This window comes from Perna viridis, chromosome 3 (assembly GCF_037379345.1).
Source record: "Perna viridis isolate PV_CMFRI_1.1 ecotype Kerala chromosome 3, ASM3737934v1, whole genome shotgun sequence".
Classification (NCBI taxonomy): domain Eukaryota; kingdom Metazoa; phylum Mollusca; class Bivalvia; order Mytilida; family Mytilidae; genus Perna; species Perna viridis.
Genome location: NC_142447.1, coordinates 2,956,774 through 3,087,977, shown reverse-complemented (window position 1 = coordinate 3,087,977; position 131,204 = coordinate 2,956,774). Strand labels below are relative to the sequence as shown.

Below are 131,204 nucleotides of genomic sequence, written 5' to 3'. Positions count from 1 at the left end.
AGGATATCGCAAACGATATTTGTTCTTTTATGAAGGAGTAATCAAGGGAACCAAGATTCTAGCGGAAATCAAAAGAATGTAATCCAGGGACAAAGACCAGACATGGAAAACTGATAAACACAACAAAGAGCATAAAATAACTAAAATAATACATACAATGTAACAAAAGTAAATGAGCAACTCGGACTTCACTAAAAATTGAGAGCATCGACTAGGTGCACCGGTAGGGTAAGCGTCCTCTGCTTTTCTAGAAACACCCGCCGAGTTGCTCATAAAAAGTCAAGTCCGGGGTAGACAAAAGAGGAAAAGAAATCTATGACACGTTGAACAAATTAGTTTTCATGGCGCAGAGGGATACACCGTAACGATCCACGAGTTCACGATAAGACCATAAGACTTCTGTAGTGACTTGTAGCAACATAATTGTTCCGGAAGCCTAATTGTAAGAATACAAAAAGTCAGCGTAGTTACGGCAACCTCTGGCATAATGTACGAGTTGTGATATGAAAACTCAATTCGAACGTGCTGAAGGAATGTTGCCACAGATGAACGAAAGATGACAAAATGGAATGAAAAGTCATTGCGCTTGTCGTATATTAGTAGTTTGGTCAATAGTTTTCCTTGTCCATCGATCTCTAAGTGTAGGTCAAGATATGTGGCTGACTTCACATTGTCAGCAGTATCCTTTATCTCAAGGTCTCTTCGGGTAGATGCAGTGTATAAAATACCCGAAACTAGGGTTGTCTAACGAAAATACCTCATCTATATAGCGTAAAATGAGACCAAAGAATCAGGCTAAACGATATTCCTTCCTTTGGATCAGATCAGCTATAAAGTTAGCCTCATAAAATTGAAGGAATGGGTCAGCGAGAAGAGAAGCACAATTTGTTCCCATTGGAATTTCGACCGTTTGTTGAAAAACGCGTACATCACACTGAACAAATATGTTGTCAATGTCTAGCATTTTGAAAACATCTTCTTCAGTATATTTGGAAAATAATTTGGAATCATTTTGTACGAGGAATCTCTATCAAGTACTACGTATCTATATCTAGATGTACCTTTTTTCAGTAACAACGATGTATAATGTTTTTCAGTGGGGATTTTAACTGATTATGGGAACTAGAAGTGTACAGGAATAAAAACCCTAGGTTTAAATGAATTGCATTCTGATAATAATCTTGAATTTAGGGTTTCCAGAAGATCTTTCGAATTTTTCAGGATCCGCATTGAGTGAATACTACTACAGGAGCAACAAGTGTCGTGGTAGGACTGCCTCTTTGACAACTTTTAGTGTAGAAGTTGAAAATTTTGAAAGAGGTTCAATGGCAAGTTTTGCAGATCCAGCTACATAGCGTTTTATTCATTTTCTTGTGTAGTTCTCCACAGCATCCATAATAATTTAAAAATCATAATTCCAATTAATGGAGCGTGATTCATAGTACTCATGACCTTTAGAAAAGACTTAACGGAGAGATTCGAATATTGTTTCTATTATGTTTAAATCATCAGTAATGACGTAACCGGAAGGACCATATTTGGATGGAGAGTTTTTGCAAGAACAGTCAGGTGGTTTAGCCTTGAAGTCCTCAATCTCGAGGTCCTGCAATAGTCTTCCATAATTGAAAATTTTGTATCCAATGGGTTAAGTATAGGAATATGAAGTAATTGGTATGCTTTGTCTTTGAAATACATCGGAATTCTTCATTCAAAGTTTTCCCATCCTCGGTACGTCCGCCATTTCAAAATTTGTAATCAGTTGATAATTGATAATTTTCCGATTGGTCCTTTCACTCTGATTTGTTAGTTGTCCTCAAATGAAGAATGCTAAAATTGGGAATAAAAAATCAACCCCAATTATTCCCATGCGTGTCGAGAACCATGGTACATCATAAGTCATACAGTTAGTACACAACCCGTGTCATGCCGAAAACTGCTTTTAGATCTAGTGTGTTAGTTTCTATACAGACCTTATGAGCAAATCAATGTTAGAACCAAATAAATGCTATCGTTAACGACAATGACAGTATTATAAATATCCCTCACGAATGAGCCTATTGAATGGTCTAGTCAATTTATTAGATAGGTATTAAGCTTTTCGTGCTTTGTGAAGGATATTACCATAACATATAAGGTAGGCATTTATTCAATCATAAACAAATCATATATAAGAAATAAAATCATATAACCAAACTTTACTGTAATATTGAATTTAATAGAGAAAAGAAACCATTGAGGAATCAAAGTGAATGAAGGAATTAGCATTAACGCTGGAAAAGTTTAAGTAGCTCAAGGTGCATTTGAATCATTAGTCGAGTGTAGTAAATAAAATATTAAAACATTTTTTCTTTTCGCTTTTAAATTTGGTCTTTAAGCATTTTAAAAGTTTTAAAAAAAGTTAAAAAAACAGAACAAAACAAAACAAAACAAAACAAAACAAAACAAACAAACAAACAAACAAACAAAAACATGCACTAAATTTACCATTTTTTCAAAATCCTGGAAATCAAAGACACTATAGACACACCCAAGTCTGTCTCTGATATTGACCCTTCATCGAAACATTTAACAAATTTGTCGGCTTTGATTTCCAATCGTCATTTATACCCTATCCATTATAATAATATTCTAGGGTATGGAGGTTTTGATAAGGTATTCGTCTAACGCTTTGAATTGTTACGTGTTTAATGTTTTGATTTTATAGCGTATTCAAAGTCGCGCTGACATAATAATAAAGGAATCCTTGTGCAGACTGGTATTAAAGAGAGTCAATCCATGATATATTTGTATTGTAAATCCAAGAAGCAGTAAACATTTTCAATGATAATGCAAAATATTTGATTACACAGAAAAAATACGACATTGTATTGAAAGAATTAATACTAAATCAAAGTAACTGACTGAAAACAATGAAAAAGCTACTGAAATCAGGTAAAGCTACTAATAACACACATCCATTACAAAATGTAATAAATGATCTCAATTTAAATGAAATGGCATATTCAGATGTATATTCAGAAATATACCCTTCTGAATAAATATTTTTTTGTTTTATTTAAAACATGGATAACGAAAATCATTCGTTGCTACAAATTTGTCAGCAGAAAAAATGATCATATTCTTGATTTCAGGATTAAAGAGCAAAAATGATTGATACTATCCAAATTCTAAAACCGAATAAAGCACCGGGTCCCGATATCATTAGCCACAAAATCCTTAAACTATGTCCTGAAAAATTCCAATCCCATTGAAAATCATTTTTAACAAATCATCAGTGATCTGCAAATTTCCTTCTAACTGGAAGATGGCTAATGTGATTCATTTGTAGCAATATTTAAAAAAGGTGCTTCCTAGTTACCGTCTAACTACAGGCTCATTTTATTAACTGGCAAAATAATGGAAAGGATTGTGTTTAAAAATACTTCATGAAAACAAGTTAATTTATAGCTATCAGTCTGGATTGATGCCAAACAATTCCAACGTTCAGCAATTGCTAGAAATGTATTCTATGAACTTCATTCTAAATTCTTTGGAGAAAAAAGATATTAACTGCTTTGTTTTCTGTGATATTTCAAAAGCTTTCGACAAACAAAGTATGACACAAAGGATTAATTTATAAACTGAAATATTATGGAATTCGAGGAGATATTCTGAAACGGTTACAAAGCTTTCTGAGTGATAGGAACAAAAGGTCGTTATAAATTCATCAGCCTCGCCAGAAAGCCATCTATCATCAGGTATGCCTCAGTACTTGGACCTCTATAATTTGTTGTTTTCATTTACGATGTAGCTGATAATCCTAGCTCTTAATACAGACTTTTTGCAGATGACACATCTTTTAAATACTCTGATCGCGGTAGTAAGCAAATGACAATGGTCATTATTCATGATTTAAGTGAGCTGGATAAATGGGCAAAAACTTGGCTCATGACTTCTGATTCGGAAAAAAAACTGAGATTATGTAATTCTCAAATATCGAAATACCGACGTTTAATTTTCTATAAATGGAGTTGTTGAAATTCCAATAAAACATCATTATAACCACCTAGGTATTACTTTTAATAGTGATGCAAAATGGTCCATGCATATTGAAAATATAACAGCGAGTACAAAAAAGCGTCTTCATGTATTACAAAAATTAAAAATTCGACTGAATCGTAACATTTTAGAAAAAAAACTATATATATTTTTTATTCGATCATTATTAGAATATGCCCCTTAAGTATGGGACAACTGTAATGCTTACTCACTGGAAATTTAGAGCAAATCCAAATGGAGGCGACAATGATTGTAACTGGGTTACCGGTGTTTACAAAAATTTAAAACATATATAAAGAAGTTAATTGGTAGACACTAAAAGAACGTTGAAGACATAGAAAATTACAATTGCTCTATAATATTGAAAAAAGCACGCCCTTGAGTATTTGTGTAATCTTGTTCCACGTAAGGAACAATCTATTTCCAGCTATCCATTGCGAAAGGGAGAGGAAATTTTGTTGCCGTATTGTAGATTGTCTGTTACAAGGGAATCCTTCCTTCCAGCTACTATTAAGGAATTAAACAATCTCGACATTGCAATAAGAACAATGGATCCGGTATCCAAAATTTAATTCGGTTTAACTAGGAATAAGGATCGATCTATTGTACCAAAATCTTTTCTGAATATTATCATAGACCTGCTATGCAGATGTGGTACTAACATGGAAGATGTTGACCACTACTTCTTTCATTGTCTTTTATATATAGTCCAAAGAAAAACTTTGTTTAATCATTTAAGCTGACTCTGTGATACTTATCCACTTAACGCAAGTAATTTACAGTCTGGAAGCCCTGAATTAACATATGAAGAAAACATATGTAGCAATATTATGATTGTTTAAAGAAAATACGTCATCTATACAGTGGAAACTGAGATTAAATGATCTAGTTAAACGACATTATTCCTTTTGGATCAGATCAGCAAGAAGCCAGCCTCTTAAGAGTGAAATAATAGGCCAGCAAGTAGAGGAGCACAATTTGTTCCCTTTGGAATGTCGACCGTTTTTTGAAAAACGCGTCCACCACACTGGACAAATATGTTGTCGATTAAAAATTCCAGCATTTTGAAAACATCGCCTTCTGTATATTTGGAAGACTATTTGGAATTATTTTTCATAAAGTATGAGGAATCTCTACCCAGAACTATGTATTTGTATCTAGGTGTACCATCTTTTTTGAAAAACAACGGTGTGTAATATTTTTGAGTCGGGATTTTTCTTATTGAATAAATAGACGCAAATTTTAAGACTTCCCAAAATATTCAGTATTCCTTGTAGATGCTTTTGAATCAGGTCTTTACGAAGCATACTATCAATCAGTAAACAAACAATAAAAAAGTAAATACTTGGTTGAAAATTCTGATGTTAACGCAAAGGAATGCTTTGAAAAGATGCATTAAACTGGTGTGCACATTTACTTAGAATAAGTCCATTTGTGTGTGGAAACATAATTTTATGGTAGAAATTTATTTGAAAATAACGGACGAAATTTTTCTTGTTATATCATTTTATATTCTATATATAGATAAAAACACCGAAAACATACATCTTGTCTGATTAAAAGTTGACATTTTTCAAGGGGAAAAATAAAATATGTCTTAGGATTTGAGAAAACTTTTATCACAAAAGAGTAAATTGGTATATATAATAAGCCACAGTTATGAAAAAAATTGGATGTCTTTTATGTCTCAAATAAGCTTGTAGAGTAAAACGGCAAGTTTTTGCAGATTTACCTGTCACCAATTTAGCCCAATAGTTGATCATGCGCAATTTCATTACTACCTCAGGAAACCATTGTCAAAGTATTTCATAGGCTATAAACTCTGGAGTGGGCATTTTCACATGTGAGATGTTTCCTCCTTCTCGAATACCAACTTTGCATTGGAAAAAATAAAAAAAAATCACGGCCATCAAACATTCAAGATTCAGTTTTACTGTACATATCAACAATTGTTTTCAGTATTTTACTATTTATTAACATTAACTTGTACAATAACCCAGACCGCCAAAGAATGTCAAACGCTTTTGGAAAATCTATAAAGGCACAAACTATTTTTTAATTTCGTATTTTCAAAAGTTCAAGAAGCATGTTCAGGCAAAAAAAAAACACACTATCTACTGTAAAATAGCCCTTTTGAAAACTAACTGAATTTCTTTCATTATACAAAAAATATTCCACATAGTCGTTCAATCTTAAGTTAAGAACAGAAGTAAATAATTTCCCCTTACAACTTAAAACTGTAATAGGTGAGCTAAGTTCATTTTTTTTTCATTTTTCATTTCATCGTGCTTAAACTTTGTTTGATGAGCTTTATATCCTCTTCTTGCCAATCAAAATGCGTTTCGTTGTTTCCAACAATCCTTATTAAATCAAGGCTTATCATTTTTAATTCTGCCCTTTATAACGTTTGAATTACTTGTGCCAAAAGCTTGTTTGGCAGAATCTAACATAATGATATATAATTTTTCAACAAAGTTGTCAACTTTTACTTGACCTATTTTTGATTCATCGTCTAAACTATACCTTTTTAGACGAACATCTAAATTTCTGAATTTAACTTTGAATGATAGAAATTAAAAAAAAATATATGTATAGCCTGGGTCGACACATATTACCTATAAAATATCTAAATAAATATTGATTAGTTATCATCATTATCAGTTATCCTCTTTTCAGAGAATTACAATAAATTAATAAACTTCATATTTTTTAAATTAACTGTTTGATTTTAAATTTTGTGTCGAAACTCAAAAAAAAAAATTAAGTTGAGAACCGATTTGTCAACGTGAAAAAGTTTTCCTTTCCTTTTTCGTTACCCCGCACTTGACCTAAATGAGCAGCTCGGCGGGTGTTTCTAGAAAAGCAGAGGACGCTTACCCTACCGGTGTTCCTGGTTTAAAGGGAGACAGAGTTACTCATTTAATTTTGTTGCTTTGTACGTATTGTTTTAGTTGTTCTTTTTGTCCATGTCTGGTCTATGTCCCTCGATATCATTCTTTTGGTTTTTCTCTATAATCTTGGTTCAAGCGATTACTCTTTCCTAAATACGTTAAGAATTGATTAATAAACTATTTGTTGCCAAACCCCGAGCCTTCTGAATTGCACTTCCGATTTTTTTACAAGGCAGATTCTAGTTATCCTTTGTAGAGGAAAGCCTTGAAGCAAGTTTTTTTAGGTTTCTGTTGTTACCAAATGAATAAATAGCAGAAATTTTTTTTATCAACTGAAAAGGTTTTTTTTGCATCTTAAAAAAATTCTATCAGTTTATCAAGAAGAAGTACTAGTAAATAATATTCATCTGATTTCTGAATCAATTCAGATTCTCATATGAAAACAAAAGAGTGCTAAAAAGATAATATTCATATCGAATATTTGATAGTTCCTATTATTTTATATTTGTTCACCTTAAATTTCTGTCCTGTTTTACAACATATGTACACAGAAAAGTATTTATTTATAAATAATCACTTTCTACACATTTTATGAACATATACAAAAAGAACATCAAATAAGAACTGAAAGTAGGAACATCACTTTAACTGAATAATTGGATCTATCTTCTAAATGATTTAGTTCGCTTCATCACTTGCTTTTGTTATCAAATTTGTCTTTTATCTGATAAGAGCAAAGCTAACCAATTTTGATACATTAAAGCATCTGAATGTGTGATTTTGAAATTTACGTTTTAGTAACGTAAAACACATTCGTGAGCATCAAGACTATATACATAAATCAAATTGTCAAATTTATTGTTTTTCTTCTTTTTGAGTTACATAAGTTAAGTGTAGATCGCTTTTGTGGCAAAGGCTAAATCATATAACACGAATAAGACCTCGCAGATAAAAGTAACGTAAGAAACATTTTAATCTATGCCTTCCTTTTAAACGGACATCAAAAAGAGCTTCAAACAGACCATTTCTTCCTCGGTGTAAGTTCTTCCACATTACGAATGATATCGTAATTTTCTCGCCAGAGTTAATCTCCTAATGCAGGCAAGCCAGATAAATCAGATCCTTTTGAATTTACCTTTTTATGAAGCTGATGTGTATCTCCCAATTGCTCTCATCTATTCAAAAAATCTTGCCAATATACCACATATGTTCATACATTGCTACAACAAAATTTCAAATTCCAAGATCCAGCCTTCAGCATTTTTGACTGTCTTCGAGGTCGCTTGCATCATTTCCATTTTCGATATTCTGATTATCCGATGCAATGTCCACGATGGGTTCATGAACCCGTTCTCCTGTGATATCAATTAACATATTATTTGACTATTGCATGATGTTTCTAACCGTCACATTGTCCTTTGGAACTCATGTCCTCATAGCATTTTTCACAAAAGCGTGATGCAGACCTACATAAATTCTATTGTTCTTCAATCCAACGACGGAACGTATCTTTATTGTTCCATTTACTGGTAAAAGCTTTTTCAACTTCATCTCATTTTCTGTAACTTCGCATTGGTTTTTCGATACAAATACATATTGAAAAGATGCTTGTGTGCCGTTGGCCCATGACATATCTTGAATGGTAAATTACCCTCGTCTTATGGCATCATCGGCCATACGTTTGGCAAGAACCCCTGCCCCATCACAGGACTCCTTGCCATGTCCTGCCTCAAAATATTCCCAGATACTGTTTATTCCAAATAATTCCAAATGGTTTGCAACAAAGGAAAAATTATTCTTGTTTCTGTACTGAATTGTTGAGCTGTCCGATAGGTAGTGAATGATAGTCATGTTCGGGTTGAGTTATTATTTTATTTGGGAACTAGATCTTTCAGAAATATTGTTACAGTACTACAAGTTCATCGGGCACATACACGAATGATTTGTGATTCAATTCTGTTTCCATCTTTTCTACCGTAAGCTACACAGCGGGGTGCAATGTAACCATAGTTGGATTCCAATATGCACTTTGAATTTAGGACTGATTGGAGCAAGTGTGATTTTCCGCGAAATCCATCTGAACTATCATTTTGTTTTTGTTAAGATTTTCTTTATGTCGTTTTACTTCTCTGTTTTACTTCCTGGTTCTGAACAAGACTAACATTCATTTTGAAACATGTCAATAAACTATTCTTTTGTTTTTACTTCTTTCACAACATTCCTTCTCTTTTTGTCTACTTTTTTACGAAGTGGAATACCTTATCTGTTGGAACTTTATGGCTGTAAGAGCTTCTGTAATGCCATTATCGGTATGTTTGATGAAGAATGTGTAGACGTTGTTTGTGTATTGTAGAGCAGTGTGTAATTTCAGAGCTTTAACTTTTAATGACATATTTGGTTTTTGGTGAACAGACAAGTGTTTCGTACTGCGAATGAAACAGGTGAAATGTGTTTTGGTCGATATCTGCAAAAGATTGCCTTCCTTATTTTAAAACGGGGATATTCCATGAAAAACTTTTGGTGCAAATTGTCAAGATAGTCTGTTAATGTTCGCTTTGGTTTCATGCTACCATCGTTTTGTTTGTTTTCTTAATTCTTGTCGGCACAAATCTACTATTGTCATCGCTACTTAGAAATTTCTCTGTATATTCTTTCTTTTCATCCCAAAGGCGTTGTCTCTTCTTATCCCTTATTACTTTTATTTTCTTTTTGTTCATTGTATATCAGATGAGCTGTGATTCTCATGTCTTATACCTCTATATTGTCTGGGAATTGTCCCACTAACTATTGATTTTATGGTCTTTCTTATTGATAGAAGCTTCTCTAATTTCTCTTATCAAGGCAAAAGCGGTTATCAGTTTTCGTCTAATAGATAGGGCCTTCTCTGGAGATATACCAACGCTTATCATGACTGAATTAACCTTGCTTCGTGGTGCTCTTGGAGACGACTGTCCATTTTATCAAGTTTGGTCATTCCCTATTCGCCATTGTCTGTCGCTTGGCCTTATGGTAAAGAGTGTTATATTTTGTCTTCGTCTTTGCATTTATTGAAGACAATTTCCTGATTTGTTGTTTTTGTTGCTTGATGGTATTACGGACCCTCGTTTTTCCACCTTAGCTCTTTCCTGATAAAAAATTCTAGTTTCATTACTAGGTAGTGTTATTTTCTTTGTTTTTCTTAGCTCTACTCCCCCCGCATTCCTTCTTTCTTTTTTGCATTTCTGGTTTCAGAGTCTTTCTTGGACAACTCACTGGAGGGTACATAGTTGCCTTTCACCCTTCTTCTTTCTGCTTCGAGGTATGCGTCACCCAATACTTTCTTTTTGCGTTCTCTGTATTCTCGCTATAATTTCTAAACGAGACTTTACCATGATTTCCTGAAAATAAAAGAACGAATCTTTCAACAAAATGCAACAAAAGATTTATCTATATATCATGCAGTTTCCATGTTAATTTCAAATCATTATGTATAAGCATAGGAACGAAGTGGTATTAAATCAGACAAACACATAAATTGTTGTACGGACGCTCGATATTAGGATATCTCAGCTCAACAATGAAACGACGGGTACAATTTTTTTTTACAATTAGTTAAATTTTCTTTGATAAATAAATGTCACGTAGGAAACGGTTTCCGTCATTACTTTGAAGAAGCATCTTTTACACGTACCATATACACCGGTTGATTTTGGGATCACAAGGGTGTAGTAGACATACCTTCAATGTAGTTTACTTTTGCTTAAACAACATTGCTCTATTATCTAAAAAAATCATTATTTTCCATAAATTTTAAGAAACTTACCAAGGAATATCAGAATATATTATGTTATGATATGCAAATAATTACTTCTGAAACATGGCCGGTGTTGGTCTAATACAGCACCGGAAAGTTGTTCTGGTCAGACACATTAAACTGTTGGTAACGAAGGAAATGGTAACGTAGGAAAAAATTAAAGAATCATTCAATCTTTTGTGTAAGAGAAGATAGTTCTCTTACACATATTGTGTTTGTTTGTACTATTGATAGTTCTTCCTTGGTATCAATTACTGTGACTGATCGTGCAACTGCTGTTTTTGTTTATTACGAAACAATCACATAGGAAACAATCTTACTTTTACAAATTTTAATTCCTTGTGTTTCAACTCAGTTGATCAAGATAAATAATGAAATTGAATTTATGTGCATATAATGATTATTTAGTTTAATTTGATTAATTGAAACTATTTTTCATTGAATTACTCGATTTCTACTATTTTTTTTTTCTCACACTGTAAGAGCGTGTTTTGTGTTGCGTTTTTTTTTAATTAATGTGATTTAAATCAACATATCAATATTATTCACATTTTCGGAGATCTTTCCTGTAAATTTGAATGTAAAAAGGTTCTTAAAAAAGTCATGGGAACAGCGTTTTAAAGTATTTTTGTTCAAAATAATACAGAATGTACTTATTTCAAATAAATATCACTTTATATACATAAAGTCCATATGATAAACATAAATGAGAATGACTGGAGCCAAGGTTTTAGTCAACTACTTGTATAAAAATGTTTCATATAGCGTACCAAAAAATGTCAGCATTCCGGATATTACTGTTACGTCCTAAAAACAAGTCAAACTATGTTCATTCCTTGGGTCTGCTCTGTAAATATCGTGAGCTATTTTTGACGGGTTATATAGTGTACCAATTATGGCTGGAAATTTTCCCGTGCTTTTCTGTGATAGAATATAACCAAGTTTTTAAAAATCCGAGGTAATTCCCGGTCAATAATGTTTAAGTACCAGTCCATATAAAATTCATCCACTGCCAATGGTAAAATGATTCATGGTGATGAAAAACCCATCAACCTAACGACGTTTTTTCAGTCTACATATGCTTTACTTTCATATAACGATAAGCTTTTCTGCATTCAGATCTGCACTTTTTACAAAATCATAGATTCATCTCCCACTAAAATCAAGCAAATCTAGCCAAATCAAAACAAATAACTCTTGCAAAGAGCCATGTACAATATATATATTTTTTAATCTCAAAAGCGCAACAAACAAATCAAAAACTAAGACCGGTTATTTGATCAGTAACTGTCTCTGAACAGGAAATAAAACTAAATTTGGTGGGTTTTTGACATGCATATATCACCTTCTATCTGATTTTTAGAAAGACTGCTACTTAAAAGATTAAAATTATCGGGTGCTTGTAGTTTCTGAATAAATATAATATATCATACACATCTTTTTTAACCATCTTGTACATATAAATATTCTAATTTCACCTCTTTCGGCCTGCTTAATTGTTTGAGGGTTGCCTTCAACTTAAATCTTAAAGAAACTTCTAAAACTACAAATTGATATGAAATAGAGGGCCACGTAGTGGGGGGTCTAGTTACATGACGAAAAATGCTCTTCCGGTTACTTTCAAGACGGTGAACAGTTAGCAATAAGTTACTAAATTTAGGATGGAGAAACTGGAAGATTAGTTCTTTCTTTGATTTAATTTGATTTAATTTCTTACGCAATATTTTCAAATTTTAAAATTATTGAGGCAAGCTATGGCAATGATCCCACACATGACTTAATATTACCCTTTTCAATCTGCTTCATTGATGTAGTATTCAACTTGGATCCAAAAAAGTCCAACTCCTCCCTCAAACTCAAGTTTTATGGTCGTTATCATGAACTCGTGGATCGTTATGGTGTATCCATCAGCACCATGAAAACTGATTTATTCAACGGGTCATAGTTTTCCTTTCCTCGTTTGTCTACCCCGGACTTGACTTTTTATGAGCAACTCGGTGGGTGTTTCTAGAAAAGCAGAGGACGCTTACCCTACCGGTGCACCTGGTCCATGCTCTCAGTTTTTAGTGGAGTCCGAGTTGCTCATTTACTTTTGTTACTTTGTATGTATGATTTTAGTTACTTTATGTTCTTTGTTGTGTATGTCTGTTTTCCATATCTGGTCTTTGTCCCTGGATTACATTCTTTTGATTACCGCTATAACCTTGGTTCCCTTGATTACTCTTTCACACCACTGGGTCGATACCTCTGCTGGTGGATTTTGTCCCCTAGGGTATCATCAACCCAGTAATACAATTTTTTAAAATTAATGGTTTTAACAAGAGGAATGAAAGAAAAACTGGCTTGGACGTCGCCCAGTATAAAAAAGTCCCAACATGACAGCAGATCGGACACTCTGTTGTCTTGTAAGTATGTGGTGTCCCCAGATGGGAATCTTAGCACATTCACATCTGGTATGGAAAGTGTCCCGACCAATTCAACTAAAAGTACCCAATCACACGTTCAGTCTGCAGACCATCTATTCCAGTACCAAAATTCTGACTATTTAAAATCATCAAACCATGTTCCATTACTTTAAATGATATATTTGATTATAACGATGACGAACCACATTGTACCATATCAAAATGTGGTATTAAAAATTGCAAAACATGCAACATTCTTATTCTCTTACAAACCAAACCTTCCATACAAGAAGTCACGATGACTTAAGTTGCAAATCAACAAACTTAATATATGGATTAGAATGCAACTTATGTGGTTTAATATATGTCGGAGAAACGCAAGAACGATTAAATAAAAGAATGTGCGGTCATCGTTCGGGAATTAACACCACCAAATTCCCGACAATTTATCAACACTTTAATCAACAAGATCATTCAATCCTCTCCATAAAATTTCGTATTTTAGAAAAAATTTACCATCCTACGAACAGTCCCGTTCTAAGTAAAAACTATCGTAGGGAAAGAGAGGAGTACTGAATACGCAGACTAGGTACTGCAATACCTTACGGATGCAATGACAACATCAAAAGTATAGGAAACCTTTCAAGCCAATATAACAATAACATAAATGTGATGAATTTATTTGACAAAAATCCAAGACGGGAAAGGAGTCGTGGCCATCGCCACTGTACGTTACCTAAGTTACATGATGTCTCCATAGATGGTCTCCTTCCTTTCATACAAAAACCTCTTGGACTTCATCACATTAGAACCAAACTTTATTCTATACCTCTCACTCTACTACACTCCCTTTACAAAACAAGTCTTGACACTCCTGTTTCTGACCCCATCTCATCATTATAAAGACTTGTTGCCATCATTTTGGATATTGGTTTCCACAGACTCTTTAAACCAGTTTGTGTGAAAAGTCAAGATGAAGAAGAACGATCATTTCTTCCACTACAGTTTGTCAACAAAGGTATAGATGCAATTAATTTGGCTAACATACTCCATCACAAAAACGTTACCAACAAAATTCCCCCATATTTCAAAGACAAATCCGTACCAATTATTTCATATTCCTATACATCAGCCATCGCATCCAAAATTTTCATTTATAAAAGGCTATTGCAGAACCCCGAGATTGAGGACTTCAAGGCTAAACCACCTGACTGTTCTTGCAAAACCTCTCCATTCAAATATGGTCCTTCTGGTCATGTCGTTACGGGAGATGTAACCATTATCGAAAACGAATCTCTGCGTAATATCCTTTCTAAAGGTCCCAAGTACCGTGAACCACGCTCCATAAATTGGAATTATAGCTTTAAAGTTCTTATGGATGCCGTCGAGGACTATGCAAGAAAATTGAGAAAACGAGAACAAGAAGACATTGATTCTCGGTCAGAGTGGTTAAAGGCCGTGAGGTCTTTAATTTTGAAACGAATGAAAGTTTTAAGTAGGTCAATGAGTGCCAAGGTTACATCAGTTTTCAAAGACCCCGATGTAGCAAAAACATTGTCTACTATACATGACAAATATGTTGTACCAGCAGACAAAGCCCAAAACAACATCGTTTTTTTCTGCAAAACGTTTTATATCCAATGTTTATTATCAGAGGTAGACGTAGAAAGTAATAGCAGTGATAAGACCTACACTGCTACCACTCTCTCTAAAGAAGAGATTGTGGAAAACCATAAATCTGTGCTATTCTCTTTTGGTCTCTCTACCAAGGACGATGATTGTGATTTACCGTCTATGTACTGGATTCCTAAACTTCACAAGAATCCATACAAACAACGTTTCATAGCTAGATCTGCAAAATGTACCACCAAACCTCTTTCAAAACTGTCAAAGAGGGTCTACAGTCCTACCACAACACTTGTTACTCCCGTAGTGGTATTAATTCAATGTTGATCCTGAAAAATTCGAAAGATCTTTTGGAGACAATTAGTTCAAGACTATTATATAAATATAATAGCACTAAAACCTATGATTTTTCAACACTGTATACTTCTATTCCCCATACTCAGTTAAAATCCCGACTTAAAAACATTATACATCGTTGTTTTTCCAAAAAAGATGGTACACCTAGATACAAATATATAGTTCTTGGTAGAGATTCCTCATACTTTGTAAGAAATAATTCCAAATCATCTTCAAAATATACAGAGGAAGATGTTTACAAAATGCTGGAATTTTTATTTGACAACATATTTATCCAGTGTGGTGGACGTGTTTTTCAACAAACGGTCGGCATTCCAATGGGAACAAATTGTGCTCCTTTACTTGCTGACCTATTCCTTCACTCTTATGAGGCTGACTTTATAGCTGATCTTATCAGGAAGAAAGAATATCGTTTGGCTAGATCCTTCAATCTCAGTTTCCGCTATATAGATAACGTATTATCTTTAAACTTTAAACAATCCTAATTTCGGGGATTTGATACATCGAATCTACCCAGAAGAACTTGAGATAAAGGATACTACAGACACTGTGAAGTCAGCCTCATATCTTGATCTACACTTAGAAATCGATGGTAAAGGAAAACTATTGACCAAACTTTACGACAAACGTGATGACTTTTCATTCAGAATTGTCAACTTCCCTTTCATCTGTGGCAACATCCCTTCGGCTCCTGCGTATGGAGTGTTCACATCACAACTCATACGTTACGCTAGAGCTTGCCGAAACTACGCAGACTTTTTGTATCGTGCTAGAACTCTAACAAATAGGCTTCTGGGACAGGGTTATGTTGCTACAAGATTGAAGTCATCACTGCAGAAGTTTTATGGTCGTTATCATGAACTCGTGGTTCGTTATGGTGTATCCATCAGCACCATGAAAACTGATTTATTCAACGGGTCATTTTCCTTTCCTCGTTTGTCTACCCCGGACTTGACTTTTTATGAGCAACTAGGTGGGTGTTTCTAGAAAAGCAAAGGACGCTTACCCTACCGGTGCACCTGGTCCATGCTCCCAGTTTTTAGTGGAGTCCGAGTTGCTCATTTACTTTTGTTACTTTGTATGTATGATTTTAGTTACTTTATGTTCTTTGTTGTGTATGTCTGTTTTCCATATCTGGTCTTTGTCCCTGGATTACATTCTTTTGATTACCGCTATAACCGTGGTTCCCTTGATTACTCTTTTTAATGAATTTTGTAACGATTCCATGCGTTTATGAGTTATGTTAACTTGTAACGATAAGCTGTTCATGTAAAGGTAGTTTGAGTTCTGATGTTTGCTATTAATCACATGTGACGCCTTCTCTCTGCTTCTGAATTCAGCCGCCATTTTCGCTTGTCCCTTATTTGTAGCTTTTTATTTCTTCTGATAAAGCGTGTGTTTTGCTCATTTGGGATACCAAAAGCGCTTTGTAGTTGGAATTTATCAAATTGAATTCATCCTCAATTGATGTCTTCATAATCTCTGCGGTGGTGTTTAAGGCGTTTAGTTTGATTTTAGTGGTCTGATGTTTATCCAAAACCCCACGAATGACCCTATCCCTGGCTTCAGATATGGTCTTTATAGCCTTCACTTCTTGTAACAGCCATTCCGTAGTATCTTTTAAGTGATTAAGGGTCCGTTTCTCTGTTACTATTTTCCCAGCTTTCAGATCTGACAATTTTCTTTCAAGAAAAAACATTTTGTTTTTCGTTTCAACTATTTCCATGCAAAGATTCTCCAGCTCTAGATCGCCACAGTCCTGTTTTACTGTTTGTTCCTATTTTTCTAGTGCAACACTATTAATTTTTATATCGGTCATACACTCACAGCCTTTATTAATCGAACTCATATCTGAGATAAATCTGTCACAGTAGATTTTTGTATTACTAACTCTGATTGCAATTGTTTTACCTGCTTTTCTAACTGGAGACGAGATCTTCTCTCGAGACCAATATATTGCATCAAAAAGTTACAATGTTCCTTCGTCATCAATGGGTTCTTCGCTTGATTGCTGTTGCGAATCCCTCACCGAAAAGCAAAACGAAATTCCAACAAGTGTAAGTATAACTATGAACTGATTCATACTTGCACCAAAACACGTCAAACCTGTTTGTTCATTGGGTTTGACACTGCATACAAACTAACCCGGGAAGTACCAATATGATCTATTTAGGAGGGTTTGACTATATAAAAAGCGGAAAACCTACTTGATATATAATAATTTGGTTCCATGCATATGACCAAATTATACTGGACTTAAATAATAATGGAATATGTAATTATGTAAGTACATTAGTTATTGCTAATAGTTTCTTAATATGTGACAGAAAAAAAACAAAAAATTGTGTTCGATATGCAATATGAACTACGCAATGTGTAACATACAAAATCCAGTTTTAAGACAACATTATTTGAAGACTTCAAGGCTACACCACTTGACTGTTATTGCAAATACTCTCCATTCAAATATGGTCCTTCCGGTAACATCATTATAGGAGGTTCAAATATCACAGAAAACGAATCCCTCCGTAAGGTCCTTTATAAATGTACAAAGTATCCTGATCCGTGCTCCAGAAATTGATATTATAACTTTAAATTCTTATAGATCTTGTGGAAGGCTATGGAAGAAAATGGACATTGATTTACTGCCAGAGTGAATAAAGTCTGTAAAGTCTAATTTTGAAATGCATGAAAGTTTAAATAGGCCAATGAGTGTCAATACTACAACAGGTTTTAAAGACCCCGATGTGGCCAAAACATTGTCTACTATACATGACAAATATGTAGTCGTACCAGCAGACAAAGCCCAAAAACAACACTATTTTGTCTGAAAAACGCACTATATCTGATATATGTGATATATATGAGGTATAGATAGAATATAACAGCAGTAATAACACCTATACTGTTACCACTTTCCAGAGAAGAGATACTTGTAATGGAAAACCATAAATCCGTGCTATCCTGTCTTGGTCTCTCGAGCTATATTAAAGATGATGATTGTATTCTACCGTCCATAACTCTACAAGAATCAGTACAAACAACGCTACATAGTTGGATCTGCAAAATGTACTATCAAACCTCTCAAAACTTTTAACTTCTATTCCCACAGCTGTCAAAGAGGGTTTCCACTCCAAACACGATACATGTTACCCCGAATTCAATGAGAATCCTGACAAATTCAAAAAATCCTCTGGAATCCCTGAATTCAAGATTATTATCAGATTGCAACAGCAATAAAATTAATGAATTTATACTTCTATTCCCTACACTCAGTTGAAATCCCGACTCTAAAACATAATACATCGTTGTTACTCCAGAAAAGACGGTACACCTAGATACAGATAAGTAGTACTTGGTAGAGATTCCTTATACTATGTAAAACACGATTCCAAGTTATCTTCCAAATATACCGGAGGATGTTTTCAGCAACTCGGCGGGTGATTTTAGAAAAGCAGAGACGCTTACCCTACCGGTCCATGCTCCCAGTTTTTAGTGGAGTCCGAGTTGCTCATTTGCTTTTGTTACTTTGTATGTATGATTTTAGTTACTTTATTTTCTTCGTGGTGTATGTCTGTTTTCCATGTCTGGTCTTTGTCCCTGGATTACATTCTTTTGACTACCGCTATTACCTTGGTTCCTTTGAGTACTCTTTCAAAATGTTGGAATTTTTTATCGACAATTTATTGTCCAGTGTGGTGGACGCTTTTTGTCAACAAACGGACTGAATTCCAATGAGAACAAATTGTGCTCCTCTACTTAGTGATATAGTCCTTCACTCTCACGATGCTGACTTTATAACTGACCTGAATCTGTTATAAAGATGAAGTATTACCGTTAAACAATCCTAGTTTTGGGTAATTCATACATCGCATCTACCCTCAAAGGATTTGAGATAAAGGATACTACAGACACTGTGAAGTCAGTCTCATATATTGACCTACACTTAGAGATCGATGGAAAAGGATAACTATTGATCATACTATACGACAAACGCAATGACTTTTCATTCGTATGGTACATTTTGCTCACATTTGTGGCAGCATCCCTTCAGAATCTTCATATGGATTTTTCATTACACAGACTCATACGTTATGCTAGAGCTTGCCATAACTACGCAGACTTTTGTACCGCGCTAGACTTCTTACAATAAGGCTTCTGGAACAGGGTTATGTTGCTACAATATTGAAGATGTTAGTTTTCTTTTCCTCTTTCGTGTACCTTGGACATGACTTTTTATGAGCAACTCGGTGGGTGTTTCTAGAAAATCAGAGGACGCTTACTTCCGGTTCACCTGGTTAATGTTCCCCGTTTTAGTGGAGTTCGATGCTCGTTTCTTTATATGTATTATTTTTGTTAGTTTATGTTTTTCTTTGTTATGTGTCTCTGTTTTCCCTGTTTAATCTTTGTCCGTGGATTGCATTCTTTTTGATTATTTTATGTCTTTGCTGTATGTGTTTGTATCTCCTGTCTAGTCTTTTTCCCGGGATTGCATTCCTTTGATTTCCTAATTCAAAACTTAAAATCGAAAGTCATTCTGGTGATTACATGTCAGTCAAAAGAAAGTTTACGCACCCCAAAGGTGTGAAAATACTGAAAATTAAAAATAAACATTTATTACTAGTATGTTTTTTTTACTCTTTCTTTTCATTGTATACATATATTTAATCATATAACATGGCTGTTCAAATAATAATTATAGTTGGTTACAGCAAATTATTTCGTCTCCGTATTGTGGAAAATCAAGCATCGTTATAAACATGTTCTTTCAGGATAATGATGAAAATTAGGATTTGGCCAAGTCTGGGGATATCAATAAATTAAATAATTTGTAAAACTGATTTGTGATCATAAATCCAGAAAAAAAGCTCATATGACTATCTAGCCCGGAATTTATATATCCAGCATGTATGTGAATCTGTATGCCATTATATACTTGGTCCCCTTTTATACTCAGGATTACAGCAATATTTAGTGTATTGCCTTCGTAGATGCTTTTCAATCCAGGGTAAATAGATTCAATCCTTTGGTTGTTATGCATCAGGAAAACCAAAACAGGACCTGTGGATTTCATGATTGTACAAGAGAAGTAGTAGGTTCCAGAAGTTGGAGCTGTAAATTTTCCAGTCGACGGAACAGATCCGTTCCTGATATTTGTCCACACTTTGTCGAACTTTACAATATCATATTCACTGTAGGTTTAACCGGATGTTAGAAGCTGCGAAGACAGGTTTATCTGAAAGGATGAAATAAAACCATTAAAACGGTACAACAATCTCTTCTCATTTCTAACGAAAAGAATACAAATTCTTTAAAGGATGAACAGTAAAATGATTCACTTTGGCTTGTAAAAATTATCATTACATGATATCCTCATTTTATTTCTTTGAACAATCCAGAAATTGACGGACTATAGTAAACTTTACTACCGAACCGTTGAATTCACGAGGTGCTTAAATATTCAACAGGGGATAAACAGTAAAGAGAGAATATATTTTATAAATGTCTTAAAGTTAATATCTTAGAGCAATACAAATGCAAAAATAGCTTAGTCTTGAAAGTTAGCGGAGACGTTGCAGAATTCTTCTCGTATCAAATATAAACAAGTTTCTGACAGAGTATGTCAAGGCTAAGAACAGATTCAGCCTACCCCTGAACAAACTATAGAATTTATACCTGATGTATTTTTCTGTAAGAAAGCTAAAATAGTTTTAGCCAAGCTGAAGTATTGAATCTTTTTAAAATTATCATTTCGGACATTATCAAAATTGTTGGTCAACAATTCTACAATGATTAAAGAAATAATGGCGCTTGTAGTTTCAAAATGATCTTTGAAGAGTGGTAGTGAGATACCCTATATATGTAGAAATATACATGTATACAAAATAATTGAATGATACATTTTTTAAAATAAAACATGAATTTTTGACAAACAATTTACTAACCTTTAAGCGATGCTATTGCAAGCGTAACATTCTATATAATCAAGCAGTTTAAAACGCAATTAACTGCGTCTGTTTTCGGGTTATTTTTTTATTCTTTGTTGTTTGTTCTTTTTTGTTTTTTTTGTTTTTGTTTTTTTTTTGTTATAGAAACACACGATCACAAGTCATTCTAGTGATTTGTAAGTAAAATAAATTCTACTTTGCCCAATCAGTTAACATACGGAATATTAGTACTCCAAGAACTATAATATGCATGTAACTAAAAATAGTTTTGACTTTCTTTCTGTCGAGAAATCTTATAGTAAGTAGAACATTTCATAAATGTTGTGCTGGATCAAATACTAATAAAATTAGGGTACAAAAAATTTTGAAAATTGTTATAAAGATAATTAGAAAATTAATGTACTTGTAATAACAAATAAGGAAAGAGGTATTCGATAGTAAAAACTGACAAATTACAAGCAAATCAAGTTTCATTATATACATTTGCCTTATATAATTCACATCATTATTCAGGAGTGGTATTTTGGTCAATTTGACCAAGCCTGGAGTTAGTAAATAAAAATATTCATTGATGAAATAATTTCCAAACTTTTAAGTTTATATCATAAACCCAGAAAAAAAGCTGAAATGACTATTAGACTCGGAATATATATTTCCAGATGTCACATGAATCTGTATGTATACTTGGTCTCCTTTACTAAGGATCAGAGCAATATTCAGTGTACCACTTTCATGGCTATTGTTCCCGCCAGGATAAATAGACACCGTCATTTGGTTGTTATGCATCAGGAAAACACGAACAGTGTCACCGCTCTTCATGATTGTACAAGAGAAGTAGTAGATTCCAGATCTTGGAGCTGTAAATTTTCCAGTCGACGGATCATAACCATTCCCTTTATTTGTCCACAATTTGTCGAACTTTACAATGTCACTTAAACTGTATGTTTTCGCTGATGTTAGAGAAGCCGTGAAGACTGGTTTTTCTAAAAGAGAAATTAGTTGAAATGTAGCAATCATATCTTTGAAATATTAATATTTCCTCTCTTTAAGTGCTCAACTAGAATTTGATAGTTTAATGGCATTTTATCAAATACCACTGAAATATGTAAGGATAGGCAAAAAAGTAGGGAAGGAAGGGTAACCTTTAACAGACATTTATTATTTCGCCTTATACAGTCAAACTGGGCTCAAAACATTCATTTGTTATATTTGTATTCATTATTTCTTCTTAGAATATTTTTATGTTATAAATTCATATCTTATCTAGAAAACGCAGATGTGTTAAAAGTCGGTGTTGAAAAGTGTCAAGGTGTTTATTGCGTATCAGTACAATTATAATAAATACATGAACATACTTAAATTTTTGTCCGGAAAAATAGGAGTTTAGTTGTATATGCTAGAAGTTATCATTCATGTAAGTGCTTGGTAAATTTTAAATTGGTCATGATATTTCGAGAGAAGAAAGAAATCCTACAAGTTCAAAGATACGAAACAACATTTCCACATTCCCTTTTGATTTGAATCATAAAGAAGCAATTTTTTACAGATATTTGGTTGAGAATCATTATACAAACATCGAGAAATCCCAAGTACTCTACTTTAAATTCTGATGTTTTTGGTTGATATTTAAAATAAAATGCGATGAGAAGATCCCATAAAAGTGCTGGATTACACCAGTGTGAACAATTTTGAGAATCAGTAACCTTTGGTACAAATTTATCTAAATCCATTGAGAAATGTAGGCATGGGAGCTTGTACAATTTGTAACGGACATACGGACTCTCTACATCACCAAGTTCCTTCGTCGCGTCGCAAACTCTGTTATTTATACCTTAAAGAACCCAATTAAAGAGGACATGACAAAAATGTTTAATTACTTGGTAGCGCTGAATAGTTGGAGTTTTTCTACAACGATTAATTGAAAATATAGTGGTTTTAAAAGTTTTTTTTCCTGATTGCCAAACCTTTGAAAATTTCATAATTCTGATTGTCCCACACAAAAAAGTTCTGATTATCTCACACGTGTTTCAGGATAGGAAATTGCTAAATTAGATTAGAAAAAAGAAAATGTTTTCCTAGACAACTGATTATAATTTATTACCACCGAGTTGATGGCAACAAAATTCATTTACACAAATTTTACATATACAAATACATGCATATGTACTCTTATAATATAAATGTATTACCATAAATAGTTTGAAGGGATTAATTAACGCTTGTTTGTTTTTAGTTCTGAGGGACTTTGATCTGCATGTATCTTAAATATTTGATTGATATATAAGTTAATGCTAATGACTTCAAGCTCTTCCAAGATGAAAATTATTATTTAAAACCTATTTATTTTATATTCAATACACGACTTCTTTTTTTGGACATCTTGGCCACATAAAATCAATTTTTCGCTCGTCAAACAACCATAGCAAAGATATGATACCGAGAGAGCAAACTTTCATAATTGTTTTTAACATTTAAGACGGTCTGCACTCTAAGTCAGAATAAGGAACAACAAACTACTTTTTTTTATCAATTGCGAAGCTGTCATACAGCTTGCTGCCATTTCCCTGGAGCAACACTTAGGATTGCTATAGCATTACACTTAATGTAGCGAGAATAGGTATGGTGAATATGTCAAAGAAAGAACAACCCCATCGGGAAACAAATGTCCGGCCAAGACTACCCATTAGCTTTCAATGAACGACTAGGAAACCCTCGCACCACAGGGCAGGCTGCAGCTGGCCCCAAAACATCAATTATACACAGGTAAAGTGAAAGAGTTGCCCCTACATACTTAAGTAACATAAACAAAATTGAAAACGAAACGACATACAGAGGCCAGAAATTCGTGACAAGCGACAGGCGCAAAAAATGCGGCGGAGTTAAAGTACTTTGGCGTGATCACAACCCTCCCCCTTCAAAACAAGGCCACTGGGAAAAAAAGTATGAAGGGTAAGGTACAGTGATCATTACTCAGGATTGCTATTTCCACTACACTCAATATATGATGGGTAGTGCACAGGATAATACAGGACTTTTAAACAAACTATAAAGAATTAACTATTCCTCAACTCGTTCGTCGGGCATTGGTACATCCAGTTGCTCCGTGGAATGCAATAATGCTGTAACCAACAGAAAATCAAAAGCCGTGGACCAAACAAAAAAAATTGACACTGAAACAACATAAGAAAATAAATGAAAACTGACTTTACTTGACCTACTCGTACAGCATCAAAAGCTCGAATTCTTAACCAAGTACAATAGTAGAGTAAGCGTCCTCTGTTTCCTAGATTCACCAGTCCAGATAATTATGTCATGTCCGGTAAACAGAGGAAAATATGTGTGAAGAATCAAATTATGTCCTCGTTTGGAGAAAGACTTACCATATCGGTTTTGATTTTTAGAGACATTTGTATTTCAATCGATTCATAAGCTTAACCATAAAACCTTTTGCAGAACATTTATGTATGTTAGAATTCGTGTAATGTCAAGGGTTTCGAGAAGTAGGAGTTTTGCAATGAATACTCAACGACGAGCAGCTGACAAGTGAACACCGAAATGTCATCGCATTTATTACATAGTTTTGCTACGAGTGTTAAGATAGGCATAATATAAGTTCATTTAGATACACGTGCGGTAGGTGTTATTTCCGACAGATTGTTCAATTGAAACACGTCACCTTCATGTGTATAGCCGAAGGCGAATTTAAACGGTTTAGGTTACAGACCACCAATATAATTCAACCAATGAGCATTTGGAACGTTCGCAAAAGTAGTCCTATGCAGAAATTACCCCTGTTCCTCATAGTGCTGTGAAAAAAGTTATCTTATCATCTTATTTTAAAACAAATTAAACAGTTTATGAAAGGAAAAACATTTCTGTACATTTTATAGGTGCATTTTGCTTCTTGTGATGTGAAGCCTAATCTCCATAATGATTTCTAAATATACCCCTATCTTGTGAAAACACTGGGATTTCCCATGCTATCTATAGACCCTTCACTTCCGGTAACCAGTACTGCACTGCAAGTCTGCTAACCCCACATGCCATTCTGAGGATTGTGAGCTGACATATGTAGAATCATGCTGGTATATAGTCCTCTGCAGGTTAAAGTTAAGGTCAAGTCCAGAGAAGCCATTGAATATTGTGAAATTAGCATAGAAGCCTATGGAAAGTGGAATTAGTGGTTTCTAGCCTTAAAGCAAAATCATTTCTTCCATGCAAAGAAGGTTTGTTGATATTAACTAATCCTTTCAGAAACAAGTAGTTAGTATGGTGATAGTTTGTTATCATCGGAATGCCAATAAAATGATAAAATTACCTCTACCAATCTAGGCAAAAGCAAACTAATGAAAACAAATACCATCGAACTACATCGTTTACGGACTCCTTAAACATAGATATACTTGTAAGCTCAACGCAAGCTACGTTTTCCACAACTTTTGTTTTCAATGAATCGAATATGTAGCATTTAATAAAAAAAAGTCCTCGATACTTTTCTTCCTTTGAGTTCTTATACTTACCAATGCTAATTGTCGTGTTAATCAAACTAATACGGTTTCCAAGCTTCTGTTCCAAAGACGCAATATTAATTTTCATTCTGTTTAGTATCGTCGAATTTACAGAACTGACAATGGATTTAAAAGTCTCAGACACATTTCCAAGATTTTCGTTCGTTTTATGAATAGTTCCATCTGTTTTTGAACTTTATGATATAATGCAATAAAGTCTTGTTTCCGAGCGTTGGCTTCCGAAATCAAATCCAGTTGTTTGTCTTTAGTTGCCTTCAGTTCTAATGTAATGTTATTGGTTTGGTTTTGAATATTAGCTACCGCGCTAAGGTCAGCGAATATTTTCAACCCTTTTAACACGTTCAGTTCTTGTTCAAGTTCCGATGTTTTTGAGATTGTACTGGCATACACCGAAACTAGATTAGTGTACTTCGACGTTAAATAAACTAGTTCGTCCTTGACATCTCGTAATTCATTTTCCAGTGCTTCAGTCCGGTTGTCGATTCCGCTAGAGATACTATTCGGCACGACTGAATTTAGACAGCCACATTGCTTCAGCTTGGCAACGTCTTCCTGAAGTTTGGGGAAATCTCTAGTAACGTAGGTTTCAAGGGTTTTTCTCGCTTGACGTTCTTCGATCAGTAAGTCCAAAAGAAAATTATAATGTGTATCACTGATCGGAGTCGATGGTGTACTCGGTAACAAGAAACAAGAAACATTATTACAAAGAAAAAAGCAGCAAAGAAACTGTAGTTTCATAATAGATTTTCAAAGTGATTAGCTTATGTGTAAACGTATACGGATAGATAGTTGTGAAAAGATAACACAATCTCAATATGTTACAAATACACGTACATATCCTGATAAATGACAACATGCTCGAGTGCAAACCTAGTAAATCAGAGTTGAGATGAACGGACAGACGGACGCAATGTTCGACACTATATATATGTGTATTTGCTCTAACTATATCAATGAGACTAAATATGGTCTCGTATTCCATTATCGGGTATCATTTCGTATCGATTTGCGGCGCTATTTACATTTCAAATCAACGCGCTCAACGAATTCCAAATTCAAAATATATGTCACAATCACCGACCGTGACACTATCGACCGTCAAAATAAAAACACGTCTTTAGAAGTTTTAAATTTAAATTTAATCTTTCGTATGTAGGTGTAAACTGTATAATACATAGGATTGTCAAAATGTTATGTATATAGTGTGTGTGTGCAGCATAACTTAAAAGAACGAAATATGTCGAACCGATATAACTTCCAGAATGCTTTGGCGGACAGACAGTTTAGAAGATTTACATGTAAGTGTTATTATAAATATATTGTTATTTTTAAACCGAAGGTATTGTGGGAAGTAATTTAATGTATTAAAAGCAAAAGTACGTATGAATTTAACATCTGATCAAATTTTCTAAATGAATTGTAAATCGTGCAAGTATGATATGGAACTCAGCTTAAACATACGGAAAAAGAAGACAGGGAGTACAGTACGTACGTATTGACTGGTGCAAACATTTCACGCGTAAACATTTCATATTTTATGGAGATCGCGAAGGATGGGTATCTTTTTCCTTTGATTTTCTTTTGTTGTTACACATGTTATGTGCTGACTAAGCGTCTTAAAAATTATTTGAATCATTATGAAGGCTACTTAATATTAAGTCTCTACGTATTAAGCAATGATTAGTATAAGTTTAGCTCGAGACTAGGTATAACATTTTGTGCTGCCGGTTAAATGTTACTCCTTGAACCATTTGTACAGCCTACCACATTTTCAATGTTTATATGTATTCCAAATTGGTATCTTTGTATTTTATTTTCGTATTGTATTTTTTTTTATCAATTTGTCAAATTCCACCTAAAACATATTGACGTACAAAAGACAGTTTTTGAACTATGGTGCATAAGCCTAATTATCATCTGTTCAAAAATGTTAGTTTGAGAAGAATGTTATTGTTTCTTGCTACAGTTAACACACTAAATATTTATATAAATTATGATGTCTCAATTTTTTTTATTTGTCTTAAAGGTTTTGCCTTCCTGTTTTCGCCTTTGAAATTTCTTCGGTTTCTTTCATAATATTATGCGTTGATCAATGTGTAGTAAAGCACTCTATACATCGTTAGGTTTTGTATTGTCTTATGTGGATGAATTTGCGTTTATCTTCAGAATAAATATTCTCATTTTTGCACCCAGAAATAAAGGTCCTTATAGTATTATGATAAGGCAAGAAATTATTATTTTTATGAGACAAGTGACTGTGACTAAAGAGTAAAAGTTATGTAATTCCATTTATAAATTCATCTATTTTTTAAAAGCATACAACTTTAATTAGGCGCACGCATTTAAAATAAAAAGAAACAGTTATTTGTCCTAAATACATGCATAAAAACGGTTTCATCAATAATGCTCATAAATGTATTATAACTACAAATATGTTTTTGCATTGCAATGTTTGACTAAGACGAGTCATCTTCAAAGACTATATCAAACTGTCATAAGTGCATTTTCTGTTGATACTGGTTGTTCATCTAAAACCGACGACGATACAGGATTTTAGACTAGGGCCAAGCAAAGCTAGGCAAGAAAATTTTGGGGGTTGAATTTATGAAAAATTGAGATTTCTGCACAAAAAGAGCATTTTCCCCAATTTAAGGTTCACACCCTGTCAGTCCGCGTATGTAAAATAAAAGACCATCGATCCTTTTGATTCAGTACCATTCAACGTTTGTCTTTCCTGACAAAATGATTGTTCGTACCAATCCATATAAAATTTAGACACTACCAATGGAAGAGGTGATTCATGGAGCGGAAAAGCTCACCGAACAAACGATATTTGTTTTTTTTTTCATTTATTTTATGTGTTTCTTTTTCGACTTACATTTTCAAATGACGACAGTTTAAAAAAAAAATTCTTTTTCTATTGCAATGTAATGTCTCATATAAAAAAAATGCATAAACAAAGGGAAAATGGAGTGAATCCAACACAATCATGTGTTTCTTTTTTCTTCGGGGAAAACAGTCACCCTTTTGTTTTAAAACATACTTTATTCAATGAGGTGGACTGGATTAAATAGCAGGCTTAAAGCCTATATATATCCTCACCATACAAGGCAACATACAATTAGTGAATTTAATTTGATAGGGTTATTGACACATACAACGTGATACTTTACTAAATAAAATGTTGTTTTTGAGTAAAAAAAGACTGCAGTTTATGTATTAATACATATAAGAATGATTTCATTTTTAAACACAAATATCTCGTTTCAATCTGACGTCTAAGTCTGAAAATTGTACCAAAACAAAATTTAAAACAAGGGTCCAAACTCAACCAACTGAAACAGAAGATTATATAGTAAATCTCTAGTACAATATTGATGGTCGCTTTGATAGATTTATGTAGACACACTTGACGTTGCTGTGGGGGACGGTCCTCTCTGAATTATGGTATGAACTCAGGCTAATAAGTTAATCGTCGCTGATTTGCGTGACTGACTGCATAAATGACTTCATAACGTATATTTGAGCATCAGTAAATTGGTGATTATTTACGTAATTTTATGTGCAGTTTGGATTTTCTAAGCTCTTAATGTGCATCTCTAAAACAAAAGGACATTTGGTTTTAAGCAATGTAGTCGGATTTATACAGGAAGGTAGATATACGTGTCATAGGCGAAGATTGCTTACATGGGAGAAGAGAACTTTTTTGTAAAGGTTAGAAAAAAAACTGAAGTACGTTTTGTTGTTGTTGGAGTATCACATAAATTAAATTCACGAGTGGGATGACATAACAAGCTAGGGATATTCGTTGAAAAGCTTCTTAAGTACCGTTTCTTTGTAGAAGGATTATACATGTATTTATACATTACTCTAAAACCGAAACAAAACTCAGGAAAACTCGTTAAATTTCAGTTCTAAAAGTTTCAAATGACTAGTGGGCTCAAGTGAAGGAATATTATTAAACTAAGTCTGATTGGATCTAAATATGTAAAAAAAAACGGACTGTTTTACCTGTAAGGCTCGGTCACAACAAACTAAACAACCTGGCGAAAATCCACTAGTGGGGACATAATTGATATTTTAGTGACGACCACTGATAGATTTACTAGTATTAAGGACTTGATACACAATAAAACGGACTACAAAGAGCTTGTCTGAAAGAATACGGAGTTTTAGGCTATCTATCAAGCAAGCTATAGTCGTAACCATCATCAACGCTAGATTTGACAAAAGCACGAGAGGTGGTTTGTGGCGCCATGTATACATACGAAGTCTATTGGAAAATAGCTATAGGCAAAAGCTGTACAAGAAGATGATTTAGTTTATTTATTTATTCAAGACCATAACCTATAAAGTTTTGTAGATGAAAGTTAGGTTATAGTGAAAAGGGTAAGAAATTCATACGAAATTGACATGAGTACACATTAACAAAGGTGAAATTTACTGGTGATAACAAATTCTTTTCATGTGGATGGACACATTGTATTTAATAAGGTCAAAATAACGTTACCTTATTATTAGACAAGAATCTGTAGAATCGGTAAAAAAACATGGAGCAGCCGTCAATATGGGAGATAACTCTTTAGTCACAGGTACATCATTGTGAGATACCCGCAGCTCTGATTACCAGGACACACAGTTGTACGTACAAAAGTTGTCTCCTGTGTTACGATAGACAATCCCTAGGAAAAAAAGCCATAAATTTAGGGAACTTTTTGGCCAAACAAAATTAATATTAAGATGAACACGGGCGACAACTCGAATCACACTAGTGAAGAAGAGGATTACTTCACTGAAGAATACGAGGAATATTATGTTCCTGCACATTTAGTTAAAGAAGACGAGATTGCTAACACAAACTTCATTGATATAGCATCTTATAACACGCATGCGAATCACAATGATACAGAAAAATCGCCTGCTGAACCGGTGACAAAAATACCGCCAAAGGTGAAAACTATTACTAGAGTTGATGAAGAAACTGACAATGTTGTTATTCTTATTCGACCGAGAAGGCGGTCGCTTTCCGAAGAGCGACAAAGCACAGCTAAACATGAATCCGATATTAAAGTTACTGACACAGACGAATCATCGAGTGTTTACATATACGAAACTAAGAGACCCGACAAAGATGAAATTGTGAAAGCTGGCAGAAATAAAACTGAGAAAAGTGGCAAAGATGAAATCAAGACTGGGAACGAGACCACTGTCAATGTAAACAAAAATAACAAAAGTAAAGACGTGGTTGTTTCCATTCCAATTAATAATCATGAAAATGAGAACAGAGAAGAACATGTCAACTGTATGCAGACCAGTTTGGACAATGATGCGCTCGATGAATGCCATAACTGCGCGACGCAAAAAGATTCTGGAACGGAAAATGACACAGATTATAATGGAAATAGAAATGATTCCGAGGATAAAAAGTTAGAATATGAGAGACAAGGTGCTAGACCGAAAGTTCCAGTAACACACAGTACAGCTGTAATGGACATAAGAGATGGATCTTGTGTTACATGTACCTCTGTTCCACGGGCAGGAATTTCAAAAGAGGTATCGGCAAGGGTTCGAAAATTAAAGGAGACGGGAGATTTCGATAATTTAGTGGAAAACTATAAAATTTCGAGAAACGAAGGGGTGATTCATGACATCGTAGAAAAAATTCACACCGACAAGAGTGATTCAGACATCTCAGAGGAAGACGATATCTTAATATTTAATTTGATGAAATCTTTGAAGGAAAAGACAAAGGTAAACGAATTTGGTCAAGGTGACAAATTTGCGGTTAACGACAACCAACCAGAAGGTAAATGTGATTGGTCATATGAAAAGGCCACACTGAGCAAGGACAAATACCTATCAAGACGTCTGCAGACTAAAGAGATAGGACAAGTAAAAGTCGTTACATTTTTATCACCGTACAAGGAGAATGGGAAAGTGGAAATAGCTCCATTGAAAGTCTCTCGGACACTTCCATTTAATGTGAAACACATTTTCCAGCAAAAGATGGATGAGATAAAAAATAAAGACAGAAAATGCTTAACAGGGGGTAAAGAGCTGATGTTCACTAACATGAATGTGGATAGATTGAACTCTAGGGAACAACAAATTAAATAATTTATGGCAAAAACAAAACTACACGTATTACAAAAAACGCCCAGAAGCGGTTCAAAAATTCATTAAATAGAGGGGTTCATCTCTAAGACTAGCAATTTATAAAATGGGGTCCAGGCTATCATTAATTTTTTGGTCATACATGTATCTGCCAAAATTTGGCGCAAAAAAGGTTTTTTCAACAAAAAAAGGGGGTCAATACGGACTCCTCCGGATTCGCCACTGACGCTAATGGAAGGAGTAATGAAATCCAGTCTAGTTTTAGTCCATTTAACCTGAACGACCGTCTACTCCTTGGTACATTTATATAAGTGATACTGGTCGGGACAACTGAAATCGCAAATGTTGGAAACATGGCACCCAATTAAGACAGTAAGAAAATTCCCATTAGCCTGCATGCCCAGAACTTGCTCCTTTTTTATGCCGCCTTTTTTACTTAAATATGAGATAACATACGTCAAGTCTAGTATTAAAATTTGTGCTTTTTTTCGGGTCAAGCAAATTTACAATTCAAATAAGTGAAAGTTAAGTGACACTAGTACTTCCCCAAAGGACTACAAAATTTTCAGTACATGTATTTTCAACTTAAGGAGGTAGACCAAGGGTAAGGAACATAACTCTTGAAACCAGTGTTATGTTTGTATCATATTCAATCTCACCAAAGCCTATCAAGCTTTCATTTGAAACAGAATGAAATCAATCCAAGTTATTTTATGCTTACATGAGATCGATGTAAAATGCTGAGTACAAACGTTCCAATAATTTGTAAGAGTTGTGTCCCTTACATTAGGTCTTAAAGACAACTTTAGTTTTCAGTTTATTTGTAAAAGTCATAACCTGTACACTACAGAACAGTTAAATTTCGGAATTAAACAGTAGCAAATGTCGATCATGAGAAAGTTAAACATAAAACAGCCAGAATGGTTTGTGACAATAAGAATCATTTTTTGTAGGAACTACTGAATCTATTGGATGCGAAAATACATGTCATGCACATTCTAATGTTATTGTCGTTTACAACAAGGCGTTGAACACAATCGTAATTCTAATTTAATACAAATGATCAACATCGTAGGTCGAGTTTTGAAGAACGCTTACTTTTTAAAGTTTCATAACCCACGTAAAAAGAGAAATGTACACGCTACCATTCATTAGAACATTGAATTTTAAGTTATCAATAATTCAGTCTGGAAATCCAAATCTAATCATGGAATAAAAGGATGTTGGAGTTCAGCGTTAGTTTTCGTCTGTCATTGACATATGCATGATATAAACACCCACTGTAGGACTTGTAAATATCAGTCGCAGATCAAAGGACGGGCGTGCTGGGCATACGCCCCCCTAAAATTGGGCTTTTTTTTTTAACGAAATCTCGATTTTGTGTACAAATTCTACCCCCAAAAATTGTTTTGCTTCGCTTCGTTCGGATTTAATTTGAAATCCTGGATCCGCCCCTGAATGATGCCTTAAATTAAAAAAAATATTTAACGTATAGAGTCAATGGAAAGTACTACATGTAACATTCAGATACCTGATGACTGTATGTAGATTAACGGTGTGTGTGTATGCATGTGTGTGTGTTAGAGGAGGCTTGGGCTATTTATTTTCTCGTTGGAAACTTTGATTTTCACTTCAATAGAACAAACATTTTTACGGACAAACCTTTAAAGAACTGCAATTGTCATATTTTATGCAGTTCAGAATGAGAACGTTTGACCAGTCGAACAGACCCTGCTTTGTACTAGTACGGCATGCTGAGACTGATCTTCATTGTGCTAGCCCGTAGAAAGAACGGCCCGGAAGTAGGCATGTCACACCACTCGGGCATATTCTGGCTTTTAGCCAACCAGTCGTCACTATCTCTCTTAAGTGCCGTATGCTTGGCGGAGAAGCAGTGACTTCAAATTTATTAAGTATTTGGTGTGACTTGGCTAGGGATCGAACCAACAATCTCCTAGCTGCATTCGTGACAAGCACGCTACCCCGAGACCACCGAGGCGTCGTAAATCAAAACAGTAAAGAATAGGTATCCATGGAAAAGTTTGACCAACAGTAAACTTCATAGGTTTACTAACAGTTTAATACACGGAGCTGTATATCTTCAATTTGATGTCGAATCAGTTAATCAAGTCATTATTACCAATTTGCAAAGCCCTAAAGAATCGATGAACACTTCACATTCCATAACCACAGCATAAAAAACCTGATGAAAAAAGATGAAGCGACCTTGGCAATGGTTTGACAATTCGATGACAGATCAAATAGTTCACATTTCAATGGGTGCCACAAACCTATTATAAAACAACATAAATATATTACTTGAATTATGTAAATATCTCCAAAAACGACATCCTGGAGACAAAACTAATAACCAATTCTGGTGAAACGATTATTTTCTGCATCTTGAATACAGAACCAATCGATAACAAGGAATGTTTGTGTTGGATATTGATTGCACAATGTTGGAAATATTTTCCTGGAATACATTATATTGTTCGGACGTACAACATGGTGTCAGCAACGGAAAACTCGGAGAATTTTCTGTGGGACGATAGACCGAAATGTCTCATGGTTTTAAAAGGTATTTTCATATTTTCTTGCTCATTTTTTATCCTGGTCATTCTTGGCCAGTTGAAATGGTTAATTTGGGTCTAGACTAAGTGTCTGGGAATTCCTAAGTAACTTGGTACGTTCTTTGTCATTTTGCTGACTTAGCGTTCCAGTTAAGTTTCATTTCAAATGTGTGTTCTCGGGTCGTTTTCTTCCATTGAATCTTTTGACAAATCATTAAACTTGATAGTGGAATTTCAAGGGAATTGATCTGAACAAAAATAATGAAATATAGCAAGCGGTTTCAAAATAGCATGCATTTACCATAGGGATAATGTTGACTCAACAATTCAATAATTTCACATTCTGTTAATTAGCAGTTAATTGAAAGACCACAAATCGTTGAAATAGATTTTCAAAATGTATATGATTATGAGCATCGATACTTTTTAAATGAATTGCATGGACAAACACTTGTAAAGGAGGCATCGGTGGCAGATCCTGAAATTTCGAAAGGGTTGGGGACTGACTGGTGTAAGAAGGGACGGCTCCAATGATTAACAGTGATTTTCTATAAATCAATCAGAAGTTTTTAGCATAATGGGTCGGGCTCAATTGGAACAGCTGATGCGTTTATGGGCATTCTGCGTAACGTTTTAGGGTGTTCATTCGTTGATGAATACCTTGCATTACTACTTTTCCTGGAGGATTTTTTGTATTAAATAGGAAAGATACTAGCTTTTATTTTGATATATACGCGTAGTTAACGAAAAGTGTGACAGTCTTATATTTAAGCACTTGGTGAAAATGTAACATGGGCTGCAAAACGGAAATCTGTGTCTCAGTAATCTTGTACACATTCAGAATGATATATCCTTAGAATAGATATGTTAGCTTTACATGTAATTTACTAGTACACAGTGTAGATTTTTTTGCATACCAGACATAATGTCATTACACTTACAATGTATTACTGAATAATAAGTCCATCAAAGAGTCGTGCAGAGAGCGAACTTTCGAAACAAAAGTTCGTGGTCCTTGTGACTGATTTAGACACACTAGATCAGTAAGCAATCTATAAATAATAGTAGTTAATTTGACAGACCCTGAAACATTCCGTAATAGCGGATCAAACACTGGTACACAAGTACCCTTTCCTGTTTGCCTTTTGAGAAAAAATAATGTTAGATAATTTGGTGGCAAAAATTGGGTCCAATACAGCCAACTGCCCAAGACCCCACCCCAAAACCAAGTTTGAAAGTTAATTACATTCATCTCTGGTATAACTTTTTGTTTCATTATTTTATAGCCAGGGTAACCGTACAAAAAACACCATGCACTATGCACTTTACAAAGATAATTACCCAAGTTTCCAAAGGTCTTACTGCATGAATCGTTCTAAAATGTATAAGTATTTAGACATTATATTGCTAGAAATCCACATGAAAGACGCAAGTGTCAATAAATCGCTTTCTTGTCTTCTTCTTTCTTTTGTTGTATTGCTATTTAATTGTCAGCCACTTGAAACAAAATAGAGAGGCTATTACGTATAGTAGAATGGGCAGTCTTATGTTTTTCACTGGTCAATTTTACACTAATCTTATTTTGTAGAAACATATATGGGGAATAAAATCCTGCACAACAGATGCATACACATGTCTCTATGTTGTTAACAGTTTGAACTTGCGATAACTTAAGAACTAAACCATTCATTTTTGGGTTGGGTTTTTACATGGTATATACGGTACATTCTTTACTGTGTACACCTACAAGTTTTCATTCACATAGTTTGTAATAGTCATAAACTTTATTATAGTGTAGCGATACGTAAAGTTACAGGTTTAAGTCATTCTTCACACTGTCATTCTAATTTCACACCTATTCATTTATTAGATCATCTCTTTTAAATGTACTAAAATTCAAATATGAGCAGTAAAAGTTTGTAATTTTAAGAAAAGGCTCATACACAGAGGGTTTCCTCGTCATTAATCCTCTATCCTACATAATAACACCTAGATGAGCTGTCCCGTGCTACCATAAGTTACAGCCCTAGATTAATCCTACGAGGAGGAATGGCCCAGCCAGCGAAAGCTATATTTTTATATAACCTAGCTGGCCGAGTGGTCTAGGGAGTTGGACTTTGTGCAGGCGGTGTTGCCATATATGTCACAGCGGTACGAGTTCGAATCCCATGGAGGGAAGACCGAACATTTGCTTTGCAATCATTGTTAGGAAGTTAGGAATTTTTCAGACTCTGCTACATGCTTACATTATCTTCCCTGTATCAATTTAATCTGATTACAGTGTAGCGAATAGAATCGTCACATTCCGAGACGCTTGTATATATATATATATTTATATATTATTTTAGGGAAGGGAAATGGAGTTATATTGCATCTTTTAGTTTTGTGATTTGTCTACAAAATGTATTTCTCTTGCAATGCATAAATACAAGTTTACAATCGATTTAAAAAGATTGAAGTAGTGAATTTAAAATTAGTGAAGTAATTTCCAATTGGAGAGTCAAATTAGTAACATGTCTGTATTATACATGTAGATATGATATCAGATGATCCTAATGTGGAGATATTACTCTTGCCTGAATGCATTAGATGTAAAGGTAGACACTAAAGTTATTCATTCCTTGTTTAGTTCAGTAGAGCACAACTAATGTCAAGAATAAACGCTTCTAAACCTGAAAGGAACACACCATTGCTATTACTGATAGTTTTATATACTATGGCAGATATTTCAAGCCTTAAATAACGAAGACAGTTTGTCAGTTGAACAGACTAATGCATGCTACATGAAACTCACTGTGTTTCTTTATGCCGTACACAAATATGAATTTCGATAATAAAGAGAAAAAAAAGTAATGATCGTCATGGTTTTAATACAATTTGCCCAAAAACTGCTTCAAAAAGGAAAGGGGCTGACTGTCTTCATCCGCTCTACCTACTATAATCAGTGATGGGCAAAATTTACGGGTTCAATGGTAGTTGAGGGGTATAGTTAAATATGTCTCAATATGTGAGGCACACATATACATTTGTAATTGGAAACATAACTGCTACATGTAGTCACATGCCGTCCCCTTCCACAGCTGGTTAATTTCAAAGCACAACAAATAGATCTCTTCCCAAAACTTGTCAATTCAAAATGAGTCTAATAATACAAATATTTTCAACAAATCTGAAAAGTGGTACTATAGGGTTTGCATTCATGAAGTACTTGACGGCAGACAGATGGACAAACACAAACCAATTGCTATGTCAATCAGACGTGGCAGGGCACAAATATCTAAGAGAGCATTCACAACGCATTATACTAAGTACACATCAACCCGTGTACTATACAAATTAAGAAAAGAGGAAGAGCTTCTAGAGTACAGGCACGACAGTTGAATCTAAAAGACAGTGGCGGATCCGGGGGATCCTTTTTATTGGAAAATTTATTTTCTTTTGTAAAATTGACAAAAAATATTGTCCTAGCACCCCATTTTCTGAGGACCCTGACAGGCACCCCTCCTTTTCAAAGTGTCTAGATTCGCCCCTGAAACATCACCGGAAATTGATCACAATAGACCTTCCTCTCGTTTTTCGTTTTCGAAATCTGGGGTCAAGTAAGCTTTGAACAAACACATAAAAAGGCATGTTTGTAGTCGAAAGTGACATGTCATTAAGTGGAAACTGCAAAATCTAGTTTAAACTGGATTTGAAGCTAATATATACAGTTATATTTTAGTATGATTCATGTCAATTTCCACGATATAAGTATAATGGCAACTTCTCGTTAGACCAAGTAGTTCCCTGAGAAAGTAATGGTGAGGGATGGAAACGTCAGGGAAACACCAATGTGGAAATATTCTAAAACCGAACACCCAGGGAATACGGTTAGATAGAGGCATTTCATTTCTAATAGATATATCATTCGGTTTGTACTGGGTAAAGCTACTCGAACAATGCTATAAAAATAATTTGTTTCTGATAAATAGATAAAGCGAGTTTTCCACAATAAAGAAATCTTTCAATCCTTGTTTTGTTTAAAATTACTCAGTAAAACTTATTCTAACTAGTATATTAAGTGAAGCACATGGAATTGTAAAAATAATGAAAAATGCCAGACAATTATTATAGAGGTTTACAGACAACTTGTTATCCATGAAGTACAGATAACAGATTCAATCTGAACAATTTTGAGATTCTAAGGACGGGAATAAAAAAAGTAATTTTGGATAATGCCTTTTATGAACATTATGGCAGTGTATTTACAGACAGAAAGTTTTATGAATAATCAATGTAAATAATTCCTTATGGCATCAAACTGCAGAAATCAATACCAAAACCGTCACTCTTCACTCAAGTAGCGTTATGAACTCAATTTACAGTTATGTACCACTGCTTTAGGGAAGAAATTGGATTTGAACAAAAATTGCTTCATCTCAAGATTTCACTACATGTAACAACAGAATTGGGACAAACTTATATTTATGCCCCGACATCAACCCAAACATATGTTAATTCGAGTGCAACACTGTGGAAGAATTTGTGGTGTGCCAATTTTCGTGGTTTTCGTAGTTCGAGCAAACCATGAATTCAAATTTCAAACCAAATGTGAATAATTAAATCCATAATTTAAAAAAATCAATGAGGAAGTGGAATTTTAAATTAGACAAAACACGAAAGTTGACACTGACGAATAAAAGTTCCCTTACAATATATTCGTAAAAGAGCTACAGCTGTGTAATACTGGAAAGCTCACAAATACCCTTGATCGCGAATATACAAATGTACCATGCCAGGATACATGTCTCTCTGTTGCATGCAACAAAGAGCTTGATGCTATGGTTGTCATGAGACGTTAAACGGATTTTGAAACTAAAAAAGAATTCTTGACTCCAATGAACCCTTTCTCTTGTGCAGAAACTGAAAAAGAAGACTGGCCTTTGTATGTATTGTTTCGTTTTTCAGTTTACTTTTGTGTTGCTGGACTTTATGGGGCCTATTTCGCTGTACCTGTGTATAATATGTTGAGGCCAGTTTTAGCCTGCGCTGTGATGTTGGAGGATTTCTTGTTTTTATTGGTGTTCAACTAAAAAATGACAATTTAGCGACATTTCATTAAAAACCTTTAAGATGTTGTAGGGTAGGCAGAAAAAAATATGGTAGGTAAGGAAACCTTAAACAGACAAGTGTTTTCTATAGCCTCAAGTCATATTAACCTTAAAAAAAACTTGCAAATAGGTATCAATGTCCTTTAGTGTGCCAATTTAATTGCAACTTCTTTGACAACAGATTTTGTTATGTTTATTTATAATAACTTGTAGATGGGCTTGATGATAAAACCAAAATAAAATGACCTACTAAATCAGACATACTTCATTCATAAGCCAAACAATTCTTGGCTGTTCCAACTAGATCAATACCTTGCTTTGAGTTCGATACAAATCACCTTTATACACCTCTAGTTACCTGCATAAAAGTTAATTGACATGCAACCTTTAGGACGGATATAAACATGAAATGTATTACGTAATTGATTGGTTGTCTTGAATTTCATGCCAACTTGTTATCTCAGCAAACGTACGTAATGTAGATTAAATATTTTAGCAGATTAAAGGGTTACCGTTAATCTAATAAATCAAAGTAATAAATAAAGTAAACAACGGTATTATTTGTATAGGTAGATTGTCACTTGTCATGCCATAAAAGGGGGGTGGTGATCTAGCTGGGACCCCATATGAAATAGCAAAACATATCTAATTTAATTGTTTTTTAAAACTTGTAAAACACTCCGAAAGACATATTAAGTTCGTATAAGCCATATGAATAATAATTCGGTTTGGGTAGAACAAAAGAATTTTCCTCGCGGAAGTGTACACTGAGCATTTATGCTCTACGCATGCTCATCGACTATCCCACAGTTAGAACAAAAGGGTCTATTCCTATTATTTTCCTGGTTAGAGAGAAAGTGGACATGTATTTATTTAACATTCTCTTTCTGTCCCATCATTTTGAAAAATTACATGAAACGCAAATGGTTTAGGATGTCTGATATATTTTCCCCAAAAAAAACTCTGTTCCGTTTGCTCTAGTTATAATCTCGTAATCGTCCTGGGACGGACAGGCAGACATACAACTTTTTCGGAGGGTATCACATAATACCTCGCCATGCTTTGAGTGGCGGGGCTTTTCTTTACTTACAGTAAAACTAGATGGACGCAATTTGTGTCATGGTACATGCAAAATAAAGCAGTGATACATTAACTTATACAACAAAAAAATTGAAGTGTGAACATTTATTAATATCCCATATGTATGTTCAACTCACCTAAGTGTGAAATAATTATTATGTATTGCTTAACTTGGACATGATGATGTCAAGACAGGTGTATATTGTTACATGTATTTAAGATAGAGAAATTTGGTTTAATCATGGTAAAATTTACAAGGTTCTCTCTATGCCAGAACAGCACTAATACTAATCATGCAGCGACAATTCATTTTCAGACTCTTTGATTTCTAAAACTTTATTGATATACAATTATGTTTTTTTTTCTCTTTAATGAACTGTGCATGAAGTTATGGAGATATAGTGTGTACTCTGTAATTAGTTGTGTACCACATGAAGCAAAAAGATGAAAGCATTTCAAGAAATGTTAAGCAAGTGACACACATTGTAAAATATATTCTGTCAGTCTATGAATTACAATCTTTATCAAGTATACGGAACGGTGTACTGAACACTTATTTTATTGTTAGTAATAACGAACCATCGATTATGGCAAAATCTCTTCTTTCAGATGCACCAATACAAGAATCGAAAGTATACCAAGTAACATCTCCAAGTTTAGTCTTCCCACGAAATGATCTGAGCAGCTCAGCCAAATCATCATCCAGCAGTGAATCTACAACTGTTGGCTCATACAAGTCATTTTCTTCAAGTTCTGGAAACAGTTCATCCAAATCATCATCCTCCAGCAGTGAATCAACTACCCTCGGCTCTTACAAGTCTTTCATTAGCTCTGGGATAAGCTCATCTAAGTCTTTCATAAGTTCTGGAACCAGTTCTTTTAAATCTTCCCTTGGAAGTGGTTCCCTGCTCAGCTCATCCAAATCGTCAACAGAGAATGAGACTGTGATTGACTCCCAAGTTTTCTACAGTTGTGAATCAACACTCGACAATGAGAACAAAGATTTTGATTCAAATGCTAACCTAACTGACATCACAGTAAGTTCATGAAGCTAATATACGATAAAACATGCTAACCTAACTGACATCACAGTAAGTTCATGAAGATAAAACATGCTTACTTTGAAAAGGAAAAAATAAAAATAAAAAAACAATACCAAAACAAAACAAAACAGTAAAAGTAAAAAAGAAGAGGAAAAAGAAAAAAATAAGGACCATATAATCATCATTAATAATTAATCGATTCTCTGAAAATAAACGTTTTTATTGACATCAATTAACCTAATATATAGTTTAAAGACTTTGTAAATTTTCTGATGAACGTCTTTCAAAATTTATAAGAAACTAAGATTTTATTTTATTTAATTTAACTTTTAACATACTTTTAATTAAAGTTTACTCTCTCTAACCATAACTTAGAAATGAAATCACAACTACTTGAATAGGCATAGGAGAAACACATAAATATAGCAAATACACCAAACTATAGCTTCATAGGTCTACCTAGAAACAGGGTTTAACTCAACTGCATCGAATTATCTTCATTGTGAAAAAAATGTCTTCTCTTTCAGATGGTTGAGCAAACCTATATACCAGAATCATCCTCAAGTGGAAGTTTGTCAGATTCCTACGATGCAGCTGTCAAGATGCTCAGTACATCACAGTTAGATGAAGCCGAAAAGCAATTTCTCTTCCTCTACCAACAAATGCAAGAAAAGTCTGAAGACACCACAAAAATTTTGGTTCAGACTTTGAACGGACTTGCTGATGTCTGTACGCGCCGAAGTCGCATGTGTAGATCTAACCCAATGGAATGGCAATGGTTATGTATGCACGCTATAGCTTTACTGCAATACACAATTGAAATCTGTGAAACTGAACTTGAAACTGACATGGAAAATTATGAAGTAGAATGGTATATGGAACAAAAACAAACTTTAGAACTTAAATGCAAACCACTTGAAGATAGTTTAAACAGAGCTTTATATAACTGTATGAAGCACGAAGGTCGAAAATATTTAGACCCATTTCGCTCATTTTCATTGCCAAATACACCTGGTACTCCTTCTAGGAGCATGTTTCCACTTTCAACAGGGAACAAGTTTACATTATATCCCACAATTCATTCTCAGATCATCAGTAGAACATGTGACAACCAATGCAATGACGACAGCCACGCTGGGTTGTCATGGTTATCGAAATTCCTTCAGTATTGTAATGATAGGTTGCAAACAAAAAATGTTGGAAATATTTTCAACAGATTATTTGTAAAGAGACAAAATAGCGTAAAGCGTGATTTCGATGACAATGAAAGTGTTGCTTCAGATGTATCTGGAAGCTCTCTAGATTGGGATCATAGTGATTTAGATAGGGTAATCTGTAGCGATCATCCAAGTTTGGATGAACCAGAGCCAGCAGTGAAAGATCATTCACTAGGGTTTGAACTTGCTGAGAGTGAAATCAACAATGAAGGCTGGGATTTTTTCCTGGGAGACAGGAAAAATTGTACTTTTGAAAGCGTTGTTCAGGTTGCCTCTAAACCTAATCACAGAAATAAACCTAAATCAAGGGATATTATTGAGCTTCAAAGGCGAGAAAGTATTAAAGAGAAGGAAGTTATCTCCCCTTTACATGACCATAGTATAAAACTGACATTATGCAAATCCTATGCTAAACTAGCTGACAAACTTCTAACTGAAGAAGAACACTCAAAGGCTGAAGTTATTTATGAACAAATACTAGATATTGTCGATGAAATCCAAGATGGTACAGCAGGGATGCTTAGATTTTATGCTAGACTATTGAAAAATTGTGGAACTGCTAAATCAAAGCAGGGTAAAATGTCACAAGGGCTCAAACTATTAAACAAAGCTTTAGAAACTTACAGGGATTTACAAGATGAGACGGCAAATTACGAAATAGCGTTAGCTTTAATTGAACTTGGAAATGGGTACTTAACTGGTCGTGACAAAGACGATGCAGTTTTTAGCTATGCCATTGGTGCTATTTGTGAATTCTTTGAAAAAGATGGAACTGACGAGGTCACAAGCTCTACATCAAGTTCAAAATCGGAAGTTTCATCTCCAGAGAAAATTGAAGAGGAGGAAAATATTGATGAAGCTATACACTGCTATCGAGAAGCACTACATCTATTGCGACAGAAAGAGGAGAAGTTAGATGAAAAGCAAGCAGATTTGATCGCTAGGTCAACAAGAAGGCTTGGTGATTGTTACTTCATGCAAAAGGAATATGATAGAGCCCTAGAAAGCTATGAAAAAGCTCTTTCAATGTTTAAAAATACTGCAAATCTTGGACGAGACTTTGTGTTGGAAAATGCTCACGTGATGTGTATGTTGGGTGTTTCTAGTTTCATGCTTATGATGTATCCAAGGGCAGCCTCAACCTTTGAATTGGCCCTTCACATGGTTAAGTATGCCTTTTCGCTCTCAAGTACATTTTTTCATGGACTTGTGCTAGCACTGATGGGAATAACCTTTTACAAAATGAGAAATTACCATAGGTGTGTCTCCATGTGTTTCCAGTCTTTCGAAATATTTTGCTCTTTACATGGAGACAAACTACCCGAGCTTCCAAAACACAAATTTTGGCTTGTGTGCCAAGTATTGTATGTCATGGGAAATTCTTACAACAATCTTAATCTTCACCAAAAAGCTGTGAAATATTTGACAGTAGCAAGATCGGTTTTGATGGCATCTAAAAATCGTGACCGTCGTCAGTTCATGAGAGTGCTACAAATTCTGGGAGACTGCTATTTTGCCCAATATGACTATAAATCAGCTCTGCAATTCTACAATGAAGCTTTAGAATATGGTGATTGTGAAAGTCAGATTTCATTTGGTGAAGTTTTCGATGCTAATGCCAATTCCGAAGAAATGTCAATGCACAATCAGTTAGTCAGTAAGTCTGCTGAGGCCCACATCAGCATGCAACAGTACCAAAACGCAGTCCACTATCTCGAACAGGCACATGACATGCAGGAATCCATGGGAGATGACATCAAAGGAGACTTAGCCTCTACCCTTCACTCTCTTGGTCAAATGTACTGTGCTGCTGGAGATGTTGAAAAGGCAATAGAATCATATAATGAGAGTTTAGAGGTTTATAGAGAAATACACAATGGCAAGCTTGGTCCAGAGGTTGTTTCAACGCTAGGCAATATAGCTGCAATGTGCTATGTGAAAGCATGTCTGTGTGACGATGTTGATAATGAGTTAGAAATGATTGTGGCTACTGAAAAATATTTCCAAGAGGCTCTGGCTTTCGGTAAGAATCCTGTGGTTACCATTCGTTATGCAAACTTCCTTTACAGTCAAGGTAATTATAGAGATGCAATCAAACATTTATATGAAGTATTTGAAATAGAGGACATTGAAACTGCTCCAGACCTGGTATACGGTGGCCTTGAGAAAGTTACTCTTCCTGATGTCTTACAAGATGAGGTGGACTGTCAGGAGGAGGTTGTACTTCCTCCAACCTCACTAGCACGATACCTACTCATGCTATCAAACAAGAATCTTGGGTATATAGAACTTGCTGAAGACAATCTCATTGACCTTCTCATAGAAACTCTAGACTATGATATTCCAATTCTATATTCCGTACTTGGGTACTCTATGATGGAAATGGATGTTATTGAGGAGGCTATTTGGTGCTTTGGAACTGCAGTGTCCATGGAAAATGACTATAAATTAGCAATGGACAATTTCTGCATCTGTGTTTGTGTCTGGGTACAAAGTACCCTACAAAGGGCTATAGACTTGATTTGTTATTACTATGGTATTTATATTAGTCCAATGTACTTGTCCATCACCAGTGAAAACTCATACTCAAATCTTTTATTTTAATGTTATTAATTGCCAAATACAGCTCAAGAAATTTAATCACCATTCCTAGCTGGACAATTTAAGGCTATCTGAGTTAGTATTGTAATTTGTATAGCTACACTGCAGCTCATATGGGTTTCACAATGCCCACCGCTGCTACCATGAAAAATCGAACTTACAAGAACATCTTCTTCGTTGTCTTTAATATACATCCATGCAAACATGTAGTAAGATAGTATAATATATATCATACAGTGCTTGCCAAAACTTTTAAACAATGGGTGTAGTCACGGGTGTAGGGGGTGGTTCCTGTATTTGAGTTGTGAATAACTTGTGATTCTATATGCAAGCGCTGCTGTAAAACAAAAAGTGACATAGCAACACTGCTAATATCATAATCAATCCATGTTAGTTTTCATAATCTTAACTGTCATTCAAGTTTTATCAAAGTCATTGCAGATACTCTTCAGTTCCATAAAAATCTTATTACTACTGATGTTGGATAAATAAGTGTAAATAAACTTTGATTTTAATCATAAATACATCTATGTTATAATAGCAATAATCAAAACTCAAATATTGAATTTTAATAAAGTATTTTTTTTCCAAAAATCACTCCAGTTGAGTTGATAGCTTTGTATTTTTAAACTGCAACACCAGGAATTTCTTATGCTATATTCATGCATAATGGATGTTCAATTCCTGTGAGATGAAACACTTTTGTAACATCATTTGTGTGTTTTACTGTATATTGAATGCTCATTCTAACGCAAAATCGGTAAAGCACTCTCAAAATTTGTTTAAAATATTCATTTGTCTAATTAGCTTGAATCAATTAATATTGAAATCTTCATCACTTGTTTAGTTGTTATCATATTTTTTAGATTGAATTTGCATTAAATGTGCATCATATGATTCAAAACTAATGTAAGTAAACACACATGTACCATGTAGCCAGTAATGTACCTACTGATATTCACTCATGTGTTCAAATATTTGTTAAAACTGCTTTGATTACTGTAGTTAGTTTTTTTGGTTAATTTTCGCAATTTCTGTGAAGTGAACAAATTTGCAGGTATCAATTTTCTGGGTTAAAAAAATGATTATTGTTATATAGTGTTAAAAATCAATTTTTAGCAGGTATTATTTATTGGGCTTTCCTGTCCACCACAAAAATAGCGAAAATTAGTACACCTTGAAACTTAATAATGTTTATAGTATTCGCCATTGCAAGAAATCCACTTTTACAGCAAGGTATTATTGGTGCTTTTAAGGTAGATTAATGGTCTTGATTCTTAGGACATTGTATTGAAGAATAATTTCCATTGATGAAGAAAAGACAAGTTTTTTTTTGCCCCAAATTAAAATAGCAATCTTTTCTAAATTCATAGTTACAAAATGAGGCCTTTTTATATGGATATGGCAATATCAAGCACCCTTACAACGAGAAATGGAAGGTATGAGAACTGTGAAATTATTTATTCTTAGCATTACGACGATTCCTATCTCTCTTGATTTTCAATTAAACTTGGTGGTTACTATTGGTAAAAGTATATCAGCATTTTTTAGTGTCAGTCCCTGTAAGAATCAGGCAGTGTGTGAAGCATGGTATGAAAATTTCACTATTATGAATGTTAATTGACTATTTGCACCATCAGAATTAAGGAAAACAGACAGAACTTTGCTTATCATTTTAGTAAGAAATAAACTGAAAATGAACATTTCAATGGCAGAAAGTTCTATTGAAAACCTCATTTTTTCTAACATTCTATTGAAAAATTTCTGATCAAATCCAGTGATGCGGAGATTAAATAATGGTCTTTTCAAATACAGAAAGCATCATTGAGTGAAATTATATTGTCAGATCGGTGGGGATTTGACGTGCGAGTTTCTGATTTTTCCCATTTTGCCCGATTCTTACAAAAACTTACAATTAAGTATAGCATTATTGACGCATGTATTATTGATGAACTATATTTAAAGTTTGTAAAATTTATAAGCTTTGCCTTGTCTACGTAATTCATTTTCTAAATGAGTCTGTACGACATGTGATTTTATAAATTCAACATAAAAGTAGGACTGAGTAAAAAACTTCAAATAAAAATATAGAAATATTGTTCTACTTGTATAAACTGTTGATTAAAAAAAAATTCAAATGCATTTACTATTATTATTACAAATCATTATTTATAGATAAGCCTTGATTCATTATATATTTAAAATGTAAGTTTAATTACAAGTTCTGTCAGTACTGTCAAAATTTTTGCAATAGTAAAGAGGACAATATATAGTTTCCCAATTTACAATATATATTACTTCAAATGCTTGCTTCCTAAACAGTGATAGAAGTTAGTGATAGAGGCCTTTTTTTTCATCATAATAAGCTTATTGTCACAGTGTATAGTGATTAAAGGGGTTGGTGGGTTTATAGGGGGTTACTACTTTGTACTTTCTAGCTAAAAAAAAACTCCATTTAAAATCATAAATTTAACAAAAAATGATCTGTTAAACTACCGATTACATTCGAAAATGGACCATGTTAAAATTCTGAATCCCAATCACTGTTCGTTTATGTATAAGAATTTTATAGCTTAACATGTAATGCCGTTGTCTGAATTATTTCTGATCATTCTTTACCTTAATTCTGATATATACTTTTTGTAACAGCGACTCAAATTTGAAGGAAGTTTGCATTTAATGATTAATACTGGGAGCTATACAGTTTATTGGTAAGGCCATCATAAAAAATTCCTAGATTCCCATCAAACATTTTTCAAAATAAGGGGTGGGTGAACAAATTTAATTTTAATTTTTATCAATTTAAGTGAGAAATGGGCCTAAATAGGGAAAAAAGTCAAAATAAAATATTTTGGGGAGAGTGAAATTTTTTGCCTAATCAATTTTATACCTTCTTAGTTCAGTCAAAACCTATAAAAACTATGATGATCTATTGAAATCCAAAAATTCAAATCTCCAAACACTAAAGTATTTTGGACTTGTTTATACTGACTGGTAACATCATATTAAGTAAATATAATAGAACAGGTCCAAAAGACATCATGCTAGAGATTTCACCATGTTGAAATAAGTTGATTCTGTATTTGTGTACAAAATTTATATTAAAACACAAAAAAGTGAAAGTCTTCCTTTTTTTGGCTTGTAAAAAAAAAAAAAAAACCCAAAAAGTCACAAAATTAAAGCATGAGATGTAATTTGGTTTCAAATTTAAGCACCAGCAGATAAAAATCAACATATTTAACATCATATTCCATCATAATAATTACCTTGTATTTGTTGAAAATGATTGTTATATCATAAATGAAATGATGTAAACTAACTCACAAAATATTTACTTGTATAAAGTTTTACAACATTATTTCTTACTATGTAATGCCTTAAATTTTACCCGTGTTACTGCTAGTAGTACTGTTGACTTAAATTCAATTTTCAAACTGATGGATGGACTGATGGACAGACAAGGGGTACAATTTTTACAGATTGTGACAAATGAATATATGTATTCAATGGGGGTTTAAATTTACTTACAAGAGTTCAAGGTTAAGGAGTTTTCCAGTAGCAAATCAATGATCCACATGACAGAAAAACAAAAACACATGATATTTTGACAATTCATACCCCATAAAACATATGTACAAAGTTTTAAATGTATGTACAAAATCAAGTAAATAAAGCTAAAAACAAATCAATGAATGGCAGAGTAATATACAGCTCAATATAACATGCATATATGCAAGTGACATTGTTGGCCTTTTTCAAAACTACCTCATCATTTTTTAATTGGGGAAAAAAATTTGAGTTTTTTTAAATTGAGAAATTAAAAAAAAAAACTACATAAATGTAACCTACTCCTACAACGTAAGAGGTTGGAATTTCGTTCCTCCATACCTCAAGGTATGGCGCGAAGTCAGAAAATAGCTTGCCAGATGACCTCTAGCATTGCTGGAGTAACATGTAACCTTGAATTTTTAGTTGAAATGATTGATTCAAGAAAAAGAGAAGTCATAAACAATTTTCAGTGTTACAACAAAAAAACCCATATCCTAACCATTTGACTATAAATTGGGAACAAGTTTTATTTGGGATTATTTTTAAGCCATTTTTGGACAAATTGGGAAACTTTCATCAGGGGAACAGCCTTATTTTCCAAGGTAATCTAAAGACTATTATATAACTGTATGTCATCAACTTAATTACGTAGGCATCAGTGCAAAAACATGGCTGTATCACACACATCACACCAGGTATCTTGCATTGAACATAAGGGACAAAAACAACAAACACATCTTACTGACACACTACTGTAATTGTCCTATGGAAATTTATGAATTTTATTAAGTAGCACTCCAGCATAAAATCATGCAAAATTTGATAAATGGTTGCAAAGACTACATATTTTTATTTTTTATAATTTGCTTAAAATGCTCAAGTAAAAATAAAACCCTTTGTTATAAGATATATAAATTATATAGAATGTACTGTACAGTTCAAAATTAAGGGAGATAACTCTGTAGATGACACTAAAATACTGGTCTCAGTATCGTATTAATTTTCTCATAGACTTCTATAGTGAAGTGCATATTTTTAGGATTTTTTTAAAAATATGTAAATTGATTCAATAAAACTTTCACTTATGTAGCATTTCTAAGAACATGTGAAAAAATAATTTCCCGCAAAGAAAATAGGGTGAGTCCACAAAGATCAGACAGAAAAGTAGTCTTGAACTATAAATAGCCATTTTCCCTACTTTCACGTTCGTTTTGCACTCACCAAACCAACCTTTTCAGTGGAACATTTTTATGATATTATGTTAGATTTTCTCTTAAAAAAATTCTTCATCTTCCAGTGTGATGTTTGCTCTATTTTATAAGTCATTGTTCATATCTTTTGACGAAACATTAGTTTGTAGAGAGGCAAAAAGAAAATGCACTATATTTTTATAGCATCCATGTTTTGACATACACCCGCTCAGGGATATGCAATACGATACTAGTACCTACTGTAGAAATCATTGGATTTTCTATGTTAATTATTTCCTAAGAGCAGACAGGTTGGAATGAAAGATTATACATTTCATCATATAGACCTATAAAGCAACTTCATAACAAAAATAAAAAAATGTGTAGCCTTTTTTTGGGTGTATCACATTTTACAGAATTTACATGATTCTTACAAAGACTGATACTTAAGTACCCAGTCTTAATGATAGTTTCTTTAATTGAAAAAAAAAAAAACAAAACAAAACTAGAAATAATGTGAGTAAGCTCACAAAGAGAAAACCCCATGTTTCAAATGGAGTTCAGTATTATGAGTTAACTTAACCCTATTTGGAATCCTCTGACAGTAAGTATATTCCTTCATGCACATCTACATATGATACCCAACCATCCTAAAAAATTTCATAAAAATCCCTTCAATGGTATAGGAGTTACCTTATCAGAAATGTAGACAGACAGATGATTCTTTATACTCCTCAAATTTTGTTTGCAGATATAACAACAAATTTTAAAGAATACCTGCTGAAAGGAGGATATAACTATGCAAATAGGAGATAAATTTTGTCCACTAGTGAAGTATGAAGTTTCTCTCTGGGCTTTCATTTTCACCTAGAATCAAAGATGACACCACACAATGCATAACTTTAATTGGTTACTTGAATAATTTTTCAGGTCAATAGTTTAATCATGACTTTGCCATAACTTCAAATCCATTTTTTCCTGGAACAAGGTCCTCCAACTCACTAGTTATCTTAGGCAGTTCATCTATGTTGAAGTACATGCAATCTGTAAGAAAGATTAAAAAAATTATAACTGAATCTTGGAAAACAAAATAATTTTTTTCCTCTATAGCAAAATTTTGATGAATATCCTGAAATTGTTTTTATTTCAGATATTGCCCAAACATGCCTTTTACATTGCATTTACATTGCATTTACATTTAACATAGAGATTTGTACAGATTTCAAAATAAGATAATTATACCCAAAAATAGATGTCTTGTTTCCTGCTACCAGCAAGAGAAAAATAGGGCACTGTGCGAAGGTAAGGAATTATTCAATTTTTCAACTTTGTTAATTGAGTAATTAGGGAAGCAATCTAGAATTGAACAGTGCTTCAGACAAAATGGTTATATAATGTAATAGGGTAAGCACAAAGAAATTAAGGTAGGTAGAAGGGTAGCAAGAAACAGACATATTATTTTTTAGGCCTTACAGTTCTTTAACAGATAATTTAACATTATTTATTAATATATTTTTAGAAATTAGAACACCACACACATGCATTTATCACTGCCATTTTCTTATTCTATGACAAAATGCAAAATGCATTTTCCCCCATAAAAAGCATGTACCTATAAAATCCTTTTCTTGCCAAGTCAAACATATATGTATTTTTTTGGCTCCACTATAATCTTCCAATTGTTAAAAGACATCGATACACACTAATTAAACAAATTAAAATTAACCTCAATGCTTTAGTAATATGAATTTAGGCTTTGACTATTATGGATGGTGCTAACATTTTATTCAGTTGACAATTCACCACTATAGAACATTGCTGACACTGTCCCTATCACATGTGAAACCCATCTTCTCTAACATGACTTTTGGTCCTGAAGGAGGTAGACCAAGGTTAAGGGACACAACTTTTTGAAATCGGGGGTATGTTTGTACCATATTCAATTTCTCCAAAGCTTATCAAGCTTTTATTTGAAACGGAATGAAATCAGTCCGAGTTACTTTGATGCTTACACGAGATTGATGTAAAATGCTGACTACAAACTTTCCAATGATTTGTTAGAGTTGTGTCTCTTATCCTAGGTCCACCTCCTTACGTGTGGCAGATTAAACAGATTTCACTGCTTTATACAACTCTTAAACAGTTTAGATCTGTTACAAACCTTGTTTATTCAAAACATTCAATAAATTAGCAGATCTACTTTGTTTAGAATTTCTAGGACTGGTTGCTGTACCAGGATTCTCCTTAGAAGATCTACCCTGTCTAGAATTTCTAGGACTGGTTGCTGCACAAGGATTCTCCTTAGAGGATCTATCCTGGTCAGAATTTTTAGGACTAGTCACAGTACTAGGCTTCTCCTTGCAGTCCAATTCTATATCATTAACATCAATATTTGGCATTTCACTATAGTTCACTGGTGACCGTTCACGAAGGTGGTAACTACAAGAAGAGGCATTCAAATTGTTCCGTTTTTTTCCCCTTGGTGACCTCAAAGACCTCTTCTGTGAACTTTCTTTTGCTGAATGATTATATAATTTTGTTGAACTTGATTGCAGTCTGTCCTTTTGAGGAGACACTTGTCTTGTTCCTTGTCTCTGTATTCCTATTCCTCCTGCATTGGATACATTTGAATTATTTGCTAAATCTTCATTGCTTTGTGTAGATAGTCTCCCAGCTCTTTCATAATTTCCTGTACTGTTTTTTTTTGACTGATTTACCTGTAAAGAATACAGTTCACAAAAACATTGTTTTCATTAATAATCACAAAGTGCATGAAACCCATTTTTATTCTTTTTGCCAAATTGGGAAGTAACTTTCAATTTAAACTTGCCAAAATAAAATTTCTTTGGCAAGCTTGGTTCAAACATTGAACATGAAGTGTCAGATTGGCAGAAATGTTTTGGAATATTTATAACCAAATATAACTGTATTGTCTAAGATCATTAAACTCAGAAATTATCACTTGCCACCTTAGAGAGTACTAGATAATGAGCACTACCCACTGAATAACTGACCTTGTTTGTATTACTGCTTCCACATTCGTCATCCCATATGTATTTCATTTGTTTTCTTACCACTGTAAAAGGTGAACAAAGTATTACATATTATTATCAGACATTTCTTTTCATTTTATAGAAAAATTTTCAAATTTAGTGTGATTACCATAATATGGCACGGGTACTTTCATTTTTTTTTACAAATTTTCAATGCTTCTTCCAAATACTGTACCTAAACTTAACAAAATAGTGCAGCTACATGTTATAATTTGCGACTTAATAATATATGGACTGAATAAAGAAAAACTTTCCACTTAATAATACTGGTGTTGGATAACTATATCTCAAACACTAATATTTAAACAGCTTCAAAAAAATGATAAAATTGGGAGAAAAAATTTTTTGGGGGCATGAAATCATGATTTTTTCCAATTCTTCCACTAAAAATTGTCTTGCCTAGCTCGGCATTTAGTTCTATTTACGCCCCCCCCCTCCCCCCAAAATCAACATCTCTCACTCTTCTTTGATATTATAGACTGAAATATGTAATGCTAAAAAAACACAAATTACAGTTTTGTATCTCTGTTGGTGGTAGAAAATATTGGCCAATCTTCTGGTTTGGAACTTTTAGTGAATCTGTTATATACTTGGCATGAAATATGGCAAGATGTTCATTTCTGTAAGCTTGGCTTTTATAAATCCTGAAATATACAATAAACTACTAAACAATGGTAAAAGAGTAATCAGGGAAACCAAAATTCAAGCAGAAATTTAAAGAATGTATAAAGACTAGACAGGTAATAACAGACACACAAAAAAAATATGCATGAAACAAACAAAATAACATGTACAAAGAAACATAAGTAAATGAGCAACTGGGATCATGGGCCAGGTGCACCGGTAGGGTGAGCAACCCAAGCTCCACTAAGACTGGAAGCATGGATAAGCTGCACCAGTAGGGTAAGCATATCCTCTACTTTTCTAGAAACACTTGCTGAGTGGAAATAATTAACCCATCACTCTGTAAAAAAGTTGAATTTTTGACCATCAAAAACAAAAATCTAGTTTTAGTAACCTTTGACCACTCAACTTAGACATTCTTGTATGAGACTAAAAGCATCCTTTGGCCTGTAGAAAAACAAAATATGGTAATACCCCATCATGGACCATGAAAAAGGCCTCTTACTGAGCTTTTGTGTGTTAATAATTGTAGCCACATTCAATAAAAATAATTCTATTGTACAAGTACTGTGAAAGCACTATTGTTTGTGGGGTACCAATTTTCATGGTTTTCGTGGGTGGGCCAAACCACGAAATTTGGTTCCCAACAAAATGGAAACTTCCATTGAAGTGTATAATGAAAACCACAAAACCACGAATTAAAAAATCCATGAACTTGTGTTTCTTTCCTAATCCACGAAAATTGGTATGCACGAATTAAAGTACTTTCACAGTACACTGTAGATTGATTCAAAACGATGTGTAAAGCAAAACAGATGCATGGATATTCCCTATTTAAGAGGCAAATTGGAAAGCGGGTAGGTAGTTGATTTAATTTAATTGGCATTATTTCAACTGTGTTCCGAATAAAGTAAGTAAATCAATGAATACATGATAAGGTATGAAATTTCAACAAATGTATTAAAATGTTTTACATTTACTGAACAGGATTATGTTAGGTACTAAATCATGTACATGCCAGAAATAGTATTCATTTCAGGACAAATAAAGTTACAGATTGGTATAGGAAACAGGGATTTTGGCCTAACATACTTTTAAGACATACAAAACTAGCAAATGTTGGATAACTTATTACCTTTTAGTGTCTGTGCAATCAGCATCCTCACTGAAAATGAACTGTGCAGCATCAAAGCCAGCTTCAACTCCACCATGCTGTTCTAAATAAAAGCATACTTAATATGAGTACTAGCACAACTTCAAGAATCATGCAAAGGTTGAAATTAAAGCTCCTGTTTTTTGTTAGCTGTAAAAACGTATTCAATGGATACTTAAAATCTAAGGTTGTTACTGCCCTACAACAAAACAGGAAAAAAAAAAACTTCAAATTTAAGCAAGAAAGGCTCCCCATTGGCAATACCCTTCACAGTTCACAGTTTCATACATTTGTAGCACATCTGTACTTTATTAAACACAGTGTCTATCTTCTAGGATTTCATTTATAAATTAGAATTAAACCATATTGGCCTATCTTAACAATTCATTAACCATTATAAAACTATAGTCCCACTTAAGCAAAGATCTTACCCTAATATTTTAGATTTTTAAATCTTATTACTTTGAAACCAAAATTAGTAAATAGAGGAAAATACTACATGTACATGCATGCACTCATTTTTATGAAAGATTTAATTGAAAGTTTTGCAACATGTACACACTCAAACAGGCCAACTTCTGACCAAAAAGTCAATGTTTCATATTTCAGTTAAAAAACATAATCCTTACATTTTGCAGGAAGTGCTTGTTGGTTTAAAATATCCCTAACTAAAAAGGGGTGATGATTGGTTCAGTTTGAAGTTGCTAGATTATTTGAATTAAGTGCATGTTGCATTAAATATACTTGCTCCATTGAGACTTTCTTTCTTCTTGAACACTGTCTGAAAACCAAGCTGAAAGATCTTTGAACATATTGTTGGTCATTGGTCCAGGCCCTAAAACAATACATGAACATTATGCAATACAAGTAAATACCTAGATAGTGAAAACAAAGATTATTATAGTCTACTATAAAATCCTTGGTGAAACGGTGATTTCGACTAAGACTCACTAAGGACGTTTATTTGGAAAATCGATGTCTTCCACAAACAATGTCACGGTACATTGTATTCAATCCTAATACATCAGAAAAAAAAGAAAAAAGAAAAAAAAAGGAAAAACATATTAAGACAAAAGGTGAAAATTTCTAAACATGGTCAATCAGTTATACATAGACAAAGAGGAATGGATGAATTTACAATTTATTTTAGTATCTACTTCATTTAAACGGTTCCTAAGTTTTTTTAAAGATAGATTTCATCTTTTGGGGACCATTTCCATGTAGTTTATTGTTAAGATCCATATCTAAAAATAAAGTTCTCTAAAAGTGATAAGTTTTTTACAAAAATAAAATAAAGTGCTTTTCATCATGGACCTCATATTACATCCAGTACACAATCTTTAGTTTCTTTGAGTTTTTGGGCACTACACACTAACGATACAAGTCGTTTCAGCCATACTACCACCTCAGCCATAGTTATCTCGGCCACAGTATATTTCGTCCACACATTTTAAAATATTATCCTCTGCTTTAATTATTACACCAATTTGTATAAAAACTCATTTAAGTAAAATAAAATGGGCATAAAGTAGGAATTTATTAAATAAATGGATTAATCATAAAAAGAAAAGTGCTGTTTGTGTGGTTTTTTGTTGTTGTAATTGTTGTATTCACTTTACATGCATGATGATTAAAATACTTGAATATTTGAATGTTCTTACTTAAATTACTAATATATTAATCCTGCCCTTTGATCACTAAAACATTGGTTATGCTATAGAAGAGACCTGTAATTAAATATTATACAGTTTATTAAATGCACCGAAAACTGTACATCTGAAATTAGTTTCACCTAATTTCAGCCCCAGTCTACAGTAAAAATCCTCGAATCATAACCAAAACACTTTTAAAATTAACATTCAGCATCCTCTTTATGTGCAAGAGGAATATTATTTTACTTTGCATATCATTCTTAACAAAGATTTACCGTTTGTATATCATCGAAAACACAGGACACTTTTTAACTGTAATAAAACTACTTTACCACCCCAAAAAAGATGACAATCATAAATGTATTACATAATGAAACCAATTAAATGTTAATTAACCAATGATATATTAATTGAATACATATTGAAAACCATGGCCGAAACGACTATGGCCGAAAAGTACTGTGGTCGAAACGTTCTATGGCCGAGATGCCTAGAAAGCCACACTAACACAGTCACAGTGCAAAATGTTTATAGTTTTTGCCCCTTGGTAAACATAGATCTTGAGATATTCCTGAACCTAAACATTTACATACAATTTACAAAAGTATACAAAAAAATCATTTCTATGATTCACATGTCATAAACATTGGGGCCCCGATATACTTGTAACGAGCCCCTGAGCCAGGCTGAGCCAGAAGCCTGACCCTGTACGATTTGTCATAATACTATAATAGTGAAACTAGTGATTTATTCAATTAATATCACATAGATTTCGTATGGACTGAATGAAGCAATTTTTGAGCTCAGTTAGTATCTTGAGATATACACAAATCTAACTACATACATTATAAACACTTATAAATTATTGAATTTTAAGCTTGTTTACCCATCTTGAATTTCCCGGACTTTTTCGTCTGCTTTTTCAGTTTCCGGTAAATTCATCCGCATTAATATACTCAAAAAGGTCAATTACTTGGTGTCGATGAATCAGTTTCATGTTTTGTAATTTTTTTTTTTCAATTTGTGATTAATATGAAAATAAATAGCACAGATAATATTAATACAATTATGTATCTATATTTCTATTTTTGCGTAAACAATTCCTCTAATGCAAATCAACCATTTCCGGTCGCTCCATTTTGAGTTTTTTAAAGATAATGGATATTAAAAGACAGTCAGACTGCCCTTCTTTGCCATCCGGGTGGAGGAGGGAAGAAGTAGTCCGTCAGTCAGGGTTGTCAGCAGGAAAAACGGACGTGTATTATTACAGGTTTGCACATAAAGATATCACAGGATGACAAACAGTATCAGTATCACTGTCAGTGCTGTGGACTGTGGTCTCAATTTCTCTTTTCCCCATCCACGTCTTAACACTTTGAATACCAATTGTGGTATTGGGGTACTCCAATATGTGGAGGGAGCTATAGAGAAAAGAAAATCTGTAAAAGGCTATTGTATAAAAGGTCTCTTTTGTACTAAAACAAATAATTTGCTAACAAATAACAGTAGTGAGAAGCCTGTGTCTGTGACCTGTCAGTGTGTGCATTTTTTTAACCATTTTAGTCTAATTAAACTTTACTTTAATTTTTCATGTGTATAAAATTGAACATAAGCTCTAGTGAGCTTTAAACCAATATAAAACAGACAAGATAACATTTAAAACAATATACTCACAGAAGACAATGCATGCCACTACATTTCAAAAACCACTGTCAGTCTAAAGCCCAATAGAGCTTATGTTTATTTTATTATTATGTATTACATGCCGACTTACTAATTTATTTTTATATAAAGGCATATCAGGATATATACTGATATGACAAAGCATAGCAATAAATTTGTATTTAATGAGGACAGGCTTACAGGTGGCAATGCTTTGCTTGATTTTCATCATCATCAATACACACACAAGATTAATAAAACATGCAAAGTTATCAACTTCATGTAAAAGTTACTGTATATTGATGAGGGCAGGGGCGCAGGCAGCACTCTGGGCTTTCACTGTCACCCACATACAATCTTGACACAAAAGGCAACACAAACAAGTGTTTCTTGTAAAAATGTAATTTTTTTTTCTGTTTCAGTCCTGATGGAAAGAAAGTTAGAAGTAAACCAATGATGGCACGCTTCTTAGGGGAAGGGTTTGATTTATCAGCTTTTGATTTCCGTACTGGTAAAATTAACCATTCATCGATACGAAAAAGTAAGCGTCCAAACAGTGGTCCTTATGACTTTGCTAGAGGTTTGTCAACATTTTCTTTCCTGATTTGAGTTATTCATTTGGTGATGGAAGAAAAGTACATATGCCTGAGGTCACATGAAGTTCATTTTTAGATTCTTGTCACCTTTTGACCCCTGGTCTGATCTTCTGGTGTTTTGGTTTTGCTTTTTTTCATCTAACAGTGTTTAAAATTATTATGCTACTTCCATCATGTCCATGTCAACGTGATGCATGTAAAGTTTTGGAAGTTTAAGCACATCTATATAATGACATCCCAAGATATTGGCAAAGTAAGTCCATGTAGGTAAAATATACATGTACAGTGTTGGTAAATAAAGGCAGCTAAATGCTAAAAAATATGAAATTACAGTTATATGTTTACCTACAGTTTCAAAGGTTACCTAAATTTGTTAACGAAAACTCACTGCACTATTACATCCCAATTAAGTGGAAGTCTTTATAAGAATCAAGCAAAATGGGAAAAAATGAACAAAAAACAGGCATGTGGAAAACCTACTGATCTGACTATATAATTTTACCCAAGGATAATGATATGGAAAAATCTTTTCTTTGTTCCTTGATTCTGTTGGTGCATATTGTTAAATTGTATTTATAAAAATGTGGGTTTTTTTTCACACCATGCTTCACTTACTGTCTGATTTTTACAGAGACTGACACTTAAGGTCTTCACTATAAGAGGCTGATGAGAATATATGAATGATTTTTAAATGACCTGATTTACTGGGAGATTCACATAATACAAAAATTATGTAAAAATTTGATAGTTGAGGCTGTTTTAGGCCATGTTGTCAATTGTGTGGTTAGTGGTTTATATTGTTTTGCTCCATAAAGAAGGCATTACTGGGATTTAGAATTATTCTGGATTTTAGGAACAGTTAAGAATAGAAAAGGATTTATGAAATAAGAATGATTAGAAGGGTTAGTGATGACAAAGGGGGTTATTTAAAAAAAACTTACCTTACCAAAACTTTGTTATGGTCTTCAGTAGGAGTTTTTTTTTTAAATAATTTTCTAAAATTCAATATAATTAAGAATTCTTGTTTTGTAATTATTTTTAAACTCATTTTTAAAATTCATCAAATTTAAAAAATTTCAAAATAATTCAAAATTCGTATACAAATGTCATTATTATATATACCTTGTTTATGGTGCATTTCAACATAAGTCTATGTTTTGTTTTCAATAAGACAATTTTTTTAAAAGTATTTAAAAGAATTTTTCAGGGATACAATAATTCAGGCTAATGTATGTACAGTGTTGCTTTAAATTCTAATCCCAATCACTTAATAGTTATATAAATAGTACTGTCACTGTGTGCAGGGTCATTTTTGCTTTGGATTGTAGCCCTAGCAAAGGCTGTTGAATCATTTCTGTTTTCAATATTTAACCAAGTTATGTGTATTTTGGAACTGTTTCAGTGAAACTTAAAACAATCCATTGATTCCTGATGATTTACAACATTTTTGCAGTTCACATGAGCCAAGTAGATTATAAAACAAAATATTTCAAGCTTGGGATTGTTTATATCAATCAAAGCAAAGATATTATACCATAAAAATCCTGATTCAAGATATTTACAACATTCTAGTACCAATTCAGATTATATAAAACAACCTGGCTCGCCAAATGAGAACAAACCAGTCGGAAGCCTTGTTGCAAATTAAATCAAATTATATTATATGTACAAGAAACAAAATGTACATGTGTATATGAAATTTTCATAAAGGGTTTCTTTTAGCTGTAAAAAGGTATAGCTCTATTGAATATATTGAAAATCAAAGCAAAACTTTCCCATTACACAATACTGTATGTACAGTTGTATTCAACACTCTAGCAATTAATCTTTTATTCCCAGTTTGTAAATTTTAGTTGGTCAGTTAACATGTATGGTGTAGTGCAAGTAATACAAAAAATGTATATTATGAATAATTATATATTCATGTTATCATAGACATAGAATGAACATATTTAGTACTTAAATATAGTGTATATTTTTCTATCTGTTGATATGTACATGTATATTGTAAAAATTATTATATGCTTTAAAATTGTCTGTTAAATAATTTTGTATGTTACATGAAGAAAAATTTGTTATATGCTGAGGAATACCAAGGTGGGAGTATATGTACAATGTATCATATAGAATTCATAGGAAACGTGGCAAAAGCTAAAAAATGGAGAATACTCCAGGAAAAACTGAAAATTATAATCAGAAATAAGTCTTCATGAAAAATTACTTACTTGATTAATGAAATAAAAAGTTTTATTTAAATATTCGCTTTATTTATTTATGTAAAACCCAAAAAATACATGTATCTTTATATTTAAAATATGAGGTATCGTATGTTCTATGCTAATACATATATCAACAGTATTCACTATGAGAAACAGCTTATTTAGTTTGTACATCTATATATTTGTAGGAATTCGACAAGATTCCAGTCTGTTGCTGCTATTTAGTTAGTTGTCTATATATTTGTAGGAATTCGACAAGATTCCAGTCTGGCCCTACCTATCAGACAGACAGCATCTATCTTTAAACAGCCAGTCACAGTCAAGAGAAATCGTGATGAGGCAGAGAGTAAAACAAAGACAGACCTCAAACATGGACCCCAAGACCAACCTAAACAGGTATAAAAGTTTAAACTTAGTCCAAACAATGTTACAATTCTACTCTCCGATACACTTCACTGATTATCAGGTTCATATTGTGCTCTTTACACATAGGTCACATCGGTCATTTCAATTAAATTTCAGCAAGTTATAAAAAAATAACACATTGTAACATTTGTAGGAAATGACTTTACCGGTATTCCTTACAGTTTCTGCCAGTCTGTGATGTTTTTACTACAGTATAAACGGTTGCAGATTCTAGCTGTAGTAACTCTGTTTTTGAATTTTGGTGTAGAAAAATTGAGGAAAAGGATTGGAATTACAAAAAAATGGTTCCAGTATTTATTTCTGGATCATAACTGAAAAGATTGTGATGCACTGGTGGATTGTTACTCCCCATACATAGTTCTCATGGCCAGGAAAAAAGGAACCATTTGTACTTAAGACGTTATGCTTTCAGTGGAGTAAATTATTTTCTGGTTGAATGTTTGTCTTGTTAGAAGGAATGGTCCTTTTGATTTTTTAGTATTTCATATTTTTCATTCCAGAGTTGTGTGACTTGTACACCTAAAAAAAGAAGAATTTGTCCATTCATCTTTTATATATATTTGTCAATTAATGACAATTCATTTTTATTCAACTGAATGAATAAATAATAATGATCCAAATCCAATGAAAGTTGTGATGATGCCCTTCAGTACACTTTCTCTAAATATGATCTCTTTATTTTACAGTTATTTTGGGAGAAGAGACTGCAAGGTTTCCATGCTGTTGACAATTATGATGATGTATTGAAAGCTCTTGATCTGCCCAGAAATGTACAAGGTACGTATTTACTTCACCAATGCAAATTTTAGAAAAACTAACAGTGGAACAATCTTACAATATTTGAATGCCTGCTTTGTGGGAGGTATTCAGTGATCACGGTGACCTCTGTTTAACCATCTACAACTTTTGTGTTACAGTTTTCTCTGTCTTACACCACTGAATTGAATTTGATGAAACATTTACATACTTTGATCTGAAGTTTTTTCAGGGTCTCACATCAGTGAACATTGACTTTATCATTCTTCGTCACAGGGGTACCCATCTCTTATCCTGATTCTTTATTACTTATTACCATTGTGCACCCCTTTCCAGATTTTGATTCAAATCAATTTGGAGGTGGAAAGGTGCATATAATCAATTAGGGGAGAGGAGATATCAATTTAGTTAACATTGCTCTTAGTTTTTCTAGTGAAGCCTGTTTCTCAACGGTTGATGTATTTATTCAATCATTTAAGGTATTGGACCAGAACTGAGTACAGAGAATATCTTACAGAGTATATCAGCAGCTCTTCATATGAACAATGGTCCTGTAGTGGGTCAGACATCAAACAAACAAGCTATGTCAAAAAATCCAGGTGCCAATATAGATGCCAATCAACCTCATATACAGGTTTGTAGAGTATGCCAGTTGTGTTGATCTTTATTATATAATTTCAATTGCATATACAGGGGCTGGAGACTGGAAGGTTTGGAAGGGCACTGCTTCCTTTATATCTGAAAATTTTATTAATTTTTTAGGGGCAGAATGTTGGCAAAATTTGGAAATAATAGCCTGGACCCTATAGCATTTCCATAATATTTCGATTCACATCAGATCTTGCACTTCTTAAACAACTGTTATAGTTGGCACCCCTTCCATAATCTCTGCGTTCTGGTCTGAATTCCATGTACTTCAAAAATATTATTTAAAATTGATTATGATGAATTATTTGATTTGGAAAAAAGCAAAAATTACAAGTTCCGGTTTATTTAAGAATACTGTAATTAATTATTATGTACTAATTGTTCCATTCAGTTATCTAGCAATATTGATGCTTCTGTTCTATACAGGGATGTTTTTCTCCGCTTTTGAGCAGATTTTCGCTATTTTAAATCAGGATATTACCGTTACAATTCCCTTTTTTTACTATATATAAACTTCAGATTTTGCAAATTTTCACTTTGTTTATTGACCTTGTAAAATCATTCCTGTCTATAGATTGGAGTTGTTTATTGACCTTGTAAAATCATTCCTGTCTATAGATTGGAGTGCTATTAGATGTTGTGTGTAGTGACTGACTGGAACAATTCGTTAGTAGATCTAATTTTAATTTTTGTACTGAATTTTTTTTCTGTAATTCAAGTTTTGCTGCTTGGCGTTAAACCCCAACAATCAATCAATCATATAATTCAAATCAGTTTTCTCTCTGTTTGTCAATTTTCATGATAGTTACATGTATAAATCATTTATATTGTTTTAAAAATTCGAGTGGGTATTATACTGAAATCACCTTGTATGTCTGTCAGAATTTCATTGTAATTATCATGGCTCCCAATGAATGGAATCATTTTGAATTTGGTGTGCAGCTTCATATAGGTGGAGCATAGGTTGTAAGCCATTTTGGGTGCTGTCGGATACGATTTTCCTCATTCATGAGACATAGCCTTTTTTTCACTGTATGGAGTGGTAGAGAAAATTTTCATCACAAAATTTTGTTGACTTCCAATAAAGGGATTGAATTGAAGTTTGGTGTGTGGCTTTATATCAGGGATGATTTTTTCCTGCTTTTTCATGTCTAGATTTTACCGCTATGATTCTTCTTTATAACTGTATATTTACTTCCAATTTTGCCAATTTCCGCTTTGTTATTTGACCTTGTAAAATCATCTCTGTTATATAGATGTGCCATATTTGTAAGTAATTTTGGTTCCTTTACAATATCAACCTCCTGCATGAGTCAGGGTATACCTCCCATGGAAATGTGTGCAACTTCATGTTGAACTTGTTTTGAAATTGTAGTTTTTCTTTCTGTTTATAGCAAACATTGATCTCAGAAGAGGATATACGGCGACAAGAAATAAAGGTTGTAGAGGCACGGCGGAAGTTACAAGAAGCGATGAAAGGACTGTTGTGAAATTCACTGGAATCACTACTATATTTCTATATTTATTACTATGAAGCTTGTGTCAATTTGCCAGCTTTCTCATATTCCAGTTGAAATTTTCAAAATGGAACTAGGTGAAAAACTTTATAACATTTAGTTCCCACAAAGAATAAAGAGCATAGATTATATTTAAGAAATTTTTTGAAACAAAAGAAATGTATGGTCTGCAGATTGTACAATAGAGAAACATTTGTTCATGTCACAAGATTCATACTTTCTGTTTCAATGCAAGTCATTATACACAATACTAGCATTCACTGGAATATCAAATAGGACTCAGTCATTTGGTATTATTGACATGTTAATGAGATGCTCATCAACAGTTCATATACATGTAGTTGCAAGTTCATTTCACATATTGGAATTTTGACTTCCTATTATTTGTAAATAAATTATCTACATTTGTACTTTACTTTGATACTGTGGTGCTCTAGAATTTTTCAGTTCTCACTTTTCCTGAATCATTTAAGCATCCCACAGTACAAGTGTTTGCTAAAAGCTGTAGAATTCTACTTTCCCTGGGTCAAAATTCACTTGTGGCAATGCCACAGGTGATGGGAAACAGGAATGCTGGAACACTGCAGATATCAACTTTTCACCACAGCATGCATTGAAAAATTCAATTTGGATTTTGTATACTTATAATGATGTGTATCAACATGTATATTGATGTGAAAGGCAGCTAGTACCTTTGTTTTCATTTTAGTTTTTTTATTAATTGTGGTTGAGATTTTTTATTTTAGTTCTTATGCATGAAAATCATGTTTGTTGAGCCTACATGTAAGCAAGCAAACCCAATAAAGAGAACAAAAATATTGATACACATCTTGTTATTCAGTGGAGTAATTTACTAAGTCTTTGTGAGAACTGCACTTACAACCTGTTCTCAACTTCAAAAAGATTTAATTGCCCCGGTGGTGTTGTGTACCTCATATATATAGTCAATCCCTGGCAGTCTTTATACATTGTAATTGGTAGTCTCTTTCAAGTGCTCAGCATATAGGATATAGTGTGACAACTGTTTTGGTCAGTCCGAAAAATGGGGTGATGTGTCAACTTGCTGGCTTTTGCTTCTGTGAGCTGGCACAATAAAAATCTGGCATAGCATGTAGTACAAAACAAGGTCTGTTTAATTACAAATGTTCTAGTTATGTATGATTGTTAAGCAACTGACTCATTTCACTATACTATGCCAAAATTTTGATTCAACAAACTTTATAGGAAATTTTGGACTTTGATTGTTCAGTGATTTTGGAAGATGGGATGTATGAACACCATTACTGTCCCGCAGTGCAGCAAGGAACAATAAAAACATGGAACAGATATTCATTTTCAAGTTTTTATTTAACCATTCATAAATAGATATCTTATGGACCCATGACATGCGTACATTATAACAAGTGTTGCACCTTTATTCTGCAGGAAATTTATATTAATACTTCAAAATCATTCAAACGCACACAGTGACATGACAGTCCAATCATTTACACCTAACAGTTCAAATAATTTCATCAACAAGGTTTTTTTTTTTAAATCCTGATTAAAGATACTCTCACAAGTTCATAGTGAAACCAATTTGACATAGATAATGTGAAACTACAAATTAAGTTCATCTCACAAAGTAAATGTAAAACCCAAGTCCTTTATTTGATGTGAGACTCATAACTTGATTATCAGTTTTGCAAATTAATAAAAAGACATGATAGAACAAAGAATAAAAATTTTACAATTAAAACCTGAATAATTCTTCTCAATCAGATTCCAGTCACGTTTATAAATAATAAAAAAAACAACCAAATTTACATGATTTGTTTGGCTTTGATGTGGAGAAACATTTAGATACAATAGATAAGCTTTACCTATTTTCAATGTACTAAATATTCAGAAGAATATATATCTAAAAATCTACTCTATGAAGACCTTGCACCATTTATAACAGGATTCAAGAAATCATTTCAATATGGAATGATTCCATTTATAAAAAAAAAGACCAAAATAATCCATCCCAAAACAACCTGATAGAGTAAATGTACACATGTAACTTATGTACTAGTGCTACCTGAATAGAATACCAAAGTTTTGACCAGACAACATTACATGAAAACAAATTGATAATCAGGAACTTTATTGTTTTCCATTCACGCTAGATATTTTCTTGCTCTACAGTCACAATACTAAAATATCACCCACTTCAAATGATGCTCTGTCAAATCAATAGTAACGTCACTGGCGAACAAAACAAACCCCAGGAAGTTTGCACAATATACCAGTGAACAAAGCCAATCATTATTGTAAAAGACAACCAGGTCATGAAATGATTCCCCATGAAAAATGATGTTTTTTAAAAAATCAGAATAAAGACAACAATAAAAAAGTCCATTCATAGATCATTCAGTCACACAATCAGCTACCATTTTCACTACACTCCCCCCTTTCAATAGTTTATAATTCTGTTTTAGATTTCTTTGATTTCTTCTTTTTCTTTTCGTCTTTAAGTTGAAGACCATCTGTTGATTCTTTCTTTAAGTATTCAATAAAATCGCTGACCTCTCGGCCTCCCTGTAAAAAAAAAAAAAAATTTAAGTGACAATGCATGTTCTGAATGTTTGAAGTTCCTAAAGTCTTGAAAACAACAGATAAGTACCAATTTTTCAAGAGAATATTTGTTATCTTTTTTTTTTTTTAAAGTTCCTAGTTTTCAGATATTTCTTACAAAGAAAGATAACCCTTACAATAAAAAAAGAATGAACTGTGTGAGTAAAATCAAGAATACTTACATTATATTTTTTAGGACTATTTTTAGAATTCTTTGGTTTAAAATAAATTGTAGGGAATCTGAAAAAGAGAAAACATAAAAATAAAAAATACACAACAGAAATAAACAACTAAGCCAATTAAGAAGTGAAAATTGACAACATCAGAAAACAAGGTAAAAAAAACAGAAATGGAACAGTAAATCCAATATGCAAGAGAAGAGTTTCATTTTTAAGTGAAAGAAAGTTAAGTCTGATTACTATTATGATATCAGACATATGCAGACATGCCTACCCTTTATAATGAAAATAGAAAGGTTCACCAAAAACAAAAGTAATTTGAGGTAAAAATGAGTAAGGTTCATTTTTTGTCTCAAAAAGCTGATTTATAGACACAAATCACTCCTATCATGAATGATTATTATCAAAATGACCATTGGTTCAGCCTTTTCTAAGCTGGGGAATCACAATTTTTTCACAACTACTGTATTTTGAGACTAAAGTTTTAAATGTTGATATTTACCCCTGAACTTCATATGGTTTTGGAACATCATTAGCTGTGGCATCCATCTTAGCAATGGTTATACCTGGCTCATTAATCAACTACAATGAAAATATATTACAATCATATTAAAATTACCACACAATTATAATACAAATCATTAGGTTCCTCATTGAACTTAAGAACTATACAATTCATTTTTAATTAATCAGTAATATTATAGCTGAACTCTGTTAAAATTTAACTGTAAATATTTGACACTTATGAAAAACAAATATCTATACATATCAGATACTCTCAATGGTTTGCCCTACAAGCAATAAGTATGTATGAATGGCTTATGGTGGCTGCATTAATTTTATGTGGGAATCTAATTCATAGTTCTAAATATGAAGAACTTTATATTTAATTTGACACTTACTAAATTCTTAACAGAAATGTGTCAACATGATAATGATTCACAAAATGCAACACAAAACAAAACAATTCAATGGCTGTCATTACTATACTAATGTTCTTAGTTTAACGATATTTCAACCAAAACCTCATGGACTTAACACAAAATTTCCAAAACTGAGACAAGTTTTTTTTGCCACAATACACAGAAAGGATGCTATGTTGTCTTCTTGCATTTATCTATTTAGATAAGACCTACTCATTTAATATTTTTTGTTGCAGCTGTTTTGCATCAGGAATTCTTTTTTCTGTTTTTTTCAGTGCCAACAAAATAGAACTCCAATTTAATATAAAGCGTATCATTCTTTCTTTTTGTGTTACCCCAAGGTCACTAGCCAAAACTTACCTTTTCACCTAATTCATTATATTTAGGCTCCAATTGTTTACAATGACCACACCATGGAGCATAAAACTCTATCAGAACATCTTTACTATCATCATTTACAATCTCATCAAAGTTCTTTCCTACAACAGTCTGCAAAAGAAATGATTGTATGTGCAACTTTGTCAATTTTCCAATGTTCTTACTGCCTGATTATATCAGACTTGCAATGATATTTTCTGTCTCGACTTCAACTGCTGTTATTTTGTAGGCAACCTACTTCAAACTGATATATCTCAGGCTGTTGTCAGGATACTTAAAGAATGCGTTTCATATTTTTTTTTATCTATGAAGAAAAAACGTAAATCATGTAGTGCACACAGGGCATTGAAGTTATTTCAAATAGACCAAAAACAGTCGTTCCCTATTATTCAATTTAAGTATTAAATTTCAATGAGTACATCATCAAATCACAGTAACATTGCAAAATTTGGTGTATGAGATGATGAACAAAAATTTTTATCCAATCAGAAAACTTATTATTTCTAAAATAAATTATTCAAAAAATTCCAATGATAATGTTACGTCAAATCCACAGTGCCCGCCTTTAGCCACTAGCCTGAAGCCTGTGGCTAGTGAAAGTTGATTTGGGCTAGTGAAATGATGTTTACTTTTTTGTTTCGGGCTTGTTGAATCCTATACAGTCTTCTATTATTCAGGCTAGTGGTTGAGAATTTTGAAGGAAGACTTAATCCATTGTCATGTTGCCAATAAACAAAAATGGCAGAATAACTCCACATTGAACGTCTCAACAGAACAGAACATTATGACCCGTCAGACTCAACATCACATTTTTTGTATCAACTTCAAAACTGCCTTCAATCTGAATGTACAACAAAACTATCTCATTGAAGTTCTATCTAACAGCAGTCTGATCACAAACTATCTCATCATAGTTCTATTTTACAGCAGTCTGATCATAAACTACCACAGTTGCATGTTTTAATCCATTGGTGAAATTATTAAACAGGTAACTTGGATGTAAATACTTACTTTGACACCCCCACTGTTATCTTCTGGTACTGGTTCTGACTTCAGATATGGTTCCAATTTGTCACCTAACAAATCATTTACAAACTGTTCCAAATTATCCATGCTAAAGAAAAAAAACCAAATAATTAATGAAATTAAATAGCACTGATATAAATTATATCATGTTTAATCAACAATATAAAATAAATATAGAATAATTACTTTCTCCTGTATGTTTCTACAATATCAGAGTTAATCATAATTCAAAATGTACCAATTTTTAGCATCAAACCATGTGAACTTTTTAGTAAATTATAACTTATATTTTGAAGGACTAAATCACTGATTACACATTTGACCATATGTAAGCAAGTAAATTATCTTGAAGCGTTTTTAAGAAAAAGTTTATTTTTTTGCAAATGACATTTGGCATAAAACAATGCTTAATGACATGCAATGAAGTTCATTAGTGAAAAAAAAAACAAACAAAAAAAAAACACGGAACAAATCAAATGAGAAACATGAACATTAACCATAATAAACTGAATATGCCAGGTATGATCAACTAATACCTCCACTTGTAAAGAAAGTTGATATCAGAATTGCTTAAAACATATGCCCTGTCTATACAAGGCTGAACAACAAATCCAAACTTCGGGAATCGAGATTTTTCAGACCAAAATTTTTTCTAGCATTCCATACAGTAAACTAGAAGCCCTGTTTGTCACAGGAGCCTCTGTGTCATTTGTTAGTAGTGTTTTTTTTAGTAAATCAAATGTGTCTGCAAGACACTAATGATGCCCCCACTCAGTAGATCTGCCAAATTAAGAACAAGTTTATTTTTGTATGAAGACATGGTTTGCAGATTCAGAAAGGTTATGTACTCTTTGGCTGATGCAGTAAATAATTGGTATGTTAGGTTAAGCACTGCAAAAAATACTTGTGATGAGAAAAAGAGGACTGATGGACGGACAGACGGACACATAAACAATGTTAATACTTCCAATAACAAATCCCTAACTTTGTTGCTTGGGGTATATTTCTGACAAAAATTACAAAGTCCACCTATCACCAAGTTCTGTAAATTTCTACAAAAATCAAGATCCTACGACCTTACACACCATCATAATGTGTAGAAACATTCTGCAAAAAATATTTTAGATGTAGTTCAAAAACTATAGGAGGAGATATTCGGACAAGCCATATAGCCATATTTCTGATGAAAACGACTAGGTGTAACTATCACCAATTTCCGTAATATTTCACAAAAATCAAAATCCTTTGGCCCTGCACACCTTCATCATGTGTAGAAATATCCTGTAAAATATTTTAGATGTAGTTCAAAAACTGTATGAGGAGATAGACGAACAAGCCATGATCATGTGTAATCCGGATGAATGGATGGAAAGACGGACAGGGGTTAATTAATATGCCTCGACTGTTTGTCGTGAGGGCATAAAAAATGGTGAAGTCTCATGAAATAGGAAGTTGATCTCACAGAGCTACAAAAATTGCTTATTACATATGTTCCATCTATAAGAAGCCGCACACCAAATTTGAAATCAATTCATCAATTCACCAATCCGAGACAATTGAGTTGAAATTTAGATGGATTATTTACCACCTGCTTACTTAGTGGGGGTATGCTATTAATTTTTTCCAGACCAAGTTTATCTAAGGAAATGTTTATATAATTAAGTATTCCTGATTTTCAGAATTTTCTACTTCACACATGGATGTTTAGCATGAATACAATAAGTGGCATTCCACCAGTAAACTTAACACGCCATAGATAATTGGTAATGGGAGTTCTTGGCACCTAAATATATGGAAATAATAACCAAAGTTGCTGTTATACCCTACCTGAATTCACTGGACATAACATATTTAAGGTCTCTATCATCTCTGGCACAAACAACTGGTTTGTCTCCCTTGACATCATTCAGTCCAAATTCTCCCAACTCATAGCTGAAGTCTTTTTGATTGCTGACTGCAAAGTAGATATCTTTTCCACTATCTCTCAATTTCTTTCCAACTTTCATAACTCTACAAAGGAAAGGACCAATTCAATTAAAAGTAAATAATTTAATCTCAGAAGCAACACACTTTCTGATTGGATGAAAAACTTTATCATCTCATGGACCAAATTTGTAGAGTGACTGTGATGTCATCAACCCTTTTTAATGACTTACCTGTTGAATTTTGATACTAAAAATAAATTATAAGGAATGACTGTTATATTTTTTCAGTCTATTTGAAATTAAGTCAATGCCTGTGGTGCACTCTTGAAAATAACTGGTTACACAGATTATTTAGTGTGCACCATGTAACTGAGGTTATTTTTCATAGACTGAAAAAAATAAAGTAGCCATTCCTTAATGGACTAAATAAATTGTTGTACCATCCTGATTTCTCCATATGTTTCATATTTTTAGGTACGATGTGTACTTTAAAGTTTGCGAACAGCACACCTGATCACCAGGCAGAAAAGGTAGTGGCTTATACATATATACATTCTGGAAGATAAAGTAATTTCATCTGTTTGTTATTTTATGACAAAAAAAAAAAACAAAAAAAAACTTAAATGTATACAATAAAAAACTCAAGTTTTTAACATGAGGACATGGACTTTATAGTCCAAATCTACTTCACCATTATGTTTGATTAATAACTACGAATAATTTGTTAAATAATAGATATCCAATCTGCTATTGAAACCTGAAGGTTACTTAAAGTGTTAGTTTGTGTAAGAATCAAACAAAATGTGAAAAATCAGAAACATGGCTGTCAAAACCCCATCAATCTGACTATATTATTTTACTCAAGGATGCTATCCCTATTTGACAAGACCATTATTTGATCTCTGCATCACTGGATTTTTTTCAGAAATTGTTCAATAGAATGTTAGAAAAATGAGGTCTCACTAACCACTTCGAACGTTTCCATTACTTTACATGTTAAAAAAATAATTTTCAAAGTCTCACTGTGAATTCCCAGGACAAATGACATCTTAAAGTTGCATACCGTTGCGAAGCTTGGAAAGTAAGGCTTCCAAAATCATTATGCTAATGGTACGATGATAGCAGAAATTCTTCACAAAATTTACTTAAAAATCCACATTTTTACCTGTTCTGCTAACTGACAGCATGGAGGCAAATTACTCACACATGTAAACAATATTCATACACTTTTGTAGTTAATTACATATATGATTTTAAAGTACACATTCTTAGCTTTATTTTGACTACTTTTAATCATAATACACACAAATAATGCACTTACTATGCATATGTCTAGGTTCAGTGTGTTTTTGGTACTACATAGGGGGGGTGGCCATTTGACCCAGAAGTGGTTAGTGAGACCTGAGGTGTTTGAAAGAGTTATCTGCCCTTGAAATGTTCATTTTCAGTGCAGTTCAATAAAATTTTAACTCAAAGCACCAAAATAATATAAAAATTCTTGTCTTTTTTCCTGATTCTGATGGTGCAAATAGTCAAATTAAACTTTCAAAATGGGTTTTCTTTCACACAATGTTCCACCCACTGCCTGATTCTTACAGAGACTGACACTTAGATATTTAAGTATTCAGAAGTTTTATTTATTCATTGATTATAAAATGCAACTTTTTTGACAGTCTTACAGTAAAATAGAAACTGGTACATTGCATAGTATTTTATTCTTAGGCACTCGGCAGTGCATTACCATTTACATAAATTGAATTATTTTTTAAAAAAGAAACATTTCATTAATCCTTTTTCTCATCAATGGGAGCTACAAAATGACCTCAGTCCTATCATTAACTTTCACCAACAATCAAAAATAAGGCTCAAGTTGTATCATCATAGGTCGTCATGGCAAGAAAAAGAACAAATTTAAATCTTTTAAACACAAGTACATGTTGTACATCCAAAAATATGCAGGGAAAAGTGGTACACTCTACCCTCTAGGAAACATTTCCTAACCTACTATTGCCAAGGTTTAAAAACTGGTCAAGCACTATTCCCTAAAAAAACATGTCTTGGGGAAAGAGCACCCATGATATTTAAGGGTACCACCAACACATTAAAATTAAGATGCAATACATTTGTACTATGTAAAAAAATTCAAATTTTACTCCCCACCAATACATTATTAAATCATCTGCATTCTGCCCCCCCTTCAGTTCCTGCAATATAAGCTTACAAAATGTAACCATGGTCTCCAGAACCAGAATATCACTTTTTTTCCTATCCCCTTTTGACTTGTACTTTATCCAGGTATTAAGAGGTGGATAGAGAAGGTGTGGCCCTCAATATAAAATTGGGAAATCCTGTATCAATCTGAATCAACCCATATTCCAAGCTTATGATATCATATAAAAAATTCTTTAATTTCTACTTTCTAAGGGAAAGTAGCAGTTGAAAAATATCTTTCCCTGACCCAAATTTCACTTGCCTCGGGTGACAGGAAAGGGTAATCTAGGAAACTGCAATTGTAATGCTTCTGTAATACAGTTATCACTACTTGTTTCAAGTTGCTTTTAACAATGTATTTTAGAATAAAAACTGTAAAGTATTTATGTTCAGTTGTAAGGAAATTTATTTTTCAGCCCTTGTCAAAATTGGTTGGTCAGGTCCAGTATGCCTTGTGATTTTGAGTGTTCTTTGATGAGTTTTAGATGAAAGTTTAAAAAAGTTGCATCAATGACCCAACATTGATTGAGAACAGACTGTCAATCATCAACTTTCATATTATGTAGCCCAAACATGGCTATTTTAAGGATAATAATGCTTAAAAAACCAATAATTTCCTCCTCATAAAAACTCTGTTTTCCATGCAAAATTAAAACAAAAATGAATCAAGTCAACCTTTTTGGTCCCAACAGCTGTAAAATCTTTCCATAAAATACAGGGAAGGGCCCTTTTTCTGGAAAAAGGTGCAAATTGTGGCATCATCAATTAAAGTTAATACAAAATGACCTCAGTCCTATCATTAACTTTCACCGACAATCAAAAATAAGGCTCAAGTTGTATCATCATAGGTCATCAAGTCAAGGGAATAATTCCTGATAGTAATTTACCAACTTCATGGAGTTTCCTGAAACTATATCTTAGTTTACGGGCATTAAATTTTTTAGTGTGCAGCTTCAATCTGACACAAAAACAGCAGAGAAGACATGCACTTTTAAATATATTCAGTCGTTGGCAGGCAAAACAACAAACCTGTTTCTCCAGTAATTGGTTCCCTTTTCATTTTTGTCATAATCCACATCATAGTAAGCAATGACTAATGGTTTCTTGAATTTGTCTGCATTTCCCTGAGTTCTGTGTCCACAAAGACCAGTTCTATAAATCATAAAATTTCAGTTTAATCTTGTAATGTGTCAAAAAAAAATGTAACAAGTCTTGTTTGTTTTATTAGTAAGTTACATGGCTGCAGAATGTTATGATACCTATCATTTCCAGTTTGATAATAGCCACTACTATTGTTTTGTCAATATATGTTTTTGGTAGGTTTAAGACAATATTTGTAAATGTTTTCCGCATTAATATAGTTATAGATCGAAACATTACCATCAAGAACAATACTGATGAAAAAAAGGTTTGTGAAAATTTTAGTGAAAAAAATTGGCAGAGGAAAAATACCGACATATATTTTTTTCACCTCATTTTCTGACATTTTTTTTCTACCATCATATTTTAACCTATAGATTTAATTGATTGCTCCCAATACAAGTGTGATACCATCAAAGTTAAGATAAGGACATGATTAGCTGGATTTTATAGGAGAAAAATGTAAACTGAGAATCTATAAATGTAGACAACTCACAAGGAATCTGATAGCCATGACTTAATTTTATCTACAGAGCTGCTTCCACCATATTTCTGTTGAGTATCTTCAAATTTACTTTTCAAATGCTTTGGTTGGAATAAGACAACGTTGCTGAAAATAAGTGAAAAAATAATGAACTATTTGAAACATCTATGCAGGTCAGATTAATAAAACACAGGGGTTTCATTAATTTTTCAGACAGGAGGTACTTTACAGAAAGTAGGAGGTACCAAATAAATTCAGCAAGGGGTCTGGGGCCGCTTATGGCCCCCCAGTGGGTCCAGGGCAATGCCTTGGTGGGGGGTTTGGGGGGTGCAAAGCCCCACAGGAAGCTCCTGGAATTTAGCCTTTTTGAGATTTAAATTTTGACTTGAAAATATGGGATTAAGTCTGCAATATTTGCTTCAGTTTTGTTTAAAATATATGAATTTGAAATCAAGACATATGATATATGATGAATCATAACTGATTTAGTCTCAAAACCCTGAAATCCAGGAGCTCCCCATGATTCCCACTAGATCCATTTCTAGACTAATGCTGATAAACTCAGTTGGCTGTTTATTTTTTTTATTTTGATAAATGTCATATTTTGTTCTTAGGCTTTTATTTACTTGTTACAAAATTTGAACACTAACACATGGAAATAAAAAGCATAGGAACAAAACTAAACATTTATTAAATGAATTCCATAACATGTGGTGGTTCCTAGTGCTGATTATTTTCATAACAAAAACTTTGTTGTTGTTTATTGCCTAATTATTACTGTGACATGTAGAACAATTGCATGTGTGTGGCAAGCCAAAGTGGACAAAAATCAATATTTTGTAATATTAGAAAATGAGTTTTAATATTACAAAATCATTTTTTTTAAATATTAGAAAATATTTTTTAATATTAAAAATTCATTTTTTAATATTACAAATTCCTGATTTAGTAATATTATAAAACATCACACATTTTGTAATATTACAAATTGAATATGTAATATTAGAAAATGAATTTAAAATAACAAAATGATTTTATAATATTAGAAAATCAATTTCTAATATTAAAAGATCGTTTTTGAATATTAGAAAATACTCATTTTTGTCCACTTTGCCTAGCCATACATGTATCTTATTGTGAAATGTTGGTCAAAAATCATAGTCTGACAAGAAATTCCTTGCTTCTGAAAAAGAACAAGGCTGGTAGTTTTAGTTTGGTTGACTCTTTGACGGACAGAATTTTTTAAACATTACAATGTATATATTTTCTATTATTATTTCTAGCAGTGTTGAATCTCGGATCCAATATTTTTTTTTAATATTCTCGTCAGCAAAGGCCAGACATGTTCTTTTCAAACTTAGGGTTGCCAGAATATTTTTACCAAAACTCCCCCTCCCACCGAATCGAATGGTTGTCCCTTAAATCATATTCTGTAAAAGTTTGTTTCACGTGTTGACTGGTTGTCAACACTAAAAATTCCTGCACTCGTTTGCACAAATCACAACAAATATTGGGGAAAATGATGGGTATGGGGCAATTCCAAATACGAAAGGCATTTTTTGACACATTTTCATAGAATCTTCACCTGTGTTTAGCTTTTTGTTCAGCACAAAATATTTGTTGATTGCTTTGACATTGTTAAGTCACCTCATGTTTTCTATGAATAGACACTACGTTAAAACGTCGTAGGTTAAAGCGCTTAAGCGATTAAAATCCGATGCGGACCTCAACGAAGACACCAATTGATATAAACAATAATAAAACTTAAGATCGCGATTTTGGAGACATACCCGTTGCCTACAGACGGAATGATCTTAGATATCTATTTACTAGATTTTCCCTCTTGATTTTTTTTGCTTTTATTTTATTCTGCCCATACCAATCGCTACTATAGCCGGGTAAAAGTACCGGGTACCGGCTCTTAATGAAAGCACTGAAACATATATATTTCCATACTCGTTACATTTATGTGTTACATATATTTGACTGGTAAAACCAGTATAATACTACACTAGTTTCCCCTAAGGCCTACTGAGAGAAGAATTTCAAATTCATGTTGATGACTGTTTAGTTTATTATTTCAGCATACATGTTCAATACACATTAATATATTCTTCTGAATAAATGATGCTATCAGACAATTCCATTCACATTAATTATACATGAAGTGAAACTTTATCTTGAATATCAAGAAAAAATTATTTCAAAGTCACTAAATACTGATAAATTGAAAGTCAAACAATACCTCTTAATTTTTAACCTGTACAAGAACAACCTGTAATTTTCAAAAATTGTAGAACCCTGTCCTTCTTATATCTTTATAACAGGTCATTAATGGAACATTTAGTGATACCTTGCCATGTTACAGTGAAAAAAAGGGGTGGCAAAATGTTCAAAATGGTCTATCAACTTGGAAACTACATTTTTGATTTTCCTGAAAATTGAACTTAACCTGTATTTAGTGGTACTAAACAACTGGACTTGCAAAGCGGCATGCCACTTTTGGAGGGTGTCACATAATCATGATAATACTTTGCCACTTGGTGTGGCAGGGTATATGAATGAAAACCTACTCTGTATATCCATATTTATCAAGAACAGCTTTATCTGAGGTGTGAGCAAATTTGACATCAGTACTCATGGCATCAGCAGCCTTCTGGAAAGCCTTGGCAAGTTTGCTGTCAGCATCACTGAAGAAACCTAAAACAGTACATTTGTTGTTTATATACTATAGAAAAAAAAACACTTTAAAAATACCCTAAGTACATGTACATTCAACATGAAATTTAGCGGTTTAAAGTGCACAGTGCAAAACAAAATAGAACATTTAACAATTTTTAAAAAAGAACATCATATTTGTCAGGTCAAAATGTATTGCATGTAAGAATCACAAAACAACTGATCTGTGAACATTCTTGAACCAGGTCAAAGAGTACAATGTTCCCATCAAATTTTGATTGAGTTTACCCACCAACTACAACGTAATCCTTCTTTGATGTAAATTTGTCAGCGTCAGCTACAGAGGTCAGTTCTTTAGAGGTTGGTCCTGCCTTGGATGACATCAAATTTACAATACCAGCTGAATACAAAGAGAAACGAAATGATCAATTCAATGCTAATTATACATACACGGGATCACTGAAGATCAAAATGAATAATTATAATATCTAAGTTTTCACAACTTCAAGGTCCCTAAATCTGATTTTTATGCTCTGAAGTCATATTTTGCAATAAAAATTGTCATTTCCTTCATAGTTGTAACCAAATACAAGTTTAATATCAATTTCATAAAATCTAAGGGTGGGGCAGCACCACCATTGAATAGTCTGTGGTGAACCCTGAATACAAAGTATAAGTTGTAAAAATGAAATATTGACTGACATGTCAGCTAAAAGTGTCACTTCCATCCTGTTGGAAAGTTTTAATTTTTTAGCTATGTATGAGAAAAGAAAAATATTTCAGGTTAGGCCCAGTGGTATCAGAATATATTATGTATTCACTAAGTTAACTCCTCACAAACATTAGAACCAGTGTTCTCCCCAGGCCCTATAATATCTTCATCAATCAGAGATGTTTTTACGAGGAACAATACATGTAGGTAAGTGGAAATTGGCAAAATCTGAAGTAAATAAATTGTAAAATTTGGATTACAAAAAACAGAAATCATCCAAAAAGTGGAAGAAAATCATCCCTGATCATTAAAAAGTTTTATTTCTATTAGGAACTGAAGTACTTGTTGCATGTCCAAATGAACATAGTAACTTACCCTCTTCTCTAGGTCCTTGATACTCCTCAGCAAATTCACCACTCCTGAATATTTTGAGTGTAGGGTATCCACTAACTCCATACTTGGAACAAGTTTCTGTATTAGCTGTACAATCAACCTAAATTATAACAATACAAAAATGTTCATACATATACCTCAAGTCACCTGCACATTTTCTAACAAGTGAGAATGAAGTGTAACAAAAAAAGGCAGATTACTACTGTACTTGTATTTTAATATTCTACATGTACATTACACCTTACTAAAGTTTGGAAGATTGATACCATGCAAGATGTTATGGGATGTGTCAGACCCATTGAAAGTCATTCAGGGGTCACCAGAGAGATACCTTAATTTTGCAAATTTATCCTCTTTTCTCCTACATGTAAATGGGTAACTAAGGAAATCAAAATATTCTACAGGAGTGAATGAATTTTTTACAAGACAGGTCAGGGGTATTTTAATTGGTCTGTAGTTTGCCTTTTCTGGCTGGAAATGGCCCTTTGTCTAAAAGAAAATTATATGGTCTTAGCAAATGGCTCCTTCAAATTAAGAATATCTTTGAAAAATCATGAAAATGGCTTCTTCATTAAGATTTCCTTCCTAACCACTGCCAGGGAATAAAAATACACAGCTGTAATACTTCTCAGCTATAAGATTCTACATATTTTAACCCTGCATGACTTCAAACTTTATATCATTGTTTAATGTTAAGCAACCTTTTACCTTTGCCAAAGCTACAGGTGGATCATTGTCCTTAAGTTTAGTTGCAGCCTTTTCATACTCAGGAGCCAACCTTTTACAATGACCACACCTGTAAAGAAAGTTAAATTCTGTATATAAAGTAGTTAAAGGATACTGCAATACTGCCAACTCTCCTGTATTTCCTGAGAGACAAGCACATTTGGATGCTCATTTGGTGGCATTTTACTTTGATCTATTGTTTTTTTTATCTTGAATTTAAAAAAAAAGTCAAATCTGGAGCTTTTGAAAGCTTGACATATCTTATACTGGGTCTTTAAATCAAAGTTTGTTAAAAAACTGATACATTGTGGTCAGACGACATAAGTTTTGTTCAGTAATTATTTGGACTTAAGTTTCACAAGAATCATGATTTTCTAGGTCTGTAGTTGGATGGCTCATTTTATTTTTCGGATACTTCTTCCAACATGAAAACAGATCTGAGTAGATCTTTTACATGAAAAGTATAATTGCCTTGTTTTATCTACATCTGATAATCAAATCATGACTTTTACAAAACAATTGAAAAAGGGGGGGGGACAAGTCGACTCAAAATTAACTTGCCGGCACGTTACACGTCTTACCAAGGAGCGAAAAATTCCACCAAGATCAAGTCGTGTTTAGCCACTTCTGTTCCAAAGTCGGAGTCTGTGAATTCAAGAACATCACTGGCAAATGTAAGTGCCGTTAGGCACGATAAAATCAGGAGGAGCTTCATCGTAAATCAACAGTCACTGATGTGTGTGCTAAACAAAACGTGTAGTTGTAAAGGTTCGTGTGCTGTCGAGCATTGATTGGTCCAGCGCTGTATTTCCTGTTGACGAAAATTGCCGGAAAAAGTCGGGGGTCATCGATAAAACCCGAACCGTGATTTGGAGTATGTCCAGATATATGGTCTCGAAACGGAATATGAAACAAAGGAAAAAAAAACGAGGCCACAGACATACTAAGATATCTACAAATTTACTTTTTTTCATTCAGAAACTAGAATTGCAGCATAGAATGAGCAAAGGCCCTTGTGACCATGGATTCGTACCAGTTATAGAGAAAGAGAGAGACGAAAGCAGAGAGACGTAAAACTGGGCATAGCATAAAAAATAGACTCTTTTGTGGTAAGTTGGTGAGCATGCTCAATATACACTTCCGCGAGGTAAAGCTTTGGTAGAACTTTCCTCGCGGAAGTGTATATTGAGCATGCTACATCGACTACATGTACCCCAACGTTAGCACAAAAGGGTCTATAGCAGGCGTACATGTCAGAAAACACACATAATAGCACAAATATGGAAACAAAATTATTCGACGATATTTTTAACGATTCAAAAATCCTGGTCACGAAAGCTTGCGAAAATGAGGTACTATCAGGAACGACAATTGATATCCATCGAAGCGGTTTCCATAAGAACACCAGAGAAAAGACTATCTAAGAAAATCTGCATTGTAATATTTTTATGTTTAAAGCCAGGTAACTACACAGTCAGAAGTAGTTAACATGATTGAACAAAACTGTAAAGCCAAGATTTGAAAAGGAAAAGAGAGGAAAAAATTAATATACATTGTAGTAGTTTATGTATCATAGACACAAGTGATCATAGACCTGGAATTAATATTAGGTCTCTGGTAGTATCTTTAATTGGAGTATATATAAGGAGACAAGTTATTTTTTATGTGCCTTTCAAACAGCCTTATTGCTTGTTGAAAATTAAAAAAAAAAAACCAAACGAAACAATATGTAGCAAAAACAATAAATAAAACGAAACGAAATATAAGCGAAAACAGAGACAGTAAGCACAATTCACAGTCAAAACAGGAGAAAACAAATCGATACAGATACGATTTGTCTAAAAAAAAAACAAAAACAAAAAAATAAATAAATAAATAAAATAAAAAAAAAGAAAGAAAGAAAAAGACAAAATAAAATAAGACAACGAAAAATAAACACCGAAAACATAGTGGTCAATCGAACAATATGTAGGATACAATCATGCATGATAAATGTCAGATGTGTAAGTAGCTGTCTGTAAGAATCATGCAAAATCTGAAAAATGTGATCTACCCTTAAAAGGCTACATAATTTTATTTTTGTAATTAAGTTGTTGTATGGGTCTATACTATGAAATGTGCCATTATTCATTCAAATTGGCCTGCTCTTAGGAGATAATCAACATTGAAAATCCAATAGATTCTATTGTATTAGAGTGTCATTTAGAGTTATCTCCATTAATTTTGAAATTTACAGTGCATTCTATATAATTTGTATCTCCTATGAACACGGATTATATGGAAAACTCAATATTAATTTCTGTTTACTATGAAAATTCAAACAAAATATCAAAAATAAAAATATGTAGGCTTTTTACTCATGAATCACATTTTGCAAGATTCTAAGCTGGAGTATTACTTAATTGTTCGTCGCTTGGCTTTTGCTGAATGACCGTGTCATAAGCAATCATACCACATCTATTATTTTTATAGGATTATTAACTTAAACACACCATATTAAAGGAAAATCATTTATGGAGTAATTTAAAACCACCGTGAATATTCATCTATATTATAATATCCTACACTTGTATAACTGTTTGAGTTATGACTATAATGGTTATAAATTTCAAATGACGAAGTCCGTCGCTCGTATCATACTACATGTAACTTAGTATGCCTTTTGGAAAATCTCGAGCCTTATTTCGAAATTTTGTGTCAAATGTAGTTGTCAGGCAAGATAGTAATATTCTGACGATCGATAACTGGGTCCATGATCTGATTTAATGAAAGAAGCTAATTGAGATTTATAATTCCTTCAAATTCCTCGGAGGTTTTTCCTAAAATATTTGGTTTCAAGCGGTCTTATTTTTTTAGTGATCAAAGTCTTGATTTCAGGAAGAGTGAAGTAATTCCGACAGTAACGGACTTTTTACACAAAAACGACTTCATTAAAAACTCTGAGGATGCAATGACCTGTTTCTTTTCTAAATATTCATGTCATTTAGGGTATGTTGATCACGCGGAAAACATATGCTTTTATTTCTATTATTTAAACAAATGACTTCAAATGAGGAAAATAAAATAAAATAAAAACAATATAAGATAAATGAGAAATCGTTAATTTTTATTATTTTTTTTTAAATAAATCATTCTTCCTTAAAATTCAGCATGTACTTTAACATATTTCTTTTCGTTTTTTATTATGCCATTTTGCAAATGATACAATACACTTGCAACATGTATGCATGAATTCATTAATATACACCTGATACCAAAGGGAAAAAAAGTTGGTGACCAAGCGCGACACCTGCTTGCGTGGTTGACTTTTCCATGAACCGCGGTTTGTAGACAGCGGCTGGGATGAAGCTGTGTGCTTTTTTAATCCTCTAGGGACTAGATAATTGGCAACTCAAAAACCAAATCAGATACGACAAAGGGCACGTGACCGAGGGAATCCATCAATTACAGGACGTTGATCGTTCACGCAGAATAATGATAAGATATTATCGACAAATACAACAGCAGGTTGATTATGTTGTACAGAAATAATCTAACTAGGTCTTGTTTCGTTTTCACTTTCAGTTTTCTTTTATGTTACTGTACCTGTGTACTGTATAATGTTGTGGGTCCAGCTGCAGCGTAGGTGTGAGGGTTTCCTCGAGGTCGTCGTTCATTGGATACCCAAGCATGGGTGACCTTGAGCTGACATTTTTTAAATCCCGGTGGGATAGGTTTAAAGAATATCAAACCTCATTCTAATTGCATGCGTCATTTTTCTATGTCTATATCATTCAGTTTCCAATGGTTAGGATTTTGAAGGTTGAAATCCTTGATTCAACGCACAATTTAAGAAACCACCAGAATGACCTAGAGCACTAGCACCAGAAGCATAATATACACATTTAAAAAATCCCACCTAGTGCCTGTGTCTCAAAGTATGGTAGATTTTCCAAAATACTACGATTTTGAGCTACCACCGAAGAAACTACCATACTAAACTAGCTTATCGGTAGATTATTTCATTTACTTTTGTTACTTTGTATTACTTTAGTTACTTAATGTTCTTTGTTGTGATTATCAGTTTTCCAGGTCTGGTCTTTGTCCCTGGATTGCATTCTTTTGATTTTCGCTGGAATCTTGGTTCGCTTGATTACTTTTTTAAACTTCTGTAACCAACGACCGGTTTTTCGAATAGTCTTACGATTTGTAAACCAGTATATGTGTACATAATATATCCTTGTGTCATATTCTTTTTGATTACCGTTCGAATCCTGGTCCCCCCGATTTCCCGTCCATGCTCGGTCTTCTGTAAGTATAATTCTGATTTATTATGCATGTATGACAAGATGATGAAAATCTGTTGATTTCAGTTCGGTATGTACGTTGCATGCTAGGTTAACGAAGACGATGTCTACTTCCTGCATGGCGTGATAAGCTGAGTTCGATCGGGAGTTTTATAATCACCGTTACAATACAACAACGCAATTTTATAGTCCGAAGCGTTTAACATATTAGTGCATTTTTCAAAGGTTGCTTATAATGAAATTCTAGTGGCATATGCATATCCAAACCAACAGCGATTGCACTCAGACGCGTCAACATGGATCTAGGAGCAGCTGGATGTAAAAAATAAAGCAGGACGACAATGCAGCGCCTTTTTTTAATTCGCCACATTGAATTAAGACTGCTCGATAGATTCAAAATTTTATTAATTGAAACAATTTCCTTTGCACAACTAGTTGCAAATTCGAACTAATTCAATATTATTTGACTGTAGCCCAAGACTTAATTTTATACATGCATCACAGAATGATTTAACAAACACTGTGTTTTAAGGTATTTTCTCGGTAATTTAAGGAATGTTTCTAATTAATGAACAGGTTATACGTTAGAAACATTTTCTAAAAGATCCGAGTACAAATGTTAAGAATTTGACGTAACGAATAACGAACATTACATTTCAAATTAACATTTTTCTTCGATAAAGAGAAGAAATTAAGAATAGTTGAAATGCTTAATAAAGTAATCTTATTTGTGAAGACATACGGAGAAACCACATGCCTTTTTAAGGAGGAAGCAAAATAATCCCCCATCCTCCCAAAAAAAGAACAAAAACAAAAACAAAAAACAAAAACAAAAACAAAAACAAAAACAAACAAAAACAAACAAACAAAAAAACCCCCAAAAAACAAAAAAACAAAAAACAAAAAACGCAACACAACAAAACAAAACAATTCAATAAATAAATAAAAAAAATAATATAAATAAATAAAACAAAACAGGATTGAAATATCTACGAAAACAAAATGCAGGACAAAAACTGATATTTGTACCCATATTATCGAATGACTGTTCCCTATATGTTAACGTGTGCATTATTACATATAATCATGCGAATGTTTAAGTCACGATTAGTCTTAAATACCACACCTCTAACCACACACATGCACATGTGTGTTGTAAGATTACATACAGGCACATTCGTAGTGCAAGAATACATACAGAAGAAGTGTGCTGTTAGAGAATGGGTTTCTGGCAGGTTACATGGACGTTCTGGCCTCTTTGGTAGTTTCCCCTTTTAAACTGTAAGTTTGACTATCATATTTTCGATCAGTCTTTCTGTCTTTTGTTGGAGTGTTTTCGTCATTTTTGTCGTCAAAATTATGTTGCCCTTTCGATGTAGCCATTGCATCTTTTGAATTTCCAGATTGCGCTCCTGTGTTCGTTTGTTCTAGTGATATTTCAGGAGTGCTGTTGTTAAATTCTGTGAGTGGTTCCACTAGTTTATCTTCGGTCATAACACCAATCATTATTTGTGCTTCCTTGGTTGTTTGCTCTGTTGGTGTTTCTTTGTTCCTTTCACCTGCCTTGGTTTGTGCTTCCTTGGTTGTTTGCTCTGTTGGTGTTTCGTTGTTTCTTTCACCTGCCTTTGTTTGTGCTTCCTTGATTGATTGCTCCTTTGGTGTTTCGTTGTTCCTTTCACCTGCCTTGGTTTGTGATTCCCTGGTTGTTTGCTTTGTAGGTAATTTTTCCACCATTTGCCTGGTCTTTCTTTGTGCTTCGTCATTCTTTTCTTTTATCGATTTTGTGTCAGTACTTGTACTTTGATCTTCTTCTGTTTGTGCTTCGCTGTTCTTTTTCTCTACTGGTATTTCATGAGTATTTTTAGCAATCTCCGAATGCGATTCAATATTTTTTTGTTTAGGAATTGTAATATGCTTCTTTGAATCTTTATCTTTGATTATTGTGTTAAAATATTCAATCTTATCCTCCACGTGTATTTCATCGGCACGTGGATTATCTTCCATGTTATCTTTCTCATCGGTTTGTTTTTCCGTCGATGTTTGACCGGTAATATTTTTCACCTCATTGAGTTTTTTATCCAAAACATCTTCGACAATGCTTTTCCATTCTTCTGTCAGCTGGTCGAAGGATTTTGGCTCTATTAGTACTGGCTGATTGGCAGTTTTTTCATTTTGTGCTTTGCTGGTACCTTCTTCTTTCGGTTCATCTGTTGCGTTATTCGCAGATCCCGTCTGCGCTTGTTTTGCCTGAAGCTCATTCAGAAGTTGGTCGTTGATATTCCTAGCTTGTATATTATTGCTCTTTTGATTAGTTACTGTCGATATTTCATTGGGATTTTTACCTCCTTTTTCTTCAGGCTTTGATTGTGGCGACGTTTCTATGTTGGATTTTTTAAATGGTACATCTTCGGATTTTACCGCTTTCGGCGATTCTTCCTCGTCAGAAGTCTTCCGTTTGGGTTCGTGAGTGTAAACATTTGACTTCCGATCATTTTTTGGTGTCGGGGTTTCTTCAGTATTTGGTCTATTTCGATTAACTTGGGTCTCAATCACTACTATTGTATCTTTATCCTTCTCTTGTTCCACTTTCTTTACATTGAGATCCTGTTTTGTTCTCGCTGGTTTTGTTAATGGCGCTCCTTTTCCACCTACGGCTTTAGTTTCCTTTGTACTTCCATGTCTAATTTCAGTTTCCAGTGTTTCTTGTGTGTTTGTAACGCTGTGTTGTTCTCTGCTGTTAAGTCCTATATTACTTTCCTCAGTATTTGCCAGGCGATATGATTTCTTTTTGCTGAAAAAAAAAATAGATAAAATATGTTGTATGCTTCAATTTAAGATTAAATGTAGGAATGTCAGATATTTTCAATGAAAAATTAGATTAAATTTTTTCAAGAAGACATTGTCCCCCAAAATAATCATTCAAATTCTCTACAGAAACACATGGCAACGGAACAAAGACTGTGTGTGTGCAAATACTTAAAGCATATTTATGTCCAAGAGTTTATACTTTGAGATACCATGTATGACGGGCTTTCAGTTTTATAATAACCTTTCTCAAAAAGATTATCTTTAGACAAAAATTGAATGATGTAGAGAGCAAGGGTATTTTTTTTTAGCTTTTGAAAATTTAATTGGGGTATCAAAATCCGTATTCTGGCCAGTGATAATGTTTGAAAATAAACGAAAGTGAAACAGTTGCTGTTTCGTCGTAGAGTTTTCCCGTTATCTTTAATTTACAATCACTTTAATGAAGTCAAGACAATGCACACACACATACATATGTATACAAACGTCTCAGAATGTGACGACTCTATTTGCTACACAGCTGCATCGGATCAAATTGATACAGGGAAGATATGTAAACGTATAGAAAGGTCTGAAAAAATCCCAACGATGTTAGAACTGTCAAATTTGCGATGCAAATGTTTGGTCGTTCCCTCCGCGGGACTCTAACTCGTACCGCTGTGACATCTGTGGCAACACCACCGCCAGCACAAAGTCCAGCGCCCTAGACCACTCGGCCAGCTAGGCTATAGATGTCATAGCGGTACGAGTTCGAGTCCCGCGGAGGGAACGACCAAACATTTGCATCGCAAATTTGACAGTTCTAACATCGTTGGGATTTTTTCAGACCTTTAAGTGATATTACGTTCAAGATCAACTGTTCTGCGTTTGCAATTTGTATTGTATAATGTTTTATGACGAATTTTTATTCGTATCTACTTTCTTTATTCCGGATAATTTTCAACGATTTCCATATTATTTACTTTTAAATTAAATACATCAAATTAAATCAAATGATATCGCAAAAGTGTGAATCGCACAGTTGTTTTAATGGAGACCTCTTTGTGACCCTACATTGACAATGTCAGAAAGCCAAACTATTTTAGATAGACTCCTTTTTACGGCGGGCGTTTCTAGAAAAAGCAGAGAACGCTTACCCTTCCGGTGCACCAGGTCCATGCTCCCAGTTTTTAATTGAGTCCGAGTTGCTCATTTGCTTTTGTTACTTCGTATGTATGATTTTAGTTACTTCATATTCTTTGTTGTGTATGTCTGTTTTCCATGTCTGGTCTTTGTCCCTTGATTACATTCTTTTGATTACCACTATAACCTTGGTTCCCTTGATTACTCTTACTCAACTGGGATATGTCAGATGTTGCTGGCTGAACATGACATGCAAACCCCTTCCAGAGTACCCAATTTTTTCTGTGGGAGTTCATATTATTTGTGATTTTTATGCTATGTCTTGATTTTACATGTAATTGTATTTTATTCAGTTTGATACATTGCGCTTGTATTTCGACCCTGTTTTCTGTTTTCACATTCAGGCTGTGTGCTTGGATTTTGATGTATCTGAACTATCCCATTATAACCGCTACGATTTATATTTTTTTATCGATGTTCAGTCGACGCTTTTTACTTTTATAAAGGTCTTGTTTTAATTCTAAGCAAATCACTACCTGTTCAAAGCTGCGAACAAAGTCATAGCTAATACGATTGTGCTCAGGATAAAAATAAATAGGAAGACTGCAAGTATATCAATTGTTGTTTTGTACCGGTCTTCGTCTACTGGTGAAGGCATAGGACTGACAGAACATGTAGCATCTGAAAATAATTAGTTACTTTAATTAAGCGACCGTGACTTGCTACATACGGTAAAAATCTTATAGGGTATTTATGTCTATTCAGGTGACTCAGTGGTTTCATGATATTGCATGGGTCCTCGTCTACTATTCAAATACACGGAGATTCGTCAAATGCACCCAAACCAAGAAACGATAATTCCATGTTTTTGTAATGATCAGTACAGTCAAGGTATACCAAGGAATTAAACAAGTAAGCTCATACTGGTGACGTCATAGGGAACTAAGCTTAGACATGCGTGCACCCTCTACGTATTAAAGACGCCATGTTGTGCGGACGCTAATCAACTAGGGATTGGTAAACAAGGTAATCATATCGCAAGCTATCTCTCAACCAGGACGTCTTTACGACAACGAACTATAACCAACCGGTAAAATGCCTACCGAACTTTGGAATGATCTATAGTTGCAAAACCAAATACATACTTGTATTCTGAGTCCAACTACTCATACTGAGCGATGGATCACAGTTTTTACAGGAATCTCCCGGTTTCGTTTCTCCATTTCGACGACATACACCATTTATTACACATGATATGTCCTACAAAAATACAATTCTTTCATTTAGTTTACTAAGGGAAAACAGTAAACATTCTTCGTGGTAACTCAAACTATTTTTACTTAATGGTTTGAAATAAGTTCCTTCAAAGTATCCAAGTACTTTCCGCGGCTCTTATTAATTGAATATTTGAATTTGAAGACTACTGCTGTCTATTGTTCCAATTGGACAGTAAACCATGTCTGTCGGATGAGAAATTTGTAGAAAGTTACCCACCTTTGCATAAAGTCTTAAAAAAAAAAACCAAAGTCGAAAATAAGAAAAGGGACTATTAGAGAACATTGACAATTACTCTTCTATATAAAGGTATGATGACACAATGCAATGTATCTTTGTGTATATATATATTTCATATATTTCTCTTTTTCAATTCATAATAACTGTAGTTTTTAGGAGCGAAGATTTATTTTAAAAAAAGCGTATACTGTAAACACACTTATTTTGCGTTATATTTAAATGTGGCAAAGAATTAGTGTTTATTTTCTCACTTATTTATGGTAAAAATCTGCTAACAAAAATGTGGCCCAATAAGAAGCCAATACGGCCTTTTAAGGTTTACCAAATGTTCTTTCTTTACCAACAGAAGCGCCCAAATTTGTCCGAGTTGTGTCACTCAGGCTTTGAATACATGTACTTGCCTCTCGTTCATGTAAAACTGGTTGCGAAGCTATACCCGTCAAACTACACTTGAAACACACGGAGTCATACACTGTGTGTAGGTACCAGTCGTTACTGTATGCTTGTCCATCATTGCTGACGGATACATAGACTCCATCCTTAGGATCTGCCAGGGTACACACAACTCCGAAATCACTGACGTACTCTGCCTGCAGAGTCCTTTGTAATGTTGATGGCATAACAAAGTTTGGAGCCTTAAATCAAAGTATCATTGCAGATAAGGGAATTATAATATTGCGTACTACTATAAAGCGAGGAAGTCGACAAAAATATAAAATAAAGAAAAAAAAGCAATTAACCCTTGAACGAACTATAAAATAGTAATCAATGAATTAAAATCTACTTTTACGTTTATTTGTGATTCTGAAAAAAAAAGATGTTTTTCTTCCGAAATAAGGAATATGGCACACAATATTTGAATAAAAAATCAACTTTGGTTTATCTAAATAGTGATAAAACAATTGACAAACAATAGAATCTATATAACTCAATGCCAAACGTAATGGAAGGTAAGTTTTGCATTATTGCTTGAAAGAAATGTGTTTTTAAATATGTTCTGTGGAGGTCGGAAGTATTTATGATAAACACCTGAGAATATTCATAATGACACTTCAAGTCCGATGAATCTACGAAATTCAAGCCATTTACTACAATGACGTTACAATTTTCTGTCGATCGTGAATCACATCCACAACTGCCTGACCCAGAAGTTATGTTATAAACTGTAGGAATTGTATTAGAAGCTGATATGTTGCAAAGTGATCCAGAAAAACCGGAAAAACAACTACACACACCTGAAACAACAATATATTGATCCGTTTACAAACAGAACATAGAAGGAAAATTCCTACTTTATCGGAAGCTTGAGGTTTAGTGCGCTTCAAATCCTGCTTTAACCTACAATTGACATTGCGGTCGTTTAAAACTTTCTGTCTGCCTTGATACTGCCACTTATCATACAGACTTTCCTTTTTGATTATTCTTTTTTTTACTATTGTCTACAGTTTATGAGTTCTTGATAAATATTGAGCTGCTAACAGTTTTCTAAGTTTCCTACAAAGATACACAACAGAAAAAACCCAACACTGACACATAACAAATTTGGCAGACATTTCAACATTTGTCGCATTCACATTACCACAAGCCATCAAGGGCACTACCTATCTTGATTTTGTTCATAAATCACATTCGGCCTCATTCTAATTGGAGCTACAGATCGTTTTTTAATTTTACAATCTACAATTTATTCTCACTATCCATCGAACATTTAGATTTTTAAACTTCTCTAAAATAGCTATCAAAACTCAAATAAAAGAATAAAATCTTCTTTGAGTTTTTTTCCGATTGCAATTTGTTTGAAATCAGGGTCATTTTTTTTTCTAGTCAGACTTGAAACGTCTGGTGGGTATACTGAATTAAGTTTAACATCGAAGATTATGCCAGAGTAATCAAGGGAAATCAAAATAATGTAGTCCAGGGACAAGACCAGACACGGAAAACAGACACATAAAACAAAGAACAGACCCAAAGTAACGAAAGTAAATGAGCAACTCGGACTCCACAAAACTCTTCTAGAAACCCCACCGAGTTTCTCATAAAAAATCAAGCCCACGGTAGACGAAAGAGGAGAGGAAAATTTTGACACATTGAACAAATCAGTTTCTATGGTGCAGGTGGATACACCGTAATCATCCACGAGTTCATGATGTCGACCATAAAATTTCTGTAGTGATGACTTCAATCGTTCAGCAACATAACCCTATTCTAGAAGCCTAATTGTAAGAAATCTAGAGCGATAGAAAAAGTCTGCGTAGTAACGGCAAGCTCTGGCATAACGTATGAGTGGTGTTATGAAAACTCCATACGCAGATGCTGAAGGTGCCAGATCATGGATAAAGGGAGAAAAGGACTAAGATCCAGAAATCGAGTCATTGTCAGATTGAATACGTACTACCCGATCGTTGAAACGGAATCGTATTGACAATCTCAAGAAATGTGTCAATAAATGACGCAAGTCCGTATTCAACGATCATGAGATACTTGAATGCCTTTCCTCACTACAATATGTCATCGTCCATGCGGCCAAAGCTTCAAACAACATTACGGTACCAGCTGCTCCGGTGGTGTAATATCTTTTTTTGCCAGATTTGTTTTTGAACTTGACTTGATAATGGATTTGATTATTGTTATGTAACTTTGTTGTTATCTTTATTTAATCCACAGATTCGTAAATTAGACAAAAAAAAGGAAGTCATTAGCCATAGCCTATTCTTGATGGTCGGCTGAAGTTATTTGTCAACATATTCCTTACACTCAAAGATAAATACGATATTACCTTCGACACATTCTCCATTCTGGCTACAATTCTGGTAAAGAGTTAGGCATACATCAGTTGTATTACTTTCCATTTGCAATACAGTGTTATTTTCTATCCGTACTTGGGTAGCGAGTGTGTTGAGACAATCTTCCACTATACCAGTTATGTGTCCATTGGCCCATTCAGTATCACCTGTTTCCTATCAGTGAACAATTAAATTTCGGATGTTATGTTTCTTTTCATTGGTTAAAATATTTTTCGTTTAATATGATCATAATGTAATGATGACATCATGCAACATTGTTTGCTGATTAATTTAGTGAATATTGAAGATTTTAAAACATATAATTCAATTTGATCATGTAAATGGGGAATACTCTCTGTGGTATTGGGAACGCTCTCTTGGGAATGGGGAAACAATAGCTAGGGAATGGGAAAATGGGTGGTATATGGCGTTAATAGGAAATGAGCTGTATCCTACTGGTGCATCTGGTCCATGCTCCCAGTTATTAGTTGAGTTGGGGTTGTTCATTTTAATTTTGTTTCATTGTACGTGCTATATTGGTTGTTTCGTGTTCTTTGTCGTTCCTGCATATTTTATCTTTATCTTTCAAATATATAATTTTGATTGCAGCTTGAATCCTGATTCCCTTGATTACTCTTGGTCTATTTAAGTTTGTTGATATTTTAAGGAATATTTTGAGGAATTTAAGGAATTTCTGAACAGATTAATTGAAATAACATGGTTTTGGCGGGTTACATTTCTCGGTGTAAAAAAGTGTAAACCGGTCCAAATCGTGTATAATTTATTAAAAATAAAAAATTCCTTTTAATTTTATTTCTCATTGATTCAAATCCATATTAAGTAATTGTTTCTTTGTTTAGAAAATTTGTACCGCGGAATGCGGACTAATAATGAAGCTACAAGGCCAATACAAGTTATACAATACAACTTTATTTGCTCAAAGAGAACCAACCAACGAGAAAGCTTATTAATAATCAAATTAAACTATTTGGCTTTACAGCTTAAGTTCCATGAAACAGACTTAACATTGTTCTGAATATGTTTGTAGTTTAGTCCTCGTTTACATGACGATATTCCTCTAAGGACCCTGTTTCAATGCGATTTTTCTCCAAAATACATATCAAACATAAAGTGATACAAACCTGAAGGTCAAAGGCGCAGTTTTCCATGGTTGTGTTAAACTCTGATTCCGTCATGTTAACAACCGTCCAACATGACTTTACAGCGTCGTTATTTTCAATGATGGACAGACAATAATCATAACCCTCGTTGTATGTAAAGGAAGTAATGACGCTTTCGTAGTTCTACAAGAAAATGTTACAGTATAACCTCTTAAAATTGAATATAAATAAATAGGTCACCTGCTCACTAATATCGTATTTTTGCATCGCTTATGATGCACTGTTTGTATGTAGTGGAACAAGTATCAAGTTTGTTGATCAACAGCGGAGTACGACTGGACACCGTTTTCAACAACGTGTCAGTAATTTGACTCAATTTAAGTATAAATGAAACGTAGTCATGAACATTTGGAGGCATAAACGAAGCATAATAACAAATGTTGTAAGGAAATATATATATATAAATATATATATGTATGAAATACAAGCATCTATAAATTGAAATCTTCCGTTATTGAGTGCTTCACACTGAAAAACAAAATATAACAACTAGCTGGAAAAGATCAGTGAGGAAATAGGACAGACCAATTTTCCTTGTTTATCAATGAACCACAGAACCAATCCTAGCAGCGTGAATATATTTTTGTTCACCATGAACAAACAACCTATACCATTGTTATCAAGTTAGACTGAAAAGACTATAGAAAAAAGGAGATGAGATAAAGGACAAGTCTTTATGTAAAATCTTATCTGCATATACCTCCTCTTCTGTTAATCCATTCCCTTGATTTGATTTAGTCCTAAAGTTTATGGTTGGTCCTGGTTGTTTCGCACGTTTTACAAGCACATCAGTTTTGTCGTATCCTAAAAATACATATCTTATAACATGGTATATGAATTCGTGAAAAGGTTACAGAAATAAAAGCCAGAATTCTAATCGGCAAGATCGGTTCTTTTAGCTGACACTCATTTAATTAATAGAAATGTGTACCAAGTTTGATTTTTTGAAAGAGGTTCAAATTTGACTTCCTCGGTTCTGGAGATGCGATAATTTAATGCAATTAGTTACCTTATTTGAATTACAAATTCGTGATTTCTACGAAATCAGGTATATCAGAGGAATCAAGGGAACCATTATGCGAGCTGTAATTAAACAAATATACCCCAAGGTTAAAGACTAGACATGGACAACTGACATACGTAACTAAAAACATAAAATAACTAAAAGACACGTACAAAGAAACAGGCTTCAACGAGCGACACGGACTCCACTTAAAGTATGGAGCATGGACCAAGTGCATCGGTAAAATAAGCGTATTTTGCTTTTCTTGAATCAGTAGGGGAAGAATCACTTATGTCAACAAAAGTACTCACTTGATGTAGAACAAGACATGATTCCATGTCCTCTATTACAAAACACATCCCTTCCAGTAATGCAGCTGCAGAATGTATTCATATGATCAAATGAAGTTGCCGGTACACCATTAAATATTGTCTGGGTTCGTCTGGAGATAAATGGGAGGATAAATGATGGAAACCTTTTATACATCAATTCAATAAACTATCTAAATTTTTCAGAAACAGAGGATTTAATACAAATGCAAAAGAGCCTTACATATACAGAATAGGTACACATTGGGAGATTTTGGGAAGGTAAGAATATGACTAAAAAATTAAAATGAATTCAGAAGATAATACAATCTTACATGAAGCTTTTGTTGACAAGTGTTTTAAGCTAAGAAGTAAGGGGAAATTCGGAAGGTAACTTATAACATCAATAAGTCCGAGTTGCTCATTTATGTTTGTTTGTATGTATTATTTAGTATCTTTATGTTCTTTATTGTGTTTGTCTGTTTTTCATGTCTGGTCTTTGCCCCTGGAGTACATTCTTTTGATTTCCGCTAGAATCTTGGTTTCCTTGATTACTCCTTGTAACAGTGGCTATGTTTAACGACAAATAAAAAATCTGCATAATAATTGGAGACAAAATATCCCATTTTCATTTATACCAAGTTTGGTTCTAATTGGTCAAGTAGTGTCAGAGGAGAAAAGTTTTGAAAGATATAACTTAAAAATGGAAAAAGGTATCATGAAAAAGGCAACAACTCCAGCATAATTTAACAGATTTTCACAGACTGGTATCATCATGCTGAACACTTTTCCTCTGGGTCAGAAATTGCCTAAATATAATGATTTTGGAGATGCAAAAAACTATTGTCTGACTCAAGTGTTCTATTCTTAGTACCATGTTGGTCGATGGATAAAAAACCCACATCTGTTCTAACCAGAACACCCTAAGGAACATTCATTTGAAGTTTAGTACTATGGTCTGACCGTCCAGTACAGTGACGGAGGAGAAATTTTGATTGTTAACGACGGGGGACGCTGACGACAACGACGGACGCTAAGTGAAGGCAATAGCTCACATGGTCCTTTGGGCAAGGTGAACTAATAAAAAGAATAGAGTACCAGACAGATGCGTTAAGCGTTAAAAAAAACCCAAAAAAACAAAAAAACAAAAAAAACAAACCAAAATAGAATATTACGAATATTTGAGCGTCAGTCTCTGTAAGAACCAGGCAGTCGGTAAAACATGGTATAAAAATTCATCATTTTGATACTGTAATTTGACTATTTGCACCATCAGAATCAAGGAAAAAAGACAATATTTTCCATATCATGTTTGTGCATTGAGTTATAATTTCATTGGAATGCATTGTAAATGAACATTTCAAGAGCAGATAACTCTGTCAGAAACCTCATTTTTCTAACATTCTATTGAAAAAAAATTTCCTCAGCAAAGCCAGTAATCCAGAGATTAAATAGTGGTATTTACAAATAAATAAAATATCGTTGAGTGATATTACATTGTCAGATCGGTGGGGTTTTGACATGCATGTTTCTGATTTTCTCCATTATGCCTGATTATTACAAACACTCACATTTAACAAATGAATATCACTTTCTCATGTACAAATGAAGGTTCCTATCTGTGATACTGTTCATTTGACTTACCTCCAATGTATATTAAAAGCATTAGGATATCTGTTATTATCTGGACTACCTGTCGATGGGTTAAAGACGTCATTCAAGTAATTTCCATCATACGAACCACAAAGACCTACAGGAAAGATGTTTAGATTTATGTGGGATGATTTTATTCTTCCTTTGTTTGTTAATGTGTTTACAAGTATAGAACTTGTTGTATTTTAAGAATAAACGTGTCCATATTCATATCCCAGCAAAACTCAATACCAATGCCCTTCGAAATGAGTTGCATTCATTTATTATATAAACTGTAATAATATAACATGTCCATATTTTAAGAATAAACGTGTCCATATTCATATCCCAGCAAAACTCAATACCAATGCCCTTCGAAATGAGTTGCATTCATTTATTATATAAACTGTAATAATATAACAGGTCCATATTTTAAGAATAAACGTGTCCATATTCATATCCCAGCAAAACTCAATACCAATGCCCTTCGAAATGAGTTGCATTCATTTATTATATAAACTGTAATAATATAACATGTCCATATTTTAAGAATAAACGTGTCCATATTCATATCCCAGCAAAATTCAAAATGAGTTGCATTAGTATAATTATGTAAACATCTGTCTAATACCTCCTATGATTAAGTATTGAACTGCAACATATTTACGTTTATTTTGATTCTTATACTGTTTCATAATATTTATTTTCACTTGTTGGGTTCAACAGAATTTCGAGTTCGCTATTTGTTGCATATTTCCAATAAGTTTTTGGAGTTGATTGTCTGTTTTTATTTATTAATTTTCTCTACAAACGATTTTGTTTATAATGTTATATTTTTATCTGTTCACCTTGTGTTTCGGTTATCATTTAGGTCAACATGACCAAGGCCGTACATCTTCATCAGATACTCTAGCTTTCATATCGATAGTGTCAAATATATTTTATTTTGACAGAGAGCACTTTTTAAGAACAAACGTGTCCATATTCCTATCCCAGCAAAACCCAGAAAAAGCATCGTTTGATTTGGTTTTTCTTCACAATGAATCACTTTAACATTAGCAGTGTCTGAATTTTATGTGGACTGGTACTTAAAAGTAAAATCTTGATATACTGTTTCAGAGATTAATCGGAAGAATCATGGAATTAGGAAAACTTGCTACTTTCAGTCTTTACGATTTGTGTCCAATTTGCAGCACTATTTCTCCGTTTTTTTCAGGAGATACTTCATCAATTTTTTGTTTTTTCTATGACCTTTTTGTATTATTGTACACATTATTGTAAAACTTGTTATGCTGTCTACGTTAACTTTAAGGGTACGTTAAGTTATACATTTGTCTGTTCAATTTCAAAGAGAAATCAAAATAATTTTATATTTGTCCTGCTCCACATCAATACATATTTTGCGTTCTAAAGAAGTACAACTCACGTCATTGAATGAAACGGGAAATACAGTTGACTCTCGTTATCTCGAAATTGGAGGGACCAGGAGAAAAGTTCGACTCAACCGAAGTTCGACTTAACGAAATCAATGAAGGTACCAGTATCGTATTGCATATCCCTGAGCGGGTGTACGTCAAAACATGGATGCCATAAAAATATAGTGCATTTTCTTTTTGCCTCTCTACAAACTAATGTTTTGTCAAAAGACATGAACAATGACTTAAAAAATAGAGCAAACATCACACTGTAAGATGAAGAACTTTTTTAAAAGAAAATCTAACATAATATCATAAAAATGTTCCACTGAAAAGGTTGGTTAGGTGAGTGCAAAACGAAAGTGAAAGTAGGGAAAATGGCTATTTATAGTTCAAGACTACTTTTCTGTCCAATCTTCGTGGACTCACCCTATTTTCTTTGCAGGAAATTATTTTTTCACATGTCCTTAGAAATGCTACATAAGTGAAAGTTTTATTGAATCAATTTACATATTTTTTAAAAAATCCTAAAAATATGCACTTCACTGTAGAGGTCTATGGGAAAATTAATACGATACTGAGACCTAGTAAGCCAGTTTTTCAAGTAAAGTTGGGTATTCAGCAAGTGGTCTTTACCAGCAGAAAAAGTAGTACCCCAATACAGGTAACACTTTTAAGATGAATTAGCCAACTTTTGAACCTGATTTTTTATGGTAGCTCTGGTTTTTTGCATTTATGGTTAATCTTGGCCAAATTTGGAAATGCATTTTGTTTTCATGAATTTGTAGGATATCAGTTCAATAAAATTATTATCTTGACTATTTATGATGAGCATATCTATATTCAGGTAACCTAAAGCAAGTAATACTCCTGCATAAAGGATAGTTTTCAAGTTACAACACATTTTAAGTATGTGGTTAGGACTTGAAAATAGTCATTTTCCATACATTGCCTCTTATATATGAAAAAATGAATATTTTTTTTATTTTTTGTTTTTCTTTCAAATAAATAGCTAAAATGAGTTGCCATATAACTGTGTGGTTGATTTAAACACAGAAATGTCACAAAAGTCATCAGCCAATTTTTTAGTGGACTTTTTTTAGTGGTTCAAATGGACAGATTCTAATGCGGCAAGAAAAATAATGGTGTTTTTTCATATAAAAACTGAATTTTTTCAAAAAGTATCTAAAGCAGACAATTGTTATTATAATATTTATACCAGTAAACTATATTTCTTGCATCATAGCTATCTGTTTTAAAGAAAAAGTCCTTTTCCTGTGACATTGAGGTCCATTTGTATCTGCCTGGGGTACCAAAATGGCTTAAAATCTGTATTTTCTGCATATGAAAAGCTATATTTTTTTAAAACTATGATATTGGTATAATTTTTTCTGGATTTATTATAATTGAAATGACCATATCTATAGTTTAAAACAGTTGGTTGTACCGGTCATTATACTTTACTTTAAACAAGAGGCTCCCTTGAGTTAAAGACAAAAAAGGAGGTTCGGATATTAATATTTCCATATATGGAACTCACAAGTGGGGATTAAATAATGATTTGGAACTCATAGTACAGCTTATGTATCTACCATGTCAGAATAAACCACAAAGTTGCTTAGTTTGATTAATGCAGCAGCTTTTTATCAAAAGTAATATTTTCTGGCTAACATTGAGATATTAGTCTTATGCCTGGAATAGGGTACCTATATAAGAATTTTAATAGAAAACTCATGTTTGTAGCAGGGCAATGATATTCTGAATTTTCAGTATGGAAATGAATACTCTAGCAGAAAAACAACAACTTTTAGGATTATATTGAAATGTTTATTAGTAATAGGTACCAGTATCGTATTGCATATCCCTGAGCGGGTGTACGTCAAAACATGGATGCCATAAAAATATAGTGCATTTTCTTTTTGCCTCTCTACAAACTAATGTTTTGTCAAAAGACATGAACAATGACTTAAAAAATAGAGCAAACATCACACTGTAAGATGAAGAACTTTTTTAAAAGAAAATCTAACATAATATCATAAAAATGTTCCACTGAAAAGGTTGGTTAGGTGAGTGCAAAACGAAAGTGAAAGTAGGGAAAATGGCTATTTATAGTTCAAGACTACTTTTCTGTCCAATCTTCGTGGACTCACCCTATTTTCTTTGCAGGAAATTATTTTTTCACATGTCCTTAGAAATGCTACATAAGTGAAAGTTTTATTGAATCAATTTACATATTTTTTAAAAAATCCTAAAAATATGCACTTCACTGTAGAGGTCTATGGGAAAATTAATACGATACTGAGACCTAGTAAGCCAGTTTTTCAAGTAAAGTTGGGTATTCAGCAAGTGGTCTTTACCAGCAGAAAAAGTAGTACCCCAATACAGGTAACACTTTTAAGATGAATTAGCCAACTTTTGAACCTGATTTTTTATGGTAGCTCTGGTTTTTTGCATTTATGGTTAATCTTGGCCAAATTTGGAAATGCATTTTGTTTTCATGAATTTGTAGGATATCAGTTCAATAAAATTATTATCTTGACTATTTATGATGAGCATATCTATATTCAGGTAACCTAAAGCAAGTAATACTCCTGCATAAAGGATAGTTTTCAAGTTACAACACATTTTAAGTATGTGGTTAGGACTTGAAAATAGTCATTTTCCATACATTGCCTCTTATATATGAAAAAATGAATATTTTTTTTATTTTTTGTTTTTCTTTCAAATAAATAGCTAAAATGAGTTGCCATATAACTGTGTGGTTGATTTAAACACAGAAATGTCACAAAAGTCATCAGCCAATTTTTTAGTGGACTTTTTTTAGTGGTTCAAATGGACAGATTCTAATGCGGCAAGAAAAATAATGGTGTTTTTTCATATAAAAACTGAATTTTTTCAAAAAGTATCTAAAGCAGACAATTGTTATTATAATATTTATACCAGTAAACTATATTTCTTGCATCATAGCTATCTGTTTTAAAGAAAAAGTCCTTTTCCTGTGACATTGAGGTCCATTTGTATCTGCCTGGGGTACCAAAATGGCTTAAAATCTGTATTTTCTGCATATGAAAAGCTATATTTTTTTAAAACTATGATATTGGTATAATTTTTTCTGGATTTATTATAATTGAAATGACCATATCTATAGTTTAAAACAGTTGGTTGTACCGGTCATTATACTTTACTTTAAACAAGAGGCTCCCTTGAGTTAAAGACAAAAAAGGAGGTTCGGATATTAATATTTCCATATATGGAACTCACAAGTGGGGATTAAATAATGATTTGGAACTCATAGTACAGCTTATGTATCTACCATGTCAGAATAAACCACAAAGTTGCTTAGTTTGATTAATGCAGCAGCTTTTTATCAAAAGTAATATTTTCTGGCTAACATTGAGATATTAGTCTTATGCCTGGAATAGGGTACCTATATAAGAATTTTAATAGAAAACTCATGTTTGTAGCAGGGCAATGATATTCTGAATTTTCAGTATGGAAATGAATACTCTAGCAGAAAAACAACAACTTTTAGGATTATATTGAAATGTTTATTAGTAATAGGTACCAGTATCGTATTGCATATCCCTGAGCGGGTGTACGTCAAAACATGGATGCCATAAAAATATAGTGCATTTTCTTTTTGCCTCTCTACAAACTAATGTTTTGTCAAAAGACATGAACAATGACTTAAAAAATAGAGCAAACATCACACTGTAAGATGAAGAACTTTTTTAAAAGAAAATCTAACATAATATCATAAAAATGTTCCACTGAAAAGGTTGGTTAGGTGAGTGCAAAACGAAAGTGAAAGTAGGGAAAATGGCTATTTATAGTTCAAGACTACTTTTCTGTCCAATCTTCGTGGACTCACCCTATTTTCTTTGCAGGAAATTATTTTTTCACATGTCCTTAGAAATGCTACATAAGTGAAAGTTTTATTGAATCAATTTACATATTTTTTAAAAAATCCTAAAAATATGCACTTCACTGTAGAGGTCTATGGGAAAATTAATACGATACTGAGACCTGAAGTTCGAGCAGCAGAAAGGGGAGATAACCATGGACGAGAATGACAAAATAAGTACAACTGGATCCGGTTACATATTTCGTGTATACTGGGTTGTCGTAAATTATTTTTGTTATTGTTTGTACTTTGATGAATTCTTGTTCTTGCGTCATACTTGGTTTCATAAGACTTAGCATCTAACTTTCTTTTTATACCTTTACCTGCTACTGCCGAACCAGCTATCCCCCCGGGTTTTACCCCGGGTCCTTCACTGGTTTGATCAGCATTTGTAATATTGGCTATCCCCCCGAGACTAGGCCCGGGTCCTTCACCAAGATCACGTGTAACAGTATCATCAGAAGACATTCTGAAAGGCATACCAAAAGCCACATTGATACCTTTTTTATATGAAATCTCATTAATTTTCTCAAATCAAGTAAAAACATTAAATCCTTTGCTTTCACAGAAACGCCGAAAATGTTCAAGATCCGCTTGGCCAATTGCTATTCATCCACAAGCGTATACAATGTATGTTTGTTTAAAATTGTAATTAATAAAACATCAAGATTTTAATAACAACAATCTTATTTTAACGACCCATTGAGTTCGGATAACGGTAATTATTTTATACACACCCAAGCGTAGACATCTTGTCAAAAACACAAATGCCGACAATGGTCTTTGGTCATTAAATAAAAGAAATCTAATTGCATTAATAAAATATTTCATAGTTTTATTAATTATAGAAATACAGGTAACAAGTCATCAAATCAAAATCATCATCGAAAGGTGTAATAAACTAATTAATGGTGACACAGGGCCTCGACAGGTAAAATGATTTGACACTTTGACATGTAATTTACCCTAATTAGTTCGAGATAACAATTGACTTTTACAAGGAAATTCATTGAAGGGACTTAATTTTTACTTCGAGAAAACCGAAATTTCGACTCATCCAGTTTCGACTAAAAAGAAGTAAAATAACATAGACAAATAGGCATTTTTTTCCGGACTTCGACAAAATTTCGACTTAAACGAAATTTCGACTCATCCGAGTTCGAGACAACGAGAGTCGACTGTATATGAGCTTGTAAACAAGAAAGCTTATTGCATGACCAGTTAAAAGTGGTATTAGTTTTACCTTCAGTTTGTCCTCTGTCAACTGCTGAAGCCACTACAAAAATGTTGATAAATCTCCTGCCGTTATATCCGATTTTCACCACTGTCCCCGTCGGCATAATCACCTTAAATAGTAGTCATAGTAGTCGTAGATATTGCCTTCTACAATTATGGCTAAATTTCAAGTTTTTAAGTTTTACGTGAGTTTCAATATAAAGAACATTAAAAATTGTGAATTTCAAATAGGGGTCCGTCTAACCAACATGCAGAAACAAAAAAATATTGTTTTCGTGAAGTAAATTGCTATATTTAAGTAGCTTACATTTATTTGTCATATGCCAGCAATATTTAATCTCGAAATGTTTTGTAGGAATTTCATTACGGTTTATTAAGCAAAGCATCAATTCTTTTATACATCGTAACATAAAGATGTTGTATTTGATTCTTCGATGGAGCTGTACTTAACTTACTTTGTACTTTCGTGTTCCCAAAACAAGGACTTTTGTTCCCGGAGTAAGATCATTATTTTTATACAGCTCAATCTTAAGACCGCGATTTTCGCATGAGCTAAATGTAATGACATCATCTCCAGATTTAATTGCAGCTCCACAGTTGCAGTATGGTGATGCTCTGCTATAACATTTTACGTATTGGGCTCTCACCTGCAGTTCACATTAATTAGATCAATTAAAATACATCACATTTTTATTAATAATAACAAAATTAATCATCTATCATTGGCGGAAAGCGTAAATGTAATAATGGAAACGAATTCATTATTGAACACTTACCTGTATTGCATCAGATGGATATTTATTAGCTGATACAAATATCATTTATTTTTGTTGCAGGACGTATTTACAAACGTTAAGAACAATAAAATGTTTTTGGAATATAGTAATATATAACAACGAATTGCGGAATCCTTAAGCACTAGTCCACATAAAATTCAGACTGACAATTATAAAGTGATTCACGGTGAAGAAAAACCCACCAAACAAACGATACTTTTTCAGTGTACATATGTTATACTTTCACATAACGACAATCTTTTCTGCATTCAGATCTGCACTTTTAATAATTCATCTCCCAATCAAATCAACCAAATGAAGCCAAATCAAGAAAGATAACTCTTCCAAAGTGAAAATGTCATGTACAATATATATAATTTTTATTTCAAAAGCGGAACAACCTAATGAAAACTTAAGATTGGTTATGTGATCAATGACTGTTTCTGAACAAGTAAAAAGACTGAATTCGGCGAGTTGTAACATGCATGAATCACCTTCTGTCAGATTTTTAGAAAGACTGCTACTTAAATACCTTACTAAGGTCCAAGTATGGTAACAATAGCGTAATATATTTTATTAGAATCGAAATATTCCCATTTCGCTATCGCACATGGTACAAAAAGGAATAAATAGCAAGTCTATACTAAACAATGGATACACTTGAATCTCCATGTGATTCTAAAAAGACAATTACGGTATTTTGTTCATATTTTAATTAACAAGAACTTTCAAAGCAGCCCGTGAAAGAAAAAAAAAACATGCACAAAAATAAATACATGTATTAGTGCGAAAAGGGTAATTAAGTTTACGGCATGAGGATAAAATATAAACACTCGTCCTGATAACGCACGATGTGAACTGGCAAGATTACTGCGTTGTGCTGAAATCACTTTTTTTTGCAATCTACAATTATCCTTTCAGTACACTTGTTTAAATTCAAGTGTTGTATACACCACTTTTCGTGTTGTCTATATCCGTGATTGTACAGATCCCTCTAATGAATAATTTACTTCATTACTTATACTTTTTCTTAAATCATAGACGAGACTTACTTCTAAATTAACATTCAAAGTTCATAATTTATATATCCATACCTCATACGGAAGTAATTTGTGTTTGTAAAGTATGAATTCTCCTTCGTTGTGATTCTCGTAACGACTGTAAAAACATACCAGAAACTGTTATATCAAATACCAGTCTTTTTGAAAATCATGCAATTTTTGTAATATGTGATACATCCCTAAAAAGTTGCACATTCCTTTTGTTGTTAAGTTTTTTTTGTGTATGAGATGAAATGTATAATTATTCATTCAAATTTATATGGTTAGAAAAGATAACATATAGAAACTCCAATAGTTTCTATTGTATTACAGTGTCAGCTTCAGAGATACCCAGAATAAAAACAAATCACATTTAAAAACCAATGATAAGGTATACAAGACAGCATACAAATAAATAAGGCACTAGCAATATGAACTCTTTCGCAGGTGCTGAAGGGATGTTACCACAGATGAAAGGAAAGTTGACAAGTTAAAAACTTGGAAATGAAATCAGTGATTTACTCGACCCCTTTTGATGTATTCAAAATTCTAGATGTAAGCATTCATTTAATGACGTAAGTTCATACCACATTGAAGTTAAGATGTATTTAGAAAAATGTGAACTATTTGATAAACAATATTTATATTCTACGTCTATATATATATTCTACTAATATTTGATCACTTGATTATTCTTTCAAAGAGTAATCAAGGGAAGCAAGTTTCTAAGTTACAAGGCAACAAAAGTAAATGAGCAACTCGGACTTCACTAAAAACTGGGAATATGGACCAGGTACACCGGTAAAGTAAGCGTCCTCTGCTTTTCTAGAAACGTCCACCGAGCTGCTTAAAAAAAGCCCGGTCCAGGGTAGACGAAAGAGGAAATGTGAATCATAACACGTTGAACAAGTCAGTTTTCATTGTGCAGATGGATACACCGTACCAATCCACGAGTTCATGATGACGACCATAAAACTTCTGTAGTGATGACTTCAACCGTGCAGCATCATAACCCTGTTCCAGAACCCTAACTGTAAAAAGTCTAGCGCGATACAAAACTAATTATCAATGTCCCCACTTTAAAAGTGTCTATTTTGGGTTGTTTTAAACTGGAATCATGCTTGAAGACTGATTTTAAGGTTTAGCTTTTTAAAAAGCGGTTCCGACGATACAATTTGGACTACATTCAGATGAAACTTCTACACAAGCCTACCGTCCATCAAAGGTCGTCATGTGAGGATCGTTCAAGGATTTACATTGTTTGCGATTTAGATCTCCGTTCCTGGCCGTTACCTATGAATAAAAAAATACATTATTGTTTACTATACCAATATTAAAGTACATACCTATTACACAAAGGATTATTTTTTGTCATCTTGCAAAATCACACAGATATATAAACATATTTTCTATAAACTAATAGTGTTACAGATGATGTAAAATAATATATTTAAATTATTTTGACCTACACTTAGAGGTCGATGGTAAAGGAAAACTATTGACCAAACTATACGACAAACGCGATGATTTTTCATTTCGTAATGTTCCTTCCATCTGTTGCAACAACTCTATGGAGTATTCATATCTGAACTCCTATATTTTGCCAGACTTTACCGTAACTACGCAGACGTTTTGTACCGCGCTAGACTTCTTACAATTATGGAACAGGCTTTTGTTGCTACAAGGTTTAAGTCATCTCTACAGATGTTTAATGGTCATCAACATGAACTTATGGATTGTTACGGCGTATCTATCTGCACCTTGGGAACGGATTTGTTAAGTGTGTCATGGTTTTTCTTTCCTCTTTCGTCTATCCCTGGTATTGGCAACAAGCGGTTGTTTCTAGAAAAACATAGGACGCTTACCATACCGGTGTACCTGGTCCATGCTCCAAGTTTCTAGTGGAATCCGAGTTGCCCGTTTACTTTTGTTGCTTTGCACGTTTTAGTTCGGTTAATTTATGTTCTTATGTTTGTGTTTCCTGTCTGGTCTGTGTCCCCGGATTACAGTCTTTTGGTTTCCAATAGAATCGTGGTTGGTTCCCTTGATTACTCTTTCAAATGATTTTTTAAATTGGCAAAATTAAAAACATTTGTTTAAGAAAGCCAGTTTTTAAAGGAGACAATTTGAGTTCTCACTTGAAAAACCGAAGTAAAAAGACAGGGTTCACAGAAGAATGGTCTATTTGTATCCATCCCTGCCTGTGTACAGGCATGATACAATTAATGTTAAATTTTATCATGTTGAGTTATAAAAAAAACATTTTTACCTGTATATTTCCAATGGAAAATGTCTGTTGAAAATTTAATATAGCATCCGGAAAATTCAATATTTTGGCCTGTAAATCAATTGTATTTCTTGAGTCGCCGTCGATACGTCCATCTATATAGGCTTTTACTGGAAGGCGAATAGTCTGTTGCCAAGACAAAATTTGTGGCGTAGGAGGAACCTGTGTGCCACAGGTTTCTTGGTTTTCCGATTGTGATATTCCAGTCCATCCTACTAACACTTCTGCAATACTTCTGGTTCTAGAACAATCCTCATAAAATAACTCATATCTTGCTGTAGTTGTTATTGTTACGGTACAGTTACCTTGACAACTCATGCAACAAAATGTCTGCGGTGGCGCGGTTATATTAACCTCAATATAGCTTTCTTGTTGGCCTTCTAGGATAGCAAGTGGACTTGACGTTATTAGCTGGTGGTAAATATTAATAGCATGTCACGTGAGAAGTAAGTAACACACTTATAGGTTAATATGGCAAATAAAAAATATTTTTGATGTTCTCCTAATTTCATATATTTAAACAAGCAAAGTTCCAAACATTATATTATATGACGTCAAATTTTTGTAAAATCTCTCTCTCTCAAATTTTGAAATGATTTAAATTCTCTTTAAAAAAATACAATAATATATCTTCTGCAATTTAAGGAGGTAGACCTAGGGTAAGGAACACAACTCATGAAATCAGTGATATGTTTGTATCACGTTCAATATAACTAAAGTCTTTCAAGCTTTCATTTGAAACGGAATGAAATCAGTCCAAGTTACTTTGATGCTAACACGAGATTGATGTAACATGCTGAATACAAACGTTCCAATTATTTGTAAGAGTTGTGTCCCTTACCCTAGGTCTACCTCCTTAAAACTGCAAAGACAACAAGAGTCAACATAGTTCAGCTGAAATAAACAATTTTAATTAACGTAATTAACGTAAGTACCGAGCCATATACAATTCAGACATTGACTATTGTTGATGTGATTCGTGGTGTATAAAACCCACTAAAACAATGCTGTTTTAGTCTACCTATACTATATTTTTACGTAATGATAGTCTTTTCTGTATTTGTACTGTACTTTTGAGAATTAACAAAACATTCATCTCCCACTAACATCAACTAAATCGAACAAAATCAAGGACAATAACTTTTACAAAGTGCCAATTACATACACAATCTATATAACTTTTATTTCGAAAGTGCAACAAAGGAATGACAAACTATGACTGATTTTGTGGTCTGTAACTGTTTCTAATTTAGAAATGAAGTGAACTCGATGTGTTATTGCTATACATGAACAATCTCCTGCCTGATTTTTAAGGACGACTACAATTTGATTTATTTTTGTCCCATAATGTTCTGTTTCACACCTCCATCATTTAAATAGAATGTTATTGATACCTATTGGCCAAGAGAAATGTGGTGATACTTTACCTCGATATCTGGAAAAATAAAATTGCTGACACTTGTTGGAGTTGTCTGTGCTTGTCCAATCCACTTGGCTTTAATCGAGCAAGTGACCTAGTGAAGCAATTAAAATGAGTGTCAGTGACATGTTCTTATGGTAATTTAAGCATGAAAGTCATTTTGAAAATTTAATTTCCAGGCTTCAAGAAGGGCCTAATCTAAAGGGAGAAATGAACATTAAAGTCTACTTGTTAATGCTCACTTCTTCTATGACAGGTAGAAGTTTTTGATATAGGTTACAAGACAAGCATATAAATAACACTAGACATAAACTGCTAAAACTTCACCTTGACATCGATTACTCAAGAATGGGTTTCCTAAACGTTTATTCAAAGCAATGTCGATCGAATTAACGTATTAAGATTCTTCCGTTATCACTTACAAGATTAGTTTGGGTCAGTTTAAACAAATTCATTAACTCAAAATTACAAGCAAGTGGTTTAAAAGCATGTGATTACAACATCATGGAGGTCCTCTACCACACAAACAATGATTACAAAACAATGCTTAATGACGGAAATTGCATACAACTAAAAAAAAAATACAATAACAGAGGCAATTCAAATCAACATGAACGATATGGAACTAAAACTGACAAATGGAATAAAGTGGTTATCTTGTAAAGGGGGATAATGTGGGAGATGGCTATTCTATATATAGATTTGTTCATACCTCGTTTGATAAACTTTCGTCAGCAAACAACATATATACTATTGTTAGATTAAAACCACATGACCGTGCCAGCAGGGAAAATTGAAATTCCATAAATAAATAGTGAATGCATTTTTCCAAAGGAAGTCCACAACTACAAGAAGGAGATGTTGCTACATTCACACGAAATAAATAGGAAACTGCACCTGTTTCTGAGCCTGGTCTGAATAACATGAACTACCCGTTCACCAAAAGTAAAGTAATCAAAGTCCCCCCGTTGCCTTTTTATGATTCTTTTGAAAGTGTTTATATTCATGGGATTTAAAATTGAAATCACGGTAAAGGTTTTAAACGCTTCAGGGAATTGGCTGTTGAAAGGGGTAAGTTAAGCAGCAAAGATAATAAATTAGAAAATGCGAGCAATGCTCACTAACTTGATACACCCACTCCCCATTTGATAACATGTACATTTTGTAATCCATTCTGACTTGGATCAAAATCATAAATAGAAGGTGCACAATGATAACATGTCATAAAATTCTGTTAAAGTTTCATTTAATTCCATTCAGTAGTATAGGAGGAATTACGGATAGCGATATGTCCCCCATGTCCCCATATTAACACAGGACGAAAACCATTTTTTGCCATCTAAAACCTCTAAATTCTTTCCGATCAAAATATAGAATAAGAGGTGCGCTATGGAAACGTGTGATAGAAATTATAAGAAAATTGCATTAAATTCTATTAAATGTTATAGGCGGGGTAACGGATAAGAGATGGGTACCCCCAATGTAATGGAAGGAAGGAAGAAAGCACGCACAGAAGGACGGATTGACACCCCTATCACTATATAACCTACACTTTGCAAGTATTTGTTCGTATTTTGTAGCTTGTGGTGACTGATAAAATCAGCTTTACCAAGTATGTATTTTTGACGAATGTCTTTTAACATCTTCAGGAGAAATGATAAATAAATTACCACTACTTTGTTTGCTGCGTATCACTCCGCCTATTATATTATATTAAAAGTAACAACCCGCCATAACATAAATTGTATAAAAACTGAATCTCCTGCACGGATGCACACTGTACACGTATTAGTTTTCGCTAATGTTTATAATAAACTTAAGAAATAATACCAGCAAAACTGATTTTTAAGTACCATTCTGTGTAAGAATCAGACCAAAGGTGACACACAATTTTTCTCATCGTTCAATTTATATGCTTATATGATGAAAAGTTTTGGATTTTTTTTCATAATGCATTTCAACTTAGTTTAACCTATCAATATCTTAAAAAAGCAATCTGCATTTTGCCTGATTCTTATACAAAGAAAGACTAAACACTTTGAAATGCAAATCATTCTTTAAAAACGCGGAAATTGATACCCGTAATTATGCTAAACTGACAAAATCCGCGAAAAGTAATCCGTTGATAGAAATAATTTTTGTAGGTGTATTAACTTTGCTACAGTAGACGTTTCCGAGGCCTTCAAGATTACTGAACTACATGTAGAGAAACAGTGATAATGATTAACAGATTAAAAACATAGTTAACTGGAACAATTTGTGATAAGAAGTTCTCCGCTCTAGGACATAGAGTAATCCTTAGACAAAGGTGTAGAACCACGGAAGGCAAACATTGCCCAATTTCAGATTTTTGTCAAATTGACACATAATAATTGCCAGTCGGTGTGCTGTAAGAGTAATCAAGGGAACCAAGGATATAGCGGTAATCAAAAGAATGTAATCCAGGGACAAAGACCAGACATGGAAAACAGGCATACACAACAATGAACATAAAGTAACTAAAATCATACATACAAAGTAACAAAAGTAAATGAGCAACTCGGACTCCACTAAAAATTGGGAGCATGGACCAGGTGCACCGTCAGGGTAAGCGTCATCTGCTTTTCTAGAAACACCCGCCGATTTGCTCATAAAATGTCAAGTCCGGGGTAGACAAACGAGGAAAGGAAAATTATGACCTGTTGAATAAATCAGTTTTCATGGTGCTGATGGATACACCATAACGACCATAAAACTTCTGTAGTGATGACTTCAATCTTGTAGCAACATAACCCTGTTCCAGAAGCCTATTTGTTAGAGTTCTAGCGCGATACAAAAAGTCTGCGTAGTTTCGGCAAGCTCTGGCATAACGTATGAGTTGTGATATGAACACTCCATACGCAGGAGCCGAAGGGATGTTGCCACAGATGAAAGGAAAGTTGACAATTCTTAATGAAAAGTCATCACGTTTGTCGTAAAGTTTGGTCAATAGTTTTCCTTTACCATCGATTTGTAAGTGTAGGTCAAGATATGAGGCTGACTTCACAGTAAATATCGATACGATGTTTGCCCTGCATTTCCTTACTAAAAACTTCATTTTTTACCGTCCTTGTCACATATTGTTTATTGCAAATGCTGTGCGGTTTCATTATTTATGTAATACATACTAAATCCAAATGAAGATAAATAACTATCTTTTGATATAGCCTTGAAAGGCCGTCAGATAACAATTCAAACATTAACTTAATGGTACCGTTTTTTAAAGTTTAGGTTTTTTTGTTATATCATCAAAAAATTACTTACTTTCTTTCTGAACATGGGTTGATCAATGCTTTCCACTGTGAAAGCTTTATCAATTGATGTTCCTGGAACAGTAGCCCCAGAAAAGCATCTTCCATCGATATTCAGGCAGATGAAATATTCAACGTTTGCTTCAGATGAACTTTGAAACTCGCAGACGAATTGTGGCTTCCGGTCAATGTTGAATCCACCTCTTAATGTGGGACTGTTTGGAGTTAAAGGTGTAGTTGCATTTTTGGCAGATGTTATGAAGACAGTGTTTAGTATTAGAGTCAACATGAAAGTAGACATAATGTCTCTTTGGTTATTTTCAGGAGTCAATACGCTGTAATAACAATTAATATATGATGATTAAAGCAATGATGGTTATAATGATGATGATGCAGATAATGATAAATTGATTGCAATCAGCAAGTGTAACTAAAATAAGATGATAAAAAAAAAGAGAAAAAAAATATAAATTTAGGACACGGAACTTATTTTAAATTATCTTTCAGAGATAATGTTTAATGCAAGCACGTTGTTATTTCGTTTAAGAAACAAAGGTCACCAAACTAGATTTCGAGAGCTTAAATGTTAGTGTTATTTTACTAGATATCATACAGAAAATTATATTGGGATTTTGTTTTTATTTCGCGATTAATTAAAAACTGATCTATAGTATTGCTCAAACATTAGAAACAATTCTTGCTATTATCAAAAGGTAAAATTCCCATTATACCTCTTCTAAAAATGTTCTCGCCAATTATCTCTCCCTTGCAACAAGCTTTTCAGACCAAATAACAGTGAGGCATGATTGATGACTATGCCATGTATATTTTTATGTCAAAAGTTAAAATTTAGGCTTTTTACACCACATCTAACAATATGAATAGTTTTTGAATTAAAACATGTACATATGAAAATTGGCATGAATAAAATAATCAATTGTTTAAGAAAAAAAAACCTCACCTTGTTTTTATATTAACAGATCTTTTTTCTTCTACTTAACAGATAAGTTAGTTTTTAACAAAGATTAATGTTGTAATATGTCTACCATCTCCGGTTTTGAAACGACTTAAATATGTGTTTATAAATTAAGATTTTAAATAGACATCGATACATCAAACGATTGCTCTATCAAAAATAGGTGATACGGGATTTATTTATTTTAACGTGGTTGACGTATACTTTATTTCGAAACTTGAAATATTTCTACGTTCAAGATTTTGGGCGGTTCCTATTTATAAGGATCGTTCATGCAGTGATTAAGGATGTTTCCTGTAGGTATTAAACGTCAGTCTCTGTAAGAATTAGAGAGTGGGTGAAACATGGTATGAAAAACCCACAATTTTGAATGTGCAGTTTGGCTACTTGTACAATCAAAATCAAGGAAAAAGGACAAGATTTTTTACTTCATTTGGTGAATTGAGTTTTGATTTCATTGACATGCACTGAAAATGAACATGTCAAGGGGAGATATTTATGTTAAAAACCTCATTTTTAGCATTCGGTTGAAAACCTGATGAACAAATCCAGTGACGTAATGATCAATTAGTAGTCTTTAAAAAAAGAGAAATCATCCTTCAGTGAAATTATACTGTCAGATCGATGGGTTTTTGATATGCATGTTTCTGTCTTTTCCCATTTCGCATACACTTAAATGACGCTAACACATTCTAATCCCCGCTCTTTATGTATTGTGTAGTTATTCTTTTCTGCATTAAATTTGTACTGCGCAATTTTGTGTAAACGTATTAGTTTTGGTGGTAGCTAATTTTTCCTGATTAGCGTTATACAGTGTTAAAAAAATCAAATCCGCGGGTACTATTTTTCGCAGTTTTTTTGTCCACTGCAAAAATAAATATTCGATACGTCTAAATACTGTCTAAATACATTTGGCTAGATCCTTCAATCTCAGTTTCCGCTATATAGATTACGTACTATCTTTAAACAATCCTAATTTCGAGAATTTGATACATCGCATCTACCCAAAAGAACCTGAGATAAAGGATACTACAGACACTGTGAAGTAAGCCTCATATCTTGACCTACACTTACAAATCGATGGTAAAGGAAAGCTATTGACCAAACTTTACGACAAACGTGATGACTTTTCATTCAGAATTGTCAACTTTCCTTTCATCTTTGGCAACATCTCTTCGGCACCTGCGTATGGAGTGTTCATATCACAACTCATACGTAATGCTAGAACTCAAATAGGCTTCTAGAACAGGGTTATCTTGCTACAAGATTGAAGTCAGCACTACAGAAGTTTTATGGTCGTCATCATGAACTCGTGGATCGTTCTGATGTATCCATCTGCATCATGAAAACTGATTTATTCAACGGGTCATAGTTTTCCTTTCCTCGTTTGTCTACCCCGGACTTGACTTTTTTATAAGCAACTCGGCGGGTGTTTCTAGAAAGCAGAGGACGCTTAACCTACCGGTGCACCTGGTCCATGCTCCCAGTTTTTAGTGGAGTCCGAGTTGCTCATTTGCTTTTGTTACTTTATATGTATGATTTTAGTTACTTTATATTCTTTGTTGTGTATGTCTGTTTTCCATGTCTGGTCTCTGTCCTTGGATTACATTCTTCTGATTACCGCTATAACCTTGGTTCCCTTGATTACTCTTTTACAATATATGAAAGAAAATATTCATGATACTCCTATATCATAATGCATTTCGGTATGAAAATGCTGATGCATTTGTAGATTTAATGTATTTACCTTGGAAATTGGCATCGTTCTTTGATAATAACAACTGCATTTCATTGTTACTTAAATTACTTTAATTAATGAGTATGATCAATCAATCTATCAACTAAATATGAAAAACGAATTATCATGGCAAAATCTTAGTTGTCTTAGGTTTCTAACTAGAGATAAAAGACACTTCTGACACCATGACATCAGCCTAATATATTAACCTACACGTAGAGAAACTATACAACAAACGCTAAGACTTCTCATTCCGTATTTTCAACTTTCAATCGATTTGTTCACCGTGCACTCTTCTCTATCGTCTACCTCGGACTTCACATTTAATGAACATCTCGGGGTGTGTTTCCAGAAAAGCAGAAGACGCTTATCCCACTGCTGCACCGTGTCCATGTTCCCAGATTTTAGTGGTGTTCGAGTGGTGCACATTTACTTTTTTTTTCTTTGCACGAGTTTTTTGTTGTTGTTATTTCATGATTATTGTTGTGTTTGTCCGTTTTCCCTGTCTAGTCTTTATCCTTGTATTATTGTTTTTCATTTAAGCTTTTAATTCTGGTCTTCTGATTACTCTGCAACTAAAATAGATTCCTTTTATATAAGAAATTAAGAAATAAAATATAGATGTATCCGTGTGTATTTGAAGATTTGTAGTATTCAGGGCAAATGTAAATATGGTTTTTAAATTAAAAAAACAAACAAACAAACAAAAACCAAAATTATTTAAATTTATAAATTGATTACTTTTTTCTGTGGTCTATTGACAAGACAGAAAGTTTTTGCTTACGTATACTATTTAATGTGAGGAGGATTTCCTGTTCAGAAGCGGATACTTTGATCGGGTTGACCCTAGTACTGAGTTCAGACTATAATATCAATGATAGTGTATAAATATAGAATTCGGAAGCATTTCAATGACCAAGGATAATTTTTACTCTTAAAGTAACGTTAAAGTATCTGACCTAGCTTAAGCAAGGCCTATTGGACAAATTGTCAATTTTGGTTTCTTTTTTATATTATGATTTTTGAGTACCTGGCTATGTATTATGTTAACACATTCTGTTATTCACTTTCTATATCCATGCACTGAAATCTTAAGTACAGTGAACATATCAAGAAATAAAAGAGCAATTTTGTATCTGTATAGAATGTCAGTCATTCGCGTTCTCCTTATTAAAAAATAAAATCAATAAAAACAATATCATGCCCCACGTCCCATCCTCTTTGCCCCATTTTTTATGTATAATCTCATTCTGATTCAACATCGCAGCATAGTAGCTTTTGCATTTAAAATATTGATATATAAATAGTTTTAACTAGTACAATATCCACAATTTATAAAAGAAATCAATATTTGTTTATTCTCAATGTGTGCTTAACTAATACATTCTCCCATTTCGGGTATCCCATTACGCATTCCTAATGCCTCATATCACGAACATCGTTACCTAAGTCATTTTCTAGTCCACCAATAAATGCCCCCATTTAAGTACTGTGGCAAGGATTGTGAATTATGAAAATTTGCACATATCACATCCAAATAGAAAATACCAATCCTTTAAAGGGTACAAATATCTAATGTTGTGTACGTTTTTCAATGGTTAACATCTTAGTGATGAATTACATTTTATTCAATTTTACTTTACGTAGGGTGGGGTGCAAGTCCCTCATGTCCCATACTGATCTGGTCTATAAAAATGTCCCATGACTTGTATTGATAAAAAGTATGTGTCCCGTAATTATGGTTATATAATTTATGTATGTATTTTCTTTATGTGTTTATATTCAGGTTAAAATTACCTGTGTCCTCGCCAATAAGGGTTAGTATGTAAAACCAAGCTCTCAAACAGCGTCTGACGTTCGAAATTCAATCTAGCCAGACCTCTAAGAAAACGCAAGAATCTTACAATATCGGGAAAGAACGAATAAGTTTACGCGACGTAGGATTTAAATAATGTACGAGAATTTCAAAGGCCTGTCTGCAGTGGTAGAGATGAATAACAGCCACTGCTTGAAGCTTGATGCCAAACGTGTCATTTTCTCATATGTTTTTGACTGATTCGTATTTGAGACAAAATCAAATCAAATATAAACAAAAGATAATACTGAATCACAAGGATTATTATTACATCTTTTATAAAGCGCTACATCTATAATACATATACTCAAAGAGTTATCAAGGGAACCAAGATTATAGCGGTAATCAAAAGAATACAATCCAGGGACAAAGACCACAAATGGAAAACAGACATACACAACAAAGAACATAAAGTAACTAAATTCATACATACAAAGTAACAAAAGCAAATGAGCAACTTGGACTCCACTAAAAACTGGGAGCATTGGCCAGATATAAGTACATCAAAGTACAAAAATAAAAATAACACGACAAAAAATCAAATTGAATGAATATCAAGTAACACATTGATACCTATTTTGATGAAACAAAAATGAACTGAAGAGACAAAGAAAGTGTAGACAACCTATTTAAAAAATCTAAAATAAGAGACAAAGGGAAAAAACTAATTGATTGGAATTGAATTTGTAAAGAGTATAAAAATATATTCAAAATTAAAATAAAATAAAATAAATAAACCAAAATGAAATTTAAAACATGCATGGAAAACATTCAAGTATGGTAATATATATTTAGAAACATTAATATAAAATAACAAAAAAATAAAAAAATAAATAAATAAAATAAAATAAAAAAATAAACTTTATTTTAAATTGACAATATTTTATTTTTATTTGATATATAATATATGTGGTCATAAAATACAATAAAATCAATATTGTCAATTTGAAGTAAAGGCATATCACAAATCCACAGATACAAGTTATCACATACATGCTTGCTTAAAAAGATGGGTTTTTAGTCTCTTTTAAAAAAAACATCCACACTCACTGTAGTGTTCCGCATATCATTTGACAAAGCGTTCCATTGAAAGGCAGCAGATCAATCAAATCGTCTTTCACCGTATGACTTTGTTCGGGTAGTTAGTGTTTCCAACAAAGATTGAAATACCGATCTCAACGATCTCGACGATCTATAGATTTTAATCAGTTCTTGAATGTAAGATGGAGCTTTGCCTGTAAGAGCTTTAAAAACGTACAGCAACAACTTGAATTGACAACGGTAAGAGACGGGGAACCAATGGAGAGATTTCAGCACTGGGATGATATGATCTGATTTCCTTTTCCTTAATATAACTCTAGCGGCGGTATTTTAAATTCGTTGTAGCCTTTGAATTTCACCACTTGGGAGTCCATATAAAAGTATATTCCCGTAATCAAGTCTTAATGTTATCATCAAGAAAACAAGAGTTTTACATGCGTCTTCTGTGATGTAACGACGAATACGGTCAATATTGCGAATCTGATGAAAGCAATATTTTGATATTGCACTGATCTGTTTTGTCATCGAGAGTGTTTTGTCAAAGTAGACTCCTAAGTTCTAAACAGGACTACTAACGATGTTTCCTCCAAAACGAAGACTACAGTTCAAAAGGTTTTGGCTTTATATTTTGGTGCGAAAATAAACAGTTCGGTCTTATCTTCATTCAGCTTTAGCATATTACTACACATCCAGATGCTTATATCGGAAAGGCTAGATTCAAGTCGCTCAAATATGTTGTTCCAGTTATCTAGCGGTTGTACAACTATATATACTTGCATATCATCGGCGTAGCAGTGATGACACATGTCGTTTCGTCTACATATTTCACGTATCGGTTTTGAGAATATACAATATAGTTTTGGACCTAAAACAGATCCCTAGGAAACACCATACTAAAGTTCGATCTCATCAGACAGTGTAGCACCAATTGCTATTCGCTGAGTTCTGTCTCTAAGATACGCATTCAACCAACTAAGAGCTGTTCCACATATTCCAAAAGAATGTTCCAGGCGTCGATGGAGAATATTGTGATCGATCACATTGAATGCGGCCGATAGGTCAAGCATAATTTGCACAGCGCAACAATTTCTATCAAGTGCCTCGGAAATGTCATGGTGCGCACGCAGTAGAGCAGTTTCGGTGGAGTGGTATGCTCGATAAGCCGATTGAACAGTTTCATAAGGATTATTTGATGACAGGTGACTTTCAAGACGACTTTCAACGACTTTTTCTAAACCTTTGAAACACAAACGGCAAGTTGGATACTGGCCAATAGTTTTTCATTACATCTTTGTCGAGGCTGGGCTTTTCAAAAGAAGTCGCACAATAGCACTCTTGAATTTATCTGGTACGATGCTCTCCCTTAAAGACTTATTAACTATACCAGTTGTGACTTGTGATATACTGTCAATACATGATTTCACTAATGATGTTGGTAAAGGGTCCAATTCACACGATTTGTTGGGAGCCTTAGAACGATCTTACTGGGATAATACTGAGTCAAAAGGATAATAAAAACACGGGTATATTTTAAATTCTAAGTACAGAGCTTTTACTATACACTACTTATAATTTTTCTGATTTTATTTTGGTTTGACTGAACATGTTAGGTTAGGAAAAAAATCTTCATGCCCCTTATATACAATACCTATCTATGTATTTTTAATGAAGGTGCTTCATTAAATGAATACTATTTGTTTTTAAAGCGGCATTTTCCTCTGAAGTTCTAGAAAATAGACTTCACCATCTCACTATTATCGCATGCAAGTACGACCTCACGTGACAAACTAACTACAGCATAGTAACCTTTAACGTGAACTCGGGTGTACAACAAGGTCAAAAGTAATGCGAGTCATTACATTGATTGTAAACGTGACACAAACGACTTATGCAATATTTTTCATCGATTGAAATGGTAGCGGGATATACAATTGATGACATGATGACAGATTGAAGAATCATAATTACTTAATGGTCTTTGCGCCCAATGTCTGCTCCGAAGAAATGATTTGTAAACCCAAGATGACGAAATTACACATAGTCAAGTACAAAAAAACTAAAGTTATTTCTCATACGCATTTCTACCATCCATTTATAGTAGTATCATGACATTATGAATAGTTAATTTTATAGTTCTGAATAATAAGATTCCACCGCATAGCGAGTGTCTTGCAAGAAGCAGAAAAAGCTTACTTTTACATAGGGAGTACCTCGGTTCACCTTGGTCTTGATTTGGGATTGTGCTGTTCATTTTGCTTTGTGCACTGTAATTTGTTTGTTTTTGACAACTTTTTCCTCGTCTGCTGTTTTTGACGGATTCAGGATTGAGTATCATCCAGCCCTACTGTGCTTTGAACTGTCACCGAGGGCACATTAACATAAAAACCTGATTGGAGTGTAGTTCATTTACTGTGTCTATTAAAATAAAGTTTGATATCACAAAGAATTTTCCAAATTTGAATATAATTTTGGACTGCACACACCATTTACTAAAATGGCAAATTGGTACAGGTTACATCTGAAAGGCAAAGATACAACTTGTAAAAAGTGTTAAATGGAGCAAGCTTCAATAATCCTTAACACAGCAGAGAAAACTGAAAACTAGAGATAACGCTTAATATTTAGCCAAAATAAAAAAAAAAACATAAAGCAGGCAACCGGTTTAATCAAATGTACTGTAATCCCATTGTACAAGGAAACAGTTCAGATAATACCCACGGGTGATTTTGTTGCTATATGTCACGATGGATACGGTCTACATGATACACACGAATAATGTCAACGATGGATACAAAAATTCGCACGCATTTACTACAACTAAAATGTATCTATGTCATATCTTACCAAGGATTGTCAATTAAGGAGGTAAACTTAGGGTAAGGGAAATAACTCTTTAAATCAGTGATATGTTTGTATAATATTCAATTTCACCAAAAACTTTCAAGCTTTCCTTTGAAACAGAATGAAATCAGTCCAAGTTATTTTGATGCTTGCTTAAGATTGATGTAAAGTGGAGAACATAAACGTTCCAATGATTTGTAACATTTGTGTCTCTTACCCTAGGTCCACCTCCTTAAACTTTGGATCACAAGACAAAATACTTTCCCTCTATGCTCAGTACTATGAAAGACAACTCGTACAAAAAGGGTGTTTTGTTTTTGTAATAGTTTATCAAGGAATGTGGTAAAGTTCAAAGTTCAATACAGTTATTGTCAAACGGAAAGAAAACTTTTTTTTATTAAAATACCTCTTAAAGATAATTTACTTCAATATTTGTAACCTAAATGCTATTATCTTTGAAATCAAAGTTATGGGAAACATGAGACAAAATATCAATACTCTCTGCAATTTTGGTTAAATGAAATGTATCTGGATAATATATAACTCTGAGTTTCAATGCTCATAAGTACAATCACGTCACATTCCTTACAATATCGTCCAAACAGAAAGAAATGTTATACAGATAAAGAACAGAATTCTCATCCTAACAGATTTAAAATTAAATTGAATTAAGCTAAAACTAATAAACGCAAAGTATACGAAAATATGTATTTTAATTTTTTTGTATTGCAAGGCAAGAGAAAGCATACATTTATAAGGATTCTTGGAGTACGAATATAGCCCATCTAGAACTAGTAACTTAAAAACATGACTAACAAAACATCACCTTTGGAGGCAGGTGCATCAAAAGCATATTATTTGAATTCTTAAAATTTCTGAATTTTGATACCTGTAATTTCCGGGAAATTTATTTGTTAATTTGACAAATAAAAAGGTATGCCAATTAATTTCACCCAGCACACAAAAGATCTCCAAAAAACAACATTTGCTGGGTGGGTGTTTCGGCAGTATGGATCTACCATTTTTATATGATTTGGTACATTTAAAAATTTAAACAAAAGACACCAATTACAGGTTTTGTTACCTTTCTCATTCGATATGTCGTTATTACTTTCATTAGATAATGGCACAGTTGTTGTATTGGTCTTCTTAGTGTTAGAGTTCTGAAAGACAAGAAAATGCCAATGCATAAGCAAAAGTAAATGTAGCCGGAAATATACATGGCTTTTAGGTACTATACTTGAATTATTTTGTCAAACTCTGCCTTCTTAGTTGCCTCGGTCAAATACAAATTTTCATAAGTATTTAACAATTTTGGTTTTCAGATTGAATGTTTATGGAGGATAACTGTTTTTTTTTACCAAGCAAAAATAATTTAAATCATTTCACCATGAAGAAGGAATCAAGGGAACCAAGGTTATAGCGGTAATCAAAAGAATGTAATCCAGGAACAAAGACCAGACATGGAGAACAGACATACACAACAAAGAACGTGAAGTAACTAAAATCATACAAACAAAGTAACAAAAGCAAATGAGCAACTCGGACTCCACTAAAAACTGGGAGCATGGACAAGGTGCACCGGTAGGGTAAGTGTCCTCTACTTTCCTAGAAACACCCACCGAGTTGCTCATATAAAGTCAAGTCCGGGGTAGACAAACGAGGAAGGGAAACTATGTCCGGTTGAATAAATCAGTTTTCATGGTGCAGATGGACACACCAGAACGATCCACGAGTTCATGATGACGACCATAAAACTTCTGTAGTGATGACTTCAATTTTGTAGCAACATAACCCTGTTCCAGAAACCTCTTTGTTAGAGTTCTAGCGCGATACAAAAAGTCTGCGTAGTTTCTGCAAGCTCTGGCATAACGTATCAGTTGTGATATGAACACTCCATATGCAGGTGCTGAAGGGATGTTGCCACGGATGAAAGGAAAGTTGACAATTTTGAATGAAATGTCATCACGTTTGTCGTAAAGTTTGGTCAATAGTTTTCCTTTACCATCGATTTCTAAGTATAGGTCAAGATATGAGGCTGACTTCACAGTGTCTGTAGTATCCTTTATCTCAAATTCTTTGGGGTATATGCGATGTATCAAATCCCCGAAATTAGGATTGTTTAAAGATAATACGTCATCTATGTAGCGGAAACTGAGATTAAAGGATCTAGCTAAACGATATTCTTTCTGATTCTTCGGATCAGATCAGCTATAAAGTCAGCCTCATAAGAGTGAAGGAAAAGGTCAGAAAGTAAAGGAGCACAGTTTGTTCCCATTGGAATGCCGACCGTTTGTTGAAAAAAAAAACACGTCAACCACACTGGACATATATGTTGTCTATTAAAAATTCCAGTATTTTGTAAACATCTTCCTCTGTATATTTGGAAGATGTTTTGGAGTTATTTCTTACAAAGTGTGAGGAATCTCTACCAAGAACTATATATTTGTATCTAGGTGAACCATCTTTTTTGGAAAAAAAAAACGATGTATAACGTTTTTAAGTCGGAATTGTAACTGAGTATGGGGAATAGAAGCATACAGTGTTGAAAAATCATAGGTTTTAATGTTATTATATTCAGATAATAGTCTTGAACTGATTGTCTCCAAAAGATCTTTCGAATTTTTCAGGATCCACATTGAATTAATACCACTATGGGAGTAACAAGTATTGTAGTAGGACTGTAGACCCTCTTTGACAGTTGTGAGTATAGAGGTTAAAAGGTTTGGGAGAGGTTTGGGGGTACATTTTGCAGATCCAGCTATGAAACGTTGCTTGTATGGATTCTTGTGGAGTTTAGGAATCCAGTACATAAAAAGTCAAAATACGACAAACAGGTTAAAGGAAACATAAATGACATATGGTCACAACCCTTTAATTATTGATTCCATAGGGTTTCATGAATGTTTTATTGTAGCTTTGACCATATCATACATTTGGATGTAAGGGACCACTCAAATCGACCGGTTTACACCTAGGACACTACACTTCAAATATTAGAGGACGAAGTGTGATTCATTTATCCGCCATTCTCCAATCCCCAGTTAATGCCTAAATGTCCCCCGGAACATCAAAATAATCCTCAAAACTTGCACTTCGTTTGCATCTAAAATAATTGTTTTCAGTATACATTTTATTTTATCCATCTTTTTGTCAAGTATTCCAAAGATTTTGAAGTCTCGGATACACTTCACTATGAGCAATTAATGTAACTGTTATTCTCGCACGACATCAAAGTATCGGTTAAAAATTAGTGCCAGTACTACCTCTTCGTCACTCAAGTCAAAGTTCATTAGAAGTATTAGGCCATATAGGGAAAACGATGAGTTGAGAAATTTGCAACTTTTGATTAATGATATTATTTTTTGAATACACCATGCAGGATCCGCACTTTGAATTGTGAAGGAATATTCCTATTTTGCATTTTTATGTGTACCGTATGGTGAGTATTTTTTTTCTGGGGGAAGGGAGTGTAAAATGTTGATATATTGATTCTGGATATGTCGGATAATTTTTGTTAAAAAAAGTTAATATTTCGCGAGATTTATTTTTGGCGTATTTAAACAGACCACTAAAAAATGCCAAAATTAACATCCCGCAAAAATTACCCGCCATACGATATATCAGAAATAAATAGTTCCAAGACTTTGTATGCATAATTATTATTAAATGACGTTTGTGAATATTACATGGATCTTTACCAAAAATAATGCAGTATATTTGATCTGTCTACTTACCTGTGAAAAAGTGGAGGAACTAGAGAAACTGAAAAGAGTGCCTTTCCTTTTTTTAAATGCTTCTCTCACCTTTTGTAAAAAAGAATGGATATGGTGAAAAGTAAGAATACACCAGCGTATAGCCGAAATTCAAAATAGTAAATACTTTTATAGATCGCCAAACAGTAAACAAATCTTCGAATAAACTCTGGAAGGCCTCGGCTACATAGTAATAAAATACACGGTAACTGAACGATGACTGTTCTTCAAAATCAAGCTAAAAAGTAATATAACGACACAAAGACACATTAATGACCAACATCCCTTAACTGTGGACAGGCGCGCGAAATTTGCGGTGGGGTTAAACTAATTCTATAAGGCCTTAAACATTCCCTTTAATGTAAGATAAAAAATGAACTGAAAAAAAGAACACACCTTAAAATTTATTCAATAATACATCGAATGTAAAATTCCTCAAAAGAATACCAAAGCATAAAGCAACATTGACAAATAAAATATCCACTTAAAAAATGCTCGTGTTTACTGGAAGCTAGCACAGAACATATTATAGAATGATAAAACCACCAATTACACTAAAATTACAAATCATCGAGACGATATCGTTAAGCACTACATATAGATACCTTTTTCTATAAAGTAAAATAAAAGATAGTACAAATATCCAAACACGAATCCACATAGTTACGTATGTTATTCTAAGTATCGTGTAACATATATGCTTACAAATGTTAACATCATCATCATTACCATCATAATTGTCATGATGAAATTTGCCAGGATACCATATTATGAACAATTAATATGTTATTCGGGATAAGTGAATACTGAAAAAATATCTAAACGAGACATGTGTAAATTAAAACAAAATTAAAGAATTAAAACCTTGATTTCATACATTTTTGAAACAAATCAGATATTGTAAACAACTAATTTCGCGGTTACTCAGTTTTTGCAGATTTTGTCAAATTAAAAAATAAGAGTATATGTAGCACTCAAAAGTGTGAAAAATCAACTTAATGGACATTCTTTTGTAGTCACCTGTCCATCTGGTAATAAGCAAAATTTATACATTGATAGTACTGTTACTGTTACTACGAGTAATAGGGTTTGTAAGTCTCGTTCTGGTTTCAGTTTCCTCTCCGGAATTTCTAATGTAGAACGTATTGCAATCCGAAGACCGAACTGCATTTTATTGTTTACTTTTGGGAAATCGAAACGCTGCAACCACAATGTTAACTCTTCTTTTTTATGCTTTTCTTAACATTTTTATTATGTAGAACTAGATATTTGTATTTTTTTATCAGTATCTTTACACATAAAAAAAAATTGATTTTAATATTGAACCCATTGATGTGTTAACGACGAATCTCCATGCACTTGAATGGTAGACGAGTACCCATTCTCGTAAAATCATGGAGTCACGTGACGAGACTTACATATCCTATAAACACTTATTACCTTTCTATCAAGCAAACAATGGAACAGAAACAAAAGTAATCCCTGCAAAATAACAGTAATTTGATAATATATAGAGAATAGGGTTCATTTCCTACTCAAAAATTTCAATTAAACATATCGTCAGTCAAAGTGTGAAGGTAGTTACACTATTTCATTTCATGAGGTGATTATTTAATCTGACGACATTTTTGGATATTGATGTTTATTTTCATCCCAAATGTTCTTCTAGCAATCTTTTGTAACCAAGGATCTTAATTTTACAGATAGCATTCTTAATAGAGCAATTACTAATGTGTAAAGATATAAACATTAAACAATGGTCGTGATCGTCATTCAACATGTACTTGTATAATCACATCATTCCCTGGTATAATGATGTCTTATTACTCAAATTTGTATGTTTATGTTTGGTATCTATTATACTTTTATTTACACAGTTGATCATATAAACAATATTTTATGTACATGTTATTTTGCTTTTTTTTATATAATAACCAGTGGATGTAAAAAGGACGAGACATCAGAACGAACAAAAAAAATCCCATCACAAAACGTCCACGCTAGAAGTGAAAAAAACCCAACATTTTAACGAAGGCTTAACAAGGGATATTTAATTTAATTAATTCAATATTATCAATATTACAACATCAAGGGTAATCAAGGGAACAACGATTGAAGCAGAAACAGTGAAGGAATAGGTCAGCGAATAGCGGACACACTTTTTTCTAATTGGAATGCAGTACGTTTGTTGAAAATCGTCCACTACACTGAGAATAAAAAAAACATGTTGTTAATAAAAAGTTCTAACATTTTGATAACATTTTCTTCGGTTCATTATAAAGATGATTTGAATAATACATGTTTCTTTTCTAATTTATACAGAAACAAATGTTGATATTAGTTTTTAACTTTGCACTTTAATGCTGTGCTGACGATTACAGCAAAAGAAATAAGTTTTTGCTCAACTTATTGAGAGTGATAATTCTTTCGTTCCCGCTGATGTACATTTCTGACTTTAAACCTATGACTACTTTTATATGATTCTGTCCTAATAATTAATAATTACGTACCATTATGTGTAAGAATCAGGCAATGGTTGGCACATCATTATTATGATGTTTAAATACTTCAACAATGCAACTGAATATCTGCAGTTATTCTTCACGTGCCGCACCTTATGTACTTTTTGCCTGAATCTTAGACAGAGCAGTACTTAAATATCACTAGTGTTCGGAAGTCTTACCGATCAAAGGTAGGTCTACAATAAGATTACTGGTACACCCTATATACAGAACTTCAATGTGTCTTAAATACCTGCAGAGAATTCGAAATGGCAAATAGGTACTGGTAAACACCTAAATCATCGTTGACTGAGAGTACACCAAATATCCATGTTACTCCAAACAATGGCGCTAGTACACAGATACTTCTGGCACCCGACCTGTTGAATTCGTGTAGAGCAAACTACTTATTATGCATCATAAAGAGTCTGTGAGTATTAATAAATCGACGCACACACATACACACACACACACACACACATTATATAAAACAAGAAAAGTTATGAACAGTTTGAAAAGAGAATTCCACCCACTTCAAACGAATTCCAGGCATGCACATCTGGATATGATCCCAATCATGTCTATGATATTTTATCAAATACCCTTCAGGAGTTTGGGAAAGCCTGTTTGAACGAGATTTATAACCCTTAAGTTGGATTTACGCCAAATGATGCCAAACCTACCTATACAATTTTAGCGTTGTAGTAGGAATTGTGCTTACAAGATGTGGGAATGGACAAAACGGTTGGATAGACAGAATTCCTATATACCCTAAAACAGTTTCCTCATGGGTATAGCTTGCTTCGGTCGATCCAATTATCAATCTTACCAATTAAACATTTACTAAGGAGATATGGAAAATAGACAAACAATTGAAGTTGTACATGACGCTACGACAGACATCGGACGAGCAGTGGTGTAATAAGATCCTGATAATCTGTGCTCATGGTAAAATAAGGATATTGACATTAAATAATTTACATCACACATATGATAAAAATTCGATAATAATCATACGTTTATTATTTTTTGAAGATTCTTCATAATAGTGCACCTGATGCCGATTTCAATTCTTGGGCGTGAAAGGCACGTCGAATTGTTTTATACGATTGTTAACAGATTTTCAAAGTATGCTGCTGCTTTATTGTTTGAAAAGTAATAATTTACTTAGATCACGTTCAGTTCATAAATTATTTCCCTTATCATGTAACCTTACTTGGCAATATCCTTTTTTGTAGCATTTTTAGATCCAATTTTACTTGTCATTTATAAATACAAAACTCTTATTACAAGAACCATTATCACCAAGTTGAGCTGAAAGTAATATTTTACAAAGTATAATGAACGTAAAAAAATCATGAACGATCCATAGCTTCATATATATTTATCTAATATGTTTATAATTGAAAGAGTAATCAAGGGAACCAAGGTTATAGCGGTAATCGAAAAAACGTAATCCAGGGACAAAGACCTGACATGGAAAACAGACATACACAACAAAGAATATAAAGTAACTAAAATCATACATACAAAGTATCAAAAGCAAATGAGAAATTCGGACTCCACTAAAAACTGGGAGCATGGACAAGGTTCACCGGTAGGGTAAGCGTCCTCTGTTTTTCTAGAAACACCCGCCGATATGCTCATAAAAAGTGAAGTCCGGGGTAGACAAACGAGAAAAGGAAAACTATGACCCGTTGAATAAATCAGTTTTCATGGTGCTGATGGATACACCATAACGATCCACGAGTTCATGATGACAACCATAAAACTTCTGTAGTGATGACTTCAATCTTGTAGCAACATAATCCTGTTCCAGAAGCCTATTTGTTAGAGTTCTAGCGCGATTTTGGCAAGCTCTGGCGTAACGTATGAGTTGTGATATGAATAATCCATTCCAGGTGTTGAAGGGTGTTGCCATAGATTAAAAGAAACTTGACAATTCTGAATGAAAAGTCATCACGTTTGTCGTAAAGTTTGGCCAATAGTTTTCCTTTACCATCGATTTCAAAGTGTGGGTCAAGATATGAGGCTGACTTCATTTGTTTGTAGTATCCATTATCTCAAGTTTTTTGGGGGTAGATGCTATGTATCAAATCTCCGAAGTTAGGATTGTTTAAAGATAATACGTCATCTATAGAGCGGAAACTGAGATCAAAGGATCTTGCCAAACGGTATTCTTTCTTTCGGATCAGATCAGCTATAAAGTCTGCCTCATAAGAGTGAAGGAATAGGTCAACAAGTAAAGAGCACAATTTGTTCCCATTGGAATGCCGACCGTTTGTTGAAAAACACGTCCACCACACTGGACAAATATGTTGTCAATTAAAAATTCCAGCATTTTATAAATATATAAACAATTTAGTATCAATTACACCTTTGAAGCTGGCTGCAAATTAAGAAACTAACGATTATAGTGTTAATTTCATTTTTTGTCGATTGAAAAAAGTTCTACTTCGTTTAAGTAAATAATTTGTAATGTGAATATTGCATGTTTAAGTTACATAATTCCTATTGAATGGTTTGAACAGGAAAAGTTGTGGTAAAACATGATAAGACTGATACCTCTGGAGAGGAATAAAATGTATTAAAATACGCAATTTTATATTTTTTTTAAATCAAATATGATTTAAGCCTTGTCATTGATGTGGACAGAACTGTATTATTCAAATAAAATTTGATCTTGCTTATAATGCACCACTGTGTTGTTATATATCGCTGATGTTCCAACAAGCTTCTTTTTAAACATATAAGCATCTGCGTAAAAAGTTCAAACAATCACTTCCTAACTGCATACTTCATTTCCGAAAAACGTTATTTCCGACAGCAGAATTGATTTCAATGTTTCAAAATATCTAAAATATAAATGTCATACAAATGACGCCGCTTTCGATCTGTCCTGTTTTTCTCATATCTGGCATAGCTGAAGATTACGTCATATAATTAAACATAGACTTACCAAAACAATAAGTAAAGCCGGACCTGCAAATGCCCATATTAAACCCGAATCAACTGCTAGCCAGCAACTGTAATAGTCAGCAATGTGTTAAAAATATTCGAATCAAATTTTGATTTTAATTAAAAAACTGGAGCAACAATGATCATGCTACTGTGACGACTTAAACTTAAGTGTCAGTATGTAGATATTATGCACTGGGTGGATAATGCTATGAAATATCCAACCACTTTGTCGGTGCAATTTGAACCCATTTTTAATTAAACCATCCGAACAAAAGAAAAAAAACCACAAGATATACCCATTTTTTAACCAAATGAGTTATTTCATTTCAATGCACTGCATATAATCAATATTTCAGGAACCACAAACTGCGATGTTCTAACAATCTTATTATAGACCACATAACCAGTCATAGTTTGTCATACGATTGTTGAACTTTTGAGATAAAATTATTTAACATGTGGCGCTTTGCAAGAGTTATCATTCTTGGTTGGACGGTATTGGTTGATTTTAGTGGGAGAAGAATGTTTTTTTTTTTCTAAATTGTACAGTTTTGAAGACAGAAAGGACCACTGTTGTGTAAAAATATAGTATAAGTAGACCAAATAAACATTGTTCGATAAGTTTTTCTACATCATGTTACACATCTGCTATAGTTAGTGTCTTAATTTAAAAAGGAATGGTATATAGATATTATCCAAATTCTAAAGTAATGCAGAGATCAAATGATTGTCATGCAAAATAGAGGGGATTCCACTGAATGAAAGTTTATTCTCAGTTTTTGACATGTATTTTAAGACGGTTTTTATTTTGCCTGATTCTTACTTTGACTTGTACTTAACTGTATATTATATATTACGTACTAATAGGAATTCCCATATCAAATTGTGTGGCACCTATGGATATACCGACAATAACCAGTGGACCAACTGAGAAAACAAAATAAAAATTTTACTTTGGAAGGTTCAAGATGTTGTATATATATTTATGTATACATATATAAACACACATTAAATGAAATTTATCACAAAAAAACAACAAAGTTTACATTCATGTTCCTTTGTTAAATCCCCACTTTTCAAAACCAAAAGTCTCATTTCATACAAAAACCTATGAAACGGTTTGCTTGGAAATTTTCTATGTAAGTGAATCAAAGAAACCATGAAAATAATAAAAAGTTTGCACAAAGAAATTTTGGTCTTTCCAAAACGATTTCTTTAGTTTTTTACAACCTTAAATCGAAATGACAGAGAGGTTATAATAACAATTGCAGCAAAAAAATTGAGATGAACAACAGAATACCAAAAAGCTGGCAAAATTGGTCTCCGAAAGATTCGTATTTATAAAAATATGTTTGCGTCGAGTTATATTTGTAGAGTAGCAAAGGTATACTTTGGAAAACATTATTCCGTTTCTATAACGTGTCTAGAAAATGTGATCTTTAACTTTTACCATACTATCATGTAATCGAGTAAGCGTACCTTTCTCGATTCAGATTGCAAAATTATCATAATGACCATTGGCGGCCCAAAATAAAAAAAATTATATTTATAAATTGTTTACATAATTATCATTATCTCCATTTTAATTTAAGTAATAAAGATGGTAAACGCACAAACTACACCTTTTTTTCTACAAATGTTTTGGGGACAAATTCACTTTGTGAACAGCTGTCACTGTTTTTGTTTCAATCACTTTCATAGCTTTATGCAATAATCAATGTACTTTTTGACAAACCTTATATTCAGTTTACAAAATCTATAGTAACAGGTTTGTTCATGAGTGAAACTTAAAGATCGGGTTTTCTCTCATGAATTCTCTAACAAATCAAA

At 33.4% G+C, this 131,204-nt stretch overlaps 7 protein-coding genes across 12 annotated transcripts; 3 read left to right on the top strand and 4 right to left on the bottom strand.

The window, feature by feature from the left end:
- Positions 1-20,145: 20,145 nt before the first annotated feature.
- On the bottom strand, positions 20,146-25,800 carry LOC148620667 (complement C1q-like protein 3). Of its 2 annotated transcripts, XM_088574351.1 has the most exons (3): positions 25,579-25,800; positions 21,784-22,041; positions 20,146-20,346 (listed from the first exon to the last, which is right to left on the bottom strand). In XM_088574351.1, the coding sequence occupies exons 1-3, from the start codon at positions 25,652-25,654 to the stop codon at positions 20,300-20,302; spliced, it is 381 nt and encodes a 126-aa protein (XP_088430477.1). In that variant the 5' UTR covers positions 25,655-25,800; the 3' UTR covers positions 20,146-20,299. The 2 variants fall into 2 exon arrangements, with proteins under 2 accessions (XP_088430477.1, XP_088430476.1); XM_088574350.1 differs by lacking the exon at positions 20,146-20,346 and having other exon boundaries at positions 21,033-22,041.
- An 894-nt stretch (positions 25,801-26,694) lies between these two features.
- Positions 26,695-48,663, top strand: LOC148620665 (uncharacterized). Of its 3 annotated transcripts, none has more exons than XM_088574346.1 (3): positions 26,695-26,885; positions 41,054-41,481; positions 42,015-48,663. In XM_088574346.1, the coding sequence occupies exons 1-3, from the start codon at positions 26,825-26,827 to the stop codon at positions 45,306-45,308; spliced, it is 3,783 nt and encodes a 1,260-aa protein (XP_088430472.1). In that variant the 5' UTR covers positions 26,695-26,824; the 3' UTR covers positions 45,309-48,663. The 3 variants fall into 3 exon arrangements, with proteins under 3 accessions (XP_088430472.1, XP_088430470.1, XP_088430471.1); XM_088574344.1 differs by lacking the exon at positions 26,695-26,885 and adding an exon at positions 26,986-27,075; XM_088574345.1 differs by lacking the exon at positions 26,695-26,885 and adding an exon at positions 33,058-34,282.
- Positions 28,886-32,934, top strand: LOC148620666 (uncharacterized). Its single transcript, XM_088574347.1, has one exon. The coding sequence runs from the start codon at positions 30,328-30,330 to the stop codon at positions 31,702-31,704; it is 1,377 nt and encodes a 458-aa protein (XP_088430473.1). The 5' UTR covers positions 28,886-30,327; the 3' UTR covers positions 31,705-32,934.
- Positions 48,664-50,932: 2,269 nt separating the features above from the next.
- LOC148620664 (uncharacterized) lies at positions 50,933-57,458 on the bottom strand. Of its 2 annotated transcripts, none has more exons than XM_088574348.1 (7): positions 57,413-57,458; positions 55,623-55,709; positions 54,857-54,938; positions 53,611-53,741; positions 53,059-53,120; positions 52,206-52,761; positions 50,933-51,088 (listed from the first exon to the last, which is right to left on the bottom strand). In XM_088574348.1, exons 1-7 carry the CDS (start codon positions 57,414-57,416, stop codon positions 50,988-50,990), a joined length of 1,023 nt encoding a protein of 340 aa, XP_088430474.1. In that variant the 5' UTR covers positions 57,417-57,458; the 3' UTR covers positions 50,933-50,987. The 2 variants fall into 2 exon arrangements, with proteins under 2 accessions (XP_088430474.1, XP_088430475.1); XM_088574349.1 differs by having other exon boundaries at positions 57,371-57,432.
- Positions 57,459-57,629: 171 nt separating this feature from the next.
- Positions 57,630-65,172, top strand: LOC148620663 (methyl-CpG-binding domain protein 3-like). Of its 2 annotated transcripts, none has more exons than XM_088574342.1 (6): positions 57,630-57,796; positions 58,611-58,768; positions 61,251-61,399; positions 62,116-62,206; positions 62,665-62,819; positions 64,228-65,172. In XM_088574342.1, exons 1-6 carry the CDS (start codon positions 57,684-57,686, stop codon positions 64,321-64,323), a joined length of 762 nt encoding a protein of 253 aa, XP_088430468.1. In that variant the 5' UTR covers positions 57,630-57,683; the 3' UTR covers positions 64,324-65,172. The 2 variants fall into 2 exon arrangements, with proteins under 2 accessions (XP_088430468.1, XP_088430469.1); XM_088574343.1 differs by having other exon boundaries at positions 57,632-57,796; positions 58,611-58,729.
- A 506-nt stretch (positions 65,173-65,678) lies between these two features.
- Positions 65,679-80,466, bottom strand: LOC148620662 (protein disulfide-isomerase A3-like). The gene is made up of 13 exons (XM_088574341.1): positions 80,306-80,466; positions 79,707-79,794; positions 78,981-79,098; positions 78,186-78,293; positions 77,788-77,914; positions 75,227-75,340; positions 74,620-74,742; positions 71,282-71,464; positions 69,440-69,542; positions 68,411-68,539; positions 67,630-67,709; positions 67,131-67,188; positions 65,679-66,912 (listed from the first exon to the last, which is right to left on the bottom strand). Exons 1-13 carry the CDS (start codon positions 80,437-80,439, stop codon positions 66,796-66,798), a joined length of 1,482 nt encoding a protein of 493 aa, XP_088430467.1. The 5' UTR covers positions 80,440-80,466; the 3' UTR covers positions 65,679-66,795.
- A 3,932-nt stretch (positions 80,467-84,398) lies between these two features.
- On the bottom strand, positions 84,399-97,893 carry LOC148620661 (uncharacterized). The gene is made up of 11 exons (XM_088574339.1): positions 97,786-97,893; positions 96,372-96,477; positions 94,731-94,861; positions 94,117-94,220; positions 93,378-93,539; positions 92,229-92,409; positions 90,482-90,687; positions 89,854-90,087; positions 89,083-89,197; positions 88,474-88,618; positions 84,399-86,801 (listed from the first exon to the last, which is right to left on the bottom strand). The coding sequence occupies exons 3-11, from the start codon at positions 94,810-94,812 to the stop codon at positions 85,247-85,249; spliced, it is 2,784 nt and encodes a 927-aa protein (XP_088430465.1). The 5' UTR covers positions 94,813-94,861; positions 96,372-96,477; positions 97,786-97,893; the 3' UTR covers positions 84,399-85,246.
- Positions 97,894-131,204: the final 33,311 nt, after the last annotated feature.

Coding starts and splice junctions, on each gene's coding strand:
- LOC148620666 (XM_088574347.1), top strand. CDS start 30,328: ATGAACACGGGCGACAACTCGAATCACACTAGTGAAGAAGAGGATTAC.
- LOC148620662 (XM_088574341.1), bottom strand. CDS start 80,439: ATGAAGCTCCTCCTGATTTTATCGTGCCTAACGGCACTTACATTTGCC. Junction 71,465..74,619: donor ACCAATTACTGGAGAAACAG/GTTTGTTGTTTT, acceptor TTTCCTTTGTAG/AGTTATGAAAGTTGGAAAGA. Junction 69,543..71,281: donor GTTATGTCCAGTGAATTCAG/GTAGGGTATAAC, acceptor TTTTTTCTTTAG/CATGGATAATTTGGAACAGT.
- LOC148620665 (XM_088574344.1), top strand. CDS start 27,000: ATGAATTGTAAATCGTGCAAGTATGATATGGAACTCAGCTTAAACATA. Junction 27,076..41,053: donor GAAGACAGGGAGTACAGTAC/GTACGTATTGAC, acceptor CTCTTCTTTCAG/ATGCACCAATACAAGAATCG. Junction 41,482..42,014: donor CTAACCTAACTGACATCACA/GTAAGTTCATGA, acceptor CTTCTCTTTCAG/ATGGTTGAGCAAACCTATAT.
- LOC148620664 (XM_088574348.1), bottom strand. Junction 53,121..53,610: donor ACCAACAGAGATACAAAACT/GTAATTTGTGTT, acceptor CACCTTTTACAG/TGGTAAGAAAACAAATGAAA. Junction 52,762..53,058: donor GAAGCAGTAATACAAACAAG/GTCAGTTATTCA, acceptor TATTCTTTACAG/GTAAATCAGTCAAAAAAAAA.
- LOC148620661 (XM_088574339.1), bottom strand. CDS start 94,812: ATGAATACATTCTGCAGCTGCATTACTGGAAGGGATGTGTTTTGTAAT. Junction 94,221..94,730: donor CATGTCTTGTTCTACATCAA/GTGAGTACTTTT, acceptor ATGTATTTTTAG/GATACGACAAAACTGATGTG. Junction 90,688..92,228: donor GAATGGAGAATGTGTCGAAG/GTAATATCGTAT, acceptor TTGTTGTTTCAG/GTGTGTGTAGTTGTTTTTCC.
- LOC148620667 (XM_088574350.1), bottom strand. CDS start 25,654: ATGAAAATTAATATTGCGTCTTTGGAACAGAAGCTTGGAAACCGTATT. Junction 22,042..25,578: donor TAACACGACAATTAGCATTG/GTAAGTATAAGA, acceptor TTTCTCTTTTAG/AAAAACCAGTCTTCACGGCT.
- LOC148620663 (XM_088574342.1), top strand. CDS start 57,684: ATGGATATTAAAAGACAGTCAGACTGCCCTTCTTTGCCATCCGGGTGG. Junction 57,797..58,610: donor ACGGACGTGTATTATTACAG/GTTTGCACATAA, acceptor TTTCTGTTTCAG/TCCTGATGGAAAGAAAGTTA. Junction 58,769..61,250: donor TCCTTATGACTTTGCTAGAG/GTTTGTCAACAT, acceptor ATATATTTGTAG/GAATTCGACAAGATTCCAGT.